This window comes from Lactuca saligna, chromosome 1, assembly GCF_052625555.1.
Source record: "Lactuca saligna cultivar CGN05327 chromosome 1, ASM5262555v1, whole genome shotgun sequence".
NCBI classification, from domain to species: domain Eukaryota; kingdom Viridiplantae; phylum Streptophyta; class Magnoliopsida; order Asterales; family Asteraceae; genus Lactuca; species Lactuca saligna.
In genome coordinates, this window is record NC_136417.1 from 13,240,252 (window position 1) to 13,344,170 (window position 103,919).

The window sequence follows — 103,919 nt, forward strand, 5'->3', positions numbered from 1 at the left end:
CCTGTGAAGATCCTTCTTGGGAGGCAATGCTCCACCAATTCCAAATTGTTTCGGCCTTTTCTCAAACAACGGATTCACAACCTTCTCCTGTATTGAAAAAATATGTACATATACAGATATCGTCAACCAAATATGAATTGCAGATAGACACAAAATATGAACAGATCAATCCAATAATATCCACAGATCATACCGCCGTTTTCTTCTTGGTTGCAACCGCCTTTCCACCTTTCTTTGGGGCCTTCAAGTGATTAAACATAAACGCATATTAAGATTTGATTCAAATAAACAAAAACCACGAAGCAACAGGTAAAACGAGAGAGAGAAGTTGAAGAATTTTGTGAGTTTTATGGATGAAACAAAACAACAAACAACGACACAAACACTTCTCAAATCCAACTTTTTTTCAAATTTCCATACATACAGATCAGAAACATATCAGAAAACCAGAAGTCATTGAATTAATCGAAAGAGATGGAGTTGGAGACTCACCATGTCTGAAAGTAGAGATTGGAGGTCTGGAAAACGGCAGTGATTAAAAGGGTTTTCGTGTTTATAAGAAAGACGAGGTTTATAGCTTTTAGGGTTTCACATAACTTGGGCCATCCCATATGGGCTGAACGGGAATTATACCTACTAGGCTTCATTTTACAGCCCAGCGGACCAACAGCTCGCCTATTATTATGTTTTTTTAACTATATTTTTAGTAGTTTAGAAATATATCTACTAACCATTCAAACAAGTATGTACAAACACAAAATACATATAATATAAATACTAAAAGACAAACAAATATTATAAGATTTCAACTCAAATTCTTAATTTCACATTCCCAATGTTTTTTATCAAACTTGAAACAGTTTTGTGTTGTAAAAATATTTGCTTATAGATATTTCCAAGGTATTAAAGTCACGTCAAGATCAAGTTTGTTATATGATCGTAGTTTTGTAAAGAATTTTGAACCACTTAAGCTAAAATCTTCCTCATAATCTATTAAATTTGGTTCAACTTTTGCCTAACACTACTAAATAAACACGAGATACACGATGCATAGTATAATGGGAGAGTTGTGTTGAAATTACACAAAATATTTTTCCCAACATCTTCATTTCTTATATCAATTTAGGACAAAGAAACAGAAGGTTTTCATGTACTTACAACTGAAACCTCACTACAAAACTTTAATCTACTCTCATTCAATTACACTCAACCCTAATCTAAAACAGATTATACGAAAAGAAACATCCGATCATTAATCTATCAACAAAATGATCGAAAGACTATAACAACTTGTTAACAACACAAGATCAGAGAGAAGTAGAAGTATGAACAACGAAAAAAGAGAAAACCCTAGATCTATTTTTCAAGCTGAAGACTCTCATCTGCAAAATATCTTCCCTCTCTCTCTTCTTTTATATCTCGGTATCACGAATATGGATCAACCCGACCATATCAAAAGATCCGTGCATTTATCCGTCCCTGCATTTACACTCTAAACCCACAACAAACACTTTTAACATAATAACCCCTTTAAGAAAACAAATAAATATAAGATTGAAATATTCCACTATTTTCAACATTCCCCCTCAACCGAAATATTTATTTGTTTTCCTTAAAAATATCAATGAGACCCATTTTTTTAGATAAAAAATCATGTTGTTTGATATTCAAAGATTTTGTAAGTATATCTGCATTCTGTTCAGAAGAAACAATTTTAACAAGTTTTATAACTCCATTTGAAATTTTTTCTCTTACAAAATGCAAGTCAATCTCAAAATGTTTAGTTCTTTCATGAAACATTGGATTAAGAGCTAACTTAATCATTGAATCATTATCACAAAATACAGAAACTGGAATAAAATTCTTAACTCCTAATTCAAAAAAGATTTTCAAAACCCAAATTATTTCACAAGTAATAGACCCAAGAGCTCTATATTCAGCTTCAGTGGAAGATCTAGAAAATATACCAAGTAACCTGTTACAGATTTCCTTGTAGTTAGACATTTTGCCCAGTCTGCATCAACAAATCCACTTAATATAAAGTTATCAGATTTAGTTATTGCAACTCCTTTTCCAGGACATCCTTTTAAATATCTTAACAACCTTAAAGCAATTTTCAAATGAGATTTCCTAGGTTTGTGCATAAATTGACTTAGCACTTGAACTCCATAAGCAATATCTGGCCTAGTAATAGTAAGATATATAAGTTTTCCAATCAGCTTTTGAAATTCAGTTTTATTATCTAATAACCCATTGTTTTTATCATCATTTTCTGTATTTATCATAAAATTTGTCTATAATGGAGTGCTAACTGGTTTACAACCAAGCAACCCATACTCATGCAAAAGCTCTAAACAATACTTTCTTTGATTTAAACATAAACCATTATCAATATTAACTAATTCAATACCTAGAAAATACTTAAGAACTCCAAGATCTTTAATCAAAAATTGAGTTTTCATAAATTCTTTAACCTTTTTTAATTCAGTTTCACAACTACCAGTTAATATAATATCATCAACATATACAAGTAACACAGTTATTGAACTTTCAAATCTTCTAATAAACAGTGAATAATCACTTATGCTTTGTTGAAAACCAAACATAAACAAAGAAGCACACAATTTTTCATTCCATTTTCTAGGAGCTTGCTTTAAACCATATAATGATTTTGTAAGCTTGCAAACCCTAGAATCATTTTCAGAATAATATCTAGGGGGAAGAGACATATACACATCCTCAGATAGATCACCATAAAGGAAAGCATTATTTATATCTAAATGATATAAAGGCCAAGAATTATGCACATATAAGGAAATAACAATTCGAATAGTCACAATTTTTGCAACAGGAGAAAAAGTTTCTTCAAAATCAATCCCTTCTCTTTGATTATACCCCTTAGCCACTAACCGGGCTTTATATCTTTCAACTTCACCACTTGACTTATATTTAATTTTAAAAACCCACTTGCAACCAATTGGTTTCCTATTCTTAGGTAAATTTGTTATTTCCCAAGTGTGATTACGATGAAGAGCTTCCATTTCTTCATTCATGGCCTTTACCCAATTAGGATCAGATAGAGCCTCATAGTAATTTTTAGGCTCTACAGTCTTATTTAGATTCGAAACAAAACATTTAGCATCAATATTAAGCAAAGAATAGTTAACAGATCTTTTTATGCCATATTTATATTTTCCTTCTATAACATAATCAGCAAATTTAATTGGCATATGTGATTCACGTCTAGACCTAGACGCACCTATAGACAGCTCTACTGAAGGAGTTGAAGAAATATGACTATTTTCCTCAGACATATCAGAAGATAAAGGAATAGAACCAACAGAAGGAGGCATATTTACCTCGCCACTACGGTTGACTGACTCAATTAAGTCACTGTCATCCAAGTCAGAAGCTGCATTAATACCATCCTCCTGTGACTCCACTCTCAGTTCATCTAAATTTATAGAATCATTTAAGTATTCATTTTTATCAAAGTCATCATAGGAAAAAGGATCAACAGGGCCAAAAGTATGAAAAGTTTTATCACCAATAGTTGACCTCAATTTATAAGGAAACACTGACTCATAAAACTTCACATCCCTGGATACAAAAGAACAATTAGTATCCAAACTAAGAAGTTTATAAGCTTTCTTATCAGATGAATATCCTAACAAAACACATTTTTCTGCACGCTCAGAAAATTTATCAGATACATTTTGTTTAGCAGCAAAACAAAGACAGCCAAAAACTCTTAAATGATCAAAATTAGGAGTTTTTTTAAAAACAAGTTCATAAGGAGATAACCCATTCAAAACAGAAGTAGGCATTCTATTTATCAAAAAAACCGAAGTTAAAACTGCATCTCCCCAATACTTAACAGGAACTCCTGACTAAAACATAAGAGATCGTGCCACACTAAGAATATGTCTATGCTTTCTTTCCACAACTCTATTCTGTTGTGGAGTGTAAGCACAAGAGGTCTGATGAATGACTCCATGTTCTATACAATAAAACTTCATTTGATTATTTACAAACTCTGTTCCATTATCAGACCTTATAGTCTTAATGTTAACACCAAACTGATTTAATAGAATATTTACAAAAACCTTAAAACAATCAAAAACTTCACTTTTAGATTTTAAAAGGAAAGCCCAAGTTGCCCTAGAAAAATCATCCACAATAGTCAAAAATACTTATAACCCTCAACAGAAGCCAATCTATAGGGACCCCAAACATCTAGATGAATCAATTCACCTAATTGAGATGAATGATGCTAACTATGAGAAAAGGATTCTCTAGTCTGTTTTGCTTTATGACAAGTATCACAAGGAAGTAAAGATTCATTTCCAAAATTCAGTTTATCTTTTAGAGCACTTAAAGCCTGGTCAGCAGGATGACCAAGTCTACTGTGCCAGGTAAATTTTGAAACAAAACACTTAGGAATAGTTAAACTAGCAAAATTACCTAAGGGAACATGATCAAGGTAATAAAGACCCCCTGATTCCCTACCATTCTCCACCATCTCCTTTGACAGTGAATCCTGAATTTTACAATTATGTTCAGAAAATACAACTTCACAACCACTATCCTTACAAAGCTTGTGTACAGACAAAAGATTAACATTAAAGTCTGGAACAACAAAAACATCAAATAAAGTAAGATGAGAAGATAATTGGATGTTCCCTATTTTGTTAATAGGAGCAGAAGACCCATTAGGATGTTTAACAAGAAGATTGAGCTTAGACACATCCACTGTGTCTCGAAGTTGTGATTCAGAGGCTATCATATGTTGATTCGCCCCTGAGTCAACAATCCAACTCTGAGAATTATTTTCACTGACAACAGAATTACAACAAGTAAACGAACATGTACCTGCCATATTAGCAACAACATATACATCCTCATTGATATAACTGTCACTAATAAGACGAAGAAATTTAGAGTATTGTTCACTTGTAAGATAGTGAGCATCACTCTTGTTAACAGTCTCAGAAGAACCTACAATATTGTTATTTGAACTGACAGAAGATGAATTTATAGAAAAAGATTTACTTTGGTTATTATTTTCATTTTTCTGTTTAAAATCCTTTGGAAAACCAATCAGTTTATAACATCTATCTATTGTATGGCCTTTAAGATTACAATGTTTACATTGCAATCCTTGATTTATGATCCTGTTTAGACCTTGTCCCTTCTTAAAATCATTAACTTTACTGTTAAACACAGACACTTGAGACTTCGAAGGAACAATAGAATTTAAAGACCCATTCCTTTGAAGAGATTCTTCTCTAGAAAGAATGGAAAAAGCATATTTAACATTTAGTAAAGGATCCATCAAAAGAATATGACTTTTTACTTGATTATATAACTCATCAAGACCACTCAGAAACTGCATTAGTTTCATCAATTTAGAATGATCATTAAGCTTAGTAGCAGCCTCACATACACATTCAGTTAAACTAGTCAAACCATCAAATTCCTTCCATAAAGAGTCAAGTTTATTATAATAATCGGAAAGAGACGAACCATTCTGTTTTAAAGTATTAATTTGTTGATGGATATTGAAAACTACAGATCCATCAGCCTTATTATAAGTTTCAAATAATTCATCCCAAATATCCTTAGCTTTATCAGAGTAAACATGACTAGCATAAATGGATTCAGAAATAGACCCTAAAATCCAATTGCATACAACAGCATTAACACGCTCCCATTTAGAGGTTTTAGAGACATCAGTTTTTTCAAGAGTTAAAGTTCCATCCACAAAACCCAACTTATTCCTAGCCTTCAGACCTCTAGACATGGCACTATGCCATAACCGATAATTTTCATTTCCAGTCAGTTTAATGGTTATAATTGAGGCTACAGCATAATCAGAAGGATGAACATATAAAGGATCATCAAAATCGGCAGTAGTACCATCTTTAGGAGTACCACTGTCTTCAAAAGTATCTCCTGCCATTCTAAATCACAAGGAACACACAGAAAAGATAGGAAATACACAACATACAGAACAAATAACCGACCCTGTGTTGACTTAAAGTCCAGATGGTCACCACAGTATGTCGGGGCCCAAGACAGTCAACCACAGAGTCAAAGAAACAGCCAAGAAACAAACACAATATACGCGAAAACAAAGAAGAAGATAGAAGAAAAAGAACACCCTCACAGTGCTATAGGAAGCGGTGTTGTTGTTTTCTTGTTTTTCTTCAAATCGACTCCCTGAATCCGTTCCCTACAAGGGTTTATCGGTGATGAAATCCGACCCCAAGAGGATTATTTCAGATAAGGGATTAATCGATAGCTTTCAGAGCGTATTTCTTTTTGTTCAAACTTGTAGTCACAACGACAAGAAGATGAGAAGAAGCGCCAATCTGTAAGACCAATCAAAAAATCTCGCAGTACCAGGATCCAAAGAGCAAACTAAGGTAAATAGAGAAAGAACCCTAGATCTAACAGATTTAACAAAAAACAAAACAAAAAATAAAGGAATCGGTATACCTTTTTAGATCGTTGAGAACGAAGATCACCAAACGACGATCAGCCAACCAAGGCGTCGGGATCAAAGAACATGAGCCTTAGAGCTTTGATACCATGTTGAAATTACACAAAATATTTTTCCCAACATCTTCATTTCTTATATCAATTTAGGACAAAGAAACAGAAGGTTTTCATGTACTTACAACTGAAACCTCACTACAAAACCCTAATCTACTCTCATTCAATTACACTCAACCCTAATCTAAAACAGATTATACGAAAAGAAACATCCGATCATTAATTTATCAACAAAACGATCGAAAGAATATAACAACTTGTTAACAACACAAGATCAGAGAGAAGTAGAAGTATGAACAACGAAAAAAAGAGAAAACCCTAGATCTATTTTTCAAGCTGAAGACTCTCATCTGCAAAATATCTTCCCTCTCTCTCTCTTCTTTTATATCTCGGTATCACGAATATGGATCAACCCGACCATATCAAAAGATTCGCGCATTTATCCGTCCCTGCATTTACACTCTAAACCCACAACAAACACTTTTAACATAATAACCCCTTTAAGAAAACAAATAAATATAAGATTGAAATATTCCACTATTTTCAACAAGTTGAATGACAAAACATGTCTAATGTATTGTTTGTTTTTTTGTCTGCAAATCTTATTGACCTTTTATGTCAGCGCAGACATTAGCCTTCACAGACTATTTGTTTTTTTATACAATAGACCTAAAAAGGTTTGTATGTCTTCTTCTTGAGGCAGATGTGAACCAGAGTCTTCTAACCTCTTCATACATTTCTAACCTAAAACATACACACACACAGACCTAAAAAGGTTTGTTTTTTTATACAATAGACCTAAAAAGGTTTGTATGTCTTCTTCTTGAGGCAGATGTGAACCAGAGTCTTCTAACCTCTTCATACATTTCTAACCTAAAACATACACACACACACAGACCTAAAAAGGTTTGTTTTTTTATACAATAGACCTAAAAAGGTTTGTATGTCTTCTTCTTGAGGCAGATGTGAACCAGAGTCTTCTAACCTCTTCATACATTTCTAACCTAAAACACACACACACACACACACACACACATATATATATATATATATATATATATATATATATATGAACTTTGAGTTATTCCAACTTTATTTATTATAAACACACACACACACACACACACACACATATATATATATATATATATATATATATATATATATATATATATATATATAAACTTTAAGTTATTCCAACTTTATTTATGATAAACAATTTTTTTTTTAAAAAAAATCACAATACTTTAAGAAAAATGTTTGACGACACAACCATGACTTTTGCGACATTTATAAATAAAGATTTAATTACAATAATGATCGTTGGAGCTGTTTATATAGATATGAAAAGAAATCATAATTTATTATATGTTTTGTGTCAAATTTTATAAAACATTATTTAATGCAGTATCATCTATTTATTGAGAAAAATATTTATGTTTTATTTTTTAGTTGATTTAATTAAAAAGGTAAAATAAAAGTTTTGAAAAATTTCATTTTAAAATTGAAGTTTATTTCAATCTGTTTTATATGTTAAATTATTTAATTTCTAATTACAATGTTTAAGTATAACTTTGTGATCAAAGTTTGTTGGTTTGTACCAAATATATATATATATATATATATATATATATATATATATATATATATATTAATTTGTACCATTTTATTTTTCACTTTTAATATAATAATATATAAAAATTGATCTAGATTTATTAATCATCTATAATAAAGTAATAAAAGTATTGAAAAACTCTTTTACCATTAAAAAAACAGTTTATTTATATTTTATTTTATTTTAACAATCTACAGATTTTAAAAAGGAAACAGTCTTCTACTTTTATACCGCGGACGTTTAGCCACCTCTTCTACTGCAGACGTTACTTCAAAAAAACAAACAACACTAAATTGACTTTGAAATAAAACCTTTTAATTGTTAAATATGTTATAAATAAAGATTTTTTAAATATGTAATGCTTAATTCATTTAAAAAAAATTATAGAACATTCATATGAAGAAGAAAATGATGAGGTCTTAATCCGTTAAACTCCAACGATTTCAATGTATTATGGATGTCGAAATGCCTAAGAACATTAATAATTTTTTACACAAATGATACATAGTTATTGTTTCATTGAAAGTGTTTCTCCAAGCCCATTATACACACACAAAGACCAATATATTTTGTTCTATCTCATCTTAAATAACAAAAGAGGCCTAAAGGCTCCACAATTCAACATTGAAGAAATAATAAACTCAAGGAAAACATCCAAATTAAGATTACATAAATTCACAATTAAAAAAACATAAATTCTCATTTGTTCCGAATACTCAATGGATCAGAATACAAAGTTAGTGAAACAATGAAAGTACAAAGCACAAACATGCCAAAACTTCATCAGCTCATTTATGCCTTCTTTGGTCTTCCTCTTCCTCTTTTAGCCCCGGATGCCCCTCCTCCTCCTCCTTCCTTTGCAGCTGCAGACGAGCGGCCCCGCCCACGGCCTCTGCCAGAAGACTTCCCGCCCCTTTTACTCTTCTTAGCAAAACCGTTTGACTCTTCATCACTATAATCATCATCTCCATCAAAGCTTTCCTGTTTTGACTCTTCTGAGTCCGATAATTCTTTTGATTTCTTCCTTTTTGCACCACCTCCACCTCCACCTCCACCTTTTTTGCTATTTTGCTTGGGTGGTGGCGGAGCAGCTGCAGCTTCTTCAACACCTTCACCCGCAGCTTTTCCATCATAAATTTCAAGCTGCATATAACAAATGAGAACAAGTCAACACCTCATTGATATTCCTTGACTAAAATAATAATAACAATAAAGAAACATCAACGTCCGTGAACAAGACATCGATACTGTGTTTAACATGCATTGGACTGAGACTGATCTCAACAGACAAAAGTTGTTAATTTTTTGTCCCGCTCCAAAAGGTAGGACAGGGACTCCATCTCGATCACTCGTCTGTAAAAAAGACATCAATGCCCTCGTGATCCTCATCATATAAAAATAGTCATAGAAAGCTTGTCCAGTCCAGTCCCGTTTTATCCCATTCAACAAATGCAGCCGAAGGCTGCATTTGTTACACGGGACAACATTGTACAAGCTTTCTGTGACTATTTTCTATGATGAGGATCACAAGGGCATTCATGTCTTTTTTACAGATGTGAGATCGAGAGGGAGTCCCTGTCCCACCTTTTGGAGTGAGACAAAAAAATTACAACTTTTGTTCTGTTGACATCAGTCTCAGTCCAATGCATGTCAGACACAGTTAAACACAAGGGCAGAGCAAGTGTCTCCAATTTTGGTTGGTTACCTGGTCAAGTTTATCAGCAGCATTGGTTCTATCCACCACAACCAAGGAATGCGCAAAACCACATGCAACACTAGAGCAGAACACAACATTAAGAAAAGTTTAGAAACAAGTAACATAATAAAACATTAATTAGGCACACACAAAAATCAAAAACCAACCTGATAACATGAATGCCTTCAATGGACTCTACCTTCTTAGGGATTGAAGAAGATCTGCAACTCATACCAATGCAACCATTAGAAGAAGACAACCACAGTAAAAAGGTAGAAGATAAGTAAGAGTGAGAATGAGATACTTCTGCTGGTTAGGCCCATATCCAAGTTCACCAGACTGAGCATGGCCCCAGCTTATGCATGTGTTATCAGCACCAACAAAATGATGCATACTGCCTGAATCCATGCAATCTATGTTCCAACCACTACACAAACACAAACACAAACACAAACAAATACTACAACATTAATCTCTCAAATCTTACTATAAATAAATATATATTACTGATCAAATTTTCATGGCAAGTAGGGAAACCTGAGATCCATGAGAGGTTTAGGGTACATCCAGTCATCACCGGTGTTCTTAATCTTTCCCCACATGTACATCTGCCCTCCACCTGAACACAAATATTTCCAATGATGAAAAAGATAAGTTATTATGTTTTAGCAACAAAACAATTAAAATTTTGTTCAAAGGAAAAGAAAGACATGCCAGCTGTAACAGCACAGTTGACAGATCCAGCAGAAACCACTGCATTAGAAGGTACAACATTGTTCTTTGTGAAAAAGTCAAGACGCCTAGGACTCCACTCATCCTTTTGTTCTTTATGTCCAAGCCTATAAATATAAACACCATCAATCAACAACAATATAAGTATAACGATAGAAACAATTATTAATTAAGTAGTAACTTTTCACAAATATTCCTCTTATTTTTTCCTTTTCCATTTTACTTTTGAACAAATGTAAGAACTACTGACCTTCCATATCCTCCAAAGCCCCACCTACAATGTTTGTATGGAAAGTTTTTAGTAAAAGAAGAGACTTAACAAAACAATGATGAAACTCTTTTATAAGTATTTAACAAAAATAGTGTGTGTGGGATAACTTACGTGTACACATGGCCATTTGAGTCCACAGCAACTGAACACGCGACACAACCAAATTAGGAATATATTAATTGTAATAAATATTTTAAAACCTAAGACACCAAAATGTGATTTTTATATAAACTATAAAGATACATAGAATTTATAAATAACCTGTATGGTTTGATCCACAAGCAACTTTAACTATAGTTTCACCAGCAAAAGCAGAGATAGCTTTGGGGCGAGGTTGAGCCTCATAAGCAAGCCTCACAGAGCTATCTTTAGTATTGTACTACAAATAAAGAACAAAATGAAATCAAATATAACCATTATTAATTTTAGGGAATCCAAAAAAGGTAATTTAATATTAGATGTTATGGATCAACGCATAACTCAAAAGGATCTTGCTTATATTCGGGAAAAGAAAGAAAGAAAGAAATTTGCCAATTATGTTACTGAATATACCTCATTGTCAGTTCCATGTCCAAGTTGACCATACTGTGGAAGTCCAGCAGTTCTGAAAAAAAAAAAAAAAAAAAAAAAGACAATGTAGATTGAGCAAATATTTGACCTAATTTAACATAACAAAGTAATATGAAAGAAAAAGCATTAATCATACAGTATTGTAGCGCCTTCAACAGAAGTCAACCAAACAGTAAAATCAGCTCCACATGCAACAGTTTTTACTTCAGATACCAAACAACGTACAGGGTACAACTCAATTTCTACATAAGAGAAAGAAGCAAAACAACTTATTATAATTAGCATCAAAAAAAGAATCTACTTCCTGGAGACAATAAAGATAAACAAATTTATAGCTTTAGATGCACACACTCTTGGAAAATGACAAGTTTGATCACACCTTATAGTAACTCTCACCATGGTTTTAAGTTGAATATAACTTTGGGCTTTAGTGTTATATGACATATTGCATTTGCTTGTAGATTAAATGGATAAAAGGTGGTAGAAGAAAAACAAGTGACTTACCATTTTTGGCTGAGCCTGAACCAAGTTGCCCATGTTTATTCCAACCAAAAGCCAAAGAGATGCCATCTTCAGTCACTACAACTGTATGGGATCTCCCACTTGCTGCTTTCACAATTTTGTACCTGAAACCAAAATGTATGTGTTAATCACAAGAATGTAGTTTTATGATCCCATTAGGATTTATCAAATGTCAACAAAATAACATATCTAATCATGTAGAATTGGCATCAAGAACTATTTCTTATACATGGATTATAGATTCATCGAGCATTCAAGTAATAGGACTAAGGTATTGTTTCTTTTTGAATTGAGTGGGAACATTAAGTGTTTCTTTTTAACTTAATACAAGAAGAACGACGTAACAGAGAGAGTTAGACAAAGGAGGGTTTACGGGAATCCTAACTATTTACAAATTTGCCATCATTTATTAGTTCATTCCATTTATATACTTAGAAGATTCGACAACGGTCTGGTATCGACGTATCGTATGTCTAGATTTAAAAGATCTAGAGTCGTTAGTATTTGTATTTGACACACTTCATTGGATAAACAAGGAAAGTCTATGACCTATTGTATATTTTATGATGAAAACATCCGAGTGATGGGTATTTCAAAATCACATAAGAAGTCGTGTATGTTATTAAATATAGTTTATTCTGTTGTTTAAAGAAAATATTTCAATTAAAGTCTTCTACTTCCCTATGCATGCCACCAGTTACACAGGAAGAAGTAAAAGAACTTACGAAGCAAGTGCAGAGACAACTGTTGGCCTATCTCTTTGAATTTGATCCCCATGTCCAAGCTGCCCCTTCTGCAGAAACACAGGATTCTCCATTATCAGATATCAAACCACGACAATTTATGCAATAAGTCTCTGTTGGAATCACAGAGATTTTGGAATACAAAACTTGTATGGTTGTGGCCATTAATAATGCGGTTTAGTACTTCAAATTTTCGTCTTAAAAAGATAAACTTTACACAAGTTAAACAAGAAATGTTATCAACGTACATCATTTCTTCCCCAGGTATAGCAACGTCCATCCACATCCAGAGCCACACAATGACAAGATGCTACAGAATTATTCCGAATAGATAATTGAACTCCAAAAATGACAAAAATTCAGAAGTGAAAGCACAAAGAAGTACACTCAGCAAGACTTACCACAACCAGATGCAACATAGCGAATGTCAACGCCGACAAGAGGACGCAGCCGTGTTGGAGAAACTAAGTTACCTTCGCAACCCTTCTTTCGACCAATGGTGTCCCAAGCTGTCGTACCACAGAACAACAACTCTCCTCCCTTCACCTCCTCTTCTTTCTTCTCCGTCTCCGTCCCTGCCGCCGTCGTTGACATCTTCGGTCAAACAATTGATCAAGCTATTAAACCCCTGAACACTCACAATGATACAAAAAATAGGATCTTTTCCGGCCGAAAGCAAGATCGTATTTGCTGAAACCCTACTTGTTGAAAAGGGGATTTTATTCTCGAAGCAAATGGGGTCTGTGTGATTGCTATTAATAAGGGTAATAAATCTTAAAACAAATATAGAAAAAAGAGAGAGAGCGTTAGAAAGGATTGGGCAAATTGGGGTTTCAACTTTCAATCCCAATTCCACAGATTTGTTACTGTTTCCAATGTCATTTCATTTTCTTTAACTTTTTTATTTCTCTTCTTTTAGAGTCGTTGTCAGCAAGATTTCCCCCCTCGTTTTAAATTAGGGTTTAAGGGTTCCGCAGGTTCTTTCTTGTGCGCATTCGGGTCCTGGTGGCCCACTGCTTTCCCTCTTTTGGGATAGGTTCTTTCTTTTTGTATACATTTGATGATTTCAAATCAAGTTACATTACACTTTATTTTGGATATTTTTTCTTCATTTGTAGGTATTATGAATAAACTTTTATCAAATTTTAGTTGTACGAATTTTTTTTTTTTATACATTTTTTTATTTGTTGTAAAATACATGTATGACTACTCTATGTATGATATTATTTCTACATTCTAATATGGTGTACCTTATTATAATTTGGATGGTGTTATTTCTGCATTATAATACTTTGTACCTTATTATAGTTTGTATGACTAATCTATATATATGATGTTATTTCTACTTGGATGAGTCTTTACTTCTATTTTGTTTTTCTTGTACTTTTGTTAGCTCTCTATTAGCCGTTTAAGATTGTGGAAATGGGTTCGGCAATTGGATCGGCAACCTTGGCGTGCACATGTGCGCCGGGCCAAGGCTGAGGCATACCGAGCTCGGCTCAGCAATTCGGTAAGGTTGCACCGATGAGAGAAAAATTTGCAAATAACATTTTTTCTTGTTTTAGCATTTTACTTCAATTCCTTTTTTCAAAAAATACCATCTTTTCAAAAAAAATACCCAATTTCAAAAATATAATTTTTTTTTCAAAATTCTCAAATTTTATACCCTCAATTTTCAAGTATAAATATCATCATCCTTATTCAATTCTTCTAACTTTCTTATTTTTCACCTTCTTCAAAAAGTCATTGTTAATGGCTGGTGTAGTTTGCTTTTGGTCCCCTGAAGAAAAGATGGTGTTGGTTCTGTAACACTCTGTTCCGAATCGATTCCTAACTCGAGGTTGTGGCCCAAATATCGGTCAAAGGTTAGATCTAAGCCCATTTGGGTGCAAGTGATGTATTTGAAGTGATTCGGGTGTTCGGTTCGTGTTTTGGAGCCTAAGGGTATTTCTATAAAGTGTCGTTTCGGGCTTTTGTGGAAATTTGATTTTTGTTCGGAAGGTCTTAAGGATGGTATGAGTTTATAGAAGTGTAGGGTTTCTCGTTTCCTTCCTGTGGACATAAGGATCGTCGAAAATGCTCTTATAACGAAGAAGTTATGGCTTCTGAAAGTTTAGTGGTTGTAAGGTTTAGCCGAGTACGTAGGGCGTACATAATGGGTATGTGGGGCGTAATGATGAAGAGAGCAGTACGCAGGGAGTAACTTTGCCTACGTTGGGCGTACTAACCAGGATGATCAGGGGTGCTCTTTGGAGTACGCTAGGTGTACCGTATGTACGTTGGGCATACTCCAATCAGACCCAAACTCTATTTTAGGGTATTGGACCCTATTTAAGCTCCTTATCTCTATCTTCAACATCCATCCCTCTAAACGCTAGAAATTGACCCTTACCCCCATTTGAGTGATTTTTAGATCTTCAAAGTGATTTATGTAGTTTTTGGTGCTTGAGAGGAAGAAGGATCTTCTTGAAGAGTCATTGCTTGACTTTGAGCTTTTGGATCCAAGCTTTGTGCACCTAGATCTAACTTTTGGAGGTATAAAGTCTCAACTTTGACAACTCTTTCTTGTAGATCTAGCTAGGTGGCACTTTGTTATGATTTTGGTCCCTTTTGTTGTGGTTCTTATGAGTAGAAGTTACTCATAAACCTTTGAGCTTCATATTTGGCCTTTGTTGGGGTTATGGAGTCATAAAGTTTGGATTTTGATGAGTATAAACCTTTCATGCATGATTTGGTAGTCTTTTGGTGAAGCTTGGGACTTAGGGTTTTGAGTTGGGTCCCATTACGTCATGCTAAGTCATAAAGTCAGGAACTTTATGACTTAAGAAGTCCCTTTAAATCAGATATGGAAGTTTAAGTGTATATTATTTAATTTCAAATGTGTTTTATTTTTGACAAAACTTCAAAAATGGTCCCTATGTTTTTCGAAAATATCAAGTTTAGTCCCTAAGTTCAAAAAACCTCACAGATGGTCCATGTGGTTTCAAAAATTTTAACATTTGGTCCTTTTCGCTAACTCCATTAGCTTTTGGCCGTTAAGTGAAGGGCAATTCTGTCATTTCACTTCCACAGGGACCATTTATGAAGTTTTAACTTTTTAAAAAATATATATAATTATTTAATATTAAAGGGTTTTTTTCTCTCTCTCTCTCTGTTGCATCTTTTATTCCAATGTAGCCCCATTTTCCTTATTTTACATGGTTCAAATCAACGAAAAGATATCAAAATTTTGAATCTATAACTCCAAAAGTCATGTTTCGCATCAGAGTCAGTGATTCCAAAGAAATGAACATCGGCAGGGTTATCGCTGAAAAATGATTTGTATACGAAAAGGAATTGCATCTGACAATTATGAACTCGTTCTCATGGATTCCTCCGGCCCTTGCCTCCTCACCATTTGCCGGAAGGTATGTTAGATGTTAAATTGTTAATTGTGTGTTTTTGCTCCGATTAGATTTACTTTCCACATGTCAAGGATTTCAATAACCTAATGATTAACAGAGACCAAGTCTACATCAACGGTAGGAGGGTTTTTTGGGTGGGAGGATGGAAGGTGATAAGCCGATATTAGCGTGAAGAGATCTTCGATCATCAGAAAGTCAAACATAACGGTGTTCATAGGAGTATCATATCGAAGGATGCTTATATTAGAGGAACTGCACGATATATGATTCAGCGAAGGAAACAATGGCGGATATCAAATGCAAAGTGAATGCTTCCACTAATGTGATGCTTGGGAAAGATGTATTCTTGCTCACACTGAAACATGTTCGAATTGAGAGCCAATCTTTTTCTCTAAAATCGATTTACAGTCTTCGATTTTTGTGTGTGTTTATGGTTGGGGAAGAAGAAGCGAGGGTGGGGTGTGTTTTTTATCGATCTCTCCGGAGGTAAATTAAACCCTTAGAGGGTTGTCGGAGATTGATCTCTCCACCCCTCCTTGCGATTCGATCAATCATCACCGGACCTTTTTTTTTGCCTGTTCGTCTTCTTCGATCTACCATGGAAAAAAGTCATTTCCCCTTATTTGTATTGGAGAGTGTGTGTGTGTGTGTGTGAGAGAGAGAGAGAGAGAGAGAGAGAGAGAGAAAGAAAGAAAGGTGGGACCCTTTAATATTAAATAATTATTTTTTTTCTTTAAAAAAAATAAGTCAAAACTTCATAAATGGTCCCTATGGAAGTGAAATGACAAAATTGCCCTTCATTTAACGGCCAAAAGCTAACGAAGTTAGCGAAAAAGGACCAAATGTTAAAAGTTTTGAAACCACGGGAACCATCTGTGAGGTTTTTTGAACTTAGAGACTAAACTTGATATTTTCGAAAACCACATGGACCATTTTTGAAGTTTTGTCTTTATTTTTTAAGTGTAAGTGTGTGATTTTCTTTAAAGTTGATGAAATTTTAGTTTTAAAAAAATAGTATGTTTGAAATGTTTACTTTTTAATTTAATAATTTAAAAAAAAATAAAATGGCAAGTGTGGCAACCCGTGTCATGTAAATGACAAAAAATTGAAGGAGTGTGGCAAATCTGGCGTGGCGCTTACGTGGATCGTGGCAAACGTGACACGACTCCCTCTAACCTAATATAATAATGTATAACTAATAGTCTAGCCAACCGTTTGGGGTGGGGGGGGGGGGTTGCATATCCTTTTTGTTTTCTTTACCTTTGATTTTGGAATTTGATTCTAATAAACTAATTAATCAACATTAATGATTGTCTGTTTGGTTTTCACTAAGACCACATCATTTATGGCAAATAACTAACAAATTATTAAAATTACTTTTTGTTGAACAACGTTTTTTGTTACATTTCAATCTATATGGTTAAATTGAGTATGTTTGTTGCCTATTTAGTGTGTATAGAAAATGCATTATATTCATAACATCGTAAAAATATACACGTTCTGAAATTGTAACTCAACAATATCATCAGAACCATTATATCCTCCGATTTTTTTTGGTAACTCAACAGTTACATAGGAGTTTGATTATACTAAACTAGTTAATCAACATTAATGATTGTCTGTTTGGTTTTCATCAAGAGCACATCATTTATGGCAAATAACAAACAAACTTTTATAATTATTGTTTGTTGAACAATGTTTTTTATCATATTTCAATCAATATGGTTAAATTGAGTATGTTTGTTGCCTATTTGATGTGTATATCAAATGCATTATATTCGTAACATCACAAAAATATACACATTCTAAAATGGTAACTCAATAATATCATAGGTATTATTATATCCTCCGATTTTTTTTGGTAACTCAACAATATCATAGGAATTTTATTCTAATAAACTAATTAATCAACATTAATGATTGTTTGTTTGGTTTTCATCAAGAACACATCATTTATGGCAAATAACTAACACATTTTTATAATTATTATTTGTTGAACAATGTTTTTTGTTACATTTCAATCTATATGGTTAAGTTGAGTATGTTTGTTGCCTATTTGGTGTGTATAATAAATGCATTATATTCATAACATCATAAAAATATACACAACTCAACAATATCATAGGAATTTGATTCTAATAACCTAATTAATCAACATTAATGATTGTTTGTTTGGTTTTCATCAAAAGCACATCATTTATGGCAAATAGCTAACAAAATTTTATAATTATTGTTTGTTGAACAATGTTTTCTGTGACATTTCAATCTAAGATGGTTAAATTGAGTATGTTTGTTGCCTATTTGTTGTTATATTCATAACATCATAAAATATACAACAATATCATAGGTACCATTATATCCTTCGATTTTTTTTTGTTTTTCTCATAAATAACTTTATTTTTTTCTTAAAAAAATGTATTGATAAGATTAGTAATAGTCATATTTGGGGCATTAGAAACAAATATTGAATATATGTAATTTGTATACATGGTAAATTATATTGTATGGATGTTTTTCGATCCTATTAGAATCCTCTAAAATGAGATTTAGATGATCTATAAGAAATTGAATCATAATGGTGTGACATGTCGACGTCATTATAGATGGTATAAATGGTGGGTATAATATTGTGATAAACAATAATATGATTGGGATGGACATGTCACCTTTCAAGTATTGCGTCCTACTACCCTATCTTTATTTTATGTTACGAAATTGTTAACACATGTTTCAAGAATAATATATAAAGATTGATGCTTGAAACATGAGCTTACATGGGTATCTCCACGTAATCAAGAAGTTTAATGCAAGGAACAATATTATGAAAACATGCGATTTTGGTGAAAAATAAGTTTAGGGTTGGTAAAAATGTATTTTGTCTTTATCATGAAATTTATGTGTTACAAACGAAATAATCAATTGTTTTGCAGTCTATGTTACTTATCCCATGTATTTTGTCTGAAACATATCATATGAAAGATTGAATCATCTAGTTATAATTTTTTATATATAAAGATATTGTGTCACTCTTATATATAAAAAAATAAAAAATAAAAAAATACTTGAGTCAATATTTAACTTACAAAAAAATGATGTATAAGATGGAAAAAAAACTAAAAATATAGACGAAAATTTAACATGAAATTGATACGTTTTAGCGTGTGTTAGGGGCTGTTTGATTGCCTTCTGACTCAATATAGTCAGAACTTTTTGCTGACTTGGTCTGAGTCTGTGTGTTTGATGTCATCTATATAACCTATGACTCGATCCAAAACTCTCATAAATCCTCCGACTCGGTCCAAGGAAAAGAGCGCCGACCGGGTCATCTTTATCGTATGCCCTTTTTGCCATTTGGCGCTTGATCGACATCGTAAGCCAACTTCTTCCTCTTCACTGTCTTCTTCCTAAGACAATACCGCCCTTTATTACCCTTATTCATAAAACGACCGTTGAAACGGAGATTGGCCACCATCGTTCAGGCTCTCTATCATTGTTCCGCTGAAGCCATCGTCGATGCCATCAGATTCCTCCTTCGCGTCGTCGTCTTGCTCATGTGAGTTCTTTTTTTGAACAACAATCTCTTCGTTATCGATTGGATCAATTCCACAAAATCAAAATCGATTTCAACATGTGAAATTGTTGTTGTTGTGTGTTCTGATTATCTTGTTGTTGATGTGCTCTGATTCTTGTTGTTGATGTGCTCTGATTTCAATTTTTGTTCATTATGCACCTTATTTCAATTTTCCTTGTTGTTGATATGCTCTGCTTTCGATTTTTGTTTATCTTGCACCTGATTTCGAATTTGATTTTTCTTTTGTTACTTGATTTAGATTTCAAAGATCATCAAGAAAGCTTTATGCAAGGATGTGGACTACTAAACACCTCCTGCTTTCTAGATTGAAGTCCTAACAACAAGCTTTTTCGAGGTCCAGAGCTCGTGTTTTTTTTTTAGTGTTTTGGATCATTTTCCTGCTTCATGTTGCTTAATATTTCAATTATGCTTTTGATTTTTTTACTATTGGTTGCCTATTAATTAATGTTATAATGTTGAATCGACAACAAGAACAAAGATCATTGATTTCTTATGAGTTGGGTTTGAGAAAGTCCAACTAGTAACGTGGAGAAATTGATTATGATTCTATCAGACAATATAGTATTGTTAGTTCTGATGAACATCTTGATGCTCTAGAAATGGTAGTTTATGTGATTTTATTGCCTCGATCTTGCTCTACATGATTTTTCTTGTTCATTATTTTGTTGTTATGTTCATGATTATTTGTTTTTATTGTGCAAGGAATTTGTTGCTCTAAATGGTATTTGTATTTCTCAGTTTCTAGAAGGACAAAAATTATTCTTCCATGGGAGCTCCTCCAAACAATTTAAAGGATCTTCACATTAATCCAAATGATTTGAAAGATGCAGCATCTACAACAGTTTGATGTTTGTATGCTAGAGTTTCTCGTGATTTTGATAATAGTGATTGATCTTGCTGTAAGGATAGAACTATACAATGTGTAATTGGTAAAACTATATCTATAATTTGTCAAGTTAAACGTGAAGATGCAAGAACTCTGTTGTGTAATTTAATTTTTTGTTTGTTATGAGATGGCATTCTGATAGCTTCATTTTATTTACTTCTTTTTATAGTTTATTTTAGCATATTTCATTCATAATTTAGATAATTTCCATGCATATTTTCCTTTTTGTTATTTTATGACTATTTCGGGTACTCTCGAATCTTGTGAGCATAATTGCAGGTTTTCGGGTCTAGCGGAGCGGGAGTGTTCGGGACGTATAGGAGGCGATGAGATTTGGTAGACAAAAATGACGTTGGGCTTGATGGGTAGTGGAGATGATGCATAGAGTGATCTTGATGATTATTTGAAGACTTGGAGAGAAATAAACTTTAAATTTGCAAGATGCGGGGGAATATTCAAGCGTACGTAAATTATTGATCGGGCGAGTTCACGAGCATTGGAGGACTTAGAGAGGTCAAATTAGGCTTAAAATGAAGAAAAACTTGAAGAAAATGGGCTAGGAGGTGATTGGATTCGACCTGGGCCAAGTGGGCTAAGCTATGGAGGCCCAAAACCTCAAAGATGCTACATCCAGGGACCACCCGCGCAACCCACCCGCGCAGCAGCACGCGGGTCGCGCAAGGCCCTGCAGGGGTAGTTTCGGAAATTCTTCTTTTGAGCTATTTGAGGAAGGTTGGTGCCCATCTTTTGCATACTCATGGACATCCGATTTTTGAAGATTCTCTCTGGAGTTTTGAAGACTTTTGAAGGCCAAGAACCCTTGAAGAACATCATATTTTTACCTCTTGATTCTTGCTTAATGTTTGGTACAAATTTCTCTAACTTTGTTTCTTTGTGTTTAGCCATGCTTGGCTAAGCTAATCTTGGTTGACTTTTGGTTAATCCTTTGAACTTTTGTTGAATGTTGAAGAATCCATGAACATGTTCTTGAATCTTTATGGGAATGTTTTGTGTTTTAACATCTTATCATTACTTGTATGTTTTAGTTCATGAGTTTAAATGTGTTTGTGGTGATTAGTTGGCTAATTTCTTGATTAAGTAAAGGATCCTCAAATTAGCAAGCAACAAATGATTTTTGTGTTGTTTTTTTGCTTCACACAATCATAAAAACATTTCCTCCAACATGGTGGTGAAAGCATTTGACCCCTCTTGGATTTGGTGACTTTTTGGTTCTTAATGCTAGTTGACTTTCACTAATTACATGCTATTTGGAATTAGTGACTTTGACTAAGGAAATTGTTATGAGCTTCTCTAACCATTTCAACAATTAAGAAAAGTCTAGGTAATCTCAAGCTCCTTGGATTACTATAGCCAAATGAGGATTTAAAACAAGTATTGCACCATTGAATTCTAATGATATGTTCATCAAAAGTCAAAGTGAGAAAACTTTAAGTCAACCATCTTTCCCTTATTGATTTTACATCAAATTCTTATTTTTGTTGCAATTGTCTATTTAAATCATAGTTAATTCTAGTTTGTTTCAAGTATTTTGAAAACATCAAAACCCCCATTTTTAATTTATTGTCATATTCCAAGTATTTTACAAAGAGATTTTTCATAGAGTTATCAAATTGAACCAATCTCCGTGGATTCAATCCCTTTACCACTATACACTATTTTAGTGTGTAATATTTAGGGTTATTATTTGTGTTGGCCTCGACAACCACCACATTCAGTTTTATTTTTGATTCATAGAACTTGGAACTTGGAAGGTGTTTGCTCTTATGAATGTATTTGTTTTATCTTGGTGTATTCTAATCAAATTAGGACTTAGATATGACAATGTTTTGCTTATTATAAATATGTCATCCCAAATGAAAAATGGTAAATCATAAAGGAATTATTATAAAAAAATGTTGTTTGAGGGTAATATAGTCATTTTGTGTGGTCAATCAGAAGCAAAATCAAACAACAAGTTTCAATTAGAAGTTAACTTGATCAGAACTTCTAACCCAATCAGCTTCTAATCCAGTCAGATCTAACCCAATTAGCAACTATCAAACGACCCCTAAGTCATGTTATAGAAACCGATCCAACCGAATTGTAATTGGATCGGACCTCCCTCCCTCCTTTGACATCCTGGCTAGCGGGTGTTATTGATGATGAAGATGATGGTTCAATGAACAAAACAAACTTGCAGATTTAACCCAAATTTAGCAAAACTCATATTTGTTCTTCATCTTAGTAAAATCCACAAGATTTGATGAAATGATTTATATTGATATACAACTTGAGGAAAAGCTTAAGCTCTACGGGAAGGACCAAACATTACATTAGTTCTTGACTTTTTAATCAACCGATGCTAGTTGGTATATGTCTGTGTTGGGTCTCGGTGCGTCTGTAATAAAGGGTCCAACTAGGGGTACTTTTGTCATTACCTAGTTGAGTCAGTGCCAAGGGGTTTGTATAGTTTGTTGGAGCAGTTAGCTAATTATTTTGTAAAGTGACTTTCACCCTCAATTCTCAAATGGCAGAATTCATGTAATCATTCGCTTCTAAACATTCAATTGAAGGAGGACATTCTAATTCTTCTAATCTACTTCAATTGTATGAGAACATAGCAGAACTATCATGCTTCAATTGCACTTTGCCCTGCTATAAAATTCAAACAAGGGAAATTGAAACACAAAGGTCTGCTCAAATCAGCTCTCTAAGAATGAACAAATCTACAAAAACTGAAATCATGACTCAGAAAATTAAGTAATTAACAAAAAAAAGAAAAAATGGTTCCTTACAAGAAAAACCTAAAAAGGACAATAAAGCTTTAGTCTTTGCTCTCTTTCTCTTCTATACTTGACCTACTGAGTACAAATACACCAACTACAATGAGAAGGGCACCTGCAAACCACTGTATCAGACATGGAACTAATGAGATTGCCAATGAAATATCAAACACTTTCATGATATGAAGATAATTTACAATCTCATGCATGCTCTTACCAAAATATAACACCAATAGAATATTACAAGAAATACATTCTCAATTCTCAATTTGGAAAGAAACATGCAAATATGCAAAAAGCTAATTCATCCCTTTCATGAAGATTGTAATGTATAATTTGACACATAGTGGAAGTAAATAAAAATCTTGCTATTTATCAACTATTATCTGCAACACCCTTACTAAAAAGGACTTGTGGAACCAAATCAATACAAACAGATTGTCTATAATGATAATAACCTGTGAAGAAAGTTTACAATCTTCAATAGCTAAAATTAACCCAATGTGGATAGATAATAGATGTACCTTGAGTGATATTGGTTCCTGAAAGAGGAAAAACCCAGCTAAACCAGAAGACAGAAAGTTGGATGCAAAGTTGGTGACAGTTGCTTGAAGAGATGAGAGAGCTTTCAAGCTATTCACATAGCATCCCCACATCACTACATTGAAAAATATAACCATGGCATACCTAAAAAGCTGTTGAAGAATAAAACCTTTCTATTAACTGTGCAAGAAGTATCAAAGTAGCACATAATCATACTTAAGATTCTCTAATCAGATTGGATGTTTTAATGGATTCATCAATGACGATGGAGACAAAAATACAAGTGATCGAAATTTACAAGACACGAGCAAATCGACAAATTACTGCTCTGTTCTTCAAAGTGTACTTCTGAATTAACTAGGATTCAAATAGCAAACTTTTATTTCTGAATGTCTATATGGGAAATAGTGGAACGAACAATCGGATAAATTAAACATGAATACAAATCAGAACACCGTCAACAATGAAATAATCTATGTAAGAATTGATTAACTCGAATTCTGATTGATCGACGGTGACGAGTTAAGAGGTTTTAGGGTTCGGATCAAGTATGTGATGAGGTGTTTAGGACAGTAAAACAGAAAGCGAGATACAAATGAGAAGGGGGATATAGCTACCTGTGGGCCAATGAACTTGGCAGAAATGGCAGCAAAAGCGGCATTAAGTCCAGCTGAAACCGCCCATCCATAGCCTTTGTTCTTGCTAAGATTCATTGCTACTGAAACTTGTTAACGATATAACAAAACATACGACAATAGTTGGCTATTTACTTACAAGGGCTGAAGGGTTCCAAGTCTCACATAGGCTAAAGACATTAAATACACAGTCTCACATAGGTTAAAGATATAGGGGGTGTTTGGGAAAAAATTTCAATGTTAAAAGTTTTTTTTTTGCCTAGTGATTTAAAAAGTGTTTGTATTTGCTTTTAAAGTAAAAATTAATTTTTCAAGTTAAAAAATCTCAAAAATCACAAAAAGAAAGGATTTTGTGATTTTTGAACCACTTTCTTTTCATTCTATACAAAAAGTCATTTTAAAAGATCCTTTTCAATACCCAAACATCTTTTGTATCTTTTCTAACTTTTTGAAAAAGTTAAAAGTTAGAAGTTTTAAAAGTCATCCCAAACAATCTCGTAGTGGATTAGATTATCGTTCCTGGAAAAAAAAATTAACTATATATTTAGTTTCACATAGGTTAAAGACATAGTTGATTTGATTATGAAAAAAAATGACTATATATTTAGATTTATTTTATTTTATTTTTGAACAAGAGATCTAATCTAATCTTAAAGTACTAAGGATTTTACATATATCTCATACAATATAATACTTTAACTTTCAACCTTAAAATCATGTTTGATGCTTAGAATTAAAGGTAGAGAAATGGAATATTTTCCATTTTTCTTGTTCCGTAAGGCTGTCGGGTATGAGGGTGATTTCAAGTGTGGAATCCGACGTTGAATGGTTAATTTATGTGAGAACATCATCTTGCTCTTTCGTAGTCGTTTTGTGGAGTGGCTGACTTCATGGATCTTCATGGAGGCTCTCTCCCCCCTCCTATGTATCTCCCTCTTTCTCCGTATGGACATTGTCCCTTTAGATTGTAATGGTGTTGTGAACAAATGTGGCACATTCTTCAGACATGATGATACACACAACCTAAATAGTAAAAAATAAGAGAAATATAATTTCATTTCCACCATTTTATTTCTCTTTTTTTTTTAAATAAAGGAACGGGGAGAAAAAAGAAATATTGAGCCCTCGACCAAAAAAAAAAAAAAAAGAGAATTGGATTTACATTTTTAGGTCTTCGGTTTGAAACTGGGTGTGCTCCTTATTTTTCGTCTATGATTTTCTTCGTCAATCAATATCTTCACAACTACTTCTAGATTTCACAGGTACAACTTCATTGATTTCAAAACATCTTTTCTATCCGTTAAGATATGACTTGATTTTTATTTGTTCATCGAATTATGATTGGTTGGTTTATGTTTGATTTGGAAATTATTGGATGTTGATTATTTGGTGTTTGTTGAAGCGATTAATTGAATTTATGGAAGCTTTCGTGTTTGATATTGGAAGGAATTTGAAAGTTAAAATTGGCATTCTAAAAGATATGGAAGCAATGTCAAGATTAATCAGTCAAATAAAGAAAGCCAAAATTAGAATTTCATATGCTTGAATTCATGGCCTGATGTTTTGATGAAGATTGATTCTTAATGCAGTGGTTCTTGTGATCAAGAATTAAAAGAGTTCATTGGTTTAGGATTTGTGAAGCCTTAGTCAAAGCTGATAATATAATTGATACTGTCAATATGATTTCACTTTTGATAATATAATTGATACTGTCAATATGATTTCACTTTTGATAAAAAAGAAATACAAGTTGGTGGTATTAAATCCAAATGGTGAATTGATTCAAAGAGGTTGAAATTTATATTGCAAATGAGTTAGTGATTCTTGAAATCAAAATTGCTATGGTTCGTGAATCATTGAGTCAAACAATTTATGATTCCAATTATATAAAAATCCCCATGGTGAATTGATTCAAAATTGACTATATATTTAGATGTGTTTGTCTTTTATAAAAATAAAAACATAATTGTTAAATTAAAAATTATAAACATAAAAAATACATAATTTGACAAACTAAGATGTATATCACGATCATATTATTATATAAAAAATTATTGTTTCGAAAGAAATAAACAGTTGGATGGAATAGGGTTTATATAGGAGATCTGAATACCCCTTGGATAATGTTAAACACTTTTCAAATTGATATTTCTATCATATGCATGTGTTGTAAGAAATTCAACTTATGATAGTCCAAGAGGACACTTACGAATCAAGTTGCTAGAACGACTATGTGTTTGTTTGAAGAAAAAAAAGCTAATAGTTTTCGTGTCACTCTTCTGAAAGATAAGAGTTGTGTATATAATAAACGAGATTAGGGTTGGCCATCATGGGATGATTTGGAAGCAAGCATGGGAAATCCATATTTTAATGAGGATTTAGGGTTTCCAAAATTAACGAAATTCATTAGTTTTATCACAATCATCCTCAAAATTTTGAATTTATCACTACGGTATCATATGTAAAATTCGAAGACCTTTTGGGCGCTGCCCCTATACCCTGCCAAAGGGACACTGCCCCTTTGGAAACCCCAGGCCCAGGGGCGTTGCCCCCGGACCCCCGACTTGTCGTTGAATCGACTTCTAATTGAATCTTATACATATGTGTGCTTTGTACAACCTTTTACATATATTATAGTACAAATTATGAAGCCCCTTAGCTCACATGTTAGTTTCAGTTATATAAAATGACATGGTAACACTAAAATCACCAACATAAAATAGGTAAAAAAACTATTTTCATTTATTGTTTAATGCAACCAAACAAGAGAAATAATTATCATGACATTTCTCTAGTAAATTGTCTATTGTACCAAATAGTGTGATCAATTACTTTTTCTCAACTTAATTATCTTTATCTACATTTCTATTATCTATTGTAATTCTCTTCCTCTGTACCAAACGTGCTAAGGAGTGAAGAGCAACGTTTCATATCGATGTGCAAAAAGTTAAACATATAAACGTTTTAAAACAAAATGGAAACAAACTTTTTGGGTAAAAGAAGAACAACTTGAACGATTTTGTGTTAGTATGCAAAAGGAATTAGTGAAGACCTTTCTCATAAACTTGTGGATATACTCACTAGACAACATAAGAGGCTCCAAGCAAAAAAAAAAAAAACACTAGTATAGTAAGTGCGAATGGTGAATAATAATTTTTTGATACTCAACAGGTTAAACTCTACCGGATTTTTGATGTAATTTGAGTCCGAAATTGTATGAAGATTGTAGTTGTATTTTTTGTAATAAAATATGTTCTGCAATGGTTATGGTTATATGATTTAAGTTATGTTTTATTACAATACGATCTATCATGCTAAGTGTTTCAAAATGCAAAGATTTATTGTGTTTGTGATTTCTTTGAGCAAAAAATTTTTTACTCATGAAATTTATTGTATGTTTTATCATATTTTTATGGTTGGTTATAACTTATAAGTAATAACACAATTACACGTCTTGTTCGTTATGCTCGAGCAAGTAAAATATTTCAAAAAGAAAATTGATTTTGAATACATATGATGATATTATTTGAAATTATTTTTTTTAGTTAATTAATTAATTTATAATTATTTTTTTGAAAACAGTACCGTCTTTAAAAGGTCAAAAAGAGAAGAGAGCTGGTAGAGAGATAAAATCAACAAGTTAAGTAACACGTGACATTTCAATTGAACGATACCTCCTTACGCTCGGAATCGTTCCATCAACGATAACATGATCGACCCACTGTTTTTTTCAGTCTCTTCCGTCCACTTAAAGAGATACATGCTACCTTTATTTAAGGGTGTGTTCGACAAAATTAATTAGTAGCGGGTGGCTTGTAGCGTTTTGTTAAACGTTACATGATGTACCATTTGAATTTGAACCGTTTTGTTTAAACTAAACGCTAGAAGCTTATAGTGACAAACAAAGCTTGATCGTTTTGTCAAATGCTAAAAACTAGAAACTCTCAAACGCTCTGTACCGAACACGCCCTAAATCAAGTTACTATTCAACAATTAGCTATCTAAAAAAAAAGTTAGTATTCAACTAGACATAAAAAAATACAATTAATTATGAAATTTTAGAAAATATGTAAAAAAAAATAAACAATAAAAAATGGCCATGAACGACGGAGATGGGTTAAGTCGAGGAAAGAGTTGGCCGAGTTCAACTCGGGGATCCACTACACACACAAGAAACACAAATAAACCGAGTCAAACAAACACAACAACACGATCCGAGTCAATTTTTTGTAACCAATCAAAATCGTCCATCATAATATCGACCAACCGGAGATAAGTAGATGGATCCCCGATTTCTCTCACTAAATCCACGTTTTACCGTGTATATATATACCCACGTATCCATAACTAACCGAGCTTTTTTCCCCAATCCAAAACCCTATTCCCAAATCAAGCAACTCTCCTATTTCGGTAAAATCATTCTTCCTGCCCATCAAAAACCACAATTAACTGTTTCAGATTGTTGTTTTCTCGCTCTAATTCTTGATTTCTTTTTGCCTATTTTCAGGTTTTTCTTGTAATTTGAATCGCAATGGCTCGTACAAAGCAGACTGCTCGTAAGTCCACCGGAGGAAAGGCTCCCAGGAAGCAACTTGCTACCAAGGTATGCGACGTTTAATTCTATGCCTAAATTGGTGAGGAATTTGTCGATCTCCGTTTCGATTTTGTGTTAGTTCGGTAATTTCTTTCACATGCTAGTGGATTATTAATCCTCGCGACATTCGCACAGGCTGCCAGGAAATCAGCTCCGACAACCGGAGGAGTGAAGAAGCCCCATCGTTACCGTCCCGGAACTGTTGCTCTACGGTGAGTCTTATACTTTCTCTCAAACTATTGTTCTGAAATTTACTAACTCTTCATCATCAATTCAATAGGATTAACATAATTTCACACTATAGTTCGATTAAGTATTTTATATTAGTCCTCATCTACGATCGATCATGCCTAAGTTTTGCTTACGATATCTATTTGAACTTGCAGTGAGATTCGTAAGTACCAGAAAAGTACTGAGCTGCTGATCCGCAAATTGCCATTCCAGAGGCTTGTTCGTGAAATCGCTCAAGATTTCAAGGTGTGTTTACTGCGTTTATGCAATTTCAACAGCTATTTCTCTACAGTATGTAATTATCAGTGGTTGTTTTGTTACAGACTGACTTGAGGTTCCAGAGCCACGCTGTGTTGGCCCTTCAGGAGGCAGCAGAGGCTTACCTGGTTGGTCTGTTTGAGGATACCAACTTGTGTGCCATTCACGCTAAAAGGGTTACAATCATGCCCAAGGACATCCAGTTGGCTAGGCGTATCCGTGGTGAGCGTGCTTAGATTCTGTTGTTAGCATGCCTAATTGTTCTTCTTCGTCTTTTACTTTTAGTTGTTTTTGTCGTAATGGGACAAGTTGAATTTGATGTTTCTGTCTTGGATTGTAAATTCTCTACAACTGATTAAAGTTGATGTCAATGGTATAATATGTTCCTATTTGATTTTGTTTGAATTGTGTTCTTGTTGGTGAACAGTAGATGTTTGTGGTTGTTTTTCATGCATTCATTCATATTATTCACGATATGATATAGTTTCTGATTGTTTTTCGAGTGATGCCTCCATTGATTGCTGTGAGCTTGTACTTGTTTCACTGTGTCTGCCAAGCATATTTTTAATTTAAATGAATGACCAACATGACATCTTTAATGAGATTCATTCACCTTCATTCGGGGATGTTAGACCAGGATTAGAGAAAAAGAAATTATATGTTTATAATTTGCTTCTTAAAGGAATTATATGTTTACGATTTGCTTCTTAGATGATTTCGTTACGTCTCATGGAATTGTGACTTCCGTTGATAATTCTAATGATATCCACCATTGGAATGGAATGACATGATTTATAAGACAAGTAATTTACATAAATGTTTTAATCCAATCAAATGAAAGTAATGGATGTTGAAATATAAGTGTTCGTAAATTTTAAAAAGGAATAAATAGTGATATGAGTTCATAATCACCGTGGATGCAAGTCTAATGGTAGGATTGGAGTTACGTAATAAGAAATGAAATTATGAAAAGATATTTTGAAGTTGAATATATTAGATGTTTAAATCATGTGTAGAATGATCATTGTTTATCATTAAGCTATTATTCTTAGTCGGATGCGCTATTATTTACAAACATATTTAAGCTTAGACAAATTAGACAATTCAGAATAATAAAATTTGTTGACCGAAATGTTGTATTCATCTAATCTCCTAAACTCCGTCAAATTGTCACAAATAGCGAATCATAAACTAAAGTTGAAAGTAGGTGCTATGATATGTAGTTGAAAATAATGTTGGGTCTTGAATGTTAATGACAAGGATTCTTTTTAACTCCATTTGAAAAACGAATGCCATTTAAATTTATTAGTGTGTTTGCCAATCACAATCAATAAAAGCCAATGTCAATTACTTTCAAGAGCATGGTTATTATTGTGAAGACTATGTTGATCCACAAACAACTTTATGTTGTCTAGTCTAGAGTAACAAGCAAAGTGTGAATAAATGTGGCAATCATTTATGAATAAGACAACTTATCAAACACAACGTGTAAATGTTGTCTAGAAGGAACAACTTCAAAATTTATATATACTACACTGGTTATCATATTAGTATGATTAGTAATTTCTTGATTTTGGTTATATTGTTATAAATATTTATGTGGTAGAACTATTCAGAAGATCAATATTATTGAGATCCTGTTCATATATGTCTATTACTTAGCAAGATATAAGTTTAAAAACTCTTTAGTGATTGGGATTAACGGGATGGAAGTTGAAAGGTTATGGACAACCCTTATTATAATGTTCAGAGCTTTGTAATGATTATATTACATATTATTCATATTAATATGCTTAGTAATGTTTTGATTTTAATCATATTGGTATGTGTGTGTATGTTGTAGAACTATTATGAAGATCAATATCATTGAACTCGTGTTCACACAAGCCTATCACCTAGTAAGATATAAATTTAAAAATTCTTGAGTGATTGTGATTATTTAGATAAAAATTGAAAGGTTGTGGATGTTTTAAAATGAATATGAGACAAGGATGATAGTCTATATTGAGACACATTCATTTTGATGCTCTTTATTATAAGTTTTATCAAGATAAATATTTAAATGGACAACACTAGTTTTAATATCACAATTACATTTTTTGGTAATTTTTTTGTTACACTATATTATTATTTAGGGATATTGATTAAAGCAATCATTACAATTAAAGTTTTTAATAAAAATAATCATTTTTTTGTGTGTTTTACAAAAATATCCATTTTGTTCTAAATGGATCATTACAAAATATTTCAGAAGGATAAAAAATATTTAATGTGAATCTTTTTTTTTCTTGTTTGCATAATTTTTTTTTTCTCAAAAGACTTTATTCATCCATGTCCAAAATATCTATTTGGAAGTATATAGTACCATCATTTTTGAATCAAACGATATAACCTTTCTATCAAATATATTCTCTATTTTGCCACGTTTATTTATTTTTGTCAAATATTTAGTAAAAAAATATTTTATCGAAATTCCAAAATTATTTATTAGATTGCAGATTTCTTCCTGAAATTCGTGAATTCCTTTTCCTTTTGAAATATTAAATGTATACAAAGAAATCAACACCGAGTATTTTTCTGCGAGAAAAAAGTATTTATAAGTTATTCGAAATGACCGAAATGTTGATCATTTTTTCAAAAAAAGCTTTTTTTTAATTAATAAATGTTTAGTGTTAATTCAAATTAATATTACTTTAGTTAATATCCATGTTATTTATAATAACTAGGTGGGGAACGTGGGGTCGGATGCGACATGTCTTTCAGCAAAATTGAAATATAAACAAAATAACTTTATATTTTAAGAATGACTTTAAAAATAAATTAAATTTCTATTTTTGACATATTCATTTTCATTATAGGATGTAAAAAGTTTTTTTTTTTAATTTTTTTTATTTTATATATATTTGTTTTAAAAAACAAAAATTACACTTTTAGACGGATTTGAACACAAAATGACCGGGAAACCAAAACTATTCCCAACACCTGTCCGCACAAAATATGGATACTGACATAAAATAACCTAAAGATGGATTTGAACACAAACACATAACTAGAGGATTATTCTTGCCAAAAACCACATAAATTTACTATTCCTAAAAAGTGTCAATCGTTTAATATATATATATATATATATATATATATATATATATATATATATATATATATATAATAATGTCATGTCACTATTGGAAATATGGGTTTCAAAGACGGAAGTAGCGACGGAAAATAGTAATTAGCGACGGATATATGATCTATTAAGCAAGTTTTGACGGATTTTAAAAGCATATCGATTACCTAAATTGTAGACATGTTGATCAACAGATCTGCTACCCGAATCAGCAACAACAGAACATATCCCTTGCTAAGCCCTCGCTATTAGCGAGGGAACACGACGGAATTTCTCGTGGCTCGATCTGTCGTTGCTAATACTTCCCCTGCCAATTAATTAATTCCCCCCCAAAATATTTCACGAAAACATAAACCCTCTCCCTCCCAGATCGACGCTCTTACTTCTCCCTCCCAAATCGAGACCTTCTTCATCTCATTCTCTTAACCAAATTTCAACCGGCCTCCTCCACCCCAACTACGTCGATTCCGGCCACCTCCACCCCCAACGTCGCCGATTCTGGTCCCTCCACCCACAACGTCGTCGATTTTAAACATCTTCTCCGATTCTTGGTATTTATTGTGGAAATTCTCTAGGTAATTCTTTGTGTTGATATGGTGTTAAAAGGTTAGAAGAATGTATGGGTTCTGATTTTGTTCCCCTTGTTAAGTTGATTGTTTCAATTGCTTGGGGTAATTTCTGATTCCTATATGCATATTTTTGTTTTCACACATACATATGGTGAGTGACCAAATTGTCATTCAACAGGTCTTTTGGCTACTGCAGCCATTGACCTTTTGCTTCTACCTTCTGCTTGCAGTTATTGTAGGGGCAATGATCCTGGAATGTGGTTCCAAGTCTTGTCTGGAAGGATGGAAAGTGGAGTGAATGGTGGTCCAGTTTCCACGCTTCTTCTGAGGTTTATCTCAAATTGTCATAGCACTTGGGTTCAAAAAACAAAACATTTTTGTTTCTTAGTTGTAATGGTGAACTCAATGTTTACCTTCAAAGGCTGAAGGTACATTACATCTAATTAACTGTAATTATGCTAAACACTGTTTGTTAATTAAAATTTGCATAAGAAATGAAGGTTATCAGATATTTGAAGGTTCTTTTTCATTATATACTCTATATATTGTCTTCTAGATGTAACTTATATATAAGAAAAGTGACAGCTTAACTTGTCAATCATACCCACAAAATAAAATTACCTAAAAGAATACTGCAAAAAGCTTCTGTCATGGCAGTTAGATACTGCAGTAGCTTAACTTCCTTAACTGATTTGCCCTTACATGTTGCTAAACTTGAAACCAAACTTGCATGAACGAAAATCTTCCAGAATTTTGCATTCAAGTTTCTTCTTTCTTGAATCCTCTCTAAAAAAACATGCACCAGGAAAAAAAAAGATAAAAATGCTACGTTTTTCTGCAACTAAACTGGTATATACTTCTCATGTAAATCCTTTGACTTTACCTTAATCTGATTTTGAACTACACCCCTTACAAATAAAGTTTACTAATTAAGATCCCAACATTTACTTTCTTTTAAAAGCTCTTAATAGCTTTACGTCCCAAAAATTTAATAATTTGCTTACAGTATTCACGTGCATATATAACATACGCTCCTGATCATTGACACATTTTACTATTTCTGAGGTGTTCAAATTTTCTATAAAAATGTGCAATCTATCCTTAGAAGTTGTCATGTTGACAATACATTACTTACATCATCCACTTGAACATTATCTTTTGTTCTTTAGTATTCTTATTGAAATATATGCTGAAAGTATAAAAATGTGATCCTTTTGACACCTCAATTGTTGTTGACAGGACCAGTATGAAGTGTCATGTTCTTATCAGGAAGTTGGAGAAAGCTCGTGTGTACATAGATTTCTAGTACTTTCTGTTCCCTACTCTTTATCATTTTTTTTTTTTTTTTTTTTTTGGGCATAATGTTATTAGCATTAAAAAAAATAAAAATAAAAGTTGAGGATCCAAACTCCATGGTTTCAGGTACTAGACGCATTGATTAGTCCTTTTTGCCAAACAAAAATTTTAACAGATACATTATCGGATGGCAGTTGGCTTTTAAGGCAATTGCTTCTTTATAGTGAGACAGAGTTAAACACCTGTCATCTTCAATCCCTCAAGGTCAGTCGAATATATCATCTCATGAATCATGTAAATAGTTACCCAATAAATTTGTATGTTGGTTTAATTTAGATGGAAAAGTGGGTTATGCCTGAAGAAAAGTAAACATGAAACAAATAGTGCAAAAGTAACAAGTTTTGAAAAAGTAGATTCTAAGATGGTAGCTTTGCCTTTTCTTTACTAATTGGCAAAGTTTTTTGTTGTTTGTTGCACAGCTATTGGAAGGGTTACAAAGTTCACTTATCATCTCAAAGATACCTTCTTTTTCACATACAAGTCATAGAAGCCACAACAAGGTGGTGACCTTCAAACATAGCTTCCAGGTTAAAATCATCTGCTTACCCATTATTCTTTGTCTACTACAAGAAGAGTCTGTTGTTTCTGTTTATTGGGTGCTAATTATAAATTGTGGCGAAGGGCACAGATGTCATAGTAGATCAAGAAAGATGTGAGTAGGACCATCCATAGTTCCTGTTGATATCAGAATGACAAAACCACTTTTATAACAAAAATACAAGAAAATCTTAGTAAAAGAATAGGAAAACAAAACAAGAGAGATAAAATTTCGTTTGGTGTTTGTGGGGGTGGCAACCCTGCCTGTTGAGGGGGTAGAGAGATAAAGTTTCTTTAATTTTTAGAGAGAGGAACAACAGGGAGAGAGAGAAAGAGAGAGCAAGATTCTTTCCCCCCTCTTTAAGAAAAGATGGTTGAAGAGAGGTTCTTCTGAGATCATCCTGAAAAGGGCATTCAAGAATCTTAGATATCTTTCTACTTTTTTTTTTTTTTTTTAGTTCCAATTTATTTTTTGTGATTACTGTCCATTTGATTCATAATTTTCTTGCAAGGTCCAGTTTATTCATCATCACTGTCTTCATCTTTAAATTTCTTCATTACATTTTCACCCACATTATTTTGAAAAGAATTGTTTAGATTCTTTCATCACACAGGTAAAAAAACATCAACAAAAAGAAATAGAGATTTTTTTTTTGATAAAACTGATTGCCCTTTTGTTCTTTATATTGTCTCACTATCTTTTGGTTATATACTTATATTCCATCCTTGATCAATACCCTTTTGCTTTTTATTGCTTGCTGTTGAGGGTATTCTTAACCATTGCCTTTTTATTCTTTTCTGGTTCTATTTGTGTGAAATACAAAAAATCTTGTTGGTTTTCTGACATCTCTCTAAAATCTTTCATTTTTCAGGTTCCACTTGAATACCTTCAAGATTGCAAGTTTTTGCACATTTTTGTCAAGTAATGCCACAAAGGAGGCATTATGGCAAAAAAGATTAGAAACCCATAAAATGAGGGACCCCGATTTGATCATTAAGTTGAAGAGGGGTATGTGTTGTTGTATTTGTAAAATAGGGTTTTCTTAGGGGTATAGATTACCATTTTTTTTATTGGTTCTACATTCTTTTATCATCAAAACCCCGAAAAAGAAAGATTGTTGTTGGTTTTGGTTGAGTGATCAGTTATATTGAAGGAGGCTTTGTCACCATTAAAGCTGGGAATTTTCTTTAGCAATTTGTAGAGTCCTGGCTGTTGGCAGAAACCACCGCTGCCTCCACCACCGCAATGGGGTGTAGATGGACAACATATAAACTCTGTTTATCTTGTTTCATGCTTTTGATTCTTCTTCACAGCTGTTCTTCACTGAATCCAGAGGGTAAGTTTTGTAACATTCCACAAAAAAGTAGCTTGTTAGATACCATGATAGAATTCAATTCCCTCATATTCCAAACATTCTGCATTCCAAATGCCCACCTCCCCTATGTTGGTTGTGGGACCTTTTTAATTTGTGTACATGTATATAAATATTTCTAGGTTGTTTGTAATTGGAATACAGGTGTGGCCTTGTTGGATTTTCGGGCAGGAGTGTCTTGTGATCCATATGGCGCATTCACAAGTTGGAATCCCAGTGACCTTGACCCATGCTCATGGTCTAATGTTCTTTGTGTTGATGGTAATGTTCAAGTCTTGTAAGTCCATTGCTCTCTGCTTTTCACTATGCAAATGAATGTATAGGACTAAATTTTATGCCTACAATGTTGCTTATATCTAGAATGAATATGATTTGTGATGTGTTTTGTATTTTTTGAAGGGATCTCAACGGGCTATCTTTGGAAGGAGTATTGGCACCTGAGATTGGGAACCTTACTCATTTGAGACATCTGTAAGTGTTATTCTATTTTCTCTGCTAGTTTGGTAGGCTTCTTGTTTTTTCTTCAGTTATGTCCTCTTATAAAAGTATTGTATGTTTGAGTGATTATGTAGTTTTTGATTATACCCCACTTGGTATAATGATATATGGTTTCTTCTATCCATGGTTTAGTGGTACGATAGATGTAAATAAGGATGTGGTTCATCAATGTTTTAGCAGATGTTCCTTTTGGAAATAATGGGGACAAGACTTAATCCATTAAGTTACATGTAGGTGTTTCTTTTTGAGTTAATGCAGAAAGAACAACTTAATAGAGAAAGTCAAGGAATTTACAAACTCTTTTGCAAAAAGAAATAAATTGATGCAATTGGTTTGTCTAACATTTATAATGGGTAAATAAGTAACATTACTTGGACACTGAGGTCAAATTTGTAAAAAGTTACAACTTAATGGAGAAAGCCTCCTTTCTCAAGTAAGCCGCTCTTTTTGCATTAAGCTATAAAGAAACACTTACAGCTTAAATAGCACCTTAGAATCACTAGAGAGCACACAAATGTGAGAGAAATGAATTTATCAAGAGTCGATATTAATATTAATAAGTTTAAAGATTATTTTTTGTTAATATTCTCCCTCTGGTGCTCATGCATTCGTGTTTTACTAGTGTCCTCTCACAGAATCAGTTCTCAGGAGCTATTCCCAAAGAGCTTGGTGAGCTCACAATGCTGGAGATACTAGACTTGAGGGATAATAACTTCAGTGGATTTATTCCCTCAGAGCTAGGAAGAATGCATTCATTAAAACAGTTGTAAGTAAAATAACTAACTCCCTCACATCTGTACACCAAATCTATCTCATTGTATGCTCATGCACTTTGATCATATTAGTTAATTTGGAAGTTTTGTACTCTAGGTTGCTGTGTAACAACAATCTTGAAGGATCGATTCCCATGGAGCTCAGGACTCTCAACTTTCTGTATGAAATGCAATATGATGAAAATCTTTTATCCCTTGTTGCAGATGGGATTGGATGTCTAAATAGGAAATTTGGACGTTGGTAAGAGGTTCCACATTCTTTTGGGCATACTCATTAATCATATTATCATCACCATGTACATGGCTTAAATGCAAGAAGCAGCACCCTCCTTTTAAAAAATTTTAATGGTTTGTTTATTATAGCATATCCGATTTTCATAATTTTCCAATTAGAGCATTGTACTTTGAAAGCCATAGCATCAACTTGTATAGATGGTTAGATTTATCAAAGTACAATGCCTCAATAAGAAAAAATGAATGTAAGTTGTTATAATGCAAAAATAAACTAAAGTTCGCTGCTTTTTGAACTCAATATCAAGTGCACAAACTTTCAAGCAACAATCACCAGATAAAAGTTACTAAGCATGTTTCTTCAAAGTATTGTGTTACAAACATTTCATTCATGATTTGAATGATTGGTGTTGAAAGTTTGTGTAGTGAATGATGAGTATGTACCCCATCATTACTTGATTTCCTTTTTTTATATTTTTTTGATAAGCCCCAACTAATCCTAGAGTGCTTTTATTTGATTTGCTTTATTAGAATCATTCTGTTATCTATTGGGCTTTAGGGGTAGAATGGTCTTTTTGGTATTATGATTGTTATTGGCTGTTTTGTTAGTGGGAACAGCACCTGATTACGTTGGCTGTTATTCCTTTTGTCTCTAGTCTTTAGTGATAGTATATATAGTCCTTATGTTCTAGGAAGTAGGCAGCGAAGAATTAATCTGTAAAGAACTTTGTTCTTCTTGGAGAGACCATTCCTCTCGAATGAATGGAAATCTATCTTTAATTTACTGGTATTATTGAGTGGTTTTGTTCCTGTGAATCTGTTAAAATGCCTGGGGTATATGATAGATTCAACTGTGATCTATCATTTTTTTATTATAATCATGAAAGGAGAATGTCTACTTATTGTGTTGTATTACTATTGTGAACAGCATCTGGCAGGGAGATTTTAAACTTCTAAAGAAAGCTGATCCTCTTCTAATATGGATTAAAGAAACAGTTAATCATTACCTCAAATTGTAAGGAAAAACTTGCGATTTTTTTGGAACTTAATGTTTTTCTTATTTGTTTTATTAACTAATTTTCTTTTGTTCTTTCTTTGCTCAAGTGTCATGCATGGAAAGTGCTCCTCACACAATTGTCTTAACACTGAAAAAAGTAAGACGCCCATACTCTTATTTAAACTACTGTAAACCGACCTAATCAGGAGAATGACCAAACTGCCCCTGCCTTACCACTTTATTATATAATTGCTACTTATTTCTTAATGTACAAAACTGTTTTATCCTGTCCTGCATAACAAACAAACATAATCTTGTTTGCATGTGTAAATCAGGAGCTGAATCAGAAGAAGATGTGAAACAAGAACATGATGGGAATATCGTACGCCGAAAACTAGCAGAACAATCTCCAAATCTAGCAGCTGCACCTTCTCCAATTGACGGATTTGGTCCCCCAAAAATTATAAATCTCCCAAGTAGTAGAAGCAGCGGATCATTTCCTGCTGTACCAAAAGAAAAAAAAGAACCTACACCTATTAATATTAATAATAATAATCCCCCACCATCATCACATGGCCCCTTTAAAGACTCAACTTCTGAAAATCAAAGTCAAGAAAGTGAATCCAATTCAAACATGTGGAAGATTTTGGTCATAATATTTTGCCTAATCCTTGTGCTAATCATCTGCACAACTCTTTGGTGCGTGTGTCGAAGTCGGGCAGTGAAGACAATATCTCCTTGGAGAACTGGTATCAGTGGCCAGTTGCAGAAAGCTTTTGTTACTGGTAATATTTCTTTAAACAAAAATGACTTAATGTTCATGCATATACCATATGTCCCCTGATTGGAAATACAAAAATTTACTACTTTTACTACATATGTTATCAGGTGTTCCAAAGCTAAACCGGATGGAGCTAGAAACAGCATGCGAGGATTTCAGCAACATTATCGAGACAACAGAAGGTTACACTCTATACAAAGGAACATTATCAAGTGGAGTCGAGATTTGTGTTGCATCAACCAGTATGACGAGTCTCAAAGACTGGTCAAAGCGTGCCGAATTAGGCTTCCGTAAGAAGGTTTGCTTATTTGCAAGTTCGTAATCTATCTATATACACCGAACAACGAATAACTTGTGTAGCTAACATAACAATAACATATATGATGTTTGGTTTTGAAATTTTTTTATAGATTGATGTGTTGTCACGAGTGAATCACAAAAACTTTGTTAATGTTATCGGTTATTGTGAGGAGGATGAACCTTTTGCTAGGATGATGGTGTTTGAGTATGCTCCTAATGGCTCACTCTCGGAGCATCTACATGGTAAGAGAACTGGTTGTTTATCATTTTGATTTTTTAAAATCCTGATACAAGATAACGTTTGTTTGGTGTTATATATATATATATATATATATATATATATATATATATATATATATATATATATATATATATATATATATATAGTTAAAGAGCTTGAGCATCTTGATTGGCGTTCGAGGATGAGAATTATTATGGGAACGGCTTACTGTCTTGAATACATGCACGAATTGAATCCTCCCATACCCCACTCAAACCTCGACTCCACAATGATCCGTTTGACCGAAGATTATGCACCCAAAGTAACTCAACTTCATTTCATTTCATGTTATATTATACGTCATGTTTTATTTACTTGTTTAACTCTCAGGTTGCAGAGATGAGTTTCTGGAGAGATTTCATGTCAAAATCAAAAGTATCAACAGCGGATGACCATTCTCAACTGCCACCACTGATCGATACGGAGACAAACGTCTACTGTTTTGGCCTCTTAATGCGCGAAATCATTTCTGGCAACAAAGGACCTCTTCTACCTTCGGTAACATTTTTTTTTTCTTTTTTTTATTTATTTACAAAATAGGTTTTTATGTTCCATTTATTTCTCAGCAGCAGCAATATGTGGATGACAACACGGTCGATCCAACGTTAAAATCATTTAAGCAAGAAGAAGTTGACATCATTTATCAGATTATTGAAGAATGCATTCAACAAGATCCTCGAAACAGGCCAACAATGAAAGAAGTGGTTCAGAAGCTAAAGGGAGGGCTCGGGATTTCACCCGAGCAAGCAGTGCCCAGACTTTCGCCTCTTTGGTGGGCTGAACTTGAGATCTTATCTGGAGAGCCAGTGTAACGAAACAACAATGTAAAGTTAGATTGAAAAGAAAATGACCATTTTACCCCTCAGTTTTTGAGGAGTGAAGTTAGATGGGGGAAACGCTTATCATCGAGATGCCGTTGCTCGATTTGATTCATTTTTCGGGGACTTGTTTGTCGTGAAATAAGATATATGTATATGTCCTGTGTTAAGTGTCGAGTGTTTTCGTGGTGAGATATATATATATGTTGAATATGTAAAAGTTGGGGAGAAGAAAAAATAGAGAATAGCCAAGTATCTTGTTTTAGGGAACGTTTGTCAAACACCTTATAGTAGACCCAAGGAACTAATCAGTTAGTCATCCAATCAAATTCAATTTCCTTCAGTTCCTCTCAAATACATGTTTAAAGGAATTTATCATTAATAAGGGAAACAACGATATCTAAATTTTATTCATCCTATTTTAATAAAAACAATATGCGTCTTTTGATGAAAAAAAAAAAACGAATGGCTGATATTACATGGATAGCTATGGGTGGTTAAAAAGTTGTTGACTCCGTGTATAAATCAAGATCGTTAGATGAATTTGATCCAGGGTTGTGATTGTTTGTTCTATTTCTCACAAATATATAATTTATCATTGGATCCTAAGCCTATACTTAATCCACATAAAATTAAAAAATATAAGTTTGGTGACAAACATAACAGGTAATCTTATCCCTTGGATGAAAATTTTCGTGATAAAGATTAACATTTGCAAAATGGTTCGATTCATACTAGACTTCTTTAACATGTGGTTGAGAATACCTATCCATCAACTTAGACCAAATGCCATTCGGTTCTTGTCTAATATCCATATGTCCTTTATTGTTTAATCAATTTGATAATAAATTGTCTAAGTGTATGACAGAAGGCCCTAAGGGCACGTTAGTACATGAAATAAAAATCAGAAAAAAGAATTTAATTTATTTCTCTTGTTTGTTTAATGCTAGGAATAAGGAAATAGAGAAAAAACTAATTCCATTTCCACATAAATTATTCACTACATTTTATAGGGACACTGGGAGAAGAAAAGGAAAAACAAAAAGCCTTGAGAAATTACAAAAAAAAGCAAAGAATAGGAGGGAGTGAGCTTCATCCATAGTTCAAATCGTACGGGGTGCCCTCCATCAATTATTTTTGCCCATTACCTTTGTATTGCTCTCCGGCTTCATCGCAAAAGTCGAATACTATGATATAATCCATAGTTTGAACTCTACGACTCCATCTCTATTTGCGTTTTAGTTCCAACCCTACATTAATCCTCAACAACTTTATCTTCTTATACAAAAACTCACTTGGTGTTGTAATTTATAAGGGCTTAAGTGTCAAAAAGCCAAATTTTCATAGCCATATAGTTTAGAATCCATGATTAGGGTTCTCATAATCCTAGTTTACAATCCCTAACAACTTAAGACTCAAAGAAAGAAGGTTCAAGGGAAGAGAAGAAAAAAGAGAAGGCTTTGGTGATTTTTGGGGATCTTGAAGCATAAAAGAAACATAGACAAATTTCGTCAAATGGACCGGTAGAGGCATGAGTGGAAACTTGGGAAATAGGGTTCTCATAACTGGACCTACTCAAGAGAAAGAACGGACCGACTGATAATGGTAGCGCAGTTTCCCATGTAGCGATACTACGATCACTAAATGATCGGGGCCCAAATAGACCTATCAGTCTAAATCAAGTACTTAGGGAAAGAAAGCGTATGTCCTTATCTACTTTCCAGACTGTCATCAGTCACATCATACGGACCCTAAAAATAACCTTATAGATAGAATTCCCTGAATCTTCAGGAAAGGTAGGTAAAAACCATCTCAAAGTTATAATCTTTACTTGTCACCAAGAGTTGGTGTAACACCCGATTCAATGTATTTCTCTTTTTGATCCTTATTATCAAAAATGTTTGCAGAGTTGGTTCTCCTTGGAAATTAAAAGAAACGTGTGGGTGTTAGCTAGTACGTTGGGCGTACGTTTGGTACACTGGGCGTACTCGCTCAAACCACAAGCCCTATTTTTAGGATTTGACCCCTATTTAACTATCATTATGGACTTAAGACCTTTCCCCTCACCATCCTCCTTCCCTCTAAATATAACCCTAGCTTGTTCTTGAGCTTTGGTGGTTAAGTTTTGGTGTTTTTGCTCACGTGGAAGAAGAAGGAGTTTGGTATTCAAGCCTTGGTTGGAGTAGAGCTCTTAGATCCAGAGTCTTCATCACTTTTACTAGCATTTGGAGGTATAAAGATTTTATCTTGATGACTCTATATGTTAGATCTAATCTAGGGCTTGTTTTGGGTATATTTTAGTCCCTTGAGTCATCCTTGTGAGTATGATCTACTCCAGGAGCTTAGAATGTTAGATCTTAGCATCTCTGATGTTGCTAGTACATAAAAATGTCATCTTGATGGGTGTTGATGAAGCATGTTAGAGTTGGTGTTCATAACATTGACCTAGATGGATAAAAGCGAATTTTAGGTCCCATTAAGTCATGGAAAGGAGTAAAGTTTCCAACTTTATTTATTAAGACCTTATTTTGACATAGATATGAGGTTTGGACATTAATGTCTCAATGGATTAAGACATTTGGTTAAGGATTTAGGCTCTGGTCAGTACGCCGGACATACTTCTTAGTATGCTGCACGTACTGGGTATGAGGCCCGATAGAAGTCCTTTAAGTATGCAGGGTGTACAGGTTAGGTACGCAGAGCGTACTACTTGTTGTGGGCCTAAGATGCTTTTTGGGCTATTTTGAGGGTTTGGGCTTTGATTGGTTGGGTTTAGCTTTGAGGGGTAAAATAATCTTTTACCCTAAGAGTCGGGATTATGGACTTGTGCTCTCGGTTATGGTTTATGAACCAATTATTATTTAGGGTATTATTTTATCATATTTAGTGCGGAGATTTCCTGGATCAGCAATCTGATCATTTATCTGATTTTTCAGCAGATTGAGGTGAGTTTTCTCATAGTACTTGCGGGTCGAAGGCACCAATGCCGACCCGTTGGATTATGTTATAGTATGTTAGTTTTCTTTGTGCCTCTTGCATGTATTGTATATGTTTGTACGTATACCGGGCGAGGATCGATGCCAGGCGGGACTTGATGAGTATGTTAGACGGGGCCCATCACATGTTGCTGTCAGATTTGTTCCGGGTGGGGCCCGATGCTGGACGTATTGGATTAGGTGTCTAAGCCAATAACTGAATTAAGACTATCATGAATTGGATTGTAGATTATCTAGAGAAGTTAGAAATAACAATTGTATTGCTACAACATTCATGAGTACTTAGAAATGGAGATTTAAGTATTGGATAAACCCACACTAAGAGAATTACTTCATGGATTATATCACGGGTAATTCTAAGACGATAATATCTTATATTCTTGAAACAGAGATATATGAGTTGTAATTTACAAGTCCATTATACATTGGTGTTGCGTTAACGCAAAAGTGACATGATGTTATAAAACGTAGTGTCATGTATGATTTGGTGAGTAAAGAATACAAGCCTATAAGTCAAGGTTTACTCATTCCTTTTGCCATAATGGGAAAAGTTATATCTTTGGACCCTTCGGTGATTTGGTGGTGACTTATAGTGCTGGGCCTAGCCAGGACTTAATTGATGTGTTTAATTTGAAGTCTTATCTCGTCATCACAAATCAGGAATCGGGAAACAAAATTTTGGAAAATGAGATTGATTCTAATCTATGTCTCATGTCTATATGATATATACTAGAACATAGGAATATTTGATCACTTATCTCATGATCAATGTCTGTTTATTTCAGAGTTCGACAATTGCTATGGAATCACTCTTTGTTGTTTAATTTAGAAGTTATACTGGTAATTGCAGATATAAACTTATCCAAGTGGGAGGCTATTGGATTATGTGTCTAAGTTAATAACCGAATTAGTATAATCTTGAATTATTAGCAAAGTCATTTTGAGTTGCACTCAAACCTAGTAATTGAATAAGATGACTTTGAGATATATATATATATATATATATATATATATATATATATATATATATATATACAGAGAGAGAGAGAGAGAGAGAGAAAGAGAGAGAGAGAAATTTATTGATTTATTATATGATTAAAAAATAGCAATAAATGAATTTATTAATATGTTATGAAACTAATATATTAATTATAAATGGTAATATTTAATTAATAATTAATCATAAATTAATTAGATTAATTTTGAGATTAATTGTATTAATTAAAAGTACAAGGGTTAAAGTGCAATTGTTTAATAATTGAACAAGAAAGAGTGTAGAACCTTCATTGGAAGGATGTGGACGAAATTAGAGTATTCCAAGGCATCTGAAATATTCCTTGCAGATAAATAAGAAGCCGAATAATTACCAAATTGAATAAATATTATTTTATTCATTTAGTGTTGTCTAGGGTTTCTAGATTGCACTACAAAATGACCCTATAGGCTTCAATTTTCGGCCATACACTTGATCCTCAAGAGCTCTAGCCCGAAAATTGGCATTCTCTCTCCTCTCCCAAAAACTTCTTATTGCTAGTGTTGGGTGTGAACCATCAGATGCAAGACATTTGTGTTGCTAGCTTCCAAGTTATTGAAGAAAGGATTCTTGGTTGTTTACTATAACAATCAAAATGTATGTTTTACCTTCTATAATTTTTGAAATTACCTAAGGTTAGTGTGTACTTGTTGTTCAATAGAATGTTACATTAATAGTGTTATGCCTTATATCTTTAGGTTGAATGCACCCTTAAGTATTAAAGATTTATTCGCGTTGATATATGTAAAACCCATCAGGGCGGGGCCCGATGGTTCTGGGGCAAGGCCCATTGTATGTATGGTATGTGGTATTTTGGGGAACTCACTAAACTTTGTGCTTACGCTTTTCAATGTTTCAGGTACTTCCGGTTCGAAGCGAAAGAGCTCGAGATGATCGCAATGCACACACCATAATTTTCCGCTTTATTGAATCTGATGTATTTTGGATGATTATTGATACACTATGATGTCCTTATGATTTTGATAAACACGTTTGTGTAATGTTTTATTTAATATAAAAACAATTTTTTTTGTTCCGAGTTTTGAGACGTTACAATTGAACATTTCACACACTAAATTGATTGTCGGAGTGGTTTTCTGGAATCATCGAGAAATAGCCTAACAAATTCTCTTTGCTGAATACAAGCCTTCCTGTCAAAACACACATCACCTCGAAGATAATGATATTACCTGACAAAATGCCCAACCCTGAGCATATTGGGTGTACGGCCGTATAGGGCCCGCATTTTCTTTTTAACCAATAATGATATACTCTACATATAATAGTCTTTGATAATAAAAGAGTGTTTGAGATTACTTTTTAAACTGTTTTTGTGGATTTTTGGCTTTTTTTCACAAAGCCAAAAGTTTAAAAGGGTGTTTGATAATTCTAAAATTCTATTTAAATTGATTTTTTAGCAACAAGAAAACAACCTGTTTTAGAAGTTAGGAATTAGTGATTTTTGATTTTTTGGCATTTACTCTTTCAAAAGTTAATTCAAATACATTTTAAAAAAGTTAATTCAGAAGTTAGGAATTAGTGATTTTTGATTTTTTGGCATTTACTCTTTCAAAAGTTAATTCAAAATACATTTTAATTCAAATACATTTCAAAAGTTAATTCAAAAGCCATAAGCCAAAAAGTACTTTTAAAAAAAATCAAAAATAACTTTTTTTTCTTTTGACAAAATAATTTTTTAAGTTAAGAAACAATCCCAAACATCCCCTAATAACAATAACTAGTTGCTGACGGTGATGGCTAAGGTGCTTGGCATGCAAGCCTTTTCGTGATTAGCATATAAGTCCAATAGGTCCCTATGATTTATTCATTTGAGTTCTCGTGATATTAAATTAAAACCTATAGCTCATTAAGGGATTAGATGATTAGAATATGTCCAATAGTTTCCTTTGATTTATTCTCTTGAATTCTCGGCACTTCGCAGGCCAGGGAAGAAGATGAATTTCTTTTTATATATTTTTGGTTGTAGTACATTTAAATATACTCAAATATCCGGATAACCAATATATATATATATATATATATATATATATATATATATATATATATATATATATATATATATATATATATATATATATATAAATGTGATGTGATGTGCAGCTCTCCATTTTATCCCACAACACGCCATGCTACTAAGATTTTTTATTCTTTGTATATTTTTTTATAAGCGATTTTTTTTCTTCTAATTCTAATTCATATTGTTCCTCGCATTGTTTCTTCTTAATTGAATATTTTGATTTAACCAATTATGGTCAATGTTATAAATACTGTAAGGCGTGACTTGGCGGTAATACCAAACCTCAAGTTTTTCTGAGCCTTTGTGAGTCACATCGTTTGTAAGGCGTGACATAAAACGACAATTTTGTATATAGTTAATATTTTTATATGTATTTTATATTATTATTCATTTTTATAAACATACATGAGCTAAGATGGAGTTTTGGTAAAGTTTGGTGGCATGTACAAACTTTGGAACCATGACGTGCCATGGCGGAGCCGTGATAAACTTTTTAGAATCTTCATTATGATAGAAATAATGAAATCCGGTTATAAGTAAAAAAATTAAATTTAAAAGATTATTTTTTTAATTTTCGAACAAGGCTCATAAATTCAACAAACCGACCCTACATATTAAAATTGTAATTTAAATTAATATCATTAAATCTTAATTAATCAAGAATAAGTTATATTAAAATTTTATTCTTTTTCATAATGTGATTCTTTTAATGATTCCTATTACAAAATAAAATGTAAGAAAAAACTAAAAAAATTAAAAATTAAAAATATAAAACAAACATCCTTCGTTTAAAAAAATCAGCTCCATTTATTCAGATAAAGCAAATAATATCTATCATTTTAATAGGATAAACTATTGAGTATAAAAAATTCCCATTTTTTCCTTTATAAATACAAAATAATTATTTAACATGTTAAAAGTAAATAAGACGATGATATATGATCGTTCATAGTTTTTCGAGAGTTGTTACAAAGTCAATCGAGGTGTGAGTGATTGACCCCTTCGTTCCACCGCAGATTTCTACCGCCTCCCAACTAATTTTCCTTTCTATAAAATACACCACCACCACCACCATCACCGCCAATATACCATTGACGGTCTCTCCATAACCACCACTAATGAATTCCACTCTACTCATCTTCTTCCTCTACCTCCTCCTCATCGCCACCCCACCATGTTCACTTATCGCCTCCGCCGCTAGCAACTGGACCCTCCTCCACTCAAACATTGGCATCACCGCCATGCACATGCAACTCCTCCCTAACGACCGTGTAGTCATTTACGACCGCACCGACTTCGGAGCCTCCAACCTCTCTCTCGCCGGCGGTGAATGCCGGATAGACCCACACGACTACGTTTTGACGAGAGACTGCACTGCCCACTCTATTGAGTACGACGTCGCATCCAATTCCTTTCGTCCACTAATGGTTCAAACCGACATCTGGTGTTCTTCAGGTGCTTTAATGCCTGACGGCAGCCTCCTCCAGACCGGCGGATTCAACGACGGAGATCATGTTGTTAGAGTTTTTAAATCCTGCGATACATGTGATTGGGTAGAAATCACGTCGGCGTTGGTTAAACGGAGATGGTATGCAACTAATCACATTCTCCCCGGCGGACGCCAGATTGTCATTGGTGGTCGCCGGCAATATAACTATGAGTTTTACCCGAAATTGTCGAAGTCAGAGAAGGCTTACAGTTTGCCATTTTTAGTTCAGACGAATGATCCGAAACTTGAAAACAATCTATACCCATTTGTGTTTCTCACTCCTGATGGAAAGTTGTTCATTTTTGCTAACAATCGAGCAATTCTATTTGATTATGCGAGAAACAAAGTTCTCAAGGCTTACCCGGAAATACCTGGTGGTGATCCGAGAAATTACCCAAGCACCGGGTCTGCAGTACTACTTCCAATGCGGATTGTACAAGGTAAAGTAGCTGTCGTTGAGGTTTTGGTTTGTGGTGGGGCACCCAAAGGAGCATTTTTGAATGCGGAAAATGGGAGATTTGATAAAGCTTTGAAAACTTGTGGACGGATTCAAGTATCCGACCCGAATCCACAATGGGTCATGGAGACTATGCCTTTAGCTCGTGTTATGGGTGACATGCTTTTGCTACCAAATGGTGATGTTTTGATCATCAACGGAGGATCCGCGGGTACCGCTGGATGGGAATACGGGCGCGACCCGGTTCTTTACCCGGTGATATACAAACCCGATAACCCGTTTGAGGACCGGTTCGAGGCTCAGGTTCCAACCACAATACCGCGAATGTACCATTCAACCGCTCTCTTGATTCGCGATGGGAGGGTGCTTGTTGGTGGAAGCAATCCTCACATATATTATAATTTCACAAATGTACTTTATCCAACCGAGCTTCGGTTGGAGGCATTTTTGCCACCATATCTAGATCCACTATGTGTCAGGTCACGACCCAAGATAACACCTGATTCTCAAACCGAGTTTGGATATGGGAACCGGGTGGTTATCAGGTTTAGGGTCATGGATGAGCTGGATCTGGATTCAGTCATGGTGACAATGGTGGCACCGGCTTTTAACACGCATTCGTTTTCCATGAATCAAAGGTTGTTGATCCTTGAAGGTGGGAACACTACAAAGGCTATTGGGAAAACAAAGTACCAAGTGATTGTGACGGCGCCGCCTTCTAGCAGCATTGCTCCGGGGAGGCATTATCTTTTGTTTGTGGTTCATCGGCAAGTTCCAAGTGAAGGCGTTTGGGTTAAAATTGGTTGACTGGAGAAAGATCGGTCAAACATGATGAAAGGTTACCCGTGAACCTTTGAAATTTGATCTTGATCTACAAATCTTGTGACACCCGTGAATTGTTATCAATCAAGTGCACATGGATAGAGGACCAATCAAGCCTAGAGTCGTAAACAATTTGATGAGAGGGTGCTTTTAGGGCAATAAGCCAATAAGTTAAAAACAGAATGTAGTTAAAAACAATGAAATTTTATTTATTAAAAAGATTAGGATTTACGTTTTATTTGAGATGCATTTTGAATGAGGTATATCTAATTATCTGTACTAATTTTATTTGGAAAAATCTATCATTATCATTTTAAAATATAAATTAGTTCCGGAGAATCCTTATTTTCAAAATTTAAATTATATGTTTTTGTCATGATAGTTTAATTGAAACTTATAACCTTTTGTATCAGGTAAATTAACATAAAATCGACAACTTCAGCTAAAAATGGATTAAATATATGGATAAAATATATGTACTTCATCAATTTATTAAAGATTAAATTATATAATGTTGAATTGTAAAATATTATAATAGAAACTGCATTCTAAGAGTGTTCATCCATTGTCCACAGAGGTTTTGTCCATTTGATTTTTAGGTTCATCATGTTATTGTTCTGGGTTTACATGATTAACTTCAAATAATATTATCGTATGAAATATAATATATATGATTAAAGAAGCACATATAAAAATAAGCATGAAAATTTATACAAAATTTACATCGAAACGTCAAGAAACTCGAATTTAAAACATACTTACAAATAAGTAAGTAATATCTTTCTTTCTTTCTTTTTTTTTTTTTTTTCTTTTTTTTTTTTTTTTTTAAGTTTACGAAGGCAATTCAAATAATAAAAACACATTATATGTGAACCGACTTATACATAGGAAACGTATATAAAAATAAACATGAAAAAGTAAAAAAATGCATTGAAACATAGACAAACTCTGTAACACCCGGTTCATGGTACGTAATTTAATTACAAAATTTTACACTTTTGTTTTGGGACTCGGGGAGTTGGAGGCCCCAACTCGTTGAGTAGAGGTTAAAATAGGACTCGGGAAGGAGAACCTACTCGTTGAGTCGGATGCCCCGACTCGACGAGTAGGCGTGTCTGGATGAAACCCTAATATTTAGGGTTTGCACCCTATTTAAACGCCTTATCTTGCCCAACCCAACCTCCATCGTCCCTTTTAGTCCATAAAGGCCCTAAATCGAAACCCTAACATTGTTTGAGTGTTCTTGAACCATTTTTGTGTTTGTGGTGGTTGTGAAGCTTGAGGAGGAAGAAGGAGCTTAGGAGTTCAAGTGGAAGCTAGTAGATCCAGAGGTTTTGTCCCATTTCCAGCTCATTGGAGGTAAAAAGCTCCAACCTTAACCATCTATCTCTTAGATCTCTAGTTAGGGTTCATTTCCACATTTTCTAAGCTTTTATAGAGTCATACACGAGATTTTGTGGTTATAAAGGAGCATGACTTCAGATCTAGAACCATAGAGGGTTCTTATGGCATAAAGGCGCCAACTTTATGGCCATAAGCACTCCATGCATCTTGTAGACTCCATTTTACGGCCTTTTGAGCCAAAAAGCCCATGCATGGATGTCAAGTTTGGAACTTTACATGTATTATGGACCCTAGGAGGTCAGATCTATGTTTTGAATGCAACAAGACCCACTGAAATCGAGTGTATAGTTTTGGACATAGAGGGACTCGGCGAGTCACTCATGTGACTCAACGAGTCGGGTCAAGTTTCCCACCAAAACCCTTCAGATAATGGACCATGAGTTGAGTTAGAAGAACACGCAGTCAGTTGGACTCATTGAGGACCTGGAAATCATGGGACTCGGCGAGTGTATGAACTAACTCGGTGAGTTCAAGGCTATGTCCCAAAAATATAAAGATGGACTCGGCGATTCAAGGAAGAACTCGGCGAGTCCAGCTCTAAGAGCATCACCTTGCATGGAGATAAACTCGACAATTTCATGAGGAACTCGAAGAGTCAAGGACTAAATGTCCTAACTAGCATGAAGATGGGATCGCGAGTCAAAGGATGAACTCGCCGAGTCTATTGCAAAAGGTCCCGACTTTGTATCATGGAACTCGACGAGTTAGTGGACTAACTCGGCGAGTTGACCAAAATTGACTTTGAACATGATGTTGAGTTTGACTTTGTATCATGGAACTCGACGAGTTAGCTGCCCAACTCCTGAGCCTGATCCCTCACCAACATCTAAACTACCGACTGGTCTGTTGCGTAAAACCACCATTTTGAAAAACACATCATAACAAACATCAGAATACTAATCAATTCTCGAGGGATCACATTCACTACAAGTTCCTTGGATTCATCTCAGCCTTCCTTGACTTGAGTACGAATCCTCTGTTTTCAGTAGTACGGGCCGATACTACCTTCCACATCTATCCGTACTTTCCTCAAGAACTGCCTTGACTTCACCAAGTCTCTTCTACTAGTAAAGATTCATGCGCTACTCTCATCCTAGGCTTGCCCTAGGGTAATCAACATTCCACTCTCCGCCATCAACTACATAAGAAGTCCCTGCTATCTTCCCCTAACTAGCTCGCGAATACTATTACATATCACTAAGACTACATAATTCTTCGAATAAGAGATCCTACCTTACAACGGTTCGACTCAAACAAGAGCTATGAAAGAGAGTTAGACATAACCTTCTGAAATTATTTAATCCTCGCAATGTGTAACTTAACATATTCGTTCACTAGTTAGTAAAAGACAACTAGAACTCCTAAAAGCACGAAGCAAACAACATTCGAGCATTGAGTACACTTAATCAAGCATATTCTAATCAGGCCATCATACTGACTAATTTGTACTAGCATGCAGTCCATAAAGTTGATACACATATAGCAGGAACATAAGGCATCCTTTCTAGATCCTTAGTCCTAATCTATCATGCAGCTCTCATAAACATATCATAACATAAACTTGTATGGGTAATTTGGGAGTACTTACTTGAGCTCAGCTGATTGCATGCACCACGCCCTTTCCCCTTTTCAAAGTTCTTTTCTCCTTTCAAAATTCTTTTCTCTTTTCAAAGTTTATCTTTATAAAACAATTTTCTTTTTGAAAATTGTCATACCAAGTCCTTAGTTTGAGTTCAAACACACCCAAGATGTGCCCGAATCTATGAAACCAAGGCTCTGATACCAACTTGGAACATCACAAAAATACGGTCCAAAAATTTCATTTTTAAATCATTATTAAAACCATAAATAGCATCATCATCATATAAACATCATAAACCATGCATCTCAAAAATAACATAACAACTGTCAAAGTATCAAAATACCATATCAAATATCAGAGTGAAATATCCCAGGCGAAAACTGTGGTGTGTGCAATGCGATCATCCCGAACCCTACCCTTTGCTAGCAGAAATACCTGAAATCAAAATTGAAATCCGTAAGCACGAAGCTTAGTGATCTCCCCCAAACTACCACATAACATACATTAAACACATAATAGCATATACTGGGCCATGCCCACTGCATCGGGCTCCGCCCGACATCGGACGAATCCGGCATTGGGTCTCGCCCGACATCGGACTGAAATGCGGCATTGGGCCCGGCCCGACATCAAACCGAAGTCCGGTATACATATATCATAGAAACAAACACATGACACATAAACATATAACATATAAACATATAAAGCTTCCTCGGGCTTGCCCCGACATCGGACTGAAGTCCGGAACACATAACACATGACATATAAGTTATATCTTCATTGGGCTTACCCCAACATTGGACTGAAACCCGGAACACATAACACATAATATGCAAGAACCACAAAGACATTAAGCATACATAAACGTTTCTCGGGACCTCCCCGACATCGGACCAAAGTTTAAAAACATATAATCTGCATCTGGATAACCCCGACATTTGACCAAAGTCCGGTATACGCTAACCTACATAAACGGGCCGATATTGGTGCCTTCGACCCGTTCGTACTAGAGGAGAATCACCTCTCAAACTGGATGTTGAACTCGTGCGTGAGGAAATCTCTGTTGGCTGCTCCTATGACTCCCCGACTATCAATTTCACAAAAACACTTAATCAAAAATCTGCTAACTCTTCTTAGGGTAAAATAACCATTTTACCCCTGGTCAAAGTCAACGTCCTGGTCAATGTCAAAGTCAAAGTCAACTCCCAGTAACTCGCCGAGTTACCTCCTAACTTGGCGAGCTCCTATACTACTCACACTCGTGATCAGCCGAGTCAAATCGTCGAGTCCCTTTGCAGACTCGTCGAGTTCTACCTGGGATACTATCAGGACAATCCAGCTTCAACTCGTCGAGTCCCTTACTAGACTCGCCGAGTTCCCCTGTTTGCTTGGCTAACTTAATGGATTAATCCCCTACACTTTAGATCCAAGCTTCATACTTCACTTTAACCTTGAAAATGTCCTTTTTAAGGGTAAATTTACCCATTAATACCACTTCTTAGAGGGTTTAGCTTGAACCCTAATTCCTTAGGACCTAGAACTTGGTCCTTAATCCCTCCATACACCAAACTCCAGCTTACAATCTCATATCTAAACCCCTAACACCATTTGGACACGTAAAGTTCCCACATTTCCCACATGCATGGCCTTTTGGGGCTAAAAGGCGAATATGACCCTCTAAGGCTTGCATTGGGGCTCCAATGGCATAAAGTTTGCACCTTTATATCATCACAACCCCTCTAGGTAATAGATCTGGAAGAATACCCACTTGGGTCATTCATTTCCCAAAAGATATCAATCTTGGACCATAAACCCACATAAAGAGGACATAAAGAGATCTGATGAATCAAAAGTCAAGGTAGAAGCTTGATTACCAGAAAATGTAGCAAATGGAGTGTAGTTTCTAGATCTACTCTTTCCTTCTTGAGCCATCTATCTTCTTCTTCTTCCACAAGCTTCAAAAGCACACACAGGTCACTCAAATGACTCACACTCTCAAAGAAAGCTCTAGGGTTTCGTGGATTAGGTTAGGACAAGGAGGTTGGAAATGAGGCCAAGGGGTAGGGGTTAAAGAGCTTAAATAAGGTGCAAAACCCCGAAATTAGGGTTTCACTCTGGCCGAGCTACTCGTCGAGTCGAGGGCTCTTGACTCGTCGAATAGATAGCTCAAACCCCGCACATAACCTACCCTCTGCTCGATGAGTTAGGGCCACCAACTCGTCGAGTCCCTCTTTCAAAATTAATAAATAAAAGAGTTAAATGCGCACCATGAACCAAACGTTACACCCATCTGATTGCAATGAAAGCAAACCAGACGTTATCCTTGGGTGGTTGCTGTGCAATCCCGACTAAAAGTGTCCGGTCTTGCTGCACTTGTAGTAGCCTGAACCACCTCCCCTGCAAGCTCCATCGGTTGTCTTGCCGCACTTGCCACAGCGGCCCCGGCCTTGCTGGCCCCTCGATCTCGAATAAAAAACATTAGGCCTCTTACCTGAACTCTCAGAAACTTGAACCTGATCCGACTTCCTCTTCTTCTCCATCTACAGATCAATCTCCTTCTTTCTGGATCGCGCCACCATATCATCCAGTGTCTTGCAACTGGATCTGCTCACAGACTGCCTAATATCGCTCCTCAACATCTCGTGGTATCTCGCCTTCACAATAAAGATCAAAGGGTACATGGATCTGGAAATAAGGTAAGTTCCTCGTAACAAAATCACATTTATCAAAAGTATCCAATCATAAATATAACCATTTATTAAAGAAAACAAAATTTGCACATATAACAAACAAATGCTATGAAAACATGTCTAGTATTGCACATAAGAGTAATAAAAATGTAAATACTCGTATAATGAGGACACGTGTTTCAATGGTAAAATTACTCACATTTAGCTCAATACTTAGCAATCGATATACTTCTTTCTCAACTCTAAACTTCTCAAACACCACCTAGTGTCATTTGGCTATTTCCCCTCGACCTCAAGTTCACAAATATCATCCGCTACTCTTTCCTATACATATATATATATATATATATATATATATATATATATATATATATATATATATATATATATATTATTTTTTTCGAAGCCCACAAATGGTCCATTAACTCAGTTATTAATTTCTTAACTCCAAAACTTATTTTAAATATGGATAAACAGAAATTGATGATGCGGTTTTTAGTTTTGCAAAAACCGATTTTTTGGTGCGGTGCAATTTTGAAGTATATACCGAGCACAAAAACTTAATCACATTGCATAGACAAACCGAAGCTACTACCGAACCATATCTATTTATACATATTAAATATAAAGGAATTTGAAGAGTTATCGTCTCCTGGAATATCTAATTTATCCATTAGCTAGTTGTTATCTTTATCCATTAGCTAGTTGTTATCTTTATCTTATTGTTGATCAAGAACTCGTTGTATATAAACCATTTGATAGTTGAATGAAACGTAACTTTAAAACCACTAAAATTTTCATGGTATCAGAGCAGGCTCCACAGGCTTGCGACGAACCTAACCGGAGATGACCGGTGAGAGACCAGAATCCTCAAAGGAACTCGATGGAACTCCCATCGATTCCAATTCTCCCTACTACATCCATGCATCAGAGTACCCTAGGCAAATGCAAGTTAACGACGTCCTAACCGACAACAACTATAATGACTGGGCCCAAGAGATGAAGAACTTCCTTTTCGCCAAGAACAAGGTTGGATTCATAACTGGATCAATTAAGAAACCAGGAGAAGATTCAGCCGTATATATGCCTTGGATGCGTGCAGATGCGATGATCAAGGGATGGCTAACTACAGCCATGGAGAAGGACATCAGAACAAGCGTCAAATATGCAGACACATCGAAGGAAATATGGGATGACCTGGAGGAGAGGTTTGGAAAAGAAAGTGCTCCAAGAGCATATGAGTTGAAGCAGTCACTCACCATCACAAGACAAGAAGGAACATCGGTTTCAGCTTACTACACCAAGCTGCGGGGACTGTGGGATGAGATCCAGACCATATCACCTTTGCCACGCTGTTCATGCTCCAACTGCACCTGTGATATTGGCAAAAGGCTTAATGAGTTCAAAGAAAAAGAAAAGCTCTACGAGTTTCTCATGGGCCTTGACAGTGAGTACTCTACAATCAAAACACAAATCCTTGCCATGAAACCCACACCCTCTTTAGGAACCGTATATCACTTGGTGGCTGAGGACGAACAACAAAGGGCAGTCTCGGCATCCAAGAAGACAAGCACAGAGGCTGCAGCTTTTCAGACCTACACTCCAGGAAAGAAAGAAATCACTGCAGATTTCAGCCAACAAAGGAAGAAGTCTGCATCAAAAGACATCAAGAAGGTCACAGGAGAAGAGGTAGAGCACTGCAACCACTGTGGTAAGAATGGTCACAACAGAGACGGATGTTTCAAAAGAATCGGGTATCCCGATTGGTGGCCAAATAAGGCGAAACAAGAAAAGAATAAAACGAAGGCAGCGTTCGTTGATTCAGGAATTAGTCCTATTCCAGGTCTATCGAATGGGCAATACCAGAACCTGATCAAACATTTCTCTAAAGATGGGTCAAACAGCAACACCACACCCACAGTAAACATGGCTGGTAAGGTTGAGATTGATGATTCATGGGTCGTTGACTCTGGTGCTACTGAACATATAACATATAAACAAGATTTGCTAGAAAACAAAACAAGAAATCCATTGGAACCATCAGTTACAATACCCAATGGAGATCTTGTTTCCGTTGATGGAAAAGGAAATTGCACTTTACAGAATGGAATCAAAATTGAAGGAGTCTTGCACATTCCACAATTCAATTGCAATTTATTATCAGTTAGTCGACTGACTAGAGATTTACAATGTGCCATAACCTTTCTTCCTGATTTGTGCTACATGCAGGACTTACACTCGAAGAACTTGATTGGCGCGGGTGAGTGCAAAGGTGGTCTTTACCGAATGGGCTTGGCAACAGAAAGGAAGAGTGCTATGATGACAACTGTTGATGTTGAGCTGTGGCATAAGAGGTTGGGTCATGCCTCCGAATCAAAGTTGAGCCAAGTCGATTTTTTGGAAAATCATTCTAGGAAATTAAAGGAAAGAGTTTGTGATTCTTGTGTAAAAGCTAAACATACTAGGCTTCCATTTACTCTTAGTTCAATAAAAACAAATAGTTGTTTTGATTTGTTACATGTTGATGTTTGGGGTAAGTATCGTACTCCTTCGATTTCTGGTGCTTCTTATTTCCTTACCATCGTAGACGATTTCAGTAGGGCTGTTTGGGTTTATCTTCTTAAACACAAGAATGAAGCAAGCAGCTATTTAATTGATTTTCACAACATGGTGAAAACGCAATTTGAAAAACAAACCAAGCGAATAAGAGCAGATAATGGTGGTGAATTCATATCAGGCTCCATGAGAGATTTTTATGCCAAGGAAGGAATCATATTGGAAACCACATGTCCACATACCCCACAACAAAACGGGGTTGTGGAACGAAAGCATAGACACATTCTTGAGATCGCAAGAGCGTTGAAGTTTGAGGCCAATGTGCCAATCAAGTTTTGGGGAGAGTGTGTTCTCACAGCCACGTACATTATCAATAGATTACCCTCAAAGGTCATTAAACATAAGACCCCATATGAAGTCCTGTTTGGACAAAAACCTAATTATGACCACATGAAAGTCTTCGGATGTTTAGTTTATGCAAGAAACACGGAAACCAAGGGAGATAAGTTTGAAGCGAGGGGGAGACCAGGCATGTTCATAGGATATCCACAAGGCAAAAAAGGATATCGAATATTTGACCTTACCGATAAGAAGATCATTGTCTCTAGAGACATTAAGTTTGTAGAAAATGTTTTTCCTTTCTCTGATAATATAGAAAGGAACAATGGTGAAGCAGGGCTCGATGATTTTCTAAGCAACACTGTCGAAGAAAGTGATGAAATAACACGAAGAGAGGCTGATCAAGGTTTACTAAATGAACCTGATTTAGACTCGGGTACATGTAATGAGAACGAGACCGCCATTGATCTAAACCCATCTGAAGATCAGGCAGATCATGTTACAGAAGACACAGTTGATCAAATGCAACCCACTGAAGAACACAGAGATAAAAGAAGCAGGTCTAGACCCAAATATCTCGATGACTTCATTGTGGACTTGCCATCTTCGGTAGACCATGCAGCACCCACCGCCAGTCAACAATCTTCGACGGTACATCCCATAGTTAATTTTTTGTCTTATGATCAGTTTAGCGATTCGCACAAAGCCTTTTTAACTTCAATTAGCTCAAACCATGAGCCGAAACATTTTAATCAATCCGTGCAGGATGTTAAGTGGAGAGAAGCAATGCAAAAAGAGGTAAACGCTCTTGAAGAAAATGGAACTTGGTCTCTTGAGGAGTTACCAAAAGGAAAGCGTGCTATAGACTCCAAATGGGTCTATAAGATTAAATACAAACCAAATGGCGAAGTTGAGAGATACAAGGCACGACTTGTTGCAAAAGGCTTCACTCAGTTAGAAGGGGTAGACTTTCATGACACTTTTGCTCCGGTGGCGAAACTTGTTACTGTCCGAACTTTACTTGCTGTAGCTGTAAAAAGAGACTGGATCATGCATCAACTTGATGTCAACAATGCATTTCTGCATGGAGATCTAGATGAGGAGGTGTACATGAGGATACCCCAAGGTTTTAGCAAAGAAGGTGATACTAGAGTATGCCGGTTACGTAAATCTCTTTATGGTCTCAGGCAAGCATCACGTAATTGGTATCACAAATTCACAACGGCTTTGCTCGCAATTAACTTCAAACAATCTCATGCGGATCATTCACTTTTCATATACAAGCAACAGGGAAGTTTTGTTGCAGCTCTTATATATGTGGACGATGTCGTTATTGTTGGGAATGATGCTTCTAAGATACAAGAAACAAAATTGTATCTAGACAAAATGTTTAGCATCAAAGATCTAGGCCCATTGAAGTATTTTCTTGGACTAGAGGTTGCTCGGACTACGGATGGTTTGGTTTTGAGTCAACGTAAGTATACTTTAGATATTCTTAAAGACAGTGGGATGCAAGGTTGTCGACCTTGTAGCTTTCCGATGGAGCAAAATCTGAAACTAGATCAATGCAAGGATAGTCCTGCTATTGATGCTAGTCAATACCGACGTTTAATTGGAAGACTACTTTATTTACAAGCAACTCGGCCGGACATAGCTTATCCAGTAAACATTCTGAGTCAATTTGTTTCCGATCCAAGGCAAACACACTTGAACTCAGTGCACCGAATTTTACGATATTTAAAGGCAACACCAGGTCAGGGAATATTTTTTCCAAAAGGTGGAGGAATGAATCTTGCGACTTATTGTGATGCAGATTGGCTTGGTTGTCCTGCCACCAGGCGTTCTCGTACCGGGTATTTGATTCTACTTGGAGGTGCGCCCATCTCCTGGAAAACCAAAAAGCAGTCCGTTGTTTCGCGTTCTTCAGCAGAGGCAGAGTATCGAGCCATGGCAACGTCTGTTAGTGAGACTTTGTGGCTACGTTGGTTATTGAAACACTTGGGAGCTCCTCCTGTCGGTCCCACACCTTTGTTTTGTGACAATCAAGCAGCAAGGCACATAGCTAATAATCCTGTGTTCCATGAACGAACTAAGCATGTTGAAATGGATTGTTATTTTGTCCGTGAACGAGTTGAGTCCAAAGAGGTTTGTCCGATGCATGTTCACACTTCACATCAGGTTGCTGATTTATTTACTAAGGCTTTAGGTTCCCAACGTCTTCATTTTTTGCTTAGCAAGTTGGGCATTCGGAACTTACATGCTCCAACTTGAGGGGGAGTAAAGGAATTTGAAGAGTTATCGTCTCCTGGAATATCTAATTTATCCATTAGCTAGTTGTTATCTTTATCCATTAGCTAGTTGTTATCTTTATCTTATTGTTGATCAAGAACTCGTTGTATATAAACCATTTGATAGTTGAATGAAACGTAACTTTAAAACCACTAAAATTTTCAAAATAATTATATATAATATTTATTATTTAATGATTAGAAAATCTATTTATATTCTCGGAAAGAGATGTCTTTTAGATGAGTTCTTAAAGTCTCTTTGCCACTCTTGAACCATTGCACAAAAGCAGATGGGATGAGTTAAAAAGTCATCACATGATCCTCATAAAAAAAAGTAGATAGTCATTATTGATAAAGTTAAAAATCTGTTTCATGGTTTTAATTATAGATATGTATATATAGATCAAATATAGCTGACTTTTATATTGAAATGTCGACGGATTTGCCTTCTTACGCAACATATGTAATTTAGGTAAACTAAGTGTAAAAGAAACAACCTCAAGTTTAAAACCGCGTCAAAAAACTATACGAAGTTTAGTTATGTGGTTTAAAATCGAATAAAATAACACTGCGTTGAGAGTAACCGAAAAATCGTACCACTTAAAAACCGCACCTTTCGATTTATGTAAATATACAAAACCATATTTGTTGTTTGCGGTTCAGTTTTAATAAAAGAAAAAAACCATACCAAACCGCACCATGCTTACCCTATTTTATTATTGTTTGTCTTTTTAGTACGACCAATACTCCACTTTGTAGAATCAAAATAAAGAGATGCGTGTAAACATACGTATACTTTATCTTCTCGGATTATACAATATACTTGCAACAAACAATTTAAATCATCAAAATTGTTTTAAACTTTTTTCAACATATATATAATTTCACTAGAAATGTCATCCAAAAATCTCCATATATCAATATTATACGTCGCAGTCACAAAATAAATGTATCTACAAATAATAAATGAGTGTACAATTAAAATAGAAAAAAGACTTAAAATACTCTAAAAATTGGGTAAGAATTAAGAAAACATTATTGTATGCAAACCCAAATGCCTTCACTTGGAACGCCTTGATAGACCACAAATAAAATGTAATTGCCCGGCGGAGCAACATTAACAGATCCCGGTGTTATCACACTTACTTCGTAGTGAGATTCCCCGACTGCTACTGTGGTGTTTCCAGTATCTAGTATCAACAGCCTTTGACTCATGGAAAATGAATGTGTGTTAAACGGTGGAGCCACCATTGTGACCGAGACCAAATTTGGATCCACGGGGCATAAAACATTGAACCGGATGAACATCCGTTCACTGTGATGGATCATGGTTCTTGGTGAGATTATAGATGGGCGTAATTTTGATGAGCTTGGATCCAAATAAGCCGGTGAAAATGCCTCCAAGCTTAATTCAGTAGGATAAAGTACGTCGGCAAACTCATATTTATCATGTGGGTTACTGCCGCCTACAAGAACCCGACCATCTCGAAGCAGAATAGCAGTCGAATGGTACATTCGAGGTATGGTGGTTGCTTTCTGCAACTCGAACCGAGATCCAATTCGATTGTTAGGCTGATAGATTACCGGGCATAAAACCGGGTCCCGCCCTAGTTCCCAACCCGCAACTCCCGCGGACCCACCATTGATTATCAAAACGTCACCGTTTGGTAATAGTAACATATCACCCATGACACGTGCTAAAGGCATGGTTTCCATGACCCATTGTGGATTCGGGTCGGATATTTTTATCCGACCGCAAGTATCCAAAGCACCATCAAATTTCCCATTATTTGCATTAACAAAAGCATCCTTAGGTGCACCCCCACAGATTAAAACTTCAACATCACTTGCTTTCCCTTGTACAACACGCAATGGGAGTAGTACCGCAGAACCGGTGCTCGGGTAATTCCTCGGGTCGCCACCGGGTATTGTTGGGTAAGTCTTGACAACTTGATTCCGAACATAATCGAATAAAATAGCGCGATCGTTCGCGTAAATGAAAAAATGTCCGTCTGTGTTTAAAAACACAAACGGGTATAAATTATTTTCGATATTTGGTTCATTTGTCTGAACCAAAAACGGCAAGCTAGGAGCATTCTCGGTTGACGAGGTCTTAGGGTAAAATTCGTAATTAAATGACTGACGGCCGCCAATGATGATTTGGCGGCCGTCAGGCAGTATGTGATTGGTGGCGTACCATCTTGATTGACTCAGTCCAGATTGTATCTCCTGCCAGTCACAGTTGTCACATGATTTATAAACACGGACAACCCGATCTCCTTCATATGTTCCACCCGTCTGGACTAGTGTCCCATCGGGCATTAATGTCCCCGATGAACACCAGACGTCAGTGAGGACCATGAGTGGACGGATAGAGTTATGGAGGACATCATACTCAACGGAGTGGGCGGAGCAGTCGGTGGATTTGGGGCGGCATTTACCATCCCGGAGAGAGATGTTGGAGGTGCCGAAATCGGTGCGGTCGTATATGACTACACGGTCGCTTGGGAGGAGTTGCATGTGCATGGCGGAGATGCCAATGGTTGGGAGGAGGAGGGACCATGATCCACCGGAGGTAGCTGGACATGGTGGCACATGGAGGAGGAAGAGGAGTAGAAGCAGATGAGAGACAGGAGAGGGGAAAGCCATTTGTTACCCCTAAATTACCAATTGGTGGGTTTATATAGAATATGCGGCGGTGTAAAGTGTAAAGTGTAAAGTGTTTCCACCGGTAACCCGTAACCACCGTCTAACACTTCTGTGGCTAGCTAATAGTTATCTCTATATATGAATCTCTTTCTATTTATTTTAGTGGAAGTATATTGAAAAGTTTCTAACTTTGAAGAACATACACCATGGCTGTTTTTTAAGCTGTAGTGATTCGAACATTGCACGTGCATGCATGCCTAATATTTGAGGTTGATGTCGAGGAAACCATACTCGTTGACGTTTTTTACTTCTTGCTTTTTTTACTTTACAGCCATAAGCATAATGTTATACAAACTACTATTTGTATGAATGTTAAAATAAATGGCTAATAAAATCCATATTTTGACTTTTTGATTAGTTACAAAGTTTATAATTATCTTGATTACTAACTATATATAATATATTTAATTAAGCATTTGGTTTTATTTATTCTCCAATTAATTGTACAAAGATCAATTTCATTATAATAACATTTCAGGTCTCATACAGATAAAGTTTATAATTATGTTGAGGATTTGATGTCATATATCACATGTATAGAAAATAAAATAAATAAGTAGGACAACGACAGCCTACAAAAAGCTAATATATATTCCGAGGAAGATTACAAAAAAGGAAAAAATCATGTGCGGTGGCATCCATCATTCCATTGTAGGAAAGTGTACGTTTTTTTTGTGGAAGCAATGGAATGGAATATGTTGAATAGCTTCCCTCTGAATAGAGAATTGTGTGCTTATTCTGGTGATGAAAGCTTTCGGTGATTCTGGCACAGCTCTAAAGGAACAATAAGTCCTCCCACTTGTTCACCTTCTTACCCAAAAAACCCAACTGCCAACTGTCCCCCATAATAACTCGTAATTTTTCTTACGTAGATTTTGGTAACTTAACTCGTCAAAAATGAATAACCATAAATACCTTAAACTTAAATTTTTCTTACGTAGTATCATTATTTGTTATATATTGCTATGATTGATAAAAAAAAAATGTACATACGATGCTATTAAATTTATGGGTAAAGAATTTTAAGTTTTTGTTACATGTAGAAATGTAAGTACATTGTTACTACATTGCCTAGCCTATATCAGGTTTTAAAGAGTAAAATGCAATAAATACATATTGGAATGCAATCAAGTAGAAGGATAAAGCTCCCAAAGTGCCACAGTAGTGTCTTCAGATGCTGACACCATTTTTTTGCAATCTGCAGCAAATGAAATCGCATTGCACTGCAAAAACAAACCAACCATAAATAAAAATAAAAAATAAAAATATAATGACAGGTGGCATATACCGTGGCACGGTGATACTTTAATATCGCCAAAGGATTTCCTTTTTTGTAATTATATATTCTGATCCTGTCATCACATGAAAAAAAATATATAACTACAGTGTACTTTCATCATTTTATCGATTTAGCAACTAAACTATAATTTTTTTTTAGTGAATTTAGTTGCTGAAGAAGAAGTATGATTAGATTGTACTAACCTGTGATCCCAGCCAGCAGTCCCGAATATTTTACCATCTGCACGGATGGAAGTACCAGCTATGCCGGGTCGCTCCAAATTGATTTCTTTTTTCATCACGCAAGAACCCTAACGCATGAACAAAATTTAATTAATTATATCTACAAGATTAAAAAAATCTGAAACATTATATGAAAATTGAGATTCTTGAAACTTTTATGGGACAAATGGACAATGTTTTCATCAAATTAACAGATTTAAAGAATGATTAATAGAAACTTATATTAATATTAGATATGGCTTATGGGTTTTTTTCATAAATCATACCAATGAATGATCCAAAGTAAATAAGACAATTTTATCATCTGCACCTCCTGAAATGCCTCCGTTCATCATCTCATCCAGTGACAAGCTTAGAACTGGTGAATGTAGCAATTTATATGTTAGTAACAAACAATGTTTCATTTTATAACCAAAAGATGCAATATTTTACTAGATATGAATTTAACTGGTTGAAAAATATAAATTGGTAAAAGAAATAACAAAGTCCACACACCTGGTTCTGAATGAAACCTCACAGAAGTTAATGGAACCTCAGGATTCCTTAAATCCCACCAACCCATTGTTCCATCCTCATAACTGCATACATAAAACATAATCAGGACTTCTTCATATGTCATTTCAAGACAAGTTCATTTCCTGATTTCCTATAAACTTAAGTACAAACCCTGCTAAGACATGTAGAAATCCCTGTTGTTGAGGAACCAAAAAAGCTTCAACTGCCATGCACATACCTGTGGAAGTGAATATATGATATTAAATCATAATAATTTTTATCTCTAGTAATGAAATAATGTTGTATAGCTTAGGTACCTTTCCCTTTAGTAAATTGATTTGTGGAGGTAGTAGAAGAATGTGGTAACCTTGCAAACCTTTCTGCAGCATTGAGATCCCATAATTCAACCTTCCTTTTGATATTTCAAGTACACATCAGGAGAAAAGAAAAATAAATAAGAAAAATGAATTTGAGATCATCATGTTCATACCTCAGATAGCTCTGATCCAGCCATAGCCACATATGGACGCCCTTCCACATGGTCATAACCTGATAACAGAAATTTATATATATGTACTTCAATACAAACACATGTCATTACCCAAAAAAGAAAAAAGAACATTGGTCTACAATAGGAGAAAAGTACCTTGAAAGGTGTTGGAATTTTGTACCACATTCTCTGGATCCTCTTCTTGGATGTCATTAGAAATTATTTGATCATTATCTTCAATGGCTTCTGTCACATGATGAGGTCCCTTCTTTTCAGGTTTTATTGGGTTATCAGAAGGCGTCTTCACTAATGAAAGTTTGCAGAAATGATAGGTGTTTGCATCAATCCTGATGGAAGGTGTCCTGTCAATATTTTACATTAATCCCACAAAGATTCTAAACCATGTTGGCTGATTCAAGTGAGACAATTTCTGAATCTTTTTGTTGCTTAACAAGATTTTAGGATACCTTGACAATTCCCCATGCTCAATATCCCAACACTTAACAGTTCCATCCTTGCCCTGGCTATATTCATATGAAAACACATACTCAAAACATATTTAACACCGAAAAGTTCACTCTTGAAACTTGAGAATGTGAAATAAGGTAATAAGAACCTGAATACCTGATAACTCTATTGTTTCCAATTGAGGGACTGGTTGAAACACTTATAATCCCATGTGCTGCACTATGTACCCTGCATTAAATTCATAGGAAATATTTGAAGTTTGAACCCTGTACTTCTTTTTTCTCATTAAGTGTCGTCTAAATAAAGAGTTATGTTTGGGAAACAGAAGAAAAAAATATAAAGAAAGCAAACAACTTGTAGTGTATACCATGCAGATGAGATAGTTCGATGTTGTACGCTGTCCCAAATTCGTAATTCACCATCTGAAGAGCTGCAGTAAAAGTAAAACTCCCATGAAAACATGTAATGGTTGGCAATAGGGACATACTTCTAGCTACTTTAAAGATACTTTTTTTTAACAAATAGAAAAAGGAAAATACATACCCTGAGAATACCAAGTTTTGAGAAGGATGGAAACATACATCCATGACAGAAGCACGATGGCCTCTCAACACTGCCACTGGGTCAGGTGGTGGTCTCTTGCTCATCTTGATCACAATCCTGAATCCTGTCATTCAGACATAACATCAAACACCTTGCAGAGCTAATTTTGTTGGTGCTTAGCATACCAATCTAACCCATACAACACCAACCAAATGAAGGACTTTGAGATCAAAGCAACTTCTTTTTTGAAAATCTGATACCAACATTACTAAACGGTATTTATATAGTTTACCTAGACCATATTGCAAGAAGGAATTGACAAGAATAGCATATCATTTTGAGTGGTACAAGAAGGAGAAGAGCAAGTGGAAGAAAGTCACCAAGAACAACCAACCTAAAGGAATATAATATGGTTGCCAATAACTGAAAAAAACAATTTCATATCTAACTTCAAGAAAGGGTCTGTGCAAATCTTGGAAGGGTATAAACAAGAATAGGATATTAAGACTATCAAGTCTGCTTGAAATGCATTATGGCTTTCACTTCATGTGTTTAGAATGAATCAATGACAACCACCAAACTCATCACCCTTTCCTTTCTATCATTTTTAATGACCTTGCACATTATCCATGAAAAGAAACGTGATAAGTTTGGTGGTTGCCAAAGATTTGCATATAGCAGTAGCACCACTTCAAATATCTCACTGATCCCAATACAGATTGAAAGGTTTTATAATTTTAGAAAATCAATTTCCTATTTCAATCTCACACTTGGATAACTACTTGGTCATCCAAGAAAATAGTAGAAACAAAAGCTTCATTTTAATCGAATATCAGATAAGTTATTCTTTCTCTGGGGTTATCTTGGTGAAGCCTTGTTAAGATTGGGGCAAAAGTGCAAAACATTTGAGTTTCATGATAAGAGTTTAGCTAAGTACAGAAATCACCAAATACAAGTCGATTATTCTTTAGCAGTGATCTTTATGGTTACTAACAATCATGTTGGACTCCATAGGTTTATTTCTGAAAGAGGTGTACTCCTAATATCCATCCCCCATAAATATTCTAACTTGATCGACGGAAAATATACAATTTCTCGATTCGTACTTGGGTGTTCTTGAGGAGTTCCAGACTGGGATCAGCAATATAAACAACGGTAGTTCAAACCTAACTACAAGAAGTTGAAGAATGAAGAATTATGAGATGATGGATGTACCTTTTGAGAGGAAGGGCCGATACCTAGAGGGTTTGATGAAGACGAAGAACCAGGCCCCGCACACGCGGCCCCACCCGTGACCAACTCCCTCGCTTGAAGCCTCGAATGATCGCGTCTGGCCGTCTGCCTTCTGCCTTCGCGTGTGGACTGTGGACTGATCGATCTATCTTTGCATTTTTTTTTTTCACCTCCATCTCTAATTAATTTTGATACTTTTTTAAATTAAATAATATCATGTTAATGTTTTCCTAACTTTTAAATTTAAAAATCATATAATAATTATATATGTAAAATATTAAATGTAATAAACACGATATTAATTATAATTAATATATTTTTTCTTTCTTTATATCAAAATTTTATTTAAAAAAATAGTTCATGTTTAATTTTAATATTTAACTTTTTTGTCACGGTATTTACACCTAGTTCCTGAATATAACATAAAACAAAAATTGTATTCCGATGGTAGATCCTGAATATAGCATAAACAAAAATTATATTCCGATGGATTTTTAGTTTTTTACATAAGTATAGTTATGTAAAAGAGTGTAGTAGATTTTTACATAACAATGATAATATAGCATATGTGTTTATGCATAATATAAATCAGGTGTGGCCCCGTGTTTTATACGAATTTATCAAAAAAATCAATATCAACATTTTAACATTAAACAATTATTTATGGAAATAAACATCGATACCTATGAAAAGTTTATATGATTGACAATGAATTTTGTTAATACATATTGAATTTACGGATTTATATTAGAAAGAAAAAACAGTTTTCATGCTGGCATTGATTATGATTTATTTTAAGATTGATTTTGCATTTATTATGAGATTTAAGGGAAGAATATGTGAGTATGTGCCATTTATTTGTTCTGAACAAATAAGATAATTACATATGGAAAACAATAAAATCAAAAAAATATAAGAAAATGTCATTTGTATCATGACATGTGGTAAAACACTTTCATTCAGTGTTTTAAAAATTGGTTCGAACCAGCCGGTTGAACCAGTCAAACTGGAAACCGAAGGTGAGGGCGGTTCGATTTGGGCCGATTGTATAATGATTTCCCGACCGAATAGAATAGGCCGGTTTTAGTAATTAACCAGCCGGTTTTGGTAAAAAACCGGTTCAATCGGCTGAATTGAACCGGAATGGCCGGTTTTAGTAATTAACCAGCCGGTTTTGGTAAAAAACCGGTTCAATCGGCTGAATTGAACCGGAATGGATCGGGTTGAACCGAACATTTTTGGATTTTTTTGTTTGCTTTAAGCTTCTTTGTTTGATTTTGAGTTTATAATAATTGTTTTATATGTTGCATTCTATTTACGTTTGTAATACTAAAAAAATAACAAGTTTTGTAATTAATGTATGCATGATAATTAAAACCATATAAAAATATAGAACCGGTTAAACCGGAAAACGTCACCTAACCGATTCAATTAAAAAACCGATTTTTAAAACATTGTTTTCATTTATGAGGAATGGTTTTTTTCGTTGCAGCACGACACTCTATACTTGTAAAATTTTGTGGAAATCATAAGGGTCGTTTAGGTATTATCAAAACTAAAAGGGGTGAAACGAAACTTTACATCAAAATCTCGCTACAAGTCGGAATATCTGAGTAACGACACTGAAAAGTTGCATTCCGATGGAAGCTCTCGGCCACCTGAGAATCGGCGTCTGTGTTCCGTTGTCCACCCCGTTTCCGCCTTCCAACACTAAGAAACACCTAAAACCGCACGCTATCAGCGGCGGACCTAGTAGCAGTAATACCGTTTCCAGTAGCTTCTCCGCTAGCAAATGGGCCCACCGTCTCTTTTCCGACTTCCAATTCCTGCCCACGACCAATAATGCCGACCCTAACGACCTAAACGCCACTACCCTCACTCCACCCTACCCTCCCACGCTCTCTACCGCCCCTGACCGCCACGTGTCTATGCCCATCGACTTCTACCGGGTGCTCGGCGCGGAGGCTCACTTCCTCGGAGACGGAATTAGAAGATGTTATGAAGCTAGGGCTTTGAAACCACCTCAATATGGCTATAGTGACGACGCATTGATTAGCCGGAGGCAGATTCTTCAAGCAGCTTGTGAAACCCTAGCAAACCCTAGCTCGAAAAGAGAATACAATAAAGGGCTTGCAGATGAAGAATTCGATACAATCCTCACCGATGTTCCATGGGACAATGTAATTCTCATATTCTCTTCCCTATCCCTCTTTTAGTGTTATACTCCATCAGAGTAATGCAGAATTATATATGAATTGCACTAGAATTGACCAGGAAAGAATAACCGAACAAAGAAGAAGTCAGCCAGTGATCTAATTTACTAGTCCTGGTTATGATTTTAATGAACAACATCGACTAAAATTTAGTTTATATTAAAATTTTCAAGGTTCCTGGAGCGCTGTGTGTATTGCAAGAAGCTGGAGAGGATGAATTAGTGCTTGAAATTGGTGAAAGTTTACTGAAAGAGAGACTACCCAAATCATTCAAGCAAGATGTTGTGTTGGCAATGGCACTGTCCTATGTTGAAATTTCAAGGGACACAATGGCCTTGTCTCCTCCAGATTATATTAAGGGTTGTGAATTGCTGGAGAGGGCACTGAAGTTGTTACAGGTAAGACTTTTAATGAAGTTTTAAGTTCTTGAAACCCCATGGCTAATTATGTTGTTCTTGATTTTCTGCTCTCATTTAGGAAGAAGGTGCAAGCAGTCTTGCACCAGATCTACAAGCACAAATTGATGAAACTTTGGAAGAGATAAACCCACGTTATGTTCTAGAGCTTCTGGCCTTACCTCTTGATGATGAATACAGAACAAGAAGAATGGAAGGTCTTCAAGGTGTACGTAATATTTTATGGGCGGTTGGAGGAGGTGGTGCCGCTGCTGTTGCTGGCGGTTTTACACGTGAAGATTTCATGAATGAAGCCTATCTGAGGATGACAGCAGCGGAGCAGGTTAGCAATTTTTAATACTTTCTTGATATTCCTATAAAATCCACTATCTTTTGTTTATGTTGATGATTTTTCTTTCTCCTTTGAAGGTTGAACTCTTTGTAGCCACACCAGGTAACATCCCAGCAGAAAGTTTTGAAGTTTATGGAGTTGCTTTAGCACTTGTAGCACAAGCTTTCATGGATAAAAAGCCTCATCTTATTCAAGATGCGGACAATTTATTTCAACAGCTTCAACAAATCAAAGTAACCCCATTAGGCAATTCATCTCTTTACAACATTAAAGAAAGTCGTGAGATAGATTTCGCATTAGAAAGAGGTCTCTGTTCACTTCTAGTAGGTGAAGTAGACGAATGTCGTTCATGGTTAGGCTTAAATAACGAAAACTCACATTACCGGGACCCATCTATCACTACATTTGTCATGGAAAATTCCCAAGATGACCCTGAAAACGACCTCCTTCCAGGCCTTTGTAAGCTCTTAGAAACATGGTTAATGGAGGTTGTGTTTCCAAGATTTCGGGAGACAACGGATGTGCAATTTAGGCTTGTGGATTACTATGATGATCCGGTTGTACTAAGATATTTGGAACGGCTGGCGGGAGTTGGTGGTTCACCGTTGGCGGCTGCCGCCGCCATTGCGAGGATCGGTGCTGGAGCTACTGCGGTTCTTGATAGTGTAAAGATAGGGGCAATTAAGGCGTTACAGAAGGTTTTCCCTGTTGGTGAAACAGAGAGTGTTAGGCGTGAGTTTGATGATTCTTTTGTGGTGGAGAGTGAGTTGGACAGGCGGCAGGATGGCGGTTTTCCGGCGGATGTGATTACTGTTGATGAGATTAAGGAACAAGAAATGATTACTTATAGGATAAAAGATGCTGCAGTGAAGATTATGTGTGGTGGGGTGGTGGTGGGGCTGTTGATTTTGGCTGGATTGAAACTTATGCCATCCAAGAGAGGCTCTTCTTCTACTACCAACAAAGAAGTTGGTTCAGCTATGGCTTCTGATGTCATCAATGTGGGTATGTTCTAATACCAAAAATACTTGTAGTTTTATGTCAAATTATTGATTTTACCATATAATAACTATTATTCTCTATATTGATTTTGAACATAATATTAATGAATTTAGAATATGATACTATTACCTTTCATTCTTCCTTACAGCAGGGGAGTCTGTAAGTGAAGATGCTGTAGAAATTCCTAGAATGGATGCAAGACTTGCAGAAAGTCTAGTTCGCAAGTGGCAGACCATTAAATCCCAGGCCCTTGGACCTGATCATTGCCATGAAAAATTGTCAGAGGTGAATTCAGTGTTTTTTAGTTTATCACAACTATGCATTCTTATACAACTTGCTAAGAAGCTGTTACTTTATTAGTTTATATGAGTTTTGAGAAAAGTTTCCACTAAATTCTATTGGATTCACTTTGTTATGCAACAGTGTTCACCTTTTTACTGATTTATGCAAGCATGCATGTAGATAGGTGATTGGTAAAATATTGCATCTTTTGGTCCTAAAATTTGTATTTAATTCTTGAAAAATTGCAGATATTGGATGGTCAGATGCTGAAGATCTGGCAAGAAAGAGCAATTGAAATTGGTGAACACGGTTGGTTTTGGGACTACAGTCTCTTAAATATTACAATTGACAGTGTCACCATCTCCCTTGATGGAAGCCTAGCTGTTGTTGAAGCAACCCTGGAAGAGTCTGCTCAGTTGACAGATTTGACCAACCCTGAAAACAATGACTCCTATAATTCAACCTACACAACCAGGTATGAGATGTCACATGATGCTAAAGCAGGATGGAAGATCACAAAAGGAGCTGTCCTCAAATCATAATCTGTATATATATCATATCACATGTAGCTTTCAACTTTCTCCTCTTTCTTCTTTTTGTACTGTTTTCATTGTTAGATCAGTTTCCAATTGTGATGAATGAAAGTAAAAGAAAATACAAGTTTGCATGCATAGTGATATCATATGTGAAAGTAATATTTTTATTGCATCAAGTACAAATCAAAGGTACACGCATGATGCTATATGCATATAGCTTCCACCATTATTGGTAAATTGATATATGTTAATTATTATGGTAACGATATTTTTGGTGGTTGGGGCTTTGATGAGGGTTAGATGGTTAATATCCGAGCAAAGAGAAGGTGTCCCTCCAGCTGGGGCGCATGGTTTGTGATTCCTGCTTTGGAGCAAACAACAATTCCTTTGGTGTTTGGCTCGGATCAACAAGTCCAACAAGCTTTGCAACAATCTCAGCACTCTCCTTAGCATGCTCCATGTCATCTGTTTTTGTCCATAGCAGTTGGGACAATTGTACCCTCCTGTTTCGTGACTGCAAATCAACTCCCCACTTGACAAAAAGACCTTCCCTTTCCTTTGCTGAGTATTTCCTCAATAGTTTCCTGCTTAGCATCGCCCTCTCCAAATCCATTGCCCTTGTGCTTTTATTTATTACCCATCAACAAACAAACAAACAAACATAAGTACGAGTAAACAAATGAAATGTAAGAGTATTATGATATGTGTAAGCAAACCTTGAGGCGTGATCTACTGCTTTCTGGAGGAAGGATAGTCGGCGGAGCTCGATCTCGATGTAGATGGAATCAGATGGATCGCCTTGGATGAGCAAGAAAAAGTAGGTCCTGTGAATCAATGGAATGTTGCATTCATCCCACAATTTTATTATCTTCCTTCTTTGCTCCTCAAACAACAATTCCCAGTCATTATCTTCCTTTGCTGTTCCAATGGCTCGAGGTGTCTCCGCCTGATATCATAACCAAATCAATAACAACATACTTATGACTCATGAATCATGAATCAACAACTATTGTGTCCACTCCTTACCATGTAATTGACGTACTCTCCTTTAAGATCATCCCTCATGACTTCTTTAAGTGTTCTGGTTGGAGAATAGATGAAAACACCCCCCTCAGTCTGCTTCATGTCTTTCTCATCAGAATCTTGTCTGCACAACGATTTGATATCCGATTCTGATTTGGATTGAAGACTTCTTCCGGAAGCATCCCCTTCAACTTCCTTGGTAACCATACTTTCAGCCACCACATTGTATTCAGGAGTCATCTCTTCAATAACTGCACTGCAGCTTGTGCTTCTTGTCAAACTTGCGGTTCTTGAATAAGTTTTGTCCACAGCTGAAGAACCCGAAGAGCGAGAAGATTGCTCCCCCTGATCATTCTCCATACACTCTAGTTCTTTGCAGCTTCCTGATGAGTTTGACCTCGATTTCTCCCATTCGTGGGATGGGTCGGGTAAATATCGATCCATGAACTGACTCGAAGAGATTCTATCAAAAAAGTAAGAGTCTTCATTTGGGATGTTTAATTCATCCTTGCTGTATGTGGTGATTGGAGCATTGAAGGATGTGTCTGATGATGGCAAACGCCCATCCCATGAACCAGCACGCAAGGGCCGAGATTCGTTCTACATCATAACAGAATACATTGAGTATTTTAAATGTCAAAAGAAAAAAAAAACAACCAAATCTACCCATGGAAGTAAACTCTGATCAATTCCAGCTGCTCTTAGTATTTCCTCAAGGCGAGTTCGAGCAAGATCACGTTCTTGAGTCAACTCTTTTATCTCTTGTTGCATCTGTAGTCACAGTAAAACAAAGTTACTTATGGATTCCGTTAGATCAAAACATGTAATGGGGATACTACTATACTGACATCTTCTATTTGAGACTCCTTTTCTTTGATTACTGATTCGTTGTTATTTGCTCCAGACATGTTCTTCAACTCTCTTTGCAATCTTTCCATTTCTCGTTGCAACTGTTTGACCAATGCTTTCTCTGACACAACCACATTCACCTGGGCACTGGTTCTGACTTCCTTGGCGCACACAGCAAACAAAAGGGTGTTTCTTGACTGTTCAAGATGAGCATGTGCAGGGCTTAAAGTGCATACTATTGCAGTCCTTGCATTGCCTCCAAGTGAGTTTTGTAGTATACGGGTTAGCTTTGAGTCTCTGTAAGGCACGTGACCATTTCTTGATTTGCTGCATCCACATTATAAACATGTTTTTTTTTTTTACAAAAGTTGTATTGTATTTTGAGAAAATAGACCAATGAAAGTGCAAACCTCAATTTGCGGATAACAGTTCCAAGTGTTAGTAGACTGCGGTTTATGTGGCATCCTTCTTTTAGCCGTGTACCAGCTGATAAGGTTTGGGAAGCACGTTCACTTCCTGCTAGATCAACAAAGTTCTACACAAAAAACCAAATTTAGATATACATATATATTTTTTTAATTTAAACTTCAAGAATCTATAACAAAAATCAAAAGAGAAAAAAAAAAAATACTAAAGATGATACTGTTTATATTTATATTTTATAGTAACCATTTAGTATTCATACCACAGTAGCTGTAAGGCTGCTTGCACTGCCAATCCTTGCGAATTCGCTGGGGGAACTTTCGATTGTCTGAAAAAAAATAAAATAATGAGTCAAGTCAATTAGTCAAGATACAAGAAAGTTTAAGTTTGTTTAAAGTTGATATCAATAGAGTACCAATCGGATTATCTGGTGGGACCTTGAGCTCACTTCGTTCATTGATGTCTCCCCGATACGTCTTTGAGCTACGAAATTGCAATTCCAAATACATTGTTAGTATACATTCTTCTTGTATAAAGAATGGGTATTTTAGAATTTAGATAATGAGGATGAGGTGGCAATTAGGCTTATTTTAAGTCCAATACAACATGTGTCATGTGTAACAAATGGGGGCTAATAAATGTTACCTTCGCACATGCCAAGAAGTTGCATTAGATGGGTCCAGTCTTTCAAACGGATCTCTGTGAGTTTATCTACAACTGTCCCTTTCTGATGATATCAAAAAAAAAATAATAATAAAATAAAATGAAAATTTTCAAAACATTTGTTTAATAAATGGACTATTTTCACTAAAAATAGGACAACACTCACCACCGGATCATCAAGGAGTCTGAGTTGAGTACCATCTGCACTAAGAAGGTCTCTAACACATTCATTGTAGATTTCAATGGCAGAAAATTTCAGAACGAATTCCCTATCATTTTGCTGTGTACAAAAAACTTACCCATAAGATTAAGTTATACTTCCAAAAAAAAAAAAAAAAAAACATCTTTTTCTCTTCAATTACCTTTTTGATGTAATCAAATATATCTGATATCGCATATTGAGTGATTCCAGTCATGGTGTATGTCTTCCCACTGCTTGTCTGCCCATATGCAAAGACACTTGCTGCAAAAACAATTTATTTAACAACACCATACGCAATATTATTCAATATCATAATCGGAAATCATGATAATAAATTAATACGACTCACAATTAATGCCATTAAGAGCTGAAAGAGCAACTTTTTTCACTCCCTCCTCGTACACTTGTCTTGTTGTACTATCACATCCGTATACTCTGTCTGTTTCCAAGATAACAATAACAAGTCAGTAATAAACAATATGCTACAAACTTTTTGTGGGGATTCTTTTAAAGGATATGAAGGTAAAGAATAGTTTCACATGGAGATGGATATTGCTTACCAAATGTGTAGGCATTTGGGTGTGTTGATCGTTGTTCTGCTAAGCCACTTTTGTAAAGGATTGTGTCATTGCTTACGCATTCCCAATCACAAGAATCATTCTTGGCAATTTCCTTTTCATTCAAAGGCCTCACCCTCACAGAGACAAATATCTTTTCTCCATGTGCACCTGGCTCTTGTCCACCACCTTGATTTATCTCGTCTCCAGTAAGCGACTTCATTTTATATGCTTAACAAGAGCACAGGCACAACAAGGTTTTGAATAAGGCTAATGGATTGATGTTCCCTCTCTCCACAAGGATGAGAGGGAATAAAACTTACAAGCCCTGATTTCCCTCTATATACCAAAAATATTTGGAGTTCCCCTTTCAAATACTATATCTGCAAAATAATAACCAACAGATGCATAAATGTTCTATAAATTTTTGCCTTATGATTTTGATCAAACATTTGTTCAGTATTACTAAATTATTATGTTCAATATGAAAAATTATAGATGATTGATCCCTACAAGCATCAATATTGAAATCCATTCTCTTTGAAAGATGATAAACGCAACGGACATTAACTCGGAATCATGAATTTGAGAAACAACTGAAGATCATGTTCCATTCATATGATAACAAATTAATAGCCAGTACCTTAAAAGGTAAATTCGTACAATCAGCAATGTGATAAACATTAAAAGGAATCATGAATTCATATACAAAGTTTCAGTTATGTAACAGAAAGGTTTGAAAGAGATTAAAGTTTTGATCACCTCAATTCCTCAATGGGGATCGAACCACGATATAGCAAAGCGCGGGGACCTAATGATCGTACAAGAGGATGCAAATTCGCTAAATAAGAGACAAATAGACCCAATTGACATGATTCTAGTGAGAGAATTGTGGTGGTGAAGAGTAAGGAACGAAAATGGTGGAGAACCAAAGAATTTGTTTCGATAATAATTTTTCAGAACCTTTCAAAATAGACCGCCATCTCAACGACCTAAACGAATAGAAATTTGAATTTTGACAAAAATGCAAATTTAGTCCTTGTGGTTTGCAAAAATCTTTAAATGGGGTCAAAAAAGTTTTCAGTTTGCACAGAAAATCCAAAATCAAGGTGTTTTTGGGCTTTTAGTCCAAAAAAAATTTGAAAAGATGATTATACCCTTTTAATTTCTTTTTTATTTTTTACAATTATTCTAATACCATTTTGTCTTAAAAGTAAAAAGAAAAGAAATATATTATCCCCCACCCACCCATACGTTCTCTCTCTCTCTCTCTCTCTCTCTCTCCCCCCCCCCCCCCTTTACCAGTTATGCATCTCTAGCGTAGGAGGAAACCGGTGGAACTAGGAGACCACCAATCGCCACCATGACAGTACTCCTCCTCTTCCTAATCTGCTCACCGGTCTCAACCAAACACCCCCCTTTCATCGTTACTGCTACTGTTCAAATCCACAGCCTACAACGAGAAGGGAAGCAGTTGAGTGGAGCACCGAAGCTACCCCCTTCCTCCGTGGCGATTGGTCGAGGAACACCACCCAAACACCCCTGACTCCTTCATTATCAACGATGAGAAAGGAAGTCATGACGGGCCTGTCGGAGACGTCGACTGCAACCCCTTCTATTGAAGAAGAATCACCCAAATGCTTCCCATGCCCACTGTTGTCGATGGATCGAAGACAACAACCCCCGGTGAGGTTTTGTTATTGGTTGATTTATGTTTGTTGGGTTTGCTAGTTGATTTATGTTTGTTTCGATGAGATTGAATCAATGAATAAATGTGTCTTAAATGAATCTGATTTCTCTAAAAGGGTTCTCGATCCAAATATTGAAAAAGGACTCCCAATTCATTTCTCCAAGAACAACATAAGACCAACATATGTTTCCAATTTCCTCCCTATTAAATTCAAGAATTTGAAAGCTTTCAACTTTCAATGGTTGAGAGATGTGTGAGTCATTCAACTGCGAATTGTGTTTTTGGATGAAAGATATGTGGAGAGGGATTATTTTGATTTTATTGATGGTGATTCGTTTGGGAGTGATTCCAGTTTCTTCAGGCGTGCATCTGATGTCGTATTCCAATCTCATGATAATCGTTGAGCACCATCGATGACACATCAACAACTTTACATCCAAGCTTTGACGATTCCGGTGGTGGAGGACGATTCATCACTAATCAAGCTATCTTCAAAGCATGTGAAGGGTGAAGAAGAAGAAGATGGGAGAGAGAGTGAAAGAGAAAGGAAAGGGTCGGGTGGAGTGAAAGAGTGAGGGGAGGGTCGGATAGAGTGATAGGGTGGGATATGTTATTTTTTTAATTAAAAAAGGTATTAAATAAATATATAAAATACAAAAAAGAAAATAAATGGGCATAATCGTTTTTTCAAGTTTTTTTGGACTAAAATCGCGGAAAGGTTTTGATTTTGGACCTGCCATGCAAGTTAAAAACTTTTTAGACCCTATCAAAAGATTTTTGTAAACCACAAGGATTAAATTTGTAGTTTTGTCTTGAATTTTGATCCTTTTTCGAGCAAATTGACATAGGTTCTAGATTTTTACCATTTCTTTTAAAAATCTAAAGTTTACTTTAAAAAAACACTTCAAATTTAAAAACTATCACGTAGCGTTTAATAAAACGCAATAGCTAATGGCTAATAAACTTGTTATATTTCCAAAATTTCAACCTTTGATGCATACTCTTCTTTTTTAGCTATCACGTTCTTCTCTAGATGAATCGGGTTTGTAGTGGAGATCTGGATACCAACTTTGATCGTATGAACATTTTTCGAACTGATATTTCTATCTTATGCATGTGTTACAATAAATCCAGCCTAGGATAATCCAAAGTGACACTTACGATTCTAGGTACCGAAATCGTAAGCCAAATTGCTAGAAAGATTTTGTGAGTGTTTGAAGAAAAACGAGAGTTAATTTTCGTGTATCTGTGACATTCTCATTTTTACGGCCATAAAAGACCAATTTCGTTTATGCTTTTATAATAAAATCAGAGTACTCTTTCAAAGAAAAGTGTTGCGGAATTTGTTCCCTAAACAAAATATGATAAAGATTTATCAAAACATTTCCTTAAAGAAATGTATTTTCATTATATTACAAACTCGAGATGTCAACATCGATACAGATCATAAGCATAAACCAAAAACATCATAGGCCACAAAACAAAATTTTGCCTCAAAACAACATAGGCATTACAACATTCTATTTATTTTCTACTGACCTAAAATCTATAATCTCTCTTCAGATCATCCAACTATGCCCTTGTCATTGCCTGTAATACAAGAAACTGAGTGGGTCAGGCTGGGGATCCTGGTGAGCATATAGGGTTTTCAACCCACAATAAATAAGTTTATTGTTTTCAACAATTATTCAACTTGATTACTCGTTCCTATTATCCTCACTTTACGTCTCTAAAATATCTATTATAAGGGACCTATCCTAAGGAATTTCATTGGGATGGAAACTACTGCTAAGGGGATTCCTCATCCATATATGTCTGTAAGGCAACCATAGGGGGGATGAAGTACACCGGTGAACATATCGTTCACAAACACTTATAGGTTGCGAGCATATTAGCGTTCCACTAGACTTTCTAGAAACGTTTATGGTCGTCATCCATACTCCACTAGACGACTGAATCATCGTCAACTTCGAGGCCTATCATCATTTTATTTCATCACACACCGACTATTTCATCTACCCATGTTTTACCCAACATATTTGTAGATATAAAATACATATACATTTCAGATATGAAAACGAAGTTTAAATCTTTTATACAACATAGCTCTCAAGTTTAAATTATTCATATATAAAGTTTATATCTTAAGTGAGGAAGTCTATATCTGAAGGAAAAGGTTCAGATTTGGAAGGAAAAGTTTAGATCTGGAAGAAAAGTTTAGATCTGAAGGAAAAAAGTTCAGACCTGAAAAGAAAGAGGTTTAGATCTTTCATCCAACATAGATCTCAAGTAAACAGATAATATATATACACATAACACATAATTTATATAAAATACTTCATAAATATGTGTAATATGAAGTGACTATACACTCACTTTTTACGTCACGCAATATCGTGCCGGTTCTTTTGCTAAAACTTCGACAGATCATAACTTCTTCGTTATAACTCGGATTTCGGTGTTCTTTATATGTCCAGAATCCTTGTCACGACCACTACAAAATTCTTCATAGATATCGGGCTTATCTAATGTTTCATGTTTGACGCTTATTTTTATTATATCTTTACAAAAAAGTATATAATTACAAAAATCACATAATTCACATAATATTCAAGTAATTCATATTTATTACTTTAAAATAGGTTACAACAGTTGACCTAGACTATTACATCATTACATCAATGTTTAGCCTCAAAACACAGACGTTACAATATCATTTCTCAAAAGGAAAAAAATCGTTTTTATAATAAATGAGATTAGGGTTTTTTAGGGTTGTGTCGTCATGAGTTGCTTTTAAAGCAAGTCAGGGTAATCCGGATTTTAATGAGGATTTAGGGTTTCCAAAACTAACGTGTTTCGTTAGTTTTACCATAATCACCCTTAAGAATCTGAATTTTCCACTATGTTCTCGTATGTAAAATTGCCCCTAGGACCCCGCCAAAGGGTGTTAACATGACACTATAAGCCACTACCACCCCATTCACATTACCAATGACCAATATGTCCTCCATGTGTCTTAACATGACACTTTGTGCCACTACCACTCAATGCACATGACCCATGACTCATATTTCTTCCATGGGTCTTAACTTGACACTATAAACCACTACCACCGAGTACACATGACCCATGACCCATATGTTCTCCATGAATCTTAACATGACACTAGAAGCCACTACCACCCAACGCACATGATCGAAGACCCATGTGTCCTCCATGGATATTAACATTAAACTGAAAGCCACTACCACCCACTACACATGACTCGTGACCCATATGTCCTTCATGGGTCTTAACATAACACTATATGTCACTACCACCCAATACACATGACACATGACCCATATGTCCTCTATTGGTCTTAACATGACACTATAAGCCACTACCACCCAACACACGTGACTAATGAACCATACATGCTCCATGGGTCTTAACATTACACTATAAGCTACTTCCACCCAACGCACATGACCATGACCCATATGTCCTCCTTGGGTCTTAACATGATATTATAAGACACTACCACCAAATGTACATGACCCATAACTCATATGTACTCTATGGCTCTTAACATGACACTATAAGCCACTATCACCCAAAGCACATGAGTCATGACCCATATATCCTCCATGGATCTTAAGATGACACTATAAGCCACTATCACCCAATGCAAATGACCCATGACCTATATGTCCTCCATGGGTCTTTACATGACACTATAGGACACTACCACCCAATACACATGACCCATGACCCATACGTCGTCCATGGGTCTTAACATGACACGATAAGCTACTACCACCCAATGCATATGACCTGTGGCCCATATGTCTTCCATGGGTATTAACATGACACTATAAGCCAAGACCATCCAATGTGCATGACCCATGACCCATATGTTATCCATGGGTCTTAACATGACACTATATGCCACTACCATCCATTACACATGACACATAACCTATTCTTAACATGACACTATAAGCCACTGCCACCCAATGCACATGACCTATGACTCATATGTCGTCCATGGGTCTTACCATGATACTATAAACCTCCACCACCCATTGCACATGACCCATAACCCTTATGTATTACATGGGTCTTAACATGACACAATAAGCGACTTCCACCCAATGCATATGACCCATGACTCATATATCCTCCATGGGTCTTAACATGAAATTATAATACACTACTACCAAATACACATGACACGTGACCCATATGTCCTCCATGGGTCTTAACATGACATTATAAGACATTACCACCAAATGCACATGACCAATGACCCATATGTCTTCCATGGGTCTTAACATGACACTATAAGTCACTAATACCCAATACACATAACCCATGACCCATATATCCTCCATTGGTCTTAACCTTACACCATAAGCCACTACCACCCAATGTACATGACCCATATGTCCTCCATGGGTCTTAACATGACACTATAAACCACTACCACCCAAAGCTCATGAGCCATGACCCGTATGTCCTCCATGGGTCTTAACATGACACTATAAGCCATTACCACCCAATGCAAATGACCCATGACCCATATTTCCTCCATGAGTCTTAACATGACACTATAAGCCACTAACACCCAATGCACATGACACATGACCCATATGCGCTCCAGTAGTCTTAATATGACACTATAAGTCACTACCATCTAATGCACATGATCCATGACACATATGTCCTCCATGGGTCTTACATATTTCAATGTGGCGTTTTGCTAATAAATTGCCACACAATTCAAAGTTTATGAAGACTATTGGATATCTTTTGCCGACATGCAATTACGGTGAACATGACCATGTTCACTAAATGGCCGCATGCAATTAATTTAATAATTGGCAATTTGTTAATAAATGGTCACAAAAACCATCTTTGATTGTAACTATTGCTCATATAACTACCGCATGATTTTATTGTTAGTGTGGTTGTAACTATTATTTAGTCACTAAATAAATTATTTATTAAGTTTATAATCACATCGATTTTAGAAAAACGTGGAAAAATGAATTGTTGTAATCAAGGATCTCATCTATTATGTGTATAGTCATGTAGAGAGAGAGAGAGAGAGGGAAGGGTAAAATTGTTTTTTACCGTGGGTGTAGACAAATAAACTAGATTCCCGATTATAGGTTATGGCCCAATTATTAATTGGGGTTTTATTTGATTGGTTAGCGCGAGGATTCCCCGGTTCAGCAGCCCGAGCATCTATTTGACTAACAACAGACTGAGGTGAGTTTGCTCACTATACTGTAGGACACTAGGGATTGTATATGTTTGTAGTCTTTGTGACTCCTGTTGTATGTGTTGTATGCTTGTGTGCCTATTTGCTATACGTATGTAACACCGAAAATTTTCGCACAAATTTTCATTTTTAAATTCACATATATGACATCAACACACTTCACAAAATCTCAATATATCTATTATCAAAACAAGTGTTCATAATTAATTGAATAAAATCCAGGATCCTCGAAACACAACTCCATCTCATGTGTACAATCAAGCTGACGCCTTCCTGTGATCTTGAGAAGTACCTGAAACACATAACACATAACACGGTAAGCACAGAGCTTAGTGAGTTCCCCAAAATACCACACAGTTTATTAGCCAATCGAGGTTATAACTCAATAAGACCCTCTGGTCAATGTGTCTCAGTGGGACCCTCTGGTCCCACAACTCAAATGGACCCTCCGATCCCTCAACTTAGTAACTCAATTAATCATAGTATACATATCACAACAACAATAAGCAGGATATCACAACACACAACATATGCACATAGAAAATGCATGCTATCACATAACTCAGGTAAGCACCTAAGATCAATAATTACACAGATTACTATAACATCATAAGTCACAAAGACAGTATGCACGATAATACATATCACATTATAAACAAACAGGATCCTCCAGTCCATAATGTACTAAGACCCTCCGGTCTACAATGTACAGTGACCCTCTGGTCAATAATATACTAAGACCCTCCGGTTAATAGTGTAAATACGACCCTCCGGTCATCAACAAGAATAAGACCCTCCGGTCACACACAAATTACAATACAGGTAAGTCTAGTGAGAAGACTCACCTTGGATGGCAGACAGATCCTATAAATGATGTTGTTGTACTCTGACCTCTAACACTGAGTTAAACCCACAACTAATCTCATTAGGATCTAGATATGGTCCACTAATCCGGCCCATAAATAACTCAAGCCCGTTGGGCCTACCAAGGCCCAAGCTGAATTAGGGTTTTCACATAAAATGAAGATTAGGGTTAAGTGTTTCTCACTTAACCCATTAAGTCTATCACTCCACTAAGCCATTCACGCAATGAAGTCAGACATAATTTACAAAATCAATCTAACAGTCCAACCGCGGGTCCTGGTAAAATCCAAACTAACAAACCCATAACTAGGGTTTTCTAAACCCTAATTGGGTTCCTATCCCAAAATTCCTCCAACTAGTCTAGATCAAGCGTTTGGGCCGATTAGAGTTCACTAAGTCAAGCACCATCCACTACCACCTCAGGTAGTGGTGGTCAGTGGCGGCTCCTGGTGGTGGTGGTGGGTTTTCCGGCCACAAAAACACGCATACAATTTCCAAAATGCTGGAAACAATGAAAATACTAAAGCATACACCCATAACCATGCCCACAGCCACCACCCATGGCGGCTGGTGGTGGCGGAGGGTGGCAGAAAACAATAGTGGTTGGCAGCCACCACCTCACGGTGGTGGTGGTGGTGGATTCTCTTGGTTGCCAGCCTAGCAAACATACATACATGCTCGTAAACACTAGATAAACACCGAAGTACACTCAACTCAGCCACCACAGGCGGCTGGTGACAACCGGAAGCACAAGAGCAGTGGCCCAAGGCCACCAGCGACCCTAACAGCATTGTGAACTTAGCAGTAACAAAAGAGGGAAGAGATGGTGGCGTGTTGACTTACCGGAAGCATCCATTCACACGCACCCAACACAGCGACTCAACAAGACTCAACACTTCGATCTCGGTGGTTCATTCACTACCCAATCGCATCTCTGGCAGCAGGGATCGTGGTGGCGGCGAGTGATGGTGAGATAGAAAGCGATTAAAGGTGGCGGTCGGACTTGGCGAATCGATCGGCGGCTGAGGAGTCTCACCTTGGCGGCTGAAGAGAATATACTCTCGGGTTAGGTTTCCCAGCGTACATCACTTGAAACGGGAAGGAAATGAGCACTGGGCCTATACTCGTGCTTATTCAAACATCCATCCATTCTTTACATATTTGACCCCTACTCCACCAAAACTTATCAATATAAGTACCATATTTACCAATCAGCCCCCACCTTTAATAATTCCTTACAATACAAGTCCCAACAATTAACAATCATCCCCCGTCTTTAGAAATATTTACAAGGTGGCATGGAAATTACACTTTAACCTCGAAATCCATAATTTAAATCAATTTGCTCCCTAACACCAATACCCCGCTCAATATTATTTAATTCAGGACTATTATAAATTTATAAAACTTTATTTACTTATTTAATCAATAACGGGATGTTACAATGTATGTGGGGTGAAAATAGACCTGGTACAACCTTGTGCTGACATATGAGTTGAAATAGACTCGGGGGTAAAATAGACCCGACACAGCCTTAGGCTGGCATATGAGTTGAAATAGACTTAGGGATGAAATAGACTCTGGATGAAATAGACCCGACACAACCTTGAGCCGGTAGATATGTATGGTATGTGGTATTTTAGGGAACTCACTAAGCTTTGTGCTTACGGTTTATGTTTAAAATATTTTTTTTCAGGTACTCTCGGTTCGAGAAGGAAGAGTCCGGCTTGATCGCAAGGCTTCCACCCATGTTTCAGCACTATATGATTTTGGGAAAATGTACTCTGATAACTATTTTACTATGTTATACTTTTGAATGATTAAAATGATTCAATGGTGTTTTATGGTTGAACTAAAAATGAAAATTTTACCTTATAATTTCTGAGATGTTGCAGTAGCTGTAACATCCCAAAAATGATGACATAAAATTTTCCTTTTTAGATTAATAAATTATTCATACATATCATTTCCATAAAGCCAAGATAATTTAGATTTAGCAAAACATCTTTAAATTAGAGTAAATCACATAATGCGGAAACATATGATGTGTGCTCTGTAATCATCCCGGGCTCTTCTATTTGAAAACCGAAGTACCTGAAACGTAAACTGAAAACCGTAAACACAAAGCTTAGTGAGTTCCCTAAAACACCACATAATATATAACCACAAAATATCATGCAACATACATATAGTTGCCATGGGCTGCCCCATGGTCTTCACCTGGACTGCCATGGGCTCCACCCCCCTCCCCCTATGGTCTGATATCCAAGTGCCATAGGCTACCCCCATGGTCTTTACCTAGAATGTCATGGGATCCCCCATGGTCTTGTTAGAAATGTCATGGGCTCCCCCTTGGTCTGATATCCAAGTGCCATGGGCCACCCCCATGGTCTTTCATGCAAGCATCACAGAGACAACTAGCATTCCACATAACAAGTAATGGGCCGACATTAGTGCCTTCTACCCATGGAAATAATGAGAAGATTCACCTCGTACTGCCAAATCACACAGACGATCCCTGGCTGCTGGCTGACAGATTCCCCAAACTGTCAATATCAAAACAACGCCCAATTAACAATTGAGTTTCTATCCATAACCATAAATCCATAATCGGGGTAAAAGACCATTTTACCCCTAATCTAACTTGGACCAAGACTTAGGCCCAAACCATGGACCAATTTTCCAAATTGGGCCCAAACCCATTATAGGCCTTCTCGAAATAACTATCAGCCCAAAACCTGATGGCCCAACATGGCCCAAGACAACTAAGCCCAAAAGATGGCCCAAACTGAAGCCCAACATGCAAAATCCTTCCTTGCTGAGTACGCGGGGCGTACCCATCTGTACGCTAAGCGTACTCGCTGTTTGGCTTGTAAGTTACGTGTGAAGGCTTATACGCCCAACGTACTCACCCAATAAGCCTAATCTTTCCATTAAGCTCTTAATGCATTAATCCAGAAGTCCAAACAACAGACATGAGTCTAATAAATGTCTAGAACCATAAGGTCACTGACTTGGTGACTTTGCATGCCCCAAGAAGACCCAACCTCAAAATATATCATTCTACCATCATGAAAAGGACCCAAGATTATGCATGGATATGTTTAAACCCTAAAGGTACGAACTTTATGGACCCTGCTTGATGTGTGTAAATTCAACTAGTTTTATCCCTACTTTTTATTAATAATTTGAGCACACAAAGGCAGTGAACCTGTCTTTAAGTGGTATAGATTGATAAGTAAGGTATCGAACTCAGGGAACGGAAATTAAACTAATAGCTAATTTTAACTAAAACAAATAATAAAAGTAAATGGTTTTTCTCTAGTTTTGCAAGACTAGAAACTTAAACAAACTAAATTTAACTAATTAACTAAAGCAACAATTATTCACCAAATTTGATAAAGATGTTTCTATTTAGGTTCAACCAATTCACTCCTATGGTTATTTAAGTTAAGATAGATTAATTGCTATTGGTTACCAATGATAATAGTTAGGTTCATGTTCATTACTCCTAACCCTTAGACAATTAACTAATTTAAGCGTTGATCAAGTGTTTAAACTAATTAATTCCCTAGATTAATTATTTGGGTTAAATAAGATTTGTAATGGTCAATTAAGTTATTAATTCAATTAACCTCTTGTTGATGGTTTCTCAACAAGCTCACACATTAATCTTCCTATTTTCTTATTAATCTTAGTTTCATAATCATTACTTCCAAGCATACGTTTTAGCATTCACATAGACATATGAGGTTAACAATTAAGTGATGTTCATACAACCTAATTGCCTTCCAATTAACAGAAAATAGTAGTGATTAACACATAAGGTTCTTTAACAAACTTAATTTAACAAATCACCAATAGACAATTAACCAAAATTCAATAATTAAACCATAGGAGTTCTTTGGTATTCCCCAAACAGAAACAAAAACGAGTTTAGCTCATAGTTGCAGTAGAAACAAGCAAAGAAACAAAGTTTATGAAAGCAAACATGTTTAATTCCTAAGTCTAAGTGGTAGAATTAACCTAATTGCTTGAATTCTTCCAACTCTTGAAGCTTAGGGTTCTTCAATGCCTTCTGAACCTTTTAGTCGCAGCTAATCCTCCAGAATTTGCCAGGGGTTTCGTTCCATGTGATAAGGATTCGTCTTATAAAGATATCTCAAAACAGAGGGTACTCGGCGAGTAGCAGAATCAACTCGCCGAGTAGGTCAATACTTATCCGTCTTCAAATTAGCAGTCGTACATATCTTCTAGCATCTCATCGTGTACTCGCCGAGTAAGGCCGATGTACTCGCCGAGTAAGTCATTCTTGGCACCCTTTAATCTTCTCTTGCTTTCCTTTTCTCCTTTTTGCCTCCAAGCATATCTTTTGGGCTGAAAACACAATTCAAAGCATTTTAAGTACCTTTTGTCCAAATTATTCTCATAACTAACCAAAAATAACTAAGAATATATGTTAAATGATTAACTAATTATGCACATATCAAAATACCCCACACTTGACTTTTGCTTGCCCCCAAGCAAAACTATATTTTAAACACATTAAAATCACATTAATAACTCCAATCCTTCCCAGCCATTATGCCAAGACCGCAACGCATGCATTTGTGTCTAATTCCTAAAAACCCCCCATACTCCAAATACTCACAATCCTCATAAACATTCGCCCACTCACCCCGAACTATGCTCATTTTATGCAACCCTCCGAATCCATCCTCAGAAAACCTCTTTACCCTCAAGGTATTTTTAATTGAGCAACCCAAGCATACATAATCTAGATAATTACAATTTTTCGATACCACTTTGAAGCTCTTTGGAATTCTTCACTTGCTTGATAATTTGATCTTGGATATCTTTGAATTCACCACCTTTGTTTGATTTCTTTGGTATCTTCAACTTTTTGAATTTCTTTGAGTTTTTGATCTTCATATTTGACATTTGACTTTGATGCTCCAAAAATTCTTCAAACTTTTTCTTGTAATTCTCTCTTTTTTTTTACATGTACCTCACTTTTTTCACTTAAATCCCTACATGCTTAAGCAGGGGCGCTCAATCTCAACCTTTATTGGCTAATGATAAAAATCTTCCTGGATACATTTCAGGTTTAGGCTGCTAAACATATTGCATCCCTCAGGCTGAGCAAGGTCGTGTTTTTGTCTCATGATTTCACTGAAATAAGGAAGCCACAAATGCACTAGAACTTATATAGGCTCAACTAAACATTTGGGTTGTCATGCAATTATTAACACAACTTTAATATGGAATTCTAATTTTTACCAAAATTTTCTAATTTAAGACCTAAGCATTTTAAATATTCAATAAGTTAAACATTATTCTAAATTAAGATTCTAAGTGTTCTAAGATGTGACTAACCCCCTACCCCATACTTATTTTATGCAATGCCCTCATTGCATATTATAACAAAACAAAAATACAAATAGAGAGAAAGTTGGAACAAACTCCCCTGGGGTAGCAGTCGCTAGGTTGACACTCTCGTCTTCAACTCCATCTTCTAGTGACTTTAACCATGGGAACAGCTCATCCATGGCATGGGTGTCATATGTCTCGTGTGGTTGATAGCTCGAAAACTCCAAGGAAAATTGGTTGTTGCACAAGTCTCAGTAGTAGTGCATAAAGAATGAACGAATCAAAAAAAAATCCTTCTGCAGCAGGCTACTCGGCGAGTATGCGAGTAAACTCGGCGAGTAGGAGGTATCGGACAAGCAGATCGCACAGAAGCAGATGTACTCGCCGAGTCATGTTAGTGCACTCGGCGAGTAGAGCATATAATTCCAGAATTTGTCTAAATGCTAGCTCTCTTTACTCTAGTGTTGTCATGCAAATATAAATGCACTCTCCAAGAACTCTCTAAACAGCAACACTTTAATAAACTCTCGATTAGTACGGACTCGATCCTAGGAACAAAACTCCATAAGCATTCCTAAAGGCTCTCATTCCTCGCTTGACCATTCCTAAATAGCATGCATCCTAGCTTCAATACCTGAAAAGAAAACTAACAGTAACACTAAAATTGAAACCACTTCACCAAGTTTACAAGTTCATAATTGTCTTTAAAACAAACATCACAAACAAACAAAACAAATAAATTCTTCATTCCTCCTCGTCCATCCCGGCTCCTCCAGCTCCACTTCCTCCTTCTCCACTCCTTCGGTGCATCCGTTCGTCCCAATTCATAATGTACGGATAACCGGGTCCCGGCCGCGGGGTAATATGCATTTGTTGGAAAAGATAATCGAAGGATTGATTGGTGTAATTAGCCCCTCGGCCAATGTCATCCAAGTAATGTCTATACTCCACTTGGTTCCAACTCTCATTATCCTCCACCGGAATCACCGGTGGGTCTTCACGTACCCGCTCGCTCCTTTGCCTAACTCGCCTTCCCGGCTCCTCGGGAACCGCCGGTTCATCCTCATTTGGAATAGTAAAGGAATCACCAAATTTCTCCACTATCCGGGCCCTCCTATAAAGTGCAGTGTTAAACGGAGGAGGGTGGATGATCGTCAACGCTTGAGCTTGCGGCAAATCCAGGATCCCAAACGACTTCGCAAGCCGAGTAATGAACATTCCCCCATTTATCTTCGAGTTTATCTTCTCCTTAACCGCCCCCTCCGCAAGAAATTTGGCCATGCAATACGGAAGGTTGCAGAAGACGTCGGGGTTGATGATACTCCACAAGTAAAAAATATCAAGGGTGGGAACTTTGTCCCCATCCTTTCGCATGTTTATTGTGCTTGCAATGAACCGGTGAAGGAGTCGGTGGATCGGAGAGCGGATATGACCTTCTTGAGCAGTAGAAGGTATGTAAACCCGGTTGGCAATTGTACTCCACCATGTCAATGCCTCCACTTCCTCGGGAAGTACTTTGTAGGTATGCTCCAAGAAAGCTTCAAAGTAATCCGTCATCACTATATCTTGATCGTAAATACCCAACCGCCAGGAGAACTCAACCATGCTGCATTGACGCAGCTCCCCACCCAAAGAAAACGAGATCGTGTTTGGATTGTAAAACTCACTACCACCTCAGAATGAGATGGTAGCGAAGAACTCCCAGCACAACTCTGCGTATACTGGCTCTTGAATCTTGAACAATTGCAGCCAACCATCACAAGTGATGTTGGCATAACCCAAATTACAATCTTTCACTAAATATGGGGTGAGTTCCTCCTCCAAGCCGACATTTCCCAACCATCCCCAATCCACTGCATTCGGTAGATGGATTTCTTTCTGTCGAAGTGCTTCCAACTTGTTTAGCGCTCGAGTTCTGGAAGATTTGGAGGTAATTTGTTGAAAGGATAACCATGGCATATCACCATGACTTCCCCCACGTGATGATTGACCTCTTCTTGCCATTCTAACTGCATAAACATAACAAAAACACAACAACAAACAACACCCCATAATTAAAACAGAAAAATTTTCTTATCTTTATGGGACCTACTCGCCGAGTACGCGAGCATACTCGCCGAGTAGTATGAACACTCGGACAGATTCGAAATCGAAACTGTGTAGTCTGCGAATTAGTCCAATTTATCCATAGGGGTTGTCATAATTGTGTATCTAACCACATATGTTGAAGAAATTACACCAAATATCCTCTAATTCATGAGTAAATCAAAGCCCTAGAAATTGTGAAAAACTCCCCAAATCCGAAAATCTACCAAATATGGGGAAATAGGTGGCAAAGATTGGACCTTCCATGAAATTAAAGAGTAAAAATGCTACCTTGGTGCTTGAATTAAGAGAAATTGGAAGAAAATTGACTAGATCTTGAAGAACTTCTTAGGAGGCGGCTGAGAGAGAATGCTCGGCGAGTATGGGGGTGAAGTGTTGAACAAAAGCAATTTTTACAGATTTAATTTTACTGAGTTTAAACCGTCTACTCGCCGAGTATAATGGATATACTCGCCGAGTATGGACGCGTGTTATGAAGTTTTGGCTGTATACGAACATCTACTCGCCGAGTATAGCCGATATACTCGCCGAGTATATGTCTCAGATTGAAAAATTTTAAGTTTTTTTGCCAATTTTACTATGTGAATTCCTTTATTTTAGCCTTTCCACCCCACACTTTCAGTAGAGCTTGTCCTCAAGCACTTAGAGAAGTAGAATGAATGAAGAGAAATGAAAAATACAAAAAAAAATAAAGAAAGGGAAGGAAGATGCAAACGTGAAGCTCGGGTTGCCTCCCGAGAAGCGCTTCTTTTGATGGAGTCATTAGCTGGACTCCGCCCCTTCTATGTTTTTGCGATTCCGCACAGCAGGAGCTCCTCCATTCCTTCATTGCGGGGGACTCCTTCTTCATATTTCTTCACTCGATGGCCATTGACTTTAAATGGCGTGCCATCTCACGAGATCAATTCAATAGCCCCATGAGGAAACACCGTCTTGACCACAAATGGACCATCCCACCTTGATTTAAGTTTTCCCGAGAAGAGTTTTAGGCGAGAATTGAAGAGTAGTACTTTTTGGCCTTCATGGATGTCTTTGCTTTTGATTCTTAGGTCATGCCATCTCTTGGTCTTTTCTTTATAAAGCCACGAGCTAGAATAGGCTTCATTTCGTAGTTCTTCAAGGGCATTCATTTGCATTAAGCGGTTTGTCTTCATTTCTTCCATGTCAAAGTTACATCTTTTTAGCGCCCAATATGCCTTGTGCTCGATTTCAACCGGTAAATGGCATTGCTTTCCATAAACCAACCTATATGGTGTAGTACCAATAGGTGTTTTGAAAGCGGTACGAAACGCCCATAGCGCGTCATCCAATTTATCCGACCATTCCTTGCGATTGCTTCCCACCGACTTCTCCAAGATACGCTTCAAAGCTCGATTGGTAACTTCCGTTTGCCCACTCGTTTGCGGGTGGTATGATGTGGAGAACTTATGGGTCACCCCATATTTCTTGAGCACCTTGTCCAATTGATCATTGGCAAAGTGTGTACCACGGTCACTAATTAGGGCCTTTGGAACACCAAACCGGGAGAATAGTCTTTTCAAGAACCGTACCACTACCCGTCCGTCATTTGTAGGTAAAGCCTGCGCCTCCGCCCATTTTGACACATAATCCACCGCCACGAGAATGTACTTGTTTCCTTTGGATGTGGGGAATGGCCCCATGAAGTCTATGCCCCACACGTCGAACACCTCGCACACTTGAATGCTATGTTGTGGCATTTCATTACGGGAGGAAATGTTTCCCACCCTTTGGCAAGCATCACATTCTTTGACATATTGGGCTGCATCTTTGAAGATTGTAGGCCAATAAAACCCAATGTCAAAGATCTTCTTCGCGGTATAGTGTGCTCCATGATGTCCTCCCGTGGGTCCGCTATGGCATTGCTCTAGTATTTTTCGACTCTCCTTTCCGAACACACATCTTCTTATAATCCCGTCCGCGCAGCTTCGGAAGAGGTATGGATCGTCCCAAAAGTAATATTTGATCTCCGAAAAGAATTTCTTCTTTTGCTGACTACTATAATCCTTCGGGACGTAATTGGTAGCTAAATAGTTAGCTATATCCGCAAACCATGGTTCCTCTCCCACGGACACCATGATGTATTCATCCGGGAAGTCGTCTCCATCCTTATCTTCTTGCAATGCCGGGTTCTCGAGCCTAGATAAATGATCGGCCGCTACGTTCTCCATTCCTTTCTTATCTCGTATCTCTATATCGAATTCTTGAAGAAGCAGCACCCATCGTATTAGTCTTGGCTTGGCATCATGTTTGGAAAACAAATACTTGATAGCCGAGTGGACAGTAAAAATAGTGGTTTTAGATAAAACCAAATAAGGGCGAAATTTATCGAAAGCGTAAACTACGGCTAACAGTTCTTTTTCAGTAGTGGTATAATTCTCTTGGGCAGGATTCAAGGTCTTGCTGGCATAATAAATGGGTTGAAAATGCTTGTCAACCCTTTGTCCAAGGACCGCTCCTAGTGCATAGTCACTCGCATCACACATGATCTCGAAGGGTAAGTTCCAATTTGGTGCTATAATGATTGGGGCATTAGTTCATTTTTCTTTTAAAAAGTCAAATGCCTCTAAACACTCTTTAGTGAAATTAAAGGGTGCATCTTTTAATAATAATTGTGTTAGAGGTTTCGTTATTTTAGAAAAATCTTTAATAAAACGCCGGTAAAAACCTGCGTGTCCCAAAAAGCTTCTAATGCACTTCACATTAGTTGGCGGGGGTAATTTAGCGATGGTGTCTATCTTTGCCCGATCCACCTCAATTCCCTTTTTAGAGACTTTATGTCCCAATACTATACCCTCCTTGACCATGAAATGACACTTTTCCCAATTTAGGACCAAGTCGGTTTTCTCACATCTAGCGAGCATCGAGTCAAGATTTGTGAGGCAGTCATTAAAGGAAGATCCAAATACAGAGAAGTCATCCATAAAGACCTCCATGAATTTCTCCACCATATCATGGAATATGGCGGTCATGCACCTTTGAAATGTCGCAGGTGCATTGCATAGGCCAAATGGCATGCGTCTATAGGCGAAGGTCCCACTGGGGCATGTAAAGGTGGTCTTTTCTTGGTCCATTGGGTCTATGGGTATTTGGAAATACCCGGAAAACCCGTCTAAGAAGCAATAATAGCTATGGCCCGAAAGTCTCTCTAACATTTGGTCTATGAAAGGAAGGGGAAAATGGTCTTTGCGAGTGGCATCGTTTAGCTTGCGATAATCGATACACACTCGCCAACCGGTTACCGTTCGTGTTGGAATTAACTCGTTCTTCTCGTTGGTAATGACCGTCATTCCTCCTTTCTTGGGCACCACCTGGACCGGACTCACCCATGAGCTATCGGAGATGGAGTAGATGATTCCTGCATCCAAAAGCTTTACCACCTCCTTCTTGACGACTTCTTGCATGTTCGGGTTTAATCTTCTTTGATGTTGCACCACCGGCCTGGCTCCTTCTTCTAAGTTTATTTTGTGAGAGCAGTAGGATGGACTTATTCCCTTTATGTCGGAGATGCTCCATGCGATGGCTTTTTGTCTTTTCTTCAATACTTGTACAAGCTCCTCCTTTTCTGTCTTGGAGAGATCTGAGGCTATAATTACTGGCTTCTGATTTCCTTCTTCCAGAAAGGCGTATTCTAGATGGTTAGGCAGTGTTTTGAGCTCCAATTTAGTGTGCATAGTGGTGGACTCGCCGAGTGCAGGTATGGTACTCGGCGAGTTCATGGTGGCATTCGCGACTGCTGACTTTTCTTCAGGTGTACTCGGCGAGTAGATCGGGTCTACTCGGCGAGTAGGGCTTTCAGCTTGGTTTTTGAGTTCTTCATATTCTGCTTCCTCCAACAGTCTTTCAATCTCTAATAAGTCTTTTTCTGGATCAAACACTTCTTCCAAAGCTGTAGACTTGCTGGAATCTTCAGGTATGTCTTCTTCCAATAACTCGTCAAGCATGTCGATTGAGAACGCCGTGTCGTCACTACCCCTTGAGTACTTCATGGCTTGGTCTACCCCGAATGTTACTGAGTCATACCCAACTCGCAATGTGAGCTTTGAGTCTCTCATGTCTACGATGGCGCTAGCGGTGTTGAGGAAGGGTCTTCCAAGGATGATTGGTACTTGCGGATCCGCCTCCATGTCAAGAATGATGAAGTCAGCCGGGAAGACAAACTTGTCTACTTTCACTAATAGATCTTCACATATGCCTCTTGGGAAAGTAACCGTCTTGTTTGCTAAATGAATTGCCATTCGAATTGGCCTTGGCTCTGGGAGGTCCAGCTTTTTGAAGAACGAGTATGGCATAAGGTTTACACTCGCTCCCGAATCAGCTAAAGCATGAATTGCTGCCAAGTTGCCAAATTGGCAAGGTAGAGTTAAGCTCTCCGGATCACCCTTCTTCTTTGGTAGTTTGTTTAGCATGGCGGCGGAGCAATTCTCATTCAATACTACTTTCTGCACCTCTTCCATCTTTCTTCTATTAGTGAGGAGTTCCTTAAGGAACTTTGCGTACTTGGGCATTTGCATGACGGCTTCGATGAAAGGAATGTTTATTTGAAGAGTTTTAATATGATCAAGGAATTTCTGATACTCCTCTTCCTGCTTCTCCTTCTTGGCTCGGGCTGGGTACGGCATTGGAGGCTGGTAAGGTTTGACGGGTGGCTGATCATTCGGTTTTTCAGATGTACTCGCCGAGTACATCGGTCCTACTCGGCGAGTAGATCTCTCAGATTGTGAATGTTGGTTCTCAGCTTGTGCTTCCGTTTCTTCCTTCTGTGAGTCCTTATTCGCTTCAGTACTAATGGGGGCCAGGGGAGTAATAACCTTCCCACTTCTTGTGGTAATAATGTTCACTTGCGCGCCTCGTGGGTTGTTCTCGGTTTTACTAGGAAGCTCACCCGGTGACCTTTGGTTTAGTTGTTGAGCGAGTTGCCCAAGCTGAGTTTCTATATTATGGATGGATGCTTGCTGATTCCTGAGCATTGTTCTTGTTTCTTGGATAGCAGCATCGTGGTCACTGTGTCTTTTCTCGGAAGCAGCCACAAATTTAGTTAGCATCTCTTCCAAGCTTGGCTTCTTCTCTTGCATCGGCTCCTCTTTTTGGTAGAATCCTCTCCCTTTTTGCCTATACTTCTCCTCCTTGGCCTTCTTGTACTCTTCATAAGGCAGCCACTCCTTCTTCTGTTTTCGCCAGTCTTCATCATATCGGTCACCGCTCGAATAGCATGCTTGTGCCTTTTTGTTGCCGTGCTCATCCAAATCACAATCTCTAGTGAGGTGAGGTCCATTGCAATTCTCGCAACCCACCCGTATGGCATGGATCGTTTGATCCATTTTATCCATTCTTCTATCCATGGTTTTTAACATGGCCATGACCGCGGATAAATCTTCAGTAGCAGCATATGCGGCTCCCCTCGTGACATCATTCCTTGGGTTGTGGTATTCTCTAGAGTGTTTAGAGAATTCTTCAATTAATTCTTTGATCACCGGGGGTGGCTTCTTCGTAAGTGGGCCTTGTGAGTCTAGCAGCTGCCGGGTCGTAACATTGACTCCATCATAAAAGATGGACACTTCTTGTTGGCTATTTAGATCATGGTGTGGGCAATTTCGTAGCAGACTTTTGTACCTCTCCCATGCTTCATATAACGACTCTCCAGCTTGTTGTTCAAAATTTGCAATGGCCTTCTTGAGCTTGGCTATCTTTGATGGTGGGCAAAAGTGATCTATAAATTCTTCCTTCATTCTGGCCCAAGTAGTGACTGACCCGGGAGGAAGTGATTTGAGCCAGTCTTTAGCAGCACCCTTGAAGGTTACCGGAAGCATCCGAAGCAGCTGAGTTTCGCGGGTGACATTTGGAATGTTGAAGTAATCAGCAACATCATTTACTTCATCCAAATGTTTGTAGGCATCTTCATGATCTTTCCCGTAGAACGGTATCTCCTTGAGTGAAGCTAGGATATGACCTTTTAGCTCAAAGGTGGCAGTGGCGGGAATTGCGGGTTGCACAAGTCCCGGGCCATGGTCGTCGCGCATCCTCTTCTTCCATTCTCCCATGGGAATTTCATCAATGTTAGCCATAGTGAATGCTAACTCTTCCTCCGCTTCGGTGTCTTGCTCGTAAGTTGCCTCGTCTTCTTCCTCGGTTTCGTATCTAATCTCTTCTTGAATTGGCTCTTCAAGTATTAAGGAAGCGCTTGAAGCTCCTGATTTGCTGCTCTTCTTTTTCCCGAAAACAGTCTTCAAGTTGGACAATGGTGATTTCTTTGGTGTGCTTGAACTCTCCACGTCCTTCCCTTTGTTTCTTTTCAATTCGGATTCGGGGTCTTCAAACGGGGGTACCAGTGGTGTGTTTGCTCCTCTGGTCATGAAAGTCCTGAAATTAATCAAATAAAAGCGTAAAAAGAACAAAAAAGATTGCAAACAACTAAAAGAAAAAAAATCCTAATTAAGCTGATACTCGCCGAGTAGGCGCGAGTGCACTCGGCGAGTAGCAGTGATTTTTCAAAAAGAATTCTAAGTTTTAAACCTAACTAAAACAGATACTAAAACCTAATTACTATTTACTAAACTGCAATAAATGAACTTTATGCAAGTAAACTCACACAAAGGATCGAAAAAATTAGGAATTAGCTTAATTATTTAGAACCGTTCCCCGACAACGGCGCCAAAAACTTGATGTGTGTAAATTCAACTAGTTTTATCCCTACTTTTTATTAATAATTTGAGCACACAAAGGCAGTGAACCTGTCTTTAAGTGGTATAGATTGATAAGTAAGGTATCGAACTCAGGGAACGGAAATTAAACTAATAGCTAATTTTAACTAAAACAAATAATAAAAGTAAATGGTTTTTCTCTAGTTTTGCAAGACTAGAAACTTAAACAAACTAAATTTAACTAATTAACTAAAGCAACAACTATTCACCAAATTTGATAAAGATGTTTCTATTTAGGTTCAACCAATTCACTCCTATGGTTATTTAAGTTAAGATAGATTAATTGCTATTGGTTACCAATGATAATAGTTAGGTTCATGTTCATTACTCCTAACCCTTAGACAATTAACTAATTTAAGCGTTGATCAAGTGTTTAAACTAATTAATTCCCTAGATTAATTATTTGGGTTAAATAAGATTTGTAATGGTCAATTAAGTTATTAATTCAATTAACCTCTTGTTGATGGTTTCTCAACAAGCTCACACATTAATCTTCCTATTTTCTTATTAATCTTAGTTTCATAATCATTACTTCCAAGCATACGTTTTAGCATTCACATAGACATATGAGGTTAACAATTAAGTGATGTTCATACAACCTAATTGCCTTCCAATTAACAGAAAATAGTAGTGATTAACACATAAGGTTCTTTAACAAACTTAATTTAACAAATCACCAATAGACAATTAACCAAAATTCAATAATTAAACCATAGGAGTTCTTTGGTATTCCCCAAACAGAAACAAAAACGAGTTTAGCTCATAGTTGCAGTAGAAACAAGCAAAGAAACAAAGTTTATGAAAGCAAACATGTTTAATTCCTAAGTCTAAGTGGTAGAATTAACCTAATTGCTTGAATTCTTCCAACTCTTGAAGCTTAGGGTTCTTCAATGCCTTCTGAACCTTTTAGTCGCAGCTAATCCTCCAGAATTCGCCAGGGGTTCCGTTCCATGTGATAAGGATTCGTCTTATAAAGATATCTCAAAACAGAGGGTACTCGGCGAGTAGCAGAATCAACTCGCCGAGTAGGTCAATACTTATTCGTCTTCAAATTAGCAGTCGTACATATCTTCTAGCATCTCATCGTGTACTCGCCGAGTAAGGCCGATGTACTCGCCGAGTAAGTCATTCTTGGCACCCTTTAATCTTCTCTTGCTTTCCTTTTCTCCTTTTTGCCTCCAAGCATATCTTTTGGGCTGAAAACACAATTCAAAGCATTTTAAGTACCTTTTGTCCAAATTATTCTCATAACTAACCAAAAATAACTAAGAATATATGTTAAATGATTAACTAATTATGCACATATCAACCCTGAACCTCAGAAACACCAAGAGGGGCAACTCAAAGCTCCTAGAGTGGCATCAAGCCACTAAATTATATCCATGGGTTCAAAAAGGAACCAAAACTCATAAATGATAGATCTAAGACATTAATGGTCAATTTTATAGCTTTATACCTCAAACAAGCTGGAAATGAAGAAGCTAATCAAGATCCATAAGCTATTCCTTGATCGTCAACGTTGCACCAATCTTCTACTTCTTGGATATGGACCAAAACTGTAACGCCCGAGTTTCGGGGCTAAGCATTTTTGACAATGTAATAGTGTAGGTCAACTATTGTAACTCTTTTTGAAGTAATAAAGATGAAATATTTGAGTATTATTTGAATTATGTGTATTTATGTGCTTATTATTTAATTATAAATGTATAATAAATAAAAGATAAAAATAAGTGTCAAAATTAAAGTGTGAGATAAACCCGATATCTTTACATAATGTTGTAGTGGTCGAAACAAGGATTCCGAGGATATAAAGAACGCCGAAATCCAAGTTATAACGAAGAAGTTATGACCCGTTGAAGTTTCGCGACGGTACCGACACGATACCGGGAAGCGTAAATAGTGAATTTACGATAGAGCGAGATTTAGCCTTAGCAATCTAAATGAAAGGCGTAGAATATGTTAAACTAAGAACATCGATAAAAAGAACGCCCAAGTCTGACTTCGTATGAAGAGGTTATGATTTTTCGCAGTTTCAGATTAGCAGTGTACAACCCGAAATTCGAATATTAGATCGAACGGTTTTTAGCCGACAAAACCTAAACGATAATCAAAGATCTCGTTAAGAGTAGCGTAACGAGAAAAAGATGGGCAAAAACGGACGTCGAATGAAGAAGTTATGAATTTTTAACGGACCAATCCTGTCCCGGCCTGTTAAAAATATAAAATTTAAAATCGAGTGAAAATTAGCCGACGGAATCTAAATAAAAGTTGTAGAGTACGTTCCCACCTTCGCGTGGATATAAAGAACGTCAAAAACGGAGCTCGTATGCAAAAGTTATGATTTTTAGAAGTTAAGAGTGCAATTTGCGAAGCTGGTGATGACGTGGCATGATCCTAGCCCCTCTTGCTCCCCACGGTCTCGCATCCGATGACTGACATGTCACCCTCGCATTACGCCCCGCGTACAAGATCCGGTACGCCCAGCGTACCTTCGGCCCTATCCTTCCGAGATGAATGCGAGACAGCTGGAACGAGGTGGCAGCCCTATCCGAAGCTATGCGGTGCGTAGCTGCTGAACGCCCAGTGTTCCGAGAGGCTTCGCCCCCTATAAATAGATGCAAACTCTTTCGGATTTTTCACACCATTTCTCATTCTCTCTCTAAAATCTTTCTCTCTCTAGGGGTTTTAACCCTCCCTAAAGTCTAGGTGAACCCCTAGCACCCTAAGGAAGCACCGAGGTTCCCGGAGTCCCGAGAAAAAAGGAGTCTTTCGGTTTCGAAACGCTGCTCCAATTAAGTTCCGGTTTTCGATAAAATTTGTTGTAAGTGAGCTACGCTTACGCAATTTTTAATATAGCTTTCAAATAATTATAGGAATGTTATTAGGTCCTTAAAATAATTATTTGGGCTATTATTATGAGTTATATTGAGTGTTATTAACGCTTATATAATAATAATAATAGTCAGACTATTAATTTGTCGCGGTTATCGTTAGACTAAACCCTAGTGGTATTGATACTAGGTTTTATCGAAGGAAAATCGTTTTGAGAGTATCGAAACGTTGTCCGAGTGCTGAGTCACCACCTTTCAAGTGAGTGCATAGTTACTTTCAGCTTACACATAGATATGAAGTATTTTATATAAATTACGTGCTATGTGTGCATATTATCTGAATACTTGTTATCTATGATGGATGAACGTTTTTATACATGTTGTCAATGATTTAAATTGTATATGTATTTTATATCTATGAAAATGTTGGGGTAAAACATAGGTAGATGTAATAGGTGATGTGTGATAAAATGATGAGAGGCCTCGATGTTGATGATGTTGATTCTGTTATCTAGCGGAGTATGGATGACGACCACGGACTCTTCTAGACAGTCTCGTGGAACACTAGCAGGCTCGCAACCTGTAGGTGTTTGTGAACGATGTGTTCACCGGTGTACTCCATCCCTCACATGGTTGCCTTTAAGACATTTATTGATGAGGAATCCCCTTAGCAATAGTGTCCATCCCGATGATGATCAGTAGGCTAGGTCCCTTATGATAGGTGTTTAGGGACGTAAAGTGAGGATAACGGGAATGGGTAATTGGGTTATTGTTGATTGATGAAATTAATAAACTTTTTTATTGTGGGTTGAAAACCCTATGTGCTCACCAGGCTCCCCAGCCTGACCCACTTGGTTTCTTGTATTACAGGTAGTGGCGCATGAGCATAGATGTGATGTTTTAGACAAGGGATTACGAATATAGGCCTGTAGATATGAAATAATGTAGTAATGCTTATACTGTATTGTTTATACTTATGTACTGTATCGAACATGATATCCCAAGTCTTTTAATGAAATACATTTCTAAGGAAATGCTTTTGATAACTCTTTATCATAATATTGTTTTGGGACAAATTCCGCAACTCTTTTTTTAAAAGATTACTCTGATTTTGAAATAAAGTATAAACAAAACCGGTATTTTCTGGCCGTGATTTTGGGGATGTCACAAAAACACGCCAAATATGGATACCATGAGCTCAAAATACCATCATGAAGGATAAAGATTGATTTTCTAGGGTTTTGAGGACTTATAGGCTGGTAGAGAGGTCAGCCCTAAAGACTTAATGAGCTTATATAAGGTACATCATCAAAATTAGGGTTTCCATTAAGATGCATGTACCCCCCGCGTACGTGCCCGAAGGTGCGATCCTGCCTCGCATCAGTACGCCCTCCATATACCATTGCACTCCTCGCGTACTGGCTTTAGAACTAGTATGCCATGTGTACATATATGTACGCCCCGTGTACCGCTTAACCCCTTAACCCTAATATACTTCGAAGGTCATAACTTCCTCATTATCACTCCGATTCCGACGATCCTTATATCCATGAAAAGGTTACGATAAGCTCTACACTTTAACCGAACCATACATGCCTTATAATATCCCGAATGAACATCCAGTTTCCATAAAAGCTCGAGCCAAAAAATTACCGAAATACCCTTTGACTCCTAAACACAAACTGAATACCTGAAACATCCAAATTACATTATCCAACCCCAACTGAGTCCATATCTCACTTATTCAAGGGTCCCAAGCTCGCTAATACCCAATCCCTGATTACTACTCCAAAATGGGAAACGATTCGAAACAAGGCGTTATAGTAGCCCCTAACTAGCCGAGCTTAAACGAGGCTGACCCAAGACTTGATCATCCCCTCATACACAAGGAGTCGATAGCCTGATTCCATGCCATATATGTGGGTCTTATGACTACTTACATTTAGCATAAAGAACCCAATATTACCAAAACGAATAAGAAACTTTGGTCTTTGTTCATATTTAGGTTACCATGTTTTTTGTACACATTTGAACAATAAACTTGTTTGACTTGTTTATAATAAGGTAATATTACTGTCAATTACCGGTCATATTACCGTATTTTGAACAGGTCAAACAAGTTCAATGATCAAATATGTACGTAAAAA

General features: G+C 36.3%; 8 protein-coding genes, 1 long non-coding RNA gene, 1 other non-coding gene and 2 pseudogenes across 22 annotated transcripts in view; 5 read left to right on the forward strand and 7 right to left on the reverse strand.

The window, feature by feature from the left end:
• LOC145009790 (large ribosomal subunit protein eL8z) overlaps window positions 1-595 on the reverse strand; it is a 1,966-nt gene extending 1,371 nt beyond the window's left edge. The window contains exons 1-3 of the mRNA XM_078968440.1: window positions 493-595; window positions 194-241; window positions 1-87 (exon numbers count right to left, since the gene is read on the reverse strand). The exon at window positions 1-87 is cut by the window's left edge and continues 115 nt beyond it. Coding sequence (XP_078824566.1) covers window positions 1-87; window positions 194-241; window positions 493-495 — 138 coding nt within the window. The 5' untranslated portion in view covers window positions 496-595. The remainder of the gene's footprint in view (window positions 88-193; window positions 242-492) is intronic.
• Window positions 596-8,790: 8,195 nt separating this feature from the next.
• Window positions 8,791-13,635, reverse strand: LOC145009851 (uncharacterized). Its single transcript, XM_078968507.1, has 15 exons — window positions 13,109-13,635; window positions 12,956-13,017; window positions 12,690-12,757; window positions 11,947-12,068; window positions 11,579-11,684; window positions 11,425-11,476; window positions 11,134-11,251; window positions 10,984-11,014; window positions 10,852-10,875; window positions 10,584-10,708; window positions 10,407-10,488; window positions 10,174-10,296; window positions 10,037-10,090; window positions 9,879-9,948; window positions 8,791-9,316 (listed from the first exon to the last, which is right to left on the reverse strand). The coding sequence occupies exons 1-15, from the start codon at window positions 13,299-13,301 to the stop codon at window positions 8,966-8,968; spliced, it is 1,581 nt and encodes a 526-aa protein (XP_078824633.1). The 5' UTR covers window positions 13,302-13,635; the 3' UTR covers window positions 8,791-8,965.
• Window positions 13,636-23,117: 9,482 nt separating this feature from the next.
• On the reverse strand, window positions 23,118-24,714 carry LOC145010003 (cell growth defect protein). Of its 2 annotated transcripts, none has more exons than XM_078968657.1 (3): window positions 24,533-24,714; window positions 23,897-24,067; window positions 23,118-23,487 (listed from the first exon to the last, which is right to left on the reverse strand). In XM_078968657.1, the coding sequence occupies exons 1-3, from the start codon at window positions 24,626-24,628 to the stop codon at window positions 23,470-23,472; spliced, it is 285 nt and encodes a 94-aa protein (XP_078824783.1). In that variant the 5' UTR covers window positions 24,629-24,714; the 3' UTR covers window positions 23,118-23,469. The 2 variants fall into 2 exon arrangements, with proteins under 2 accessions (XP_078824783.1, XP_078824749.1); XM_078968623.1 differs by having other exon boundaries at window positions 23,118-23,497.
• Window positions 24,715-28,843: 4,129 nt separating this feature from the next.
• On the forward strand, window positions 28,844-30,038 carry LOC145009928 (histone H3.3). The gene is made up of 5 exons (XM_078968561.1): window positions 28,844-28,960; window positions 29,058-29,153; window positions 29,280-29,356; window positions 29,531-29,621; window positions 29,699-30,038. The coding sequence occupies exons 2-5, from the start codon at window positions 29,082-29,084 to the stop codon at window positions 29,867-29,869; spliced, it is 411 nt and encodes a 136-aa protein (XP_078824687.1). The 5' UTR covers window positions 28,844-28,960; window positions 29,058-29,081; the 3' UTR covers window positions 29,870-30,038.
• Window positions 30,039-32,924: 2,886 nt separating this feature from the next.
• Window positions 32,925-41,616, forward strand: LOC145010106 (protein MALE DISCOVERER 1-like). 7 transcript variants are annotated; one of them, XM_078968805.1, is made up of 19 exons: window positions 32,926-33,335; window positions 33,560-33,757; window positions 34,569-34,634; window positions 34,752-34,889; window positions 35,105-35,212; window positions 36,095-36,231; window positions 36,366-36,559; window positions 36,740-36,872; window positions 36,995-37,066; window positions 37,716-37,859; window positions 37,964-38,107; window positions 39,026-39,112; window positions 39,202-39,251; window positions 39,430-39,879; window positions 39,983-40,173; window positions 40,286-40,418; window positions 40,563-40,717; window positions 40,786-40,953; window positions 41,022-41,616. In XM_078968805.1, exons 7-19 carry the CDS (start codon window positions 36,469-36,471, stop codon window positions 41,265-41,267), a joined length of 2,064 nt encoding a protein of 687 aa, XP_078824931.1. In that variant the 5' UTR covers window positions 32,926-33,335; window positions 33,560-33,757; window positions 34,569-34,634; window positions 34,752-34,889; window positions 35,105-35,212; window positions 36,095-36,231; window positions 36,366-36,468; the 3' UTR covers window positions 41,268-41,616. The 7 variants fall into 7 exon arrangements, with proteins under 7 accessions (XP_078825054.1, XP_078824931.1, XP_078825017.1 ...); XM_078968891.1 differs by having other exon boundaries at window positions 36,415-36,559; XM_078968928.1 differs by having other exon boundaries at window positions 32,925-33,335; window positions 36,095-36,559; window positions 41,025-41,616.
• A 6,665-nt stretch (window positions 41,617-48,281) lies between these two features.
• Window positions 48,282-50,346, forward strand: LOC145010427 (aldehyde oxidase GLOX pseudogene; annotated as a pseudogene).
• Window positions 50,347-61,868: 11,522 nt separating this feature from the next.
• Window positions 61,869-63,679, reverse strand: LOC145010487 (aldehyde oxidase GLOX pseudogene; annotated as a pseudogene).
• A 970-nt stretch (window positions 63,680-64,649) lies between these two features.
• EMB2757 (Transducin/WD40 repeat-like superfamily protein) lies at window positions 64,650-68,591 on the reverse strand. 3 transcript variants are annotated; one of them, XM_078969162.1, is made up of 14 exons: window positions 68,409-68,591; window positions 67,194-67,317; window positions 67,018-67,080; window positions 66,807-66,878; window positions 66,650-66,706; window positions 66,339-66,529; window positions 66,183-66,241; window positions 66,010-66,100; window positions 65,864-65,930; window positions 65,693-65,775; window positions 65,464-65,555; window positions 65,159-65,265; window positions 64,965-65,028; window positions 64,650-64,899 (listed from the first exon to the last, which is right to left on the reverse strand). In XM_078969162.1, exons 2-14 carry the CDS (start codon window positions 67,295-67,297, stop codon window positions 64,804-64,806), a joined length of 1,146 nt encoding a protein of 381 aa, XP_078825288.1. In that variant the 5' UTR covers window positions 67,298-67,317; window positions 68,409-68,591; the 3' UTR covers window positions 64,650-64,803. The 3 variants fall into 3 exon arrangements, with proteins under 3 accessions (XP_078825288.1, XP_078825209.1, XP_078825248.1); XM_078969083.1 differs by having other exon boundaries at window positions 66,339-66,544; window positions 68,409-68,590; XM_078969122.1 differs by lacking the exon at window positions 68,409-68,591 and adding an exon at window positions 68,188-68,302 and having other exon boundaries at window positions 66,339-66,544.
• A 1,444-nt stretch (window positions 68,592-70,035) lies between these two features.
• ARC6 (Chaperone DnaJ-domain superfamily protein) lies at window positions 70,036-73,341 on the forward strand. 2 transcript variants are annotated; one of them, XM_078969515.1, is made up of 6 exons: window positions 70,036-70,606; window positions 70,813-71,037; window positions 71,117-71,377; window positions 71,464-72,391; window positions 72,540-72,673; window positions 72,919-73,341. In XM_078969515.1, the coding sequence occupies exons 1-6, from the start codon at window positions 70,067-70,069 to the stop codon at window positions 73,210-73,212; spliced, it is 2,382 nt and encodes a 793-aa protein (XP_078825641.1). In that variant the 5' UTR covers window positions 70,036-70,066; the 3' UTR covers window positions 73,213-73,341. The 2 variants fall into 2 exon arrangements, with proteins under 2 accessions (XP_078825641.1, XP_078825570.1); XM_078969444.1 differs by having other exon boundaries at window positions 70,037-70,606; window positions 72,537-72,673.
• A 48-nt stretch (window positions 73,342-73,389) lies between these two features.
• LOC145010685 (kinesin-like protein KIN-7F) lies at window positions 73,390-77,798 on the reverse strand. 3 transcript variants are annotated; one of them, XM_078969212.1, is made up of 14 exons: window positions 77,686-77,798; window positions 76,927-77,306; window positions 76,716-76,805; window positions 76,527-76,627; window positions 76,331-76,444; window positions 76,147-76,228; window positions 75,917-75,984; window positions 75,764-75,829; window positions 75,489-75,613; window positions 75,078-75,405; window positions 74,896-75,000; window positions 74,233-74,829; window positions 73,923-74,152; window positions 73,390-73,829 (listed from the first exon to the last, which is right to left on the reverse strand). In XM_078969212.1, exons 2-14 carry the CDS (start codon window positions 77,144-77,146, stop codon window positions 73,511-73,513), a joined length of 2,445 nt encoding a protein of 814 aa, XP_078825338.1. In that variant the 5' UTR covers window positions 77,147-77,306; window positions 77,686-77,798; the 3' UTR covers window positions 73,390-73,510. The 3 variants fall into 3 exon arrangements, with proteins under 3 accessions (XP_078825338.1, XP_078825405.1, XP_078825475.1); XM_078969279.1 differs by lacking the exon at window positions 77,686-77,798 and adding an exon at window positions 77,567-77,681; XM_078969349.1 differs by lacking the exon at window positions 77,686-77,798 and adding an exon at window positions 77,437-77,549.
• Window positions 77,799-83,978: 6,180 nt separating this feature from the next.
• On the reverse strand, window positions 83,979-85,860 carry LOC145048312 (uncharacterized). The gene is made up of 2 exons (XR_013682796.1): window positions 85,590-85,860; window positions 83,979-84,174 (listed from the first exon to the last, which is right to left on the reverse strand). It is a non-coding gene; the product is annotated as an uncharacterized LOC145048312 (long non-coding RNA).
• An 11,954-nt stretch (window positions 85,861-97,814) lies between these two features.
• Window positions 97,815-97,921, forward strand: LOC145027939 (small nucleolar RNA R71). The gene has a single exon (XR_013675700.1). It is a non-coding gene; the product is annotated as a small nucleolar RNA R71 (small nucleolar RNA).
• Window positions 97,922-103,919: the final 5,998 nt, after the last annotated feature.

Coding starts and splice junctions, on each gene's coding strand:
- LOC145010106 (XM_078968706.1), top strand. CDS start 36,469: ATGGGGTGTAGATGGACAACATATAAACTCTGTTTATCTTGTTTCATG. Junction 40,174..40,285: donor AATTAGGCTTCCGTAAGAAG/GTTTGCTTATTT, acceptor ATTTTTTTATAG/ATTGATGTGTTGTCACGAGT. Junction 40,954..41,021: donor AAGGACCTCTTCTACCTTCG/GTAACATTTTTT, acceptor TTTATTTCTCAG/CAGCAGCAATATGTGGATGA.
- LOC145010003 (XM_078968623.1), bottom strand. CDS start 24,628: ATGAATCTTAGCAAGAACAAAGGCTATGGATGGGCGGTTTCAGCTGGA. Junction 24,068..24,532: donor CCAAGTTCATTGGCCCACAG/GTAGCTATATCC, acceptor ATTCTTCAACAG/CTTTTTAGGTATGCCATGGT. Junction 23,498..23,896: donor AGGAACCAATATCACTCAAG/GTACATCTATTA, acceptor TGTCTGATACAG/TGGTTTGCAGGTGCCCTTCT.
- LOC145009928 (XM_078968561.1), top strand. CDS start 29,082: ATGGCTCGTACAAAGCAGACTGCTCGTAAGTCCACCGGAGGAAAGGCT. Junction 29,154..29,279: donor GGAAGCAACTTGCTACCAAG/GTATGCGACGTT, acceptor ACATTCGCACAG/GCTGCCAGGAAATCAGCTCC. Junction 29,357..29,530: donor CCCGGAACTGTTGCTCTACG/GTGAGTCTTATA, acceptor TTGAACTTGCAG/TGAGATTCGTAAGTACCAGA.
- ARC6 (XM_078969444.1), top strand. CDS start 70,067: ATGGAAGCTCTCGGCCACCTGAGAATCGGCGTCTGTGTTCCGTTGTCC. Junction 71,378..71,463: donor GGATGACAGCAGCGGAGCAG/GTTAGCAATTTT, acceptor TCTCCTTTGAAG/GTTGAACTCTTTGTAGCCAC. Junction 72,674..72,918: donor GCCATGAAAAATTGTCAGAG/GTGAATTCAGTG, acceptor GAAAAATTGCAG/ATATTGGATGGTCAGATGCT.
- EMB2757 (XM_078969083.1), bottom strand. CDS start 67,297: ATGAGCAAGAGACCACCACCTGACCCAGTGGCAGTGTTGAGAGGCCAT. Junction 66,101..66,182: donor CTGGATCAGAGCTATCTGAG/GTATGAACATGA, acceptor ATCAAAAGGAAG/GTTGAATTATGGGATCTCAA. Junction 65,556..65,692: donor GAGGTTTCATTCAGAACCAG/GTGTGTGGACTT, acceptor TACATTCACCAG/TTCTAAGCTTGTCACTGGAT.
- LOC145010685 (XM_078969212.1), bottom strand. CDS start 77,146: ATGAAGTCGCTTACTGGAGACGAGATAAATCAAGGTGGTGGACAAGAG. Junction 75,001..75,077: donor AGGAGTCTCAAATAGAAGAT/GTCAGTATAGTA, acceptor CTGTGACTACAG/ATGCAACAAGAGATAAAAGA. Junction 73,830..73,922: donor GCAGTAGATCACGCCTCAAG/GTTTGCTTACAC, acceptor AATAAATAAAAG/CACAAGGGCAATGGATTTGG.
- LOC145009851 (XM_078968507.1), bottom strand. CDS start 13,301: ATGTCAACGACGGCGGCAGGGACGGAGACGGAGAAGAAAGAAGAGGAG. Junction 12,758..12,955: donor ATACCTGGGGAAGAAATGAT/GTACGTTGATAA, acceptor GTGTTTCTGCAG/AAGGGGCAGCTTGGACATGG. Junction 10,876..10,983: donor TCAAATGGCCATGTGTACAC/GTAAGTTATCCC, acceptor CAAACATTGTAG/GTGGGGCTTTGGAGGATATG.